Here is a 144,179-nt window from a genome sequence, read left to right as displayed (position 1 = left end):
ATGGCAGGAAGAAAAATGAGAGCAAATGAAGAAGTCGGTATTATGATTAAAATTATGTGAGAAAGCAACAGAATTAAATAATTCATTTAAATCAATTAATGGAATAAAAATAATGATTGAAGAAGCTTAGATAAAGCTTTAAAAATAAGGAACAGTTGTGCACCTGACGAGACTCGAACCCAAAATCACCGGCATGTAGGGTTGTTATCCTATCCATTACAATAGGCGACCAAACTGGAGGTTTCCCAATTTTTAACGGTACTGAATATCACACAAAGTTCAGAATTAATTTCTTCGTCAATTTCTCGCAAACGAGCGCCCACCAGAGTGAATGGCTGTACTGTGTGATACCTGGGATGTTAACCTTCGCCAGTTTCAAATAGTCGATCGCACAGGTGGGGGCCTCTCCCTGTTAGTCTTCACGATCTCTACTGGAAAGAAGAGCAGCCTTGGGATCCGCAATGAGTGTGTTGCTGAACGAGCCGGTCTGCGCCTGTCTCCAGCCTTCTGACATTGAGGGCTCCTGTGCGACAGACCCATCTCCGTCCGCACTGTTCTCCTTTGTGTACCTTCACTATCTTACGTTAGGCTTTTTCAAATGGGCCACACATACTTTAGCAGCACTGCAGCATAGATATCACGAGTATTTTCCAAGCACACTCCTTCCTTGTACTCACTCTGTTTTCCCTGTTCTCTGACATCGAACTGAACTCTGTCACTTCCTTTACTTACGCCTGAGCTTATGTCTTAGACCTCGTGGCAACAAACAGACGTGAACTTATTTATTCATATACACGTCAAGTTCCGTAGGGCCAAATTGAGGAGCAAATATCCAAGGTCATGGAGAGTGTCAGTACGTGAAATGGCAATATAGAATTACTAGCAGATAACAATAAAATGTCAAAATACCAAGACTCGTGAACAGAGGTCGAGAAGAGGTTCACGAACATACACCACTTATTGCCCGAACCGCCAGTTTCTGAATCAAAAATATCCTTTTACAATGAGAAGAGTTACCCCAAAATATAATATACGACAGAAGCGAATGAAAATAACCAAAGTCAACTAATTTTCGTATCACTTAGTTCAGGCACCGTTAAAATATTAAAAATGGCAGGATTAAGTCTTTGAACAGGATCCTGAAAGTGGGCTGTTCACGACAGTTTACTACCTATCTCAACCCCTAGATATTTGAACCGTTAAGTTTCAGTAATCATATGCCCATTATGTGAAACTAAAACGACATATGTTACTGTAATTTAGATCTAGTTTATTTTCTACAAGCCAAGAACTTATCTGATGAACTGCACTACTTGAAACCGAGCCAATGTTGCACACAACATTCTTTACTACGAAACTAGTCTCATCAGCAAACAGAAATATTTTAAAGTTACCCAAAATACTAGAGCGCATACCATTTACATAAACAAAGAACAGGACAGACCTCAACACTGATCCCTGGGGCGCCCCCCACTTGACTGTACCCAACTGAGACCCCACATCACAGCCATTCTCAGCGCTGTGAATAATGACCTTTTACCATCAGTTGCTAAAGTAAGAGGCGAGCCAATTGTGAGCAACTCCCCGTATTCTGTAATGGTCCAACTTCTGGAACAATATTTTGTGATCAACAAAATGAAACGCCTTACTTAAAACCAAATATATGCCTAGCGTTCCTAATCTTTCATTTAACCCATCCAGTACCTCACCGAGAAAACTGAATGTAGCATTTTCAGTTGTTATACGACTTCTAAAGCCGAACTGTAGTACATTGATAGCAAATAGTGTGATATAAAAAGATGGGTTATCCTTACATACAAATCCTTTTAAATAACTTTAGAAAACACTGATGGCATAGAAATAGATCTAAACCTGTCTACATTAACCGTTTCTCCCTTTTTATAAAGCGGCTTCACTACTGAGTACTTTCATCGTTCAGGAAATTGACAATACCTAAAGGCAAAATTTCAAATATGGATAAATACAGGGCTTACGCGTGCAGCACAGTGATTTAATATCCTGCTAGGCACTACATCATATCCATGAGAGACCTTAGTCTTCAGTGATTTAATTACTGACTCACTCTCCCCTTTGTCTGTATCACAGAGGAGTACTTCAGACACCAGTTTCGGAAAGGCATTTGCAAAGAGTTATATGATTCCGTGAAGAAACTAAATTTTTATTTAACTCACAGGCAATGCTCAGAAAATTTTTGTACATGTATCTAATTTATGATTAAAAGAAATATTTTTACTACTCACTGACTTTATATCGTCGACCTTGTGCTGCTGACCAGACACTTATTTCACAACTGACCATATGGTTTGAATTAGCTATTCTATTTGCTTATCACATACTCTTTGCCTTCCTAATAACATTTTTAAGAACCGTTCAGTACAGTTTGTAATGGGATACTGTAGCTTGATTGTGACTACTTCTAACATTCTGATATAATTCCCGCTTTGTTCTACATGATATCCTTATCCCAACAGTCAGCCACCCAGACTGCCTTTTACTGCTTATGTCTTAGACCTCTGGGCAACAAACAGACCTGAACTTATCGAATCAGTTAACGTAGAGGAAGATATCAGTGATCATAAAACTGTGACAGCACCTATGACGACGGGTCCTATAAGGAATGTTAAGAAAAGTAGGAAGATATATTTGCTTAGCAAGTATGACAGGATACAAATTTCACAATATCTCAGCAATCAGCATGAAATATTCGGTCACGAGGACGACGATGTGGAGAATTGATGTAAGGAATTCCAGGGAATCGTTCAATATGCGCTAGACAAGTATGTTCCAAGAAAGGTTTTAGGGAGGGGAGAGATCCACCATGGTTTAATAGCCGTGTTATAAAAGCACTACGTAAACTAAGAGCACTTCATCTCAGATTCAAGAGAAGTAAAAACCTAACTGGCAAACAAAAGCTGAAGAAAAAAATGTGTGTGAAATCTTAACTGCTTAGGTCATCAGTCCCTAAGCTTACACACTACTTAACCTAAATTATCCTAAGGACAAACACATACACCCGCGCCCGAGGGCGGACTCGAACCTCCGCTGGGACCAGCCGCACAGTCCATGACTGCAGCGCCTTGGATCGAAAAGCCGAACAAAGCGAAAATGAGCATATGGAGTGCAATGAGAGAAGCGGTCAACAAGTTTGAAAGTGAGACGTTGTCATCCGATCTGAGTAAAAACCCTAAGAGATTTAGGTCGAACGTAAAATCAGCAAGTGGATCAACATCATCTATCCATTCTCTTGGCGACCACACCGGCACCGAAACGGAAGATAACAGAGAGAAGGCCGAAGCACCGAATTCTGTCTTCCGAAGTTGTTTCACCGCGAAAGATCGTAACACTGTCCCTCCTTTCAATGGTCGCGCGAACGTCGAAATAGCACACATTGAGATAAGCTATCGCGGAACTGAAAAGGAGCTACAACAGCTTAGCAGTGGAAAGGCATCAGTACCAGATGAGATACCTAGAAGATTCTACAGAGATTATGCGAAAGAACTGGCTCCCCTTCTAGCAGTAATTTATCGTAGATCGCTTGAGCAACGAAGGGTACCTAGTGACTGAAAGAAGGAACAAATCGTTCCCGTTATTACGAATGACTATAGGACAGATCCAAACAATTGCAGACCTATATCATTGACAACAATCTGTTATAGAATTATGGAACATGTTTTATGCTCAATAATTATGACGTTTATGGAAAATGAACATCTGCTCTATAAAAATCAACAGAGATTCTGCTAACAGAGATCTTACGAAACTCAGTTTTCTCTATTCCTCTATGACATCCACAGCTCAGTGGACAACGTCGCTCAGGTTGATGCCGTGTTCCTTGATTTCAGTGAGGCATTTGACACCGTCCCGCGTTGCCGTTTAAAGAAAGAAATACGAGCTTACGGAGTATCGGAGCAGACCTGTGATTGGATTCAGGAGTCCCTTGCAGACAGAATTCAACATGTCGCTCATCACGGAACGAAATCGACAGATGTAAAAGTAATATCCGGAGTACCACAGGGAAGTGTGATAGGACCGTTGCTGTTCACAATATATATAAACGATCTAGTAGAAAGCGTCGGATGCTCTTTAAGGGGCTCCGGAACGCCCTATACTTGCAATGTTAAAATTACGCTTATAAATTACATCTTTCCTCACCAAATGTTTGTGGTAGGAAGTTGAACTTTTTACAGATTATTTATTGGAATATGGGCTACAACTTAACACAGGGATTTTACAAATTTTTAGTTCAGTTATTAAAGATGATTTTTTTTCAGTTGTAATGAAAATTCACAACATTTTTTTGCAATTTTTTATTTATATATTCAAAAATATACAGTTTTTTGGAAAAAGGCTGTGTTAAATTATGCAGAAGGTACTGTGTAACATTTACTGAAAGTTTGAAACAAATATGTTTGGAAGATCATTAGAAAACATCTAATTAGTATGAGAAAATAAAAGTTTTGGGAATTGAGCGACAAAGATTGAATTAACTTTTTAGTGCATTCCAGGTCCATAGGATGGATTATCTTCATCCTCTGCAAACTCCTCCTCCAGCTTCCTCTTGTTCCTCCTCCTGTTTACTCTTGCTTGTATTTCTAGACTCTTTACAGCCCTGTCTGCAGCCCGAAGGCGTTCCTTGCCTAAAGCAAGCATCGCTCGTACCATGTTAGAATGTTATTATTTACAGTAATAACACATACCTTTGGCTTTCCAACATTTCACCTTTTCTTAAAAGCCTTCAGAGGATTTCTAATAACTTTACTTTTACTCATTATTATACTTCAACAAAACAGAGACTCAAGAAACCGAATTAATTACGAATATTTTCGAGATAACGATAGAGTAAATAAACAATCGACAATCACACCAGCGATATATATTGAACCGTCACAGGTTAGCCACAACACATACTTTATCTCACATCACTAAAATGTACCTGATGAACACGGACGTTAATAATAATAACACCATTTGACAGCAGTTTAACAGCGCCACAGTGGGTCACGCCCATGTAGAACACATTTAAAAAAAAATTTAAAAATAGTTGTAGTCTTCGGAATTGAATAAATTATATATCTATTAAAAGGTAATAGTCTGCAGATTCAGAAAACGCAAAAAAGTAAAAATTGAACTTTTCATGATTTTGAGCCTTTCCGGAGCCCCTTAAGGCAATTAACTGATGATGCAGTTGTCTACACCAAAGTAGCAACGCCAGAAGATAGTAAGACTTTGCAGAACGACCTGCAGAGCATATATGAATGGAGCATGGTCTGGCAGTTGATCCTGAACGTAAATAAACGTAACATATTGCCCGTGGGTAGGAAAAGTAATCCACTGCTGTACAGGTACACTATTGATGACAAACAGCTGGAAAATGCGTCTGCCGTAAAATATCTAGGAGTAACTATTCAGAGCGACCTTAAATTGAATGGCCACATAAAACAGACAGCAGGAAAAGCAGACACCAGATTCATCGCAAGAATCTTGAAGAAATGTAACTCATCGACGAAAGAAGTGGTTTATAAGGCGCTACCCTGTCAGGTAGAACTAATAGAGGAGTTAGAGAAGATCCAACGAAGAGCGGCGCATTTAGTCCCGGGATCGTTTACCTGGCGAGAGAGCGTTACGGAGTTGATAAGCTCCACAGGCAGACGTTACAAGAGAGAGATTTACTTTTGAAACTTTGGGACAGCACTTTTCAGGAGGAGTCGGACAACATATTATATCCCCCCACATTCATCTCCCGAATTGACCACGAGGAGAAAATACGAGACATTAGATCCAGTACAGAGGTTTGCCGACAATCATTCTTCCCCTCGCGAGTGGGTTGGATGGACCATATGAAGGGCTTATTTCAATACTGGTACAAGTTAATTTTTGTTCATTATGAGATACAGAGTCCTAAAGTTAAATGAGGGCCGAAAAGTCTGCAGTTTAAATACCAGAAACATTGAGGTATATATACTTTAATATTTCAGGTATCGCAACTGCAGATTTTTAAGCGCTCATTTAAATTTAAGACTCTGTATCTGAGAATGAACAAAAATGGACTTGTACCACTATTGAAGTAAGCCCTTCATATAGTGGTACCGAAAATATCCTCCGCCACGCACCATCAGGTGCCTTCGGAGTATGATGTAGATGTATATATGAATTGTGCACGAGATACAGCAGGTGTTGTCATTATAGCCTATGTCACACCTCAGGCAACTTCTGCTTTGGAAATATCGTGGTATACATTAAACGAGAATACCAGGGGAATTAGCAGTGAAGAATATACTACTTACTCTCCATAAACAGTATGGTATGGAACAATGTGGACTGATTTGTAGTCCTCTACAATACTCATACTGAATGTGGAATAGTATCAGATGGATGCACGTGCAGAGGCCTGACTAACATATAGTGTCTGAAATGGACAGCGGCCTTTTCAGTAACTACACAGGCAACGGTCTGGATTATTCTTTCATCTTTCCTTGCCACATTACCCAACATGACCTTGCTATGTTACTACTGCCAACGTCACCAATCAAGGGGAAATTACAGCTGTTATTTTTCGCAGGAACATGCTGCTCTACTATTTGGTTAAATGATGATGGTATCCTCTTGGAAAAAGTGTCACAGAGGCAGGTTAATTCCACATTCGGATCTCTGGGCTTGCACTACTCAGAGGATAGAGTCATCAGAATGAACAGAACCGGCATTCTAAATCTCAGAGTATGGAATGTTAGATCCCTTAACTGGTTCGTAGTGTTACAGAATTATTAAATACTGATGGATTGGTTCAAGTTACATGTAGTGGCAGTTGTGAAGTACAATGGGAAGAAGATCAGGACTTCTGGTCAGAGCAATATAGGGCTACCAACACAAAATCTAAAAGGGAAATGCTGGAATACGTCTAATACCGAATAAGAGAATTGAAAAAAAGAAAGGATACAATGAGCAGCGTAGTTTATGAATTACTTTGGACAAGATAGACACAAAGGCAACACCCACCACACTAGTACCGTTTTAAATACCTGCTAGGCCGCAATTGACAGAGAGACTGAGGGGATGTACGCTGAGACAAAAGTAACTATTCAGAGACTGAAATGAGATGAAAACTACACTGTGAAAAGAAACTTTAATGGGATATACTAAAAGAAAGAGAAACGAAAGAAGTAGGAGGAGATGGACTGGGGAAAGAATATGAAACTAGAAGCCACCTCGTCGAATTAGGCTCTGAAAACAATTTAACCATTGGTAACAACTCATTTAAGATTCATGAAAGAACGTTGTATGCGTTGAAGAGACATGGAGACACCTGAAGGTATCCGATGGAGCACATAATGTTAAGAGACAAAAGTTTAAATCGCGTTACAAATCTCAAAACATTTCTATGTTCAGATGCGGACTGTAGCCTGCGGGCTTTCAATAAAAAATGAGGTGGTGTTGCCCTCAACTACGTACCTTCTGACTCACAGTTGAAATATTAAAAGTTTTCGCTGGTTTAGTTGTCTAGGGGCTGGGATACGTAGTTGCCGCATTATAAGCCAAATACTGCTGAGTCTATAGTATACAATATGAATACACGTGAATCGAATGGTGGAAGGTTCCTATCACTCGGCAATTGCGAATTCGGAACGAAATATAGACTTTCATAAATGAAAGACTGAAATTAAATAAATTTTGCAGGTGCTACACTCCTGGAAATGGAAAAAAGAACACATTGACACCGGTGTGTCAGACCCACCATACTTGCTCCGGACACTGCGAGAGGGCTGTACAAGCAATGATCACACGCACGGCACAGCGGACACACCAGGAACCGCGGTGTTGACCGTCGAATGGCGCTAGCTGCGCAGCATTTGTGCACCGCCGCCGTCAGTGTCAGCCAGTTTGCCGTGGCATACGGAGCTCCATCGCAGTCTTTAACACTGGTAGCATGCCGCGACAGCGTGGACGTGAACCGTATGTGCAGTTGACGGACTTTGAGCGAGGGCGTATAGTGGGCATGCGGGAGGCCGGGTGGACGTACCGCCGAATTGCTCAACACGTGGGGCGTGAGGTCTCCACAGTACATCGATGTTGTCGCCAGTGGTCGGCGGAAGGTGCACGTGCCCGTCGACCTGGGACCGGACCGCAGCGACACACGGATGCACGCCAAGACCGTAGAATCCTACGCAGTGCCGTAGGGGACCGCACCGCCACTTCCCAGCAAATTAGGGACACTGTTGCTCCTGGGGTATCGACGAGGACCATTCGCAACCGTCTCCATGAAGCTGGGCTACGGTCCCGCACACCGTTAGGCCGTCTTCCGCTCACGCCCCAACATCGTGCAGCCCGCCTCCAGTGGTGTCGCGACAGGCGTGAATGGAGGGACGAATGGAGACATGTCGTCTTCAGCGATGAGAGTCGCTTCTGCCTTGGTGCCAATGATGGTCGTATGCGTGTTTGGCGCCGTGCAGGTGAGCGCCACAATCAGGACTGCATACGACCGAGGCACACAGGGCCAACACACGGCAGCATGGTGTGGGGAGCGATCTCCTACACTGGCCGTACACCACTGGTGATCGTCGAGGGGACACTGAATAGTGCACGGTACATCCAAACCGTCATCGAACCCATCGTTCTACCATTCCTAGACCGGCAAGGGAACTTGCTGTTCCAAAAGGACAATGCACGTCCGCATGTATCCCGTGCCACCCAACGTGCTCTAGTCAACTACCCTGGCCAGCAAGATCTCCGGATCTGTCCCCCATTGAGCATGTTTGGGACTGGATGAAGCGTCGTCTCACGCGGTCTGCACGTCCAGCACGAACGCTGGTCCAACTGAGGCGCCAGGTGGAAATGGCATGGCAAGCCGTTCCACAGGACTACATCCAGCATCTCTACGATCGTCTCCATAGGAGAATAGCAGCCTGCATTGCTGCGAAAGGTGGATATACACTGTACTAGTGCCGACATTGTGCATGCTCTGTTGCCTGTGTCTATGTGCCTGTGGTTCTGTCAGTGTGATCATGTGACGTATCTGACCCCAGGAATGTGTCAATAAAGTTTCCTCTTCCTGGGACAATGAATTCACGGTGTTCTTATTTCAATTTCCAGGGGTGTATATAAACGACTTTAAATGATGAATACGATATCAGAAGTACCTTTAAGGATGCCCTTTATTCTTGTAAAACACTTATTGGTGTCGATGGTGACTAGAAATGTGTAAATTCCTTCCTCTGAAGTATCAATACCGGTAGCTTTTACACATTACATCAATTAGCATTACTGTGTTTCTTTTAACTCCGCCGATACATTTTTAATTTCAGCTGCTGGTGAGACCAATGGTAAGCCTCCGTTAGCAACATTGATGCTTTCCGCCGAAACACAATCACCCTCACTTGCAGCTGGCGAGACCAAAGCTACGCCGCCTTCTCTAATATCTATGCTTTTCGCCAACTCACAAATACTTGCTACTGCAACACCTTTCTTACTGCAATTGCTACTTTTACTAATACCTCTACAGTACTCTCCACACAGTTTCCTTCAACAAAATTCATCTCCTATTTAACTTCTTTTTAAACCACTGAATCTTCCCATTCATCACCATTCTCACACAGTCATTCATTACACATTCATAACTTACTTTATTCCTCGCAAATTTATACCCATTACTTTTACTTAAATCTCTCACAAATCTATGCTTCCTCCGTTCGCGCCTACTTTTATTGAAAGAGCCTCCTATATAGCCTTCCTCTTTAACACACTCCATATTACATATTTGTTGCCTTTATTTAAACCTATCACCATTTCTACCATCACCATTATCTACTGTCCTTTTCTTCACCTATTCAGATCGCCATCCTCGGACCTGAGATATGGCGAACATCAGCTTTACGCGATTGCACTTTGCGCGAATTTCCCCCATCAAATCTGCGTTCTCTACTTGGGTCCCGTTCACGGGTATTATCACTCCCGTTCGTTCTCCGATCATTGTGCTCATTCCAGCTACTATCTCCCTGACAATTCCTTTGATTTCGCTCCCGATTATTATTTTGGTGATGATTATTTGGATTCCCATTTTGATAACTATCACCAATTTGCTCTCAGGTTGAACTTCAAAGCCCTCTCTAATTTTTCTGCAAATTCTAGAAATTCGACCACGGAATCATATACTATGGACAAGACCCCGCTGCAAATTTTCGGGTAATTGCCTTTTTAACGAGGTGATTTCCATTAAAACCCCAGTGGATGTTCACATGCATAAGCTTGCCAAGTTCGCACTTTCCAAAATCTCTCATCGTCTCGTTACCGTATCTGTAACTAGGCCCATATAAGAATTCATTTTATATCCGTGTCTGTTTGGCCTCGCTCCAAAATTTATTCAAAAAACACTTTTCGAACTCTTCTTACGATTCACATGAACTGCATCTAACATTTGCCCAAGACTGATGGTCTCCCTCCAAAAGCCATTTAACGTATTTTATTTTCGCTTCGTCCGAAATGTCGTGAACAAAAGTGTGTCTACATGCAGCCAAGAAATTTACTGGGTGATATCTTCCTTCAGCTGTGTAACATTTCACAGATCTGGTATTGGCCCAAGGGATATTTATAAACGCCATGTTCTGTTGAGAGGCTAACAAATTTAAATCACTTTTTATGCGTTGCATTTGTCTTTTAAATTCATTTTCACTTGTGATACCTGACTTTATTTTATCTTTAATTTTGCACCCTTCTTTTCCCCGTCATGTACGCGATTGGCAATGTCACTAATTGCTAAATTTACCTCGCTTTTATGAGCATTTTGCGCTTTTATACAGCCACTTACCTTGCCTCCAAGTTCTGTCTGTATGTTATCCCTTTTTTCCACTAGATTTTTTTTCACTGATTCGAGTTTAGATTTTACTATTACAGCTTTGTCTGTAATGTTTCCCATATCCACTCAGACACATTTCAATGTATCATCAATTACTTTTTCAAGGTTACCCATAATTTTATCAACTTCCTCTTTCACAGCGGAACCTACTTCAGTTCGCATAGTACCCATATCAGCACGAATTGTATCGATAACTGTTTGAATTGTACTGATATTATTTGAAATTGTATTCATATTATTTCCCAACCCCTGGATCACTGCATTAGCTGAGACAACATATCTCTCCCACATTCATTCCCCTTGCCTGAATTCCTACTAGTTACACTTTCGCGCTCTGATTCAGACTAATGGGCTTACTTCCATTTTCAGAAATACGCATACTAGGTGACTGTTTTATATCCACAAGATCTATAAGCGAAGCCTGACCTTCAGAATCAAATAGCATCTCACTATTTGCACAGGCACATGTCTGATCTGAGATGGTTACCTCTCTCATGGTGATGCCGTCAGTTAGTGTCAGTGGAAATCAACATTGAAGACTGCCCAGGAGTACTCAAAGACACTGCCATCGTATTGGTGTTGATCTGTGCCCACCATTGGAGAAGTCGCCTCATGTAGTTGTAGCTGCTGCCGGTCGCCGCGTGTTCCAACCATCTCCGATACCGCTGTCCATTAAACGCGCTAACCGTTACTATTATCTACACTCAGCTTATCTAGACTCTGAGCTACCACGCAAATTGCATTTAACGTTATAGATTTGGATCTCTATCGATAGCATGTGTTAGTAGTGAAAATTACTGCGTAATTAACCTATTTCCAGAAACCTATTTGCGGAAAGAACTCATCTCACACTGTGTTATGTGGAAGGTTCACTCTACAGAAATTTCTACTGGTTTTGCAAAGGTTTTTAAACTATGCGTAGTACCCTGAATAAGAGAGAGCCAAGGAATTACCACTTTGCAGGATACAAATCCCGGACGAGCCCACAATTGAGGGCGTTCAAATTAAAAACGAGGTGGTGTGGCCCTCAACTAAGTACCCTCTGACTCAGAGTGGAAGTATTAACAGTTCTGGCTGGTTTCGTGGTCTAGCGGCTGGGATGCATAGTTGCCACGTTACAAGCCAAATACAGGTGCGTCTACAGTATACAATATGAATATACAGATGAATCGAATGGTCGAACGTCCCTATCACTCGACAATTCTGAATTTTGAACGTGATATTTACATTTATAAATTAAAGACTGCAATGAAATAAACTGCACAGGTACTATTTTAACGACTTTAAATGATGCGTACAATAGCAGAAGGAACCTTAAGAATTCCCTTTACTACTGTAAAACACTTATTGGTGTCGATGGTCCAACCATTAAATAAAATATATGTTGAAGAGCAGGGAAACAATAGATTCCTACTTCACGTAATTAGTTATGAACAACAACATAGCTCACGAGATATTCACTTCTAAACACATAGTACGTCTTCACTGTGGATGCCACGGAAGCCTCACAAGTGCACAAGTCGTCACTACTATACATTTCTCTCTCCCGGGACCACAAGCTAACTGCTCCTCTCTCCACGTAGTTCCTGCGACCGACCTTCGCTGATTCCCATCCAGCACTCCCGTGTGTCGTGTCCAGCACTACCTGCTCCTCCCCCACTTCCATACAGTCTCTCCATCAACGAGCGCTGTGATTGGCTAGAGTGATCCCACCGTGTCTTCAAGCCAACGCCCCCTCACAAACGTATTAAAACACATACGAAATACTGGATTAACATTTAAGTCTTGAAATTAAATAAATATTCCTAGGCTGGACCATAAACACACTCTAACACACATTATTTAATACATGAAAAATCAAATAAAGATATATCAAAGGAATAGAAACAGAAGGTAGGCCAGCAGCCTAATGTCTGTGTGCTTTCTAAAATACAGTAAATATTTAACCAATTTCCTTATGAATAGTATACATCGGATACAAACATAGACATAGATGAATAAATACGTTTATAAGCATGCTGCTACCGTTTTCTCATGTGTATGTGGAGTACTTTTGGCCTGACGTGATCGATAGTAATCGATTACATTGACCTTTAATAGCTCATGTACTATTCCAATTACATGCCTGTAATTTTGCACCAATATCGGTTTACACTAACAGCTTTCCAAAGAGACGTCGATAAACAAAATCGGATGAACTGTTTAGATATTGGAAATTCGTCGCTGAGTGTTACTTGTATAATTTATTATCAAATACTAAACTTGAAACTAATAAAGACATTGAAAATCCGATTACACCACCAGAATTGTCGTGCAAATGATGGTAATGTACATGTTTCTTTTAGAGGTATCATGATTCCTCTGGCCACTATTAAATTCTATATGAACTGTGAGATGTCTGCCCTTATGGTTTCACAAAGTCCGCCATCTCTGGCACTCCCTGCATGTCTCCTTCATCGACACAGCCTCATCGTCGAATTCCCAGCCATGCAGCTAATGGACCACGTGTTTCGGCCGTTGTGTGGCATCACAAGGTTGATAACGAGTTGTGGCTTGCCGAGCAGCCCCAGCGATGGCCGCCAGCTCTGAACTTAGAGTATTTTCAGGGCGCCACAACTTGCCTGTTACCTCAGAAGTCACATTTTAACGGTTATGTAATGCAGATTAAAACTTCAGAAAATGCGGGAAGATAAGAATTTTTCTATGTGAGACCTGGATAAATTTAAGGAAACTGGGTATTTTCGAAAAGGACCATTAAACGGTGACAAGGATAAGGCAGAGGTAGACATATATGCAGATTTTCCAAAATCTTTATTAGCTGATTCTACAATGTGATAGGTGCGGTAGGCGATGATGTCTCTGTCGACGAAACTTTCCAGGCCAGGAAAAATTGGGAACTCCTGTACCTCCTCGAACAATGGCTACAGTAAGCCATCCGTTACCATGGGTAAATGTGTCATTAACGTCTATGCTAAAGTTAAGTCTACAGCCACAGAAAACACAAGGCCCGTCGACAAGTGCAGTAGATGCAATGTTTTTGACGGAATTCTTCTTCTTGTCTGCAGCAGATGTGGAGAATTCAATGTTCTCAATTGTTTTGTAGACTGTTTTTCTAGCGCGACGACGGTAGCGTCTGTACGGCATCTTGGCAGCGTTCAATGCTGCTGCTTGTGCGGCAGCTGGTCCGCGACTGATAAGACGGCGCTCGCTCGCCTCTGTACAAAGCGCCTGTGTAACTCCTCCCCACGGTGATAAGCGCCCATGTTAAACGCCTGTGTAAACTCCGCGGCACGGTCCCTGTAGTTTTAAGGCCGAAAGAAGAACTTTTGTCATGCCATACACGTTTCACCTTTATTTTTTAAAAGGAGCGATCAGTGGCAAGGTCTGGAATTCTGCAGTGAGCGAAGTCACGCAGCTGTTACATTAAGGCATTCGCATTCAGGAACATGTTGGTTCAAAGCCCCATCTTGCCATGCAGACTTAGCTTTTTGTGATTTTTCCTAATCCGCTTTTGGAAAATACCAGGACTGTTTCTTTGAAACAGCGCATTTTTTTCTGCATCCCTTCGTACACCGAGCTTGTGTTCCGTCGCTAATGACATTGTTTTCGACGGGACGTTAAACTCTAATCTTCGTTTCCCCTATATCTGTTACCTGGCTAATCTACAGTTCACACTTAAGTTCTAGGAAGAGGGTTAATCACACCGCTTTTCCACTCTCGTTCGCAGGAGAAAGGAAAATTTAAATATTTTCTTGTGAGCTCCAGGTCATTTTGTTTTATACAATTCCCCATAGGAACAAGTCTGATAAAAGGCAACGAAGAAGTTGATGAAAGTTAATAACGCAAACCAACCAACCAACCAACCCTCGGAAATTCATGGAGATCAGACATGGGAGAGTAAAATTTTGGAATAAGCAAAAGTGAAGTGATCAATATGGCCACTAGTATCCGAAACGGACAGACGGTAGATGAAGAAGAATTATTATCATATTTTTATGTGTAGACGTTAGTAAAAAAAATTCAGAGGCAAAAATTGAAATTGAAATTTCCTGATGAATGCTTGCCGCAACAAGAAACGCATATAATTTGATGACCGCCACATGAGATTGCACATCATATCTGTAACCCTCTCTCCCACTTCTCGCGATGACACACAGTGAGCTGTACTTTTTAAAAAATTTTTGATGATGTCCCTTAATCGTCTCTCGTAAGCATCTCACATTGCGGAGAAAATCTCCAGAAGAAGATATAAAAGCGCAATGTTGGTAGCCTTGTCAGTAGATTTGTCGCAAAATCTGTTTTGTCGATAATACGCAGTTCTCTTCCACCACAACATTTCCTATGTGTGGTCCTAATTCTAAATTGTTTGCGAAATGTAATCCCTAGGTATTGAGTTTAATTAACAGCTTCTACATTTGTGCGATTTTGTAGCGTAACTGAAATTTTACGCATTCCTTTTAGTACACGTGTGGATGACCACACACTTATTATTGTTTATAGTCAATTGGTACTATTCTGACAATCATTTTAAATTTTTGAAATTTGATTTTATCTTCTGATACCTTTACTAAACGGCTTTACCTGCAAACAATCTAAGAGGGCTGCACAGATTGTCTCCTAAATCGTTTACATAGATGAGAAACGGCAGAGAACTAAAATACTTCCTGGGGAATCACTAGATATCACTTCAGTTTTACTTGATGAGTTCGCTTCAGTTAATGTAAACTGGAAAAGGAAATCACGAATTCAGTCGCATAACGGCGACAGTACTCCAAAGACACCCACTTTGATCAGAAGCCATTCGTGAAAAAAGATGTCAAAAGCTGCTTGGAACTCTAGAAATACGGAATCAATTTCAGATCTCATGTTGATATTATTGATTACTTCGTCTGGATGAGTTTGACAAGAACTATGTTACTGTAGTTCTTCTTTCACTAATGCCTCTTCTCAGATGCATATATTTGGTTGCCTGTCTCTCCCAGTACTTCCTAATCTGGATCTCTATCTTATATCAGTTACTTCATACATAATTTACATTGTATTTTTCGATATGTTGATTATACACTATTTCTATCTCTATACAATGTTTCAAATCTGCTTTAAATGTGTTTTCAGTCGTTCTTCACATTTAGATGCGCTGGAGAATAGAGGTATGAAAACTTTACTAATATGATGGTCGTCTTGGTATTTTCCATTAACACTCATTACTTACCTTTTCGTCTTCCCTTTGTAAGGGCCCGACAGCTCCCTTAGGGATACTAAGAACTGTTGTGGTGGTGGTGTGAACTTCTTCTTCATTTCCTCCAGTGTCCAGTTCCGCCTTTCTCACTGTTCTGATGAAATGCAGAGCGGACTGTGGCACAGACTTGTTCTCATATTCTTCAGTATACTAACACAGCCTTAATTAGTTCCTTCTTTCTCAAGGGCAGTCGATATAGGTTTTGTGGTGACGTGTCTAGTGCTGTTATAAAATCTGAAACCCAAAAGAGTATTTGTTAGTTATTCCTTTGCTGGACAGTTTCATCCATGACATGCAACGGTTCCGCTGCCCTGTATGTGCTTTAATTTATTTATTTTCACGTCACGTTCCGTAAGACTAAATTGAGGAGCAAATCTCCAAGGTCATGGAATGTGTCAGTACATGAAATTACAACGTAAAAGTAATAACCGATAAAAGTAAAATATTTATGAAGCCGAAAAAAAGTCAAGCCATATGTCTAAGTAAACACAGTAAACAACACAAAGAGAATCAGCTTAATTTTTCAAACAACTCCTCGAGAGACTAGAAGGAGTGACTTATGAGGAAACTCTTGGGTTTACATATGAAAGCGCGTGGATTACTACTAAGATTTTAGAATTCTTGCGGTAGCTTACTGAAACTGGATACTGCGCACCTTTCTGCACAAGATCCGATCCAAATTCAGGTTAGATTTCTGCCTAGTATCAACTGAGTGAAAGCTGCTTATTCTTTGGAATAAGCTGATATAGTTAACAAGAAACGACAGTAAAGAATATATATATATATATATATATATATATATATATATATATATATATATATATATATATATATATATAAATAATCAGACTAGTGAACAGAAGCCGGCAAGAGGTTTGCGAACGTACACCACTTATTGCCCGAACCGTCGCTTTCTGAGCCAAAAATATCCTTTTAGAATGGGAAGAGCTACCCCAAACTATAATACCATACGACATAAGCGACTGAAAATAACCAAAGTAGACTAATTTTCGTGTCAAACGATCACTTACTTCAGATATCGTTCGAATAGTAAAAATGACAACATAAAGTCTTTGAACAAGATCCTGAACGTGGGGTTCCCATGACAGTTTACTATGAATCTTAACACTTAGAAATCTGAACTGTTCAGTTTCATTAATGATGCTGTGAAATTAAAACGTCGGGTTTTGTTGAATTGTGTGTTAGAAACTGTAAAAAATACTTCTGTGATTTAGCGTTTGTTTATTTTCTACAAGCCATGATTTTAAGTCATGAACTGCACCATTTGAAACCTAGCCAATGTTGCACACAACATCCTTTACTACCAAGCTAGTGTCATCACCAAATAGAAATATTTTAGAGTTACCGATAATGCTAGAGTGCATATCATTTATATAAATAAGGAAAATGAGTGCGTCCAACACTGATCCCTCGGACATCCCCCATTTGACCATACCCCACTCAAGCCCCACATCACAGCCATTGACCTTTTGCTGTATGTTACTAAAGTAAGAGGTGAAGCAACTGTGAGCTACTCCCTGTATTCTGTAATGGCCGAACTTCTGGAGCAACATTATGTGATCAACGACCGAGTTGAATCAAAAAATATGCCTAGCGTTCGAAACCTTTTGTTTAAGGTGTCCAGTACCTCAAAGAGAAAATAGAATATAGCGTTTACAGTTGTTAAACAACTTCTAAAGCCGAACCGTGCATTTGATAACAAATTATCTGATACAAAATGATCAATTATCCTTACATACACGGACTTTTCAATAACTTTAGCAAACATTTATGGCGTAGAAATAGGTTTAAAATTGTCCACATTATGAATTTCTCTCTTTTTATAAAGTGGCTTCATTACTGAGCCGTGTGTGGCTCATCATGTATTTTACACCCTGTTTTTAACGTACTTCCACCTCACTACGTTAATTTAAATTACTGGTGTCGATGAGTTGCTGCTTTGCCTGACTCTGAGTGGCGCTAGCATCGCATATCGATATATCCCCTCTCGTAGTACCTTTGTTCGACCGCTATTACTTCCCGGTCGTTGTCTGTCGTAAGTGAGTTCGGGTCGCGAGTTAGGGCTGCTAGTCAGTTGGAACACGTCTAGAGCGCAGTCCGGACCTGCCAGTCGGGGAGTTGCAATGTGGCACTGGTGCAGTCGGGTTGCAGCAGCAGTGAGGTCTGCGTCCACATGGCTCGCCCGACCATTGCCGCCACGCATCACTTCAGCCGGGCCACCGTCTTGCTGGATCCTCGGTCGGTCGTCCTACCAGACGACGCATTTTGGCTCGCCGATCGTTGATGAGTCGGCTGTCTCTGTGTGTGTGTGTGTGTGTGTGTGTGTGCATCCACTCCTGATTTGTCTTCATGCGTGCTAGTTACTGTTGGGTATCGTTCAGGTCTTCGTGCAAGTGTTTGTCAGGCTGTGTGTATAGTTGGCGTTATTTCCACTGACGATTGTTTTAGATGCTGTCCGCATTCTTAGGGGAGTCGGTCGGTTGGTGCAGACTAGGGAGGACAACTGCGTGTGGCGCTGTTGTCTGGGTCCGCTGGCGGCCCCTTCGCAGTGTCGGAGCATGTGTGGAGCTGTCGGATCGCTACAAGCTTCGTGGCTCACCGACCCAGGACGTAAAAGTTGAGTGGTGTGAAGTACCCTGGTCACGTCCATTCATATTGTGTCGTTCGTTTCGGTGGTTCTCTGGTGGGGAACTTTTCCTGTGAGTAACGCCGAGTGTTTGTAGTGGTGAAATCGAGCTGCCGTGCAGTGGAAATAACTATATTGGTTTACTACAACCGAAGTGCACCAGCGGAATTTTCTGACTTGTGGCCGTTGGTGTTCCGGTTACCTGCCTTGGCCACTAACGTAATTTTAGGCAGTGTCCTTTCCTCACCTGTTGCCGAATTCCAACATGGTGTGTAGTTTTGACGGCTTAATCCATATCTCATTGTGGACAATCATGTACATAACAGTTTGGTCCTTGAGTTAATGTACCGATTGGAGGGAGCAAGTCGTTTGGTCGAACGGTCCGTTACCGTCTCTTGGTTGGGTTACCAATGGATCAATTGTAGTTGGGCCCACCACCTGTCTCATCTAAGTGAACGTAAGTGTTTCGAGGGCAGTCCCACCCCCTCCCCCCTCGCACCTGGAGGCGTCTGAGTGTCATTGTCTATACTGTCCTTTTCATGGGTGTTTAATAGTGTGTTGGTAATCTATTATAGCCAATGCTTAAATAAACTGTTATTGTTTTTTATGTAAATCAAGAGCCTTCAGCCTGTATAAGTAAGCTGAATTCTGGCTAGTGGATATTTTGCTGAAAGTTACTGTTGTTGTGTATCTTTTCACTTAATGCACTGTCAGCCACTTAACACTTAAAGGTTTAAGGTATTTTGAATTTTTGGAAAATCAATTGTGGGCCTTCCGCCGCTTAAAACCTTATTCTTAAATTTAGTTATTGTCGTTGCGTTCCTTTTCATTTAGTGCGCTTTCAGCCACTTAAAACTTATAGGTTTAAGATATTTTGAATTCTTGGAAAACCAACTGTGGACTTTGGCTGCTTAAAGCCTTACTCGTAAAATTTCACCTTAACCGCAAACACTGCGGCCTTCTGCCTTAAAAGATTTTGGTAATATATTTTAAAACTTTGAAATTTAATTGTGGCCTTTAGCCGTTTATATTGCACCTTGTTTATGTTTGTTCTGTCCACTTTTGCCCTGAGGCTTTCAGCGCAGCTGTGATATGTTAATTATTTTATTTGCAATGTCACTTGAAATTTATCTTGTTGATTTTTAACATTTCTTGTTTGGAGACGTCCAACCATGAAATAATTGGATATTGAAACTCGTAGTTGGAAAGCTGCAAGGTGCAGCCATGTGCCGTTTTGCTTTAAATGTGTTTTTAAATTACAATAAATTACAATTTACACTTTATTTGTCCCTTTCCACAATCCTATCACCTGTTCTTCCCAACAGGTTTAGTGGGCGTATCACTGAGTAGTTTAATTGTTCAGGAAACTGATCTTTCTTAAAGGAAATATTACAAATCTGGCTAAGTACAGGGCTAACATGTGGAGCACAGTACTTTAATATGTGCAAGAAACTCCATCATATCCATGAGATTCTTAGTCTTCAGTGATTTAATTATTGATTCAGTCTCCCCCTTGTCTGTATCACAGTGGAGTATTTCAGACATCAGTCTTTGGAAAGGCATTGGCCAAGAGAGTTACATGATTCCCTCTAGGATCTAAACTTTTGTTTAATTCACTCGCAATGCTCAGAAAATGAATGTTAAATACTGTACATGTATCGAATTTATCAGTAACAGAAATATTTTTACTACGAACTGACTTTATACTGTCGACCAAGTGTTGCTGACCAGTAACTACCTTCACAACTCACCCTATTATTTTAATTTTATCCTGTGAATTAGCTATTCTATTTGCATACGACATACTCTTTGCCTTCCTAACAACAGCTTTAACCACCTTACAGTACTGTTTATAATGGGCTACTGTTGCTTGATTGTGACTACTTCTAACATTTTGATATAATTTCCACTTTGTTCTACATGATATCCTTATCTCGCTACTCAGCCACCAGACTGCCTTTTACTGCTAGTTCCCCATTCTACTGTAAGCTTGTTCCTTGGCCATTTGAAAGCCCAGTGGTTTTCGTTTTCCAAGCAGTGATCATAGTTTTTGTGAATATCTTGTTACAGTGTGGAGAGAAATCTGCTTAGGTTCCGACTGTCTCCTTTCTTGTAATGTAGAGCAATAACACCGTTGTCACAGCGTTAGGTTAGTCTTCTACACAATACACACTTTGTACATATCTTCTACTGTACTACTTCTCTTAGCGATTTATGTTGAAATTTCGTCATTTCCAGGTGTCTTTTATTTCTCCACGAGACAAATGTCTTTCTATACCCATATGTTATCACAACCATTACATGCTCTCTCATCCTTTCTAAAATATTTCTGGATAGATTTATTTAAGTTTGCATGATATTATGTCCTATTAGATAATAACTCAGTCGGTACATCGTATATTTTATATTTATTCTTCTTATTTGCGCATGCTACATCTTCTACTCCTTTGCAAATGATGTTTTTTAAATGCATTCTAAGCCAAAACGAACGACTCGCCACGAAGGATTACCGAATGGAAGGGAAATCGGTAGATGTGATGTACATGCACATGGAACACATGCAAAAAGTGATTACACTTTGGAGAAAAATAGAATGCTGTATTCAAAAGAAAAGCCTTCACAAACTGAGGAAGTCAATAACGCGTTGGTTCACCTCTGGCCCTTACCTTGTCAGTGAATGATAGAGTTGTTTGATGTAGGCCTGACAAATATGGTTCCAAACTATGTCTCGAGATAGTTGGATAACCCTACCTGTAATGCTCGAAACGTGCTCCATTGCGGAGACATCCGGCAACCTTGCGGACCAAGATCGGGTTTGGCAAGCATGAAGACAAGCACAAGAAACTCGCACCGTGGGCGGGCGTCCATTATCTTGCTGAAATGTAAGCCCAGGATGGTTTGCCATGAAGGGCAACGGCGCATAGGCTACCGTCGACGTACTGCTGCGCTGTAATAGTGCCGTGGGTGACATCCAGAGGGCTACTGCTGTGAAACGAACTGGCACCCCGGAATATCACTCCTGGTTGTTGGGTTGTATGGCAGTCAACAGTCATGTTTGTATTTCACCACTGTGTGGGCTGTCTACAGACACGACTGCGTTGGTCATCGGTGCTCAGTTCGAAGCTGGACTCATGACTGAAGACAGTTCTACTACACGCAGTCAGATTCTAGTCAGAAGTATGTATGTATTAACTGAATAGTGCACGATATCCCTCACGAGAACATCCAACAACTCTATCAAATAATGCGAAGCCCAATAATTTTGGACAGCAGGTGAAACATTGGAGCTACGATTCTATCTATTTTGTACATACGGGTTCAGATAACCTTCAAATTCTGAAGGTGGGAGGGATATAATACAGGGAGCGAAAGGCTATTTACAATTTGTACAGAAACCAGGTTGTACTTATAAAAGTCGAGGGCAATGAAAGGGAGTAGTGTTTGAGAAGAGAGTGCAACAGGGTTGTAGCTTATCCCCGATGTTATTCAACCTGTATTTTGAGGAAGCAGTAAACGAAACAGAGGAAAATTTCAAGTAGGAGTTAAAATCAAAGGAGAAGAAATGACAACTTCGAGATTTGCCGATGAAATTGTAATTCTGTCAGAGACAGCAAAGGACGTGGAAGAGCAGTTGAGCGGACTGGACAGTGTATTGAAAGGAGGATATAAGATGAACAGTGAACATCAACAAAAGCAAAACGAGGATAATGGAATGTAGTTGAGTTAAATCAGGTGCTTCTGAGGGAATTAGATTGGGAAATGAGGCACTTAAAGTAGTAAAGAGTTTTTCTATTTGGGAAGCAAAATAAATGATTATGTTCGAAGTAGAGACGGTATAAAATGTAGACTGCCAATGGTAAGAAAAACGTTTCTGAAGAAGAGAAATTTGTTAACATCGAGAATAGCTTTAAGTATCAGGAAGTCTTTCCCGAAAGTATCTGTATGGAGTTCAGCCATGTATAGAAGTGAAATATGGACGGTAAATAGTTTAAACAAGAAAATAATAGAAGCTTTCGAAATGTGGTGCTACAGAAAAACGGTGAAGATTAGACGGGTAGTGGAGATACTGAATAGAATTGGGGAGAAGAGGATTTTTGACACAACTTGACTAGAAGAAGCGATCGGTTAGTAGGACATGTTCTGAGGGATGAAGGGATCGCCAATTTTGTATCATAGGGCAGAGTGGAGGTTAAAAATCGTAGAGGAAGACCAAGAGAGGAATACACTAAGCAAATTCAGAAGGGTATAGGTTGCAGTAGTTACTGGGAAATGAAGAAGCTTGCGCAGGATACAGTAGCGTGGGGAGCTGCATCAAACAAGTATCTGGACAACAGCAGCAACACAAGCATACAATACATGGCGTACCACCTAATATCGTGCTGGACCTTCTTTTCCCGGCATAGCGCAGCAGTTTGATGTGGCGTGGACGCAACAAATCTTAGGAAGTGTCCTGCAGCCTGGTTGAGACATGATACCTCTATTCATCATCATTAGTCGTTTTACTCATTGATGAGTGACATGAACTCACTTCCTCATTCATTCTTAAGTACTTGAAACTTCGAACAGATGTCTCCATCCAGAGCGATCTTCAGCCTTTCTTAATATAATGTAAAGAGGCAGGCTGGTAATCTTCTTCGCTTGATCCAACCATCTGTTTGCTGCTCTCCCACGTGGTCTTCTGCCCTCAATTTCTCCCTCCACGGTGGTCTTCTCTAAATCATTCCCTTTCCTTCTCAAGATGTGCTGCAGGAACTGAAGGTATCTTTGGCTGACACAAGAAGATAACATTCTTGTGATTTTAAGTTCTTCTATTATTGAAACATTTCTTCTCTTTTTGTGTCCATGGTACACGTACCTTCCTCCGCCAACATCACATCTTGAACGCATCAATGCGGCTTTTATCACTACCTCTCACGGTCCACGCCTCGCATCCATATACAAATACAGGAAACACCAATGCTTCTACCAATCACATCTTTGTTGTCTTGGATATTGCCCGATTCTGCCATACCTTAGTGAGTTTGACCATTGCGGCTCAGCCAAGAAATATTCGTCGCCTTATCTCTTTATCACACATTCCTGTATTGAGTATAGAGCCTAGATGTACATAATCAGTCAGTATCTCCATTTTCCTTAAGCAAACTGTAAGTTGGTTTTGACCGACTCCTTGGCGATTTATAACCATTAGTTTGATTTTATTTCATGTTTATCTTTAGGTCATGGTTTAGACTAATATCTTTCATTATTTTAAACATAGCTGCGTGACAGCAACGGTTCCACGTAATAAGATGAAAAACAGCCGACCAGTTGCAAAGGATAAAGTTATCTTTACCTAGGTTTCGATAGGTTTAAACCTATCTTCTTCAGAAGACGGCAGTATTACATTAACATGGAGTGATACGTCGTTGCAATTTTTACAAACATCTCCATAGCTCCATTAGTTCAAATACAATATAGCCCTAAGAGTAGGGTTTGTCAGATAAATAAAATTAAGTACATGGAAGTCGGAGAGCGTGTAAGCAACTATATCTTTCACTCTTGAGAAGAGATTACTAAGTTCTTCCTACCTTCCTGCTATGAGTGTAGTATCATCTGTAAAGCATAAATTGTTGATTTTCCTGCTGTCAATTGAAATCACACCATCCAAGCCTTCCAGTGCTTTCCTGATTACACACTGCACAGATATTGTAGAGCTGAGGTGACAGTATGCAACCTTGTCCGACGGCTCTATAGCCATCCACAACTGTGAAAGTGTTGCCATTGAAGGTTTATTTTTACCAACTGACCTCTCGGTTACATACCGTAAATGTTCTACGACATTGATGATGGGAGATTTGGGAGGCCAAATAATTCGCTTGAATTGTGCAGAACGTTCTTCAAACCAGTCAACCAGTCGCGAAAAACTTTGGCCCAATCATATGGCGCGTTGTCATCCATAAGAATTCTATTGTTGTTTGCAGACAGGAGGTCAAAAATGGCTGAAAATGGTCTTCAGATAGATGAATATAGCGATGATTGGTTCAGTTGGACCAGAAAACCCAGTCCGTTCCATGCAAACACAACCCACACAAGCCATCATCAACTTCCACAATGACTTGTTGCCAACTTTGGTCAGCTCTGATCAACTGCTTGCGATAAGCGGGCCAAAAGTGAATCAACCCATTACTGAATTGCTCAGTTTCTCTTGAAAAAAGCATCCAGTTTTTCTCTGAAATATTGATAATGTGTTTGTGTGTAGATCTACATTACATCTATTGATTTGAATCGCATTCGAATAATTCCTTCATGGTGCACACTCTCTTTTTCCTTAGAGTGTGTTCCCGCCCCCCCCCCCCCCTCCTCCCCCGTCAATGTCTCTGTAACTGTCATTTTCCCAGATGTTGAGTCCGCTGTTGCCTAAATCTGTCTAATGATCACTTTCCAATAATGCACGACTTGTAGTTTACTTTAATCTGTAACAACTCGAAGCCTTCTTTGTATTCAACTAATTTATAAAATGAAGATTTTTGTAGTTCTACTGTAAGAGTCGGACGTTTAGTAAAGTTAATGTATGAAATTTCAGAAATTTGTACATAGTTCTAGGTAAAATATCTATAATAAACCGGAATTCAGTAAAAGTAATTAAATGTTACGAAATGAATGACATAATACAAACTGACCAGATCGTCGTAATTTCTAAACGCTTACGTTCAAGCTGCGCGGTTGGCCGCGGAGCATGATGGAAAATAGTATTCGCATGCATGGTTAAGTATAGTGACGAATCCTACTTTCATTTGGATGGGTTCGTCAATAATCAAAATTGGCGCATTTGGGAGACTTAGAATCAGCATTTCCTGATACGGAAGTTTCTTTACGCTCAGTAGGTTACTGTGTGGTGTGCAGTGTCCAGTCACAGAACAATCAGCGCGATATTCCTTGACAGCACAGTGACTACCAGTATTGGAACCAGGGTGGATGCTACCTCAATGTATCATTATCCAAGAAGGCGGTGATGACGTCATCTAAGAAGGCGGCGATACCGCCGACCAAGACGGCGGCTGTGACGTCAATCAAGATGACGGATATTGGCGGAAAGTTTAAATTTTGGTTCGAAAGTACCACGCCCCCTCCCCCAGAAAAATGGCGTGAAGTTCAAATTCCAACAGGATATTGCACCACATGATTCTTATCTCTACTAAGGAAAGAAAATTGCTTGAAAAAGGACTTGTCTTTATTATTTAATCACTTTCAAGCAGGTGTGTTCGCAACTGGGTCTGGACTCTTAACTAGCTTAGTTCATATCGGTGCCACCAGAGGGCGCTCACCTGACGTCAGATCATGACGCAAGTACTGTTATTCATTATGGCTCTATTCAGTGTGTTCACCACTGGGGCTGGACTCCAACTGGCTTAGTTCATATTGTCGCCACAAGAGGGAGCAACCATGATGTCCATGATGCAAGCGCCAGTCTTCAAGATGGCATCACCAAGCGTATCCACCACGAGTTCCTGAGCCCAACTGGCTTAGTTCCTATCGTCGCCACCACTGGGCGGCTACTGTGATGTCAGATGACGCCACAAGACACCTGCTATCTCTCTCTCTCACGAGCGTCATAACAGGACACGTGCTGCGTCAGTGGCCCACGAGTGAGCAACCGCTGACGTCACAGCCTCAAACCCGCACCTTTATACTCGCACTGGACATATTGTTCAGAAAATATGCTAACGAATTTAACTGAACACAAGTGACACCAACATCGCCCATCTAGCCTATGAATTACATAAGTACTTAATTCCATTTCAATTGTACTCATATTCAATAAGTGAATTTACAATTTTAATATTTAATGTTCTTATGAGAAGTTCCACATTTTCCCACTATGAGCACAGTTTTCATTCATGATCTAGCATCCCCCACAGCCCTAGATGCTGCACTCCTATTGGCTATTGCATTACGCACATGATTCGACTTCATAGAATCTAGGACTTGGAATCAAATAGTTAAAGTCTCCACCATGATCCTCAGCTCCACGTCCCCTTACCGACCCATGTTGGCGTGCTAACGTGTACTAACGTGCACTAACCTGTACTAACGTGGACAGTGCCTGTTGTCATACAAGATGGTGGGGTGAAATGACGGTAAAACAGACAGAACACAAGTCTTTGTTTTGCTGGAGGTGTCTCCACCACGAGATTTACTGTGCAACTGACCTACTACACATTACTGCCACCAGATCGTACTGTCATGCCTCCTATGTCCTAACACCAGATGGTGGTCTGTAGGGGCGAGAATGGCGCCAAAATGAGTCAGGCTGCGCTGCGCTGCTGGGGAGAGTAAGGAAGGAGTGCACTCTATTTATTTTCGAGCATTTTACTTAGGGATGGAGTGTATTTATCACACTGACGCAAAATACTCCCCATGTTATACTTGGGGTCACAATACACAGTCTGGAGACACGCAAAAAGCTCCTAATTTGAGTACAGACCTGCAAACGGCCCCTAACTAATGCTTAACAGTGATGTGTAGACATGCTCAGTACTCGTAAACTCTGCAAATAGCGCATAGCCCAGGTTACAGACCTACTCGCTAAATAATGCAATCAAAGCTCACCGGCAACCCAGCCAAGTGACGCATGTGTCAGCTGTCAAACCAGACACAGCTGCCTACAGAAATGACACCGATACATTGCTTTTCATACTTGACTTAGAGAAATTCCTATCCAAATACATTTTCACCTAGACGCGGATGATGGCACGATCGGACGGAGCAAAGGCTCACATACAGAGTGCAGACGCTCCAAGTTTTTCCGTGCGCGCGTTCGGTTGACGCGGCCGACGCACGTGAAATTTGCGTCTATAATGTTTCCCTTCTACCGACGTCACACAACTGCAAGGCGGAGACCCCGTACTCGAGACACCTCAGGCCAGCATTGTCTTTACCGCAGGTGGCAGAATATCACAGGCTGCTTCCATCTAACGGAACACATGTGACGTGTTCAGCTGTGTGTACCCGCCTCAGCATGGCTCACGCCGCGTCTCCCAGGGAAACGTCTGCGTGGCGGCTCGCCATCTAACGACGTTCCCAATGTTTTTCTTACTTCACATGGGTTTGTAAAAGAAAATAATAGCCAAGTCGACCTCTCGGGAATTTTATAGTGTCCCACAAATATTTAACGCAAGGTTTCTAGATATCTCAACTTGTATGCACGGAAATTCCTACTCTAACGGAACCTGTTTACTAAAATTAACATCCAATGCACTCATCCCAGCGCTCCTAACATCTTACCCCTCCACATTTCAACATACGCAAACGTTCCCTCTGCTATGTACAGACCACTATATCCCAGAACAAGCGAGGTCAATGAACAAAGCATTCTAACTGGCTCTTATCGAATGTATACACCAATTACTTGTGCCGCCGGTATCGAAGCACCGTCCACCTATTCTTTCTGGGGCTTTCAGCAGTTATTTTACACAGATCGCTAAATTGCATTGATAGTTAAACAAGAAAAATTGTCACCACATTATCAAATATGAACCAGACTCACCAGAATATTGCAAGCCAAGAATATATTTACCTCTGTAACTACAATTAAATATTACTATTTCTGCTACAGTCTGACGCCAATCAATGAACAGTCAATCTCTGCTCTTGACGACTGTGCTGCAGTACGTATAGCGTATATAATTCTCCACTTAAAAACTCTCACTCATACCCTCATCGTTATCATTGTGCTCAATCTGTATGTCCCTCACAATAGCACACACAGTCATCCTCTCTAGTCGTGCCATAACATGAACCATACTATCTTTACAATGCAGTGTATACTCATTTTACACAATGTAGGCCACACTAACATTACAATACAATATATACATATTTTTGACAAACAATGCATTTATCGTTTATATTTGCACAGCATGCCAAAATATTATCGTACACCTACACCCACACTGGCTATATATTACCATGCTTCGCAGTCCTAGGGAAGCACCGTCAGCCTTTTCTTTCCTTCTACAAAAGCGACATTCATCGCTAATAAACTACTTTACACTGGTCACCATTTTGCACCGACAACTAAACCTCCCAAAATTCTTTACAAATCATCAAATACATACCGGACTCGCAACAATATTTGACCACGAAACCGATCACCATCGCAGCAATATATCACCGAGTACCATGTCGATCTAGTAAACATACAGTTCATATCCCCCACCATACAGAATCACCCGTTTTACATCAGCGGACCGAAGTCGCTCTCAGAATTGTTCTACAAATTCGTCATCGTTTCCCCTCGATACAAACGCGTTACTTTCTCTACATCCTTGCCTGCTCACTTTTCTATTCACGTCTCCAGATTCGGCGAATACAAGAAAACACGTCTTTTCGCCATAATATTATATCATTTCCGCTATACTTCTCCATATCAGGCACTAGGTAGCGTCCTACCGATTGCTAACGTAACATAATTCCCGACACATAGACTCGAAACCATTTCTCTACAAACAGGAGACTGTAGCTACGTGGAGCATTTTCTAGACCACTGACTAACTAGAAACAAACACATGAAAAATCATATTTCCACCCGCGAATACCGATGTCGCTGATCTAACATACTGCACCTCATCCATATAATTTACAAGCCAACTAAGGTCTTTCCCATGTCTAGGGAACAGGAAACGTATCTTCCACATGCCAGATGCACACACTACAGTCAATCTTCTCTCAACTAAATAAAGACGCGAAATGTGCAGAAGCAGTCAACCGGATAATTTACATGGGAGGGAATAACGGTCCAGCGCAAATGCACCTCCATACACAATCTTCTCAAATTTCCAATTGATCACGAAAGTCACCCATCTTACGATCGCGATCTCTATTGAACGTCATTTTACCATGAGCAAAGTATCATAAATACACCCTACTGAAGGCGGTGGCTCTGGAAATGGAAATATCTGTACCTGCCTTTGCTATCACAGTACACCAAGTCAAGTCCATACCTTCCCTACAACAGGGCATAGTCATTTCCTTTCCACAAACACATACTTTATTAACCTAATTCTCATATATGTACATATCACACACACACACGACTACTACTAAGTATAATAGTTCTTAAATAAATCATTGCCTACGATGTGAAATAATGCTGACCCAAAGTCAATGATGGCTTTGCCTGTCCCTTAGGTTCTTCTAGCGAGTCCTACCACAGTGTCATAGAAAGAGAGACGTAATCGAGCAGAGGTTAAAGAAAAAACCCCATCCCAACAGCTACTGCATGTTACTCTCACAAGCGCCCTTGGTTCTCCTGGTGCACACAAGTATCCATGTTAAAAGCTATACCCGCTTTACAAATGGTGGTACGACACTACCTCTGAATGAGGTAGTTTTTTCGGGACAAACACCATGACAGTGACAGTAGGAATATGTAAGCCCATGATGCAACCTCAGGATAAAAACAATGAACTTTCAAACTGATTCGGCTAAGGAACGTGGCATGTAAGACGTATTTGGGACTCCCTCACACTGACCCCAATTAGATAAGTCTTTATTATTTGTAGTGCATTCTGTCTCGAGAACACATCTGAGTTCCCACGATACATCCGCTGAGTTATAGGCCATGACTCAATGAGAAACAACACAAACAGTAGTAGTAGACGATGTGCTGACTGAGGCCATAAGAAGAAAAATGTACACTAGCTTGTCAGATCTCTAGCGTCACGCTATATGTTACAAATTATGTCCCTCATTTGGAATCAGATCTTTCCATTCAAGTACATACTTGCATAGGCTCAGTCACAAGTGAATCATATTTCAGGCACTCTCATTTCTCTAAACGAATCACCTTCCTCGAACCTAACAGCTACAGTAAAATTAAAACATATTTTTTAGTCACACCCTACACATACTGCAGCCGCATCCCTTTCTACAACTTCGCGCAAGTCATCGCTCCAATTTAAGTCGTAACTGAGCAGAAGTCGGAGAAACACATATACAACACATTCAGCACTCCATGTAGAAACAGAACGACCACATTTACTGCAACAGGAGCGTGTTCTGACCATTCGACGGAAAGGCGCGCAATGTCCTACGTCCCGAAACTAGTACTACAGATCCTCACCCATTCAAATCAATCAGCCAAACATCATATCATCATTATTCTCTACCCCCAACTAAGAAAAATTACGAACTATAAAAGCTCATCCTATTTACAAGTCACCTATCGACCAATGCGTGTGCAATTACGTATAACTGCAGTGGTCCTCCACCACGGAGAAACACATTTCACAATATTTCCCCAGAACAGCGTAGCGTGCAGCCATCCAAACATTCCTAACGGTGTACCCACAGCGTTGCATCAAACTGCTACTGCTACTGCTCTTGCCTCTACGACACGATCCTATTAAATATACAGGCACCGCAGAGACCACTTTAAACTTTGTTCAACTGTACTCTAGAGCCAATGAACGTATGATACGCTCCCTCTGGTCCTATTTAGTTATTTCAAACACTGTTTTCTAACACCCTTTTGTGCAACACCAAACATTTCATTTTTTCTGCCACAACTTCGATGCCTGTGTTAGGTTCTAAACTGACATTAAGGCACTCTGATCGACGGCCTCTCACAGAAAACTAGACATCCGAATGTCTATCATGTAAATCATTTTCTTACTGTAACTACGATAACAGGCGACACACGGTGTATGATTTTAAATAAAACACAATTACAATGTAAGGAAACTAGAAGACTTGGGCTGCATTGTGGGGAATTTACAAACTGATGTTCGAAAGCTATTGACGACCTCTACATTTTTAACTCATCTGTCACAATGACAGAATAGAGATGACTCTGCATTCCATTCCTCATTCTGCACTCATGTACGTGATCACTGTTTCGCTGCCACCAACCCACAGAAGCTGTCACCCATGCACAAAACTCATTCCCCAGCTCAAACAAGACTCGTCAGACAATCAGTATATGATAACCAACAGCGCACCAATGCACGGATGGGATGGAAAAGACACCACCCATGTACTGTGCAATTTTAATCAACCAGTTGATAGTGCGAACAATTTTAACAATTTTACAGTAACACCGGCCAATCATGTTCAAAATGGTTCTGAGCACTATGAAACTTAACTTTTAAAGCCATCAGTCCCCTAGAACTTAGAACTACGTAAACCTAACTAACCTAAGGACATCACACACATCCATGCTCGAGGCAGGATTCGAACCTGCGAGTGTAGCGGTCGCGATTCCAGACTGTAGCGCGTAGAACCACTCGGCCACCTCGGCCGGCGCCAATCATGTGAAAACATGTTTCCCAGATTTCAATATAATAGAAAAGTGATCCCTTCTCTACTTTGCTAGAATAATTGCGAACATGGATAGATCACTGCTCAGTATGCCCATTCAATGTTAATTCTCGAACACATAAATTATCAAAGTATACCAGTCTTGGAGACACCCGCACTCTCATCACTGGCATCAACTTGACTTATTCATAACTAGGCGTACTGGTCTCAAAAATGTGCTACTGACACGAAGTTATCACCGAGCTCTAGGCGCTCAGTCCGGAACCGCGGGACTGCTACGGTTGCAGGTTCGAATCCTGCCTCGGGCATGTCCTTGGGTTAGTTGGGTTTAAGTAGTTCTAAGTTCTAGAGGACTGATGACCACAGATGTTAAGTCCCATAGTGCTCAGAGCCATTTGAACCATTTATCATAGTGCTGATTGCAACACAGACCACGCCCTAGTGGCGTGCACATTGAGGCTCACTTCTAAGAAATGTCACCACGCTAAACCGAGAGGTCATCCCCGTATCGACACATATCGTGTTCATGACACACAAAGAAAGCAGGATTTTGCCAGTAATTTTGAAAGTGCTTTCCCAGGAAACGTGCAAGCAGAAAGGAATGTTGATAAGAAATGGGCAAAACTCTCGGGTGCAATCTACAACTCAGCAGTATTGGCCTATGGAGTAAAAGGAAAAAGAAATAAGTACTGGTAAGAGCAAAATTTGGAAGAAATGGAACCAGTCACTGAGGCTAAACGGAAAGCCCTGCTTGCTTACAAAAGAAACCCAAATGAAAGAACTCGAGATGACCTACGAAAAGCAAAGAACAGGGCACAGCAAACATCCAGGAGATGCGCAAATAACTACTGGCTGAATTTATGTGCAGGTATACAGAAAGCGGCCGACTCTGGGAATGCTAAGGCAATGTACGATGGTATTAAGGAAGCAATTGGACCAATTGTCAGAAAAACAGCTCCTCTGAAGTCCAAGACGGGTGAAGTCATTACTGATGAAGGTAAACAAATGGAACGCTGGGTTGAACACTACCTCGAGTTGTATGCAGCCGAGAATGAAGTTAGCAAGAATGCATGTGACGCCATCAAACAAATGCCAGTTATGGAAGAACTAGATGCAATGCCTACTATGGAAGAACTTGGTAGAGAAATAGATTCTCTTGCTAACGGAAAGGCCCCAGGTGAAGATGGGATCCCTGCAGAGGTTATTAAGTATAACAAATGGTTCTGAGCACTATGGGACTTAACATCTGTGGTCATCAGTCCCCTAGAACTTACAACTACTTAAACCTAAGTAACCTAAGGACACCACACACATCCATGCCCGAGGCAGGATTCGAACCTGCGACCGTAGCAGTCGCGCGGTTCCGGACTGCGCGCCTAGAACCGCTAGACCACCGCAGCCGGCTAAGTATAACAAGTCTGTTCTTCTCAAACATTTATATTCACTTATCACAACCAGCTGGGAAGAAGGTTATGTCCTGATGAGTATGCGGAATTCGAGGATAGTTACTCTATATAAACAGAAACGGAACAGAAGTGACTGTAACAATTACCGAGGCATTTCATTACTAAGTGTAGCCGGGAAAGCTTATGCAAGAGACATCCTAATGCGATTACAGATCTTAGCTCCCAGAATCTACCCAGAATCGCAGTGTGGCTTCAGGCCCGGCCGATCAACCGTGGATGTGATCTTCTCCTTAAGACAGCTACAAGAGAAATGTCGTGAGCAGCAGAGGCCACTTTATATTGCTTTCATTGACCTTGTTAAAGCGTTTGATTTAGTGAGCAGAAATGGGCTTTTCAAACTGTTGCAGAAGATTGGATGCCCACCTAAACTACTACAGATAATTGTCTCTTTCCATGAGAAAACACAACCAACAATTTGCTTCAACGGTAAAACCTCAGAAGCATTCCCTGTTAATAGCGGTGTGAAACAGGGGTGTGTGTCAGCTCCTACATTATTTGGGATTTTCTTTTCCCTTCTGCTCAGATTTGCCTTTGAAGACTGTGAGGAGGGAGTGTATCTACATACGAGGTCTGATGGAAATCTTTTCAACATTGCTCGGCTCAAGGCCAAGACCAAAGTAAATACAGTTCTTATCCGTGAATTGTTATACGCGGACGATGCAGCTCAAGTAGCGAACACAGAAGATGAGCTGCACTATATAATCAACAAAATATCAAATGCCTGTGAAAAGTTTGGTCTACTCATCAGCCTTCAAAAGACTAAGATCATGGCGCAGAGCACTACCAGCCTTCCATCCATCAGCATTGATGGCAATCCTCTCCAGGTAGTTGATGACTTTACCTACTTGGGATCTACAATATGTAGCAACTTTTCCATGGACACTGAACTTACTAACAGAATCGCAAAGGAATCATCTGTCATGGCTAGATTGAAAAACAGATTATGGAACAACGGACTGCTTACCACAAAAACTAAATTAAAAGTCTACAACGCTTGTGTTATAAGCACCCTTCTCTATAGCTGTGAGACATGGACAACTCTTTCTAGGCATGAATCTCGACTCAACAGCTTCCATCTCCGCTGTCTCCGGAAGATGTTTCAGATCTCTTGGCGAGATAGAGTACCCAACACCGAAGTCTTTCATCGTGCAAGCACAACCAGCATCTTTGCACTCCTGAGTCATCGACGTCTAAGATGGTTGGGACATGTCAGGCGCATGGATCCTGAACGGATACCGAAACAGCTGCTGTGCGGGGAACTTCAGGAAGGTGTGAAGCAAGCGCAAATACACAGAAAGATAGATACTTTATCATTTATCTACAAAATAGCAGGTCAGCAACTGGAAGCAGTTAATACCATAAATTATCTGGGAGTACGCATTAGGAGTGATTTAAAATGGAATGATCATATAATGTTGATCGTCGGTAAAGCAGATGCCAGACTGAGATTCATTGGAAGAATCCTAAGGAAATGCAATCCGAAAACAAAGGAAGTAGGTTACAGTACGCTTGTTCGTCCACTGCTTGAATACTGCTCAGCAGTGTGGGATCCGTACCAGATAGGGTTGATAGAAGATATAGAGAAGATCCAACGGAGAGCAGCGCGCTTCGTTACAGGATCATTTAGTAATCGCGAAAGCGTTACGGAGATGATAGATAAACTCCAGTGGAAGACTCTGCAGGAGAGCTCGGTACGGCCTTTTGTCAAAGTTTCGAGAACATACCTTCACCGAAGAGTCAAGCAGTATATTGCTCCCTCCTACGTATATCTCGCGAAGAGACCATGAGGATAATATCAGAGAGATTAGAGCCCACACAGAGGCATACCGACAATCCTTCATTCCACGAACAATACGAGACTGGAATAGAAGGGAGAACCGATAGAGGTACTCAAGGTACCCTCCGCCACACACCGTCAGGTGGCTTGCGGAGTATGGATGTAGATGTAGATGTAGAAGTGGGACGACCGCATCTTCGTTTCGAAGATGTCTGCAAGAGAGACCTGACCGAGACCAGAATCAATCCAAGTAGCTGGGAAAGCATTGCAGATGACCGTGTCAAGTGGCGAGTAACTGTGCGCAACGGCGTCAAGCTCTCAGAGGATGAACGCACACAAGAACAAATCAGGAAGAGGACAAAGCGAAGAGACAGAGCGGCTTCTGTTCGAAGTCCCTCAAATTTCACATGTCCAAACTGCAGTAGGGACTGCCACTCTCGAGTGGTACTTTTTAGCCACAGCAGACGCTGCAGACTCTAAACCAAGCATGCTACACCATCATCCCTCAAGGATGGACGGATGCCATTTATTACCAGTCAGCGCTCTAGATATTTCTGAGACCTCGAGCATAGTACCTAATTTACGATCCATCTCTCTGTGTATGGGTGTCACATAGCATAATATACGGTAATATTAGAGAGTGAAAGACCATCCTCACACTGTCATTGACCAACCGGCCATGCTGCACCATTACCGAAATAATCTGCAATCGATCAGAAGAAGAAGACCGCTACTCTCCACATCTCGTGAATGAATCGAGCTTTCCGAGCCCTAACCCATCCAAGTGCACCAGTTTTCTCGAGGTGGGACCATGTCGACGAGCTTAGCACTCCTTATCGATGTATAGTAACAGATTTGAAAGTGCCTTAATGCAATAGCAGACAGTTAAGAAGAACAAGAATGTATTCATTTTCATATACGATGTAGTTTCTGACAAATGGAGTTGGACACATTTTTATGTAAATCATCCAAGCTATCAACTCTAAAGTATTGTTCTAGAGTCTAGGATCGGTACCTGGAAGGTATTGGTAAGAGAGAGAACATAAACACACACACTCCTAAGGCTACAACGTTCTGCACTTAAAACGGGTCTATAATCTTAGATCGCCTACATTTCAGACCTGTCAGTCATATGGAATGTAGCGTAGTTAATATTGCTTTGTGAGAAATATATTTGACGCACATGACATACATCCTTCTTCCCCATTTCTCTACGATGAACTATCTTACCGAACCGTAAAACGAAAAACAAACTACTTCCGTAAAACGCTCGCTCTGCGTGATACAAGCTCAACATAGCTTTGTGGAGATGTATAACATCCACTGTTCACATACGATCACAGTTCAAAAATTATACGATCCCTCCATACGCCTGTATAAAATGATCATTACCATTACCATTTCCTACATGGAAACAGATAAACGCATAGCTGCAACGTTCTACACGTGAAAACTACAAGTCATTCCGTCACTGACTCTGTACCACATCTGGCGGGCTATTGTGTACATCGGGATTGCAGCGCCTCACAAGCTCCTATCGCTAACTTTGTTATGATGCTGAAGTCTCGATTTTACACCCGAGGTGCGACAAGGGGGATCGCATAAATCAAAGTTCGTTTAGAGGACCGTGTCAAGTTCCATCACACATGATATGGAAGCCCTCTGATGACTGACAGGTTTAAAGTTAACGATCCCAAGTAGACAGTGCTTTAAACTGCATGCGGAACATACTGTACACGAGTAGAACGCGGGCTATGTCACGTGACTGAGGCATCAGGACAGAACACTGGAAAAAAAATTTACCTCTAGCAACTTCTCCTTCTCAAGAATGAATCAGTCAACCATTAAATCAAACCTCATTACAGCTGTATCTCAATCGATCAACCCATCCACTCTGCGTTATCCTTTAGCGCACATTCAAGTAAGTGTAGAGGTGAATAGTTCTCTGTCCTCCTGAAAAGCACTATATACAGTAGATAACTTGCGTGTATCACTGGTACCTCAATAGACATACGGTATAATTCTACATCAATTGAAAAAAAAAAAAAATTGACTGCCTCCCTGATTCCCTTCCTTCTGATGCCAACGTTTCCCTGGATTCCTCTTCTTGCCATATACTAGCTCCCATGTACAATTTGTTCGGCGCGAAGCAGAAGATACGCAAGTACTTCCTCAATTGCCCCACATTTCAGTCTATATTCGGTCAACTTATACCTATTCCCACGTTATTTTTCGCAATTCTATCGATTTTAGGTTAGATTTATCGATGCGATCTTGATATAATATCTCCTTCTGTGTTCCAAAATTGATTGTTAATATAGCACAGCTGCCAACACCTCACCCAAATGCATTGATCGGGAGGTGTAATATAGCACTGTACTCGACTGTATCCCGTCACCGCCACATTTGGAGAGCGTTTACTCTGTTTTCAGTATGTCCGTGTAAATGCACGCCTCATGGACAGTTCCCAGGACCTAGCCCCTTGCGCTGGTGGGCAAAACTCCGAACATAGAACATGTGTCCGGACGTAATGCAAACCCTATCGCAAATGTGGTGTGGTGTTAGTACACGTTAGCACTCCAACATGGGTCGGTAAGGGGATGTGGTGCTGGGTTGAGGATCGTGGTGGAGACTTTAACTATTTGATTCCAAGTTCAGGTTGGTGTGGCATTGGTGAAAATTGATTCCAAGTTCTAGGTTCTATGAAGTCTAATGACGTGACTAATACAGTAGCCAATAGGGGTGCAGCATTCTAGGGGTGAGGGGTGTTAGGTCATGAATCAGTATTGCGCTCATAGTGGGAAAATTTGGAACTTCTCATTTGATCACTGAATATTGAAATTGTAAATTCACTTATTAAATATGATTAAAATTGAAATGGAATTAAGTAGTTAGGTAATTGATAGGCTAGATGGACGATGTTGGTGTGACTTGTGTTCTGTTAAATTCCTTAGCATATTTACAGAACACTATGTCCAGAGCAAGTATAAAGGTGTGGGCTTGAGGCTGTGACGTCAGTGATCGCTCACTCGTGGCCCCCTGATGCAGCACGTGTCCTGTTATGACGATCGAGACAGAGAGAGAGAGAGAGAGAGAGATAGCAGATGTGTCATCATCTGACGTCACAGTAGCCGCCCAGTGGTGGCGACGATAGGAACTAGGCCAGTTGGAGTCAAGCTCCAGTGGTGAACACACTGGGCGGAGCCATCATGAATAACAGTAGTCGCGTCATGATCTGACGTCAGGTGAGCGCCCTCTGGTGGCACCGATATGAACTAAGCCAGTTGGTCCAGACCCAGTGGCGAACACACCTGCTTGAAATTGGTTAAATAATAAAGACAAATCCTTCTTCACGCCATTTTCTTTGTTTAGTAGAGATAATAGTGGTGTGGTGCATTATCTTGTTGGAATTTGAACTTTGCGCCATTTTTCTGGGGGAGGACGGTGGCAATTTCCCATCAAAATTCAAAGTTCCCTCCAAAATTCGCCATCTTCATTGATGTCCCAACCGCCATCTTGAATGACGTCATCACCGCCATCTTGGATGACGTCACCCCACCTCCCTAGTTCCAACGGTATGTGAAGGTTGTAGAAGATGATTTCATCCCCATTAACCAAAGTGATTCTGGTTTAGACAAGGTCTGGTTAATGTAAGACGGAGCTCGATCCCATCGAAGCAGGAGTGTGTTTGATGTCCTGGAGGACCACTGTTTGGGAACGCATTCTGGCTCTGGAGTAGCCAGAGACCACTGGTATGGGCCTCAAATGGCCGCCATATACTCCAGATCAGAACACGTACGACTCCTTCCTTTGGGTCTATATTAAAAACAACAATAACCCCAAAACGATTGCTGAGCTGAAAACAGCCCTTCAGGACGTCGTCGACAGCATCGATATTCCAGTGCTTCAGTGGGTCATGAAGAATTTCACTATTCGGGGCACCACATCATCGCCAATGATGGCAGGCATATCGAACATGTCATAAACTAAATCCGAATACCTGTAGTTACGTTTACACGGTGAATAAAGTGTCTTCACGCAGTAGTTTGAGCTTATTCACGTTTTATTTTTTATTTTTTTTCCAGGTAGTTATGTAGTCCAACAACTCTCATCCAGTAGAAAGAAATAAAATAAAATACACTATGTGATCACAAGTATCTGGACACCCCTCACAAGCATACGTTTTTCATATTACGTGCATTGTGCTGCTACCTACTGCCAGGTACTCCATAGAAGCAATCTCAGTAGTCATTAGACATAATGCTAGAGCAGAATGGGCGCTTTGCAGAACTCGCGGACTTCGAACAAGGTCGTGTGATTGAGTGTCACTTGTGTCATACGTCTGCACGCAAGATTTCCACACTCCTAAACATCCGAGGTCCACTGTTTCCGGTGTGATATTGAAGTGGAAACGCCAAGGGACACATACAGCACAAAAGCGTACAGGTCGACCTCATCTGACAGAGACTGCCTACAGTTGAAGAGGGTCGTAATGTGTGATAGGCATACATCTATCCAGACCACCACACAGGAATTCCAAACTGCATCAGGATCCACTGCAAGTACTATGACAGGCGGGAGGTTCTAAAACGGATTTCATGCTCATAAGCCACACGTCATGCCGGTAAATGCTAAACGAAGCCTAACTTATTACGAGGAGCGTAAAGATTGGACGAGTGTTCAGCGGAAAAACATTGCGTGGAGTGACGAATCACGGTACACAATTTGGCGATCCGATGACAGAGTGTGGGTATGGTGAATGCCCGGTGAACGTCATCTGTCAGCGTGTGTAGTGCCAACAGTAAAATTCGGAGGCGCTGGTGTTACGGTGGCGTCGTGGGTTTCATGGGGGTTCTTGCACCCCTTGTTGTTTTGCGAGGCACTAACACAGCACATCCATACATTGATGTTTTAAACATCTTCTTGCTTCCCACTGTTGAAAAGCAATTCGAGGAAGCCGACTGCATCTTTCAACAAGATCGAGCACCTGTTGATACTGCAAGGTCTGTGGGGGAGTGGTTACACGACAATAACATCCCTGTAATGGACTGGCCTGCACAGAGTCCTGACCTGAATCCTACAGAATACATTTGGGATGTTTTGGAACGCCACCTTCGTGCCAGGCCTCACCAACGGACATCAGTACCTCTGCACAGTGTTGCACTCCGTGAAGAATGGACTGCCATTCCGCAAGAAACTTTCCAAAACATGAATGAACGTATGTCAGCGAGAGTGGAAGCTGTCATCAGGGCTAAGGGTGGGCCAACACAATATTGAATTCCATCATTACCGATGGAGGGCACCATGAACTTGTAAGTCATTTTCAGCCAGGTGTCCGGATACTTTTGATCACATAGCGTATAACGATGTGAAGTAACACCAATATAACAAATATATCGTCAAATGTAGAAATATACTGTGTATTTTTTTCTCTTGCAGTGTCCCCTATCTTAGAAGAACGGTAATGAAATGATTTAGGGACATTTCGTAGTTTGAAAGCCGTCTGATAGCTTCGCTAGGGAGGAGTTGCTAGCGATGACGCAGGCCCCGCCTCCGTCAAAGCGGCGACGTCTGACGTCACACCGGCAAAGCGGATGCGACTGGTATGGCTTTGAGAGGCGGTGGTGGTTTCTGGCGACAGCATAGCGACTTAGCTTCCGATGGAGCAGCCCTTTCGTCTTCTAGTGTAGTCCTTTCATCTTTAACCTTTGTTGTCCTGCTGTCCTTAATTGCATGTAATACGAGGCTCATTCAATAATTAGAGAGACAAATTTTTCAGGGGAAAAAAGTGTTAGTAGGAAAAGCTTGGTTGTTTAATCGCTTTAAGTTAGCATCACTGGAGTGAGCCCTGACCAGCTGACATGTCAACGTCGTTTTGTTTGTAACATCAAAAATACATTTCCAGATGGCGAGTCCGCTTGAAACGTCCACATCAGTTGACCAACGTTCTGTTATTCGTTTTTTATTTGCTGAAGGTGAGAAACCAATGAATATATGCTGTAGAATGTCTAAAGTTTTTCGCGAAGGATGTCTGAATCGTGCAAATTTTTACAATTGGGTAGAGCAGTCTTAAAATCGTCGTGAATCAGTGACTGACGAATACCGTTCTGACCAACGAGTTGCAGTTTCAACTCTCTCACTTGAAAGTCGCATTGATGACATTATTCGTGGCGACCGCCGTGTGACTGTGGAAATGATAGTTGATAAGGTTCAAGGTAGCACTGCTACAGTTCACAACATAAGAAGCTGAAGTACCGCAAAACGCGTGCAAGATTGGTCCCAAACCAGTTGATGCGTCTACGCAAGGAAACAATGTTGTGAGTGTGTACAGAGCTAAAGGAACGTTGTGAAAGAGTAGGTGAGCACTTCCTCAACAAAATTTTAACTTGTGATGAGACATGGGTTCACTAATATGAGCCAGAATCATGAAGATGTGGACTGGAAACCCACCAACTCAACTGACAAGAAAAAATTCAGATCCCAAACATCAGCAGGAAAAGTCATGTTGACAGTGTTTTGGCATGCTGAAGGTCCCGTTTTTTGTGAAAGCAGCGTACAATTAACATCCAGTACTACTAGGAATTGCTTTCATACAAGGGGAAGCCGGCCATGAGAGAGAGACGTCATGGATCTCAGAGGAGAGGTGTGATTCTCCAGCAAAACAACACATTTCTTCATATTACTCACTAACCCGTGAAAGTGCTGGGAAGTACTGCCTCATCCCCTTTACAGTCCTGATTTAGCTCCTAGTGACTGCCATTTGTTTGGTGAGCTGAAGGAGGCACTATGTGGGAAAAGGTTTCAGGACAACGAGGACGTGAAAAAGTTTTTGGGATATTGGCTCAAACATCAAGATATAGAGTTCTTTGCTGCCGGAATGAAAAAGTTTATAGTCAATTGGAACAAGTGCATAAATCTTCAGGGTGATTATGTTGAAAAGTAGAGAGTATTCTTTAGTAAAGATAAGTGCTTTTTTCTCCAACCAATTTGTCTCTTTAATTAGTGAATGACTCTCGTATTATGTTATTAATTGTCACATTAAGTCCCTTATATACAACTGGATAAGTGATTTTTTTGGCCTAGATGCTTCCACTTACCCTTCTTTAAAAGGCAGAGGGTGACAATTATTGAAATACACGAAGAAAAACGCAAATTAGTTACAGCCCACGCTTTATACAGCATGTAAACGTCACAACAGATATTCAGAATTTAGGCTATCACATGCTCTATATGCCTGCCACCATGGTCGATGATATGGCGCAGAGGAATAGCGACATTCTGCGTGATCCGCTGAAGTGTCGGAACATCGGTGCTGTCGATGACTCCCTGAATGGCCCTTTTTAGCCCAGCAATGGTTTTGGGGTTGTTGCTCTACAGCCTGTCTTTAATATAGATCCACAAAGAGGAGTATCATGTGTTCAGATCCAGCGAATACGGCGACCATTCTAGGCCCATGCCAGTGGCCTCTAGGTACCCCAGAGCCAGAATGCGGTCCCCAAAATGCTCCTCCATTGTGTCAAACACTCTACTCCTTCGAAAGGGTCGAAGGTAGGTTAGAAAATCGGTAACCTACCGTACAATGCTTACAGGGTCAAAGAAATCTTTTGACTTTGTTGATTCAACTACGATCTCAGAGTTTTGAAGGTAGAAGGCGTTAAGTGCCTAGCGGAAATTTGTTTCCAGCATGTACACAGACCTGACTGCACTTAATAGAGTCGATAGACACTAAAATGAACACGTAGCTGAGAAGAGAGTGAGATAGTGTTGAGAATACTCCCGAAGTCTATCTGAAGAGCGAGAAAGCTTTGAAAGAAACCAATAATCATTTTGTTAAGGGGATTAAAGTATACTTTGAGGTTTCACAGTAACATTGTAATTATGTCTGTGATGCAGAAGAAGCAGAAGATTAACTGAATGGAATGGACACAGTTTTGAGGAGAGGTTACAAGATGAGAATCAATAAAAGAAATATAGGATATAGGAATGCTATCAACTAAATCAAGCCACCCTTAGGGAATTATGTTAGGAAATGAAACTTTAAAGGTTCTATATACCGTTTGCTATTTGAGCTTAAGAGTAACTTACGATGGCTGAAGTAGAGATGCTATAAATATAGAATGGAAATGACAAAAGAAGCATTTTTGGAAAACAATAATGTTTTTAATGTATAATATAAACTTAAGTGTTAGAAAATCCTTCATGAACATATTTTTCTGGAGTGCAGTCTTTTATGGAAGTATATCGTGGACGATGAGCAGTCAAGAAGAGAACAGAAGCTGTTGTAATCCAATGCTGGTGAACAGTGCTGAAGATTACATGGATAGATCAGATGAGGACACAATAAAGTGAATTGCGAAAAAAAATTATAGCGCAACGTGACCAAATGAAGGGATCGGCTGGTAGGACACGGCCTGAGCCATCAAAAAATGGTCAGTATGGAAACAGAAGGAAGTTTGGAACGGGAGGGACAGGAGGGGGGGAGGGGGGGAGAGTAGTAAAATTGTAGCGTGTGAGAAAAAATTGAATACAGTAAGCAGGTTGAAAGGGATGTAGCTTGCAGTAGTTATACAGGAGTGATGACGCTTGTCTAGAATAATGTGGTGATTTGCTGTAAAGCATTCTTCAGACCGAAGACTACAACACTTTTATTTTATTGTTTACTTATTTATTCGTGTTGTGTAGAACCAGTATACAACGAAGCTGTATGGATGTGGAACAATTATACATGAGAACAGTAGTCTACTTATTGATGCTAATAGATACAAATTGCAATATGTGTAAAGGAACAAAATGCGATAACAATTGCAAGCTTAGGCACTTCCTAATGTAAAACAAAAGTATAACACAATACCGTAATAAATTCCAATTGTTTCATATTAAGCTATAACTTTTCTAGAAATGAAGTACATTCTTGTTCTGACAAACACTGTATGATCAAATGTATCCAGACACCCCAAAAAACGTACGTTTTTCATATTAGATGCATTGTGCTGCCACCTACTGCCAGATACTCCATATCGGCGACGTTAGTGATCATTACACGTCGTCAGAGAGCAGAATGGGTGGCTCCACGGAAGTCTCGAACTGCGGACATGGGCAGGTGATTTGATGTCACTTGCGTCATACGCCTGTACGCGAGATTTCCATACTCCTAAACATCTCTAGGTCCACTGTTTCCAATGTGATAGTGAAGTGAAAACTCGAAGGGACACGTACAGCACAAAAGCGTACAGGCCGACCTCGTCTGTTGACTGACAGAGATCGCGGTACAGTTGAGGAGGGTCGTAATGTGTAACAGGCAGACATCTATGCAGACCATCACACAGGAATTCCAAACTGCATCAGGATCCACTGCAAGTACTATGACAGTTAGGCGGGAGGTGAGAAAACTGGATTTTATTGTCGAGTGGATGCTCGTAAGCCACACATCACGCAGGCAAATGCCAAACGATACCTCGTATGGTGTAAGGAGCGTAAACATTGTGTGGAGTAACGAATCACGGTACACAATATGGCGATCCAATGGCAGGGTGTGGGTAAGGCTAGTAATGCCTGGGTGAACGTCATCTGCCAGCGTGAGTAGTGTCAACAGTAAAATTCGGTTATGGTGTAGCCGGGTTTTTCACGGAGAGGACTTGCACCCCTTGTTGTTTTGCGTGGCACCATCACAGCAGAGGCCTACATTGATGTTGTAAGCGTCTTCTTGCTTTCCACTGTTGAAGAGCAATTCGGGGATGGCGATTGCATCTTCGTATACGATCGAGGACCTGTTGATAATGCACGGCCTGTGGGGGAGATGTTACAATACACTTTATGTTTATTTTGACAATTACAGCATTGACATATGTCCTCCTGCACTTTGTGAATCGTTCAAATGGCTCTGAGCACTATGGGACAACATCTGAGGTCATCAGTCCCCTAGAACTTAGAATTACTTAAACCTAACTAACCTAAGGACATCACATATATCCATGCCCGAGGCAGGATTCGAACCTGCGACCGTAGCGGTCACGCGGTTCCAGACTGAAGCGCCTAGAACCGCTCGGCCACACCGGCCGGCGCACATTCTGAGACCCATGGAAATAACTGTACTGTTTTTTTTTTCTTTATTTTATTTAAAGTCAGGCCATTGGAGGCGAACCCTTCATAGAGATCATTGAACACCAAGTTGGCAGATGATGCAATGTCAGGTGTTTTTTCAACTAAAATAGATGTATCATCTGCAAAGAGAGTATAACGATCAAAAGGACCCTACGATGCTGTGTCACAACAGATGAGACAGTAACATAATGACGCCTTGGCTATTTGGACGTGCCTCTGACCACACTTTGATTGAAATCACCAAATTTCTCTGTGTATCAGCGTGGGCTGTCCAACGTGTCTACAAGGAATAGTACGAGGGTGGTTTGAAAAGAATCACCACGACAAGTCAGCGCTAGCGCCACGAGTTGCTCACGTGATGTTCATAGGACTGTTGCCTGTACACACGTGTCACGTCAGTGCTCTCTGAAGAGAGCTGTGCCGGTGACGTGGCTCTGTTGTTGTTTCCTTGTAGTGATTTGCGAAGATGGAAATAATCGAGATAAGAGCAGTGGTTAAGCACTTCGTTAAAAAAAAGGTATGAAAGCAAAGGACATTCATGCCGATTTACCGAATACACTGGGGGACTCTGCTCCTTCATATTCAACTGTTGCCAAGTGGGCAAATGAATTTAAATTTGGTCGGGAGAGTTTAGACGAAGATCCGCGCAGTGGTCAGCCAAGACATGTCACTACTTCACAAATCGTTGCAAAATTGCACAAAATGGTCACGGGGGATCGCCGATTGAAAATATTGCCATATGTCATCTGAAATGTTATATCACATTTTAACGGAAGAGTTAGAAACGAAAAAATTATCTGCAAGATGGGTGCCGCGACTCTTGACGCTGGATCAATCACGCATTAGAATGGACATATCGGAACAAATTTTGGCCGGTTTTACGAGAAACGAACAAGATTTTTAGCGTCGGGTTGAGACCACAGATAAAATTTGGGTGCACTGCTATACCCTAGAGACCAAACAGCAGTCAAAGCAGTGGAAACATGTTGATGCTCTGCACGAAAGGAAGCAAAGACAATTCCTTCGGCGGGAAATGTCATGGCATCAGTGTTGTGGGATGCAAAGGGGATTCCGTTTGTAGATTATCTTCCCACTGATAAAACAATTAATGGAGAATACTATGCTAACCTCCTGGGGAAACTGCAACAAAAGATACGCGAAGAAAGGCCAAGTTTAGCAAGGATGAAAGTCATCTTCCATGAAGGCAACGCCCGCCTGGACACATATATGTCGCCATGGCCAAATTACACGAACTAAAGAACGAATTGTTGCCACACCCACCTTATTCACCTGATATGGCTCCGACAGACTTACATCTCTTCCCAAAACAAAATTTTTCTTGGTGTACGAAGATTCACTTTAAATGTAGAATTGATAGTCGGAGTGAACAACTACGAGTATTTTGCAGCCCTGGAGGAAACTCATTTTCGGGATGGGATCAAGGCACTCTAATACCTATGGACCAAGTGCTTTAATCTACAAGGAGAGCACATTGAAAAATAAAAAAAGTTTCACTGATGTGAGTGCTTTTTTTCTATTCCGTTCCGAGAACTTTTCAAACCACCGTTGTATACCACCGGCAAGCGCATAAGGTGACGTAAGACCAGTGATTTTTAAACGATTCTCACTGCAGGGATCGAAGACGAGAACCAATGACAGTCAGTTTCAAACCAAACAGGAATTTCTCCTGTCAGAGAATACAGAGCAGTAAGTTTCCGAGAGAATATTTCGGGTGTCTCGTGAAAGGACATTTCTCACCGGAAGACCTAAACCTGCGGGTCTCCAGTCCGCCAAACAACACAGAAAGTGGAGAGTAACAGGCTGGAGGCGTTTAGTGTGGTCCCCCGTGTCACGGTTTCGCCTCTCATCAAGCGAATGCGCGGCGCCAAGTGCAGCGATAGCGCAATGACGCGTCCAACTCGTCAAGTATGGGGCAAGTGGCACGGGCTCGAGGTGTTTCTGCGATATTTCGGTGGTGTTTTTTCGTAATATTACTATAACCTTTTCATTCGAGTTAATGCTGACATGAACCAAGAAGTTGCCCAGGAATTTCTCATTCTTTTGAATATTCGTCGTGAGAATGTTGTGGACACACCGTCTTCCAAGATGACAGCCGTGTTCGCAGAGCTGCGTGGAACGTTCCTTGTTTGATGCACACTCGAATACCCAATTCTACATCGACTGGCCCGCTAAATCGACAGATCTTAGTCCCATAACCTCGGGGATAATTTAGGACAGCGTGTGAAATGTAGCAATTAGGAGTCCTTCAGTTTTGTATGAATACAAATATACACTCAAGAGACGAAAGTCATGACATACCTTCTTTTCCGGCATAGTGCGGCTACTCGATGTGGTATAGGCCCAACAAATCATTGGACGTCTCCTGCAGCAATATTAAGCCATGCTGTCTCTATAGCAATCCATAGTTCCAAAAGTGTTTCCAGTGTAGGATTTTGTGCCCCAATTGACATCCGCAATACAGGACATAAATGTTTTGTGGCATCCATGCCGGGAGATATGGAGGGCCAAATAATTCGCTTGAATTGTGCACAATGTTATTCACCCCAGTGACATGACGCACTGTCGCCCACAAAAATTCCATTGTTGTTCGGGGACAGAGAAGCCATGGATGGCTGCAAGTAGTCTTCAGATTTCTTTTTTGAGTCATCAGTCTTCTGCGTGTTTTGATGAGGCCAGCCACGAATTCCTCTGGCTTTTGCCCTCTACAGCTCCCACTAGCTCCCTGGTGTATTAACAAATGTCCTATCACCCTGCCCGTTTTCCACATACTCGTTTCCTCTCCGATTCAGCGCAGAACCTCCTCATTCCTTACCTTACCAATCCACCTAATTTTCAACGTTCGTCTGTAGTACCACATTTCAAATGCTTCGATTCTCTTGCGTTCCGGTTTTTCCATAGTCCATGTTTCACTTCCATACAGCTCTGTGCTCCAAACGCACATTCTCAGAAATTTCTTCCTCAAATTAATACTTATGTTTGATACTAGCAGAATTTCTTTCTCGCTGTTCACATTTCTTGCTACTTCTCATTACCTCCGTCTTTCTTCTATTTACTCTCAATCCGTATTCTGTACGAATTGTTCATTCCATTCAGCAGATCATCTAATTCTTCCTCACTTTCACTCCCGATAGCAGTGTCATCAGCGAGCCGTATCACTGATATCCATTCACCTTGAATTTTAATTCCACTCCTGAACCGGTCTTATATTTCCATCATTGCTTCTTAGATGTAGAGATTGATATGTAGGGGCGAAAGACTACACCCCTGTCTTAAACCCATTTAAATACGAGCACTTCGTTCTGAGTCGTCCACTCTTATTATTCCCTCTTGGCTCTTTGGCATGTTGTGTATTACCCGTCTCTCCCTACAGCTTGCCCTATTTTCTTCGGAATATCGGACATTTTGCACCATTTTACATTGTCGAACACTTTTTCTAGGACGACAGTCCTATGAACGTGTCCTGATTTTTCTTTAATCTAGCTTCCATCGTCCAACACATCTTCAATTTTCTTTTCCATTCTTCTATATATTATTCTTGTCAGCAACTTGAATGCATGAGGTCCATGCTGACTGTGCGATGATTCTCGTACTTGTTATCTCTTGCATTCTTCGGAATTGTGTGGCTGATATTTTTCCGCATGTCAGATGGTTTGTCGCCATACTCATACATTTTACACACAACGTGAATAGTCGTTTTGTTACCACGTCCCCCAACTATTTTAGAAATACTGAGGGAATATTATCTATCCCTTCTGCCTTATTTGATCTTAGGTCCTCGAAAGTTCTCTTCTAATTCTGATACTGGATCCCCTATCTCTTCTAAATGGACTCCTGTTACTTCTTCTGTCACATCAGTCAAATTTTTCCCCTTGTAGAGGCCTTCACTGTACTCTTGCCACCTATACGCTTTCTCGCCCGCATTTAACAGTTAAATTCGCGTAGCACTCATAATGTTACCTCCCATGCTTTTAGTTTCATCGAAGGTTACTTTCATTTTCCCATATGTTGAGTCAGTTCTTCCGTCAATAGTTTCTTTATCGAGTTCTGCACGTTGTTCATGCAGCTATTTCGTCTTAGCTTCCTTGGATTTCATATTTATTTCATTTCTTAGCGACTTGTATTACTGTACTCCTGAATTTCTCTGAACATTTTTGTAGTTCCATCATTCATCGATCAACTGAAGCATTTCTTCCGTCACCCATGGTTACTTCGCAGTTACTTTCTTTGTACCAATGTTTTTCTCCTGAAGTTCTGAGATTGCCATTTTTAGAGATGCCCTTTCTTCTTCAGCTGTAGTGCCTACTGATCTACTCCTTATTGCTCTCTCTGTAGCCTTAGAGATCATCAAGCAAATCCCATTATTTCTTAGTACTTCTGTATTGCACTTCTTTGCGTACTGATTCTTCCTGGCTAATCTCTTAAACTTCAGCCTACTCTTCATCACTACTACATTTTGATCTGAGTCTATGTCTATTCCTGGATACGCCTTACAATCCAGAATCTGATTTCGGCATCTCCGTCTGACCATGATGTAATCTAAGGAAAATCCTCCCGTATCACCCGACCTTTTCCAATTATACCTCCACCTCTTGTGATTCTTCAACGGAGTATTCGCTGTTGCTAGCTGTAATTTATTACAGACCTGAATTAGTCTTTCTCCTCTCTCATTCCTTGTCCCAAGCCCATATTCTCCTATAGCATTTTCTTCTAGTCCTTCCCCTACAACTGCATTCCAGTCCCTTATGACTATTAGATTTTCATCTCCCGTTACGTGCAATGTACTTTCTCTATCTCTTCATCTTCGGCTCGCGACGTCGGCACATAAATCTAAATTATCGTTGTTGGTGTTAGTTTACTTTCCATTCTGATAAGAACAACCCTATCTCTGAACTGTTTACATTGGCACACTCTCTGTCCTACCTTTCTATTCATGACGAATCCCAGTCCCATTCAACCATTTTCTGTTGCTGTTGACATTATCCTATACTCACCTGGTCAGAAATCCTTATCGCCTTTGTATTTCGCTTCACCGACCCCTACTATATCAAGATCGAGCGTTTATATCTCCCTTTTCAGATTTTATTGCTTCCCTAGCACGTTCCAGCTTCTGAGATTAGACGCCACAACTCGTAGAAGATTATTTAGTTGGTTATTGAATCTTTTTCTCATGGTCACGTCCCCTTTGGCAGCCGCCTCTTGGAGATCCGAATGAGGAACTATTCCGGAATCGTTTACCGATAGAGAGATCATGAGGACACTTTTTCAGTTATAAGCTACATGTATTGTGGATACACATTATGTGTCTTTAGTGGAGTAGTTTCCATTGGCCTCTGCGTCCTCATGCCGTTGATAATTGCTGATTCTTCCATCTGCAGGGACAGTTTCCCACCCCAAGAACAAGAGGGTGCCCTGAACCTCTGTCTGCTGCTCCGCCCTCTTTGACAAGGTCGTTGGCCGAATGAGGGTTACTTCCGATCCCAGAAGTTTTCGGCCGCCAATGCTGATTATTAATCAAAATTTCAGCAGTGAAGTGTTTAGAACCCGAGATGGAACATGTTAAGATTACTGGTCAAAGGAGCTACCCCTAGAAAGGCCTTCAGATAGCTGAACATAACGATGATCGGTTCAGTTGGACTAGAGAACCACGTCCGTTCCGTGTAAACATAGATCACATGGTAATGGAGCCACCACCAACTTGCACAGCGCCTTGTTGACAATTTGTGTCCATGGTTTCGTGGGATCTGCGCCACACACAAACACTACCAGCACCTCTTATCAGCTGAATCCGCAATTCATCCGACCAGACCACGGTTTTCCAGTCATCTAGGATCACGAGCCGAGGAGAGGCGCTGTAAGCGATGTCATGCTGTTACCAAAGGCACTCACGTCCGTCGTCTGATGCCATAGCCCATTAACTACTGACTTCACCCCACTGTCCTAGTGGAAACGTTCGTTGTACGCCCCACATTGATTTATACTGTTATTTCGTGAAGTGTTGCTTGTCTGGTGGCACTGACAACTCTACTCCAACACTGATGTTCTTGGTCGTTAAGCGAAGGCCGTCGGCTACTGCCTTGCCAGTGGTGAAAGGGAATGTCTGAACTGTGGTATTCTCAGCAGACTCTTGAGACTGTGGACTTAGGGATATCGGATTCCCTAACGATTTCCAAAAAGGAATGTCCCGTGCGCCTGTCTCCAACTTCCATTCCTAATTCAAAGTCTGTTGACTCCCGTTCTCCGACTATAACCTGGTCAGGAAGTTTTTCGTATGAATCACCAGAGTACAATGACTGCTCCGCAAATGCACTGCCGTTTTATACCTTGTGTACGTAAAAGTACTGCCATCTGTACATAGGCCTTTCCCCAGCCCACGACTTTTGTCATGTCTCGTGTAATCGTGAGTTACCGGTTGACAATTATTGAACAATAGGAAAAAATCGTATATTAGTTAGAAACAACGGTGTGCACTCAGTATATTCAACATGTAAACGTCACCATAGATATTCGAATTTACCTTATGACATGCTCTTTATGCTGCCGTAATTTGCGATGATGTGGCGTAGACAAATAGCTAAATTCTGCATGACCCGCTGAAGTGTCGGAACATCGATGCTGTCGATCACCTACTGTATGGCTCTTTTGAGCTCAGCAGTGGTTTTGGGGTTATTGGTGTACACCTTGGCTTTAGTCCTTCAGTAGGGTGCGGTGTTTTTCGCAAAGAGATCGGCGCCGTGTATCAAATCGACTATATCGCTTATTCACGTGGTTAATTATTGAATTTCACTAACAAAACACACAATAAATTAAAAAATCTTCAAAGAAAGACAAAGAAGACATAAGAGCATAACAGCAATATAAATACTATTAACTAAGATTTTTTTTGGTCAGTTTTGGATTGTGGCACCAAATTATAACATTGCCTTCTTTCACTTGCTTCTTTATTACAATTCACTAGTTAAACTCATTATAAATGACAAATATCTCTACAGAAAGGCAAAGATGACGTTATAGCACAATGAGAATGGTAACATTACTTATTCACTTGTATCATCGTAACTTTTGGACTGCAGTAACACGAGGAATTTTACCAATCAGAACGAAAAGGTTCAGTGTGCATCAAGCAGATTGGCTTTTGACACATTTTGCAACGCTATTTTGTCGTGTTTTCTTCACTGCGCAGGAATTACACCTTTTCCTCTTGCTTGCAGTTGTTTTTTTCTCCTTTTCTGCTTCCGTCTTCTGCTTCACCTTCACACGTTGGCCTAAATGTTGTAGCCTCAGTTGCAGATCCCTGTGGTGTCCAGACTTCTTCGAGCCAAGTGAGGTAGAACTAATGCATGAGACTGTTGTTTCAGGAATCCTTTTCTTATGATACAATTCTCATTGCTGCCATAGTAGATTACTTTTGCATTGATTCCATTCACATTGATCACTGAAAAAAAAATATAACCATCGGCCAACGGCGCATGTTTCTTGCAACATTGTACGAAGTGGTCAGCTTATCCATAGTGTCAACTCCACCTTTGGCGCCATTAATAAATGTTACAATCGATGCCTTTAGTTTATCTCCAGTGTCAGCACTTACTGATTTATCGTCATGCAAACTTGATCCTAGGATCAGATATTTCCCTTTTCTAGGAACGTAGGAAACTAGATTACATCCATTCTTGAAGCCAAAAAGTGAACTGTTGGCAACCGTTTGTTTACTAGTAGCAAACTCCGGAGGAATCTCACGCTTGTTTTCCTTCATAGTTCCAACAAAAGGAACAGTTTTCCTCCATAACTCTTCTGTCAAGTAAATACTAGTAAGTCAGTTTTCTGAGGTCACATTTCGACCTGACTGATAAATAGGTTCACATAGTCGCAGAACATCATCGGAATGTTTATTGCTTACGTGATATAATCCTTATGGTCGTAACCCAGAGTATATTTCCAAATCATACAGCTAAAATACTTGGGAATCCACAAAATCATATATCTTATTCCCATATTTATTTGGTTTGCTAGATATCACAGAATCCTTCCAGTTTCTCATGTACTGTAACATTTTCTCCGATAGGATCACTGTCAGTTCGATACAAATATAGAAAATATTTCCCAAATCGTTGCTATCTTGTCTAATCGTCTCCCTTCATCGAGAGTTGCACGATTGTCAAATCTAAGACACCGCATAAGGAATTTGAAATGTTTTATGTTCATTACGATGCAAAATTTCTCAGTGACATCCCCATTACTTCTCCACAGATCCTCTAAGCGTTCTCTGTTGCTTTTGTTTACTCCAGCTAGAAAGAAGAGACCGATGAAGGCTTTCAATTCAATTATGTCTATTTTTGTACGTCTCTTTCACGCTGGAATGAAGCTTTGACGCTCCCAATATACTGATTTGTACACAAAAATATAAGAGACAAAATTTTGTGATCTCTAAGGCAATTCGAGAATTCCAAAGGTGTTCTCGCTGCATTTGCTACACCTAAATGTCCAGTAATTTCCGAATAATATTGAGAGCCCTGCAATGGTGGAGCTTCATTCCATTTTGTCTCTTTGTCCCTTCCAATATAGTAATGGCCGTTTTCCTCAAGTACTTCCTCATCTTCTTCACTGTCGTCTTCTTCTGTTTCTGAATCTTCCAGCCAGACTTCTATTACGTCATCACCATCTGTGTCCACTTCAAAATCCTCTTGAAATTCGTTAATATCCTCTTCGAATAGCATCTATTGGATCTGTGCAACATGATTTAGGTCCAGGAGTTTATATGTCTTACTGTAGCCTGAAATCACGAAACATATCCCACCTAAAATCATAACGTTCTATAAAAAACGCAATCGGGAGCGTCTTATCAACTTGAAACGTGATTATCAGACAACTTAAAATACGACTAAACGCTCAAAAAAGAATATAAGTGCATTTTACATTCTCAATTAGCTTTCTACTACTTACCTAGTTATGTTGATAATTAAAGAAACTACCTGTTGAAATGGAATGGGCGTGGTGTATCAAACTAAGCAATGAGCAAATATCTCGACAACACAGCAGTCACGTTGGTACTGAAGCGTACAACAACGGATAACGTCTGGGGAAGGGAAGCCACTAGCGAGAAGGTGCCGGTGCTGCCAAATGCTGACAAATAATTTACAGAAACTATCGACGTGCATCAATTTTAACGGCCCGCCCGACGGAAGGTTAATGTAGCCACACGAAAAGGAGATGCATGTGTTCACACCCGGAGAATATGGCGGTCAGTCGATGACCATGCCAGTGGTCTCCGGGTACCCTAGAACCAAAATGCGGTCCCCAAAGTGCTCCTCCAGGACATCACGCTCCTGCTTCCATGACGCCGAGATGCGTCTTACACGAACCACGTCTTGTCGAAATTAAGGTCACTTTGAACAATGGCGATGGAATCATCTTCCAGAACTTTCACTACCGTTCGATACTAACGATACCAGCAAGCAGTATCGCCTCTATCATTCCGTGACTGGACATTGCACACCACACAGCCACCCGTTTAGGGTGAAGATCGCGAAACGCGGATTCTCAATCCCTCAAATGCGCCAATTTTGCTTATTGACGAACTCTTCCAAATGAAAGTGGGCTTCGTCGCTAAAGGAAACCAAAATGCGCATACTAATTCCCATCATGCCCTGCGGTTAACCGTGCATATTCAACGTCCTAACACAAACCGTTCAGAAGTTATGAAGATTTTATCTCACACAGTGCAATGATTGCCACCCTGCATATGGCTAATGTGGAGGACGTTGTTGTCTGTATGTTCCACGGAACAGAAGCCACAGACACGGGAAGAGACAGTGTCGACATTATAATGACCCTCCCTGGGCCACTAGAAAAATGAGCAAAAAGAACAGACAGTCAGGCAGCCTCGAAACTTTTCGTTGCGAAATTGATTGCTCTCGCTATTCCCTACTCTTACCGGGTCATCTTTCCTTCCTAGTATTAAATGATTCAATTAAATCTGTCCTTCGGTGTTACTTTTGAATATGAAAATTGAAACTGGTTGTTTTAAGAAAAATAATATGTTTAGTGCTGTGGATCTTAATTGCTGTCTTCTTGGCTGGAAAAGAGTGCAATCAAGTAAACTCAAGGTTAAAGTTCTTCCTAACAGCTAGCGTAAGAAACAGTTTGTCAAGATCTGCGTCGTGATATAGGTCTGAAAATTTCTTGACGCTGTTATTGAAGAGCAAGTTAGACGGATACGATTCTGAACAACTGTGACAGTCTGTGTCGTTAGGGCAAGTTCCACGAATTTTCGCTTTTCATTATAGAGAATTTGTTCATTCCAAAAGATCGTGTTATTAAACAGGAATCGCACAGTAGTACCAAGCACTGAAAATCCTAAGTCTTCTGCTTGCATGCACTTTGTATCGTAATTACTATGAGAGGGAAGAGAGCATAGTATTCGGTTCGGAAAAGAGAAAAAATTTATCTTTTAAGATAATAATTATTATTTAATACGCTACTGGCCATTAAAATTGCTACACCAAGAAGAAATGCAGATGATAAACGGGTATCACTGGAAAAATATATTATACTAGAACTGACATGTGATTACATTTTCACGGAATTTGGGTGCATAGAACCTGAGAAATCAGTACCCAGAACAACCACCTCTGGCCGTAATAACGGCCTCGATACGCCTGGGCATTTAGTCGAACAGTGCTTGGATGGCGTGTAGAGCTGCCGATGCAGCTTCAACACGATACCACAGTTCATCAAGACTAGTGACTGGCGTATTGTTACGAGTCAGTTGCTCGACAACCATTGACCAGACGTTTTCAATTGGTGAGAGATCTGGAGAATGTGCTGGCCAGGGCAGCAGTCGAACATTTTCTGTATCCAGAAAGGCCTGTACAGGACCTGCAACATGTGGTCGTGCATTATCCTGCTGAAATGTAGGGTTTCGCAGGGATCGAGTGAAGGGTAGAGCCACAGGTCGTAATACATCTCAAATGTAGCGTCCACTGTTCAAAGTGCTGTCAATGCGAACAAGAGGTGACCGAGACGTGTAACCAATGGCACCCCATACCATCACGACAGGTGATACGCCAGTATGGCGATGACGAATACACGATTCTAATGTGCGTTCACCGCGATGTCGCCAAACACGGATGTGACCATCATCATGCTGTAAACAGAACCTGGATTCATCCGAAAAATTAACGTTTTGCTATTCGTGCACCCAGGTTCGTCTTGAGTACACCATCGCAGGCGCTCCTGCCTGTTATGCAGCGTCAGGGGTAACCGCAGCCACGGTCTCAGAGCTGATAGTCCATGCTGCAGCAAACGTCGTCGAACTGTTCGTGCAGATGGTTGTTGTCTTCCAAACGTCCCCATCTGTTGACTCAGGGATCGAGACGTGGCTGCACGATCCGTTACAGCCGTGCGGATAAGATGCCTGTCATCTCCGGGCGGGGACTACTCAAGAGGATGTCGTTATCAGGAGAAAGAAAACTGGCGTTCTACGGATCGGAGCGTGGAATGTCAGATCCCTTAATCGGGCAGGTAGGTTAGAAAATTTAAAAAGGGAAATGGATAGGTTGAAGTTAGATATAGTGGGAATTAGTGAAGTTCGGTGGCAGGAGGAACAAGACTTCTGGTCAGGTGACTACAGGGTTATAAACACAAAATCAAATAGGGGTAATGCAGGAGTAGGTTTAATAATGAATAGGAAAATAGGAATGCGGGTAAGCTACTACAAACAGCATAGTGAACGCATTATTGTGGCCAAGATGGATACGAAGCCCACACCTACTACAGTAGTACAAGTTTATATGCCAACTAGCTCTGCAGATGACGAAGAAATTGAAGAAATGTATGATGAAATAAAAGAAATTATTCAGATTGTGAAGGGAGACGAAAATTTAATAGTCATGGGTGACTGGAATTCGAGTGTAGGAAAAGGGAGAGAAGGAAACATAGTAGGTGAATATGGATTGGGGGACAGAAATGAAAGAGGAAGCCGCCTGGTAGAATTTTGCACAGAGCACAACATAATCATAACTAACACTTGGTTTAAGAATCATGAAAGAAGGTTGTATACATGGAAGAACCCTGGAGATACTAAAAGGTATCAGATAGATTATATAATGGTAAGACAGAGATTTAGGAACCAGGTTTTAAATTGTAAGACATTTCCAGGGGTAGATGTGGACTCTGACCACAATCTATTGGTTATGACCTGTAGATTAAAACTGAAGAAACTGCAAAAAGGTGGGAATTTAAGGAGATGGGACCTGGACAAACTAAAAGAACCAGAGGTTGTACAGAGATTCAGGGAGAGCATAAGGGAGCAATTGACAGAAATGGGGGAAATAAATACAGTAGAAGCAGAATGGGTAGCTTTGAGGGATGAAGTAGTGAAGGCAGCAGAGGATCAAGTAGGTAAAAAGACGAGGGCTAGTAGAAATCCTTGGGTAACAGAAGAAATATTGAATTTAATTGATGAAAGGAGAAAATATAAAAATGCAGTAAGTGAAACAGGCAAAAAGGAATACAAACGTCTCAAAAATGAGATCGACAGGAAGTGCAAAATGGCTAAGCAGGGATGGCTAGAGGACAAATGTAAGGATGTAGAGGCCTATCTCACTAGAGGTAAGATAGATACCGCCTACAGGAAAATTAAAGAGACCTTTGGAGATAAGAGAACGACTTGTATGAATATCAAGAGCTCAGATGGAAACCCGGTTCTAAGCAAAGAAGGGAAAGCAGAAAGGTGGAAGGAGTATATAGAGGGTCTATACAAGGGCGATGTACTTGAGGACAATATTATGGAAATGGAAGAGGATGTAGATGAAGATGAAATGGGAGATATGATACTGCGTGAAGAGTTTGACAGAGCACTGAAAGACCTGAGTCGAAACAAGGCCCCCGGAGTAGACAATATTCCATTGGAACTACTGACGGCCGTGGGAGAGCCAGTCATGACAAAACTCTACCATCTGGTGAGCAAGATGTATGAAACAGGCGAAATACCCTCAGACTTCAAGAAGAATATAATAATTCCAATCCCAAAGAAAGCAGGTGTTGACAGATGTGAAAATTACCGAACTATCAGTTTAATAAGTCACAGCTGCAAAATACTAACACGAATTCTTTACAGACGAATGGAAAAACTAGTAGAAGCCAACCTCGGGGAAGATCAGTTTGGATTCCGTAGAAACACTGGAACACGTGAGGCAATACTGACCTTACGACTTATCTTAGAAGAAAGATTAAGGAAAGGCAAACCTACGTTTCTAGCATTTGTAGACTTAGAGAAAGCTTTTGACAATGTTGACTGGAATACTCTCTTTCAAATTCTAAAGGTGGCAGGGGTAAAATACAGGGAGCGAAAGGCTATTTACAATTTGTACAGAAACCAGATGGCAGTTATAAGAGTCGAGGGACATGAAAGGGAAGCAGTGGTTGGGAAGGGAGTAAGACAGGGTTGTAGCCTCTCCCCGATGTTGTTCAATCTGTATATTGAGCAAGCAGTAAAGGAAACAAAAGAAAAATTCGGAGTAGGTATTAAAATTCATGGAGAAGAAATAAAAACTTTGAGGTTCGCCGATGACATTGTAATTCTGTCAGAAACAGCAAAGGACTTGGAAGAGCAGTTGAATGGAATGGACAGTGTCTTGAAAAGAGGATATAAGATGAACATTAACAAAAGCAAAACAAGGATAATGGAATGTAGTCTAATTAAGTCGGGTGATGCTGAGGGAATTAGATTAGGAAATGAAACTCTTAAAGCAGTAAATGAGTTTTGCTATTTGGGGAGCAAAATAACTGATGATGGTCGAAGTAGAGAGGATATAAAATGTAGACTGGCAATGGCAAGGAAAGCGTTTCTGAAGAAGAGAAATTTGTTAACATCCAGTATAGATTTAAGTGTCAGGAAGTCCTTTCTGAAAGTATTTGTATGGAGTGTAGCCATGTATGGAAGTGAAACATGGACGATAAATAGTTTGGACAAGAAGAGAATAGAAGCTTTCGAAATGTGGTGCTACAGAAGAATGCTGAAGATTAGATGGGTAGATCACATAACTAATGAGGAAGTATTGAATAGGATTGGGGAGAAGAGAAGTTTGTGGCACAATTTGACCAGAAGAAGGGATCGGTTGGTGGGACATGTTCTGAGGCATCAAGGGATCACCAATTTAGTATTGGAGTGCAGCGTGGAGGGTAAAAATCGTAGAGGGAGACCAAGAGATGAATACGCTAAGCAGGTTCAGAAGGATGTAGGTTGCAGTAGGTACTGGGAGATGAAAAAGCTTGCACAGGATAGAGTAGCATGGAGAGCTGCATCAAACCAGTCTCAGGACTGAAGACCACAACAACAACAACAACATCTCGACTGCTAGTGATACGAGGCTGTTGAGATCCTGCACAGCGTTACGTATTATCCTCCTGAACCCACCTATTCCATATTCTGCGAACAGTCATTGGATCTCGACGAACGCGAGCAGAAATGTCGTGATACGATAAACCACAGTTGCGATAGGCTAGAATCCGACCTTTATCAAAGTCGGAAACGTGATGGTACGCATTTCTCCTCCTTACACGAGGCATCACAACAACCTTTCACCAGGCAACGCCGGTCAACTGCTTTTTGTGTATGAGGAATCGGTTGGAAACTTTCCTCATGTCAGCACGTTGTAGGTGTCGCCACCGGCGCCAACCTTGTGTGAATGGTCTGAAAAGCTAATCATTTGCATATCACAGCATCTTCTTCCTGTCGGTTATATGTCGCGTCTGTAGCACGTCCTCTTCATGGTGTAACAGTTTTAATGGCCAGTAGTGTAGGAATGTTCTTCTCAGTGCTCAACTATTACAATATATATTCAGCTTCTTACAAGAGCGTATATTGACAAAAATTAATATTTTCTGATATCTCGCATCAATGGTGGCTGTCGTTTCTTTTTCTAACAGTAGAGGTACACCTGATTTGAAAATACGTCCTTCGTTGTCAAGCCCACTATCAGGAAACAAAAATTGTTAGTTAAGTCACGCAGTCCACAAATTTGTTAAAAGTCACAGAACGCCAACGATTTTATTTACAATCTGCGCTCTCGCAGGTGAAAGCGATAATACTGGTTATTTATAACTAGCGCAGAAAAATGTTGTTCTGTGATATAGGTTCCTACAGTGTTGCCAATGTTATATTAAGTATAATAAAATTCATTTATGTCCAGCAACCTCTAGTATTTCGAAATGTTAACTCGCAGTCAAATTATTACCACATGCAGAATGGCAACTCAATAACAATTCGGTGGCGGTATGTCAGACATTATTACATTTTAAACAATGTACAACAGGACTGATATTGAGTTACCGCGTGAGTAGGTTGTTTCATGACCTCTAGCTCACCTGAGTTTTATTGTATTTTCAGTGATTATATATTGGTGAAAGTTATGTTGTGATGGATTACATAATGGATTTACCGCAGAAGAAGAAGAAGCAGTACGCTCAAAAATATCGGTACGCGTGGGAAGCAGAACCTGAATTCGTTGGAGACTTATCCAAGGCAAGGTGTCAGGTATGTGCAACAGAGTTTCATGCTAAATTGTGTTATATTAGAAAGCATTCGAAAACTATTAAGCATAAACCAAAAATTGATTTAAAAAAAAAAACGCAAACCACCTTACCTGTGAAAGTTGTTCCGAAAACTACAGTTAGAATAGCAAGCAGAGCGGAAGGCGCCCTTTATTTATTGCTGAACATTGTTCTATTTTAGCTGTAGATCATTTAGGAATACTGTGCAAGAAGGTGTTTTCCGGTGATGAGGGCGCTAAAAACATGCAATTACATCGTACAAAGTGCACTAACATTATAACTGAAGTTTTGGCTCCATACTTTACACAATCATTGGTTGAAGATCTAGGTAACCAAAAATACAGTGTACTAATAGATGAATCCACAGATGTATCAATATCTAAAATGCTAGGTATCATTATACGGTAGTATAGTGTAAACAACCAAACCATTAGATCAGCATTTCTCAAACTCGCTGTAGTAGAAACTGCAGATGCAAGAAATCGGGCTGCTGTTCTTGTGAATTCTATGAAAGATCTCAAACTTCCAATCGCTAATATGGTAGGAATTGGCACAGATAAAGCTTCTGCAACGGTTGGAATAAACAATGCGCTTTTCGAACAACTCAAGAGAGAATATGGTTTGAAGCATTTGGTATTGATCCGTTGCATTTGTCACTCTCTTCAGCTTGCAGTTTCGCACGCCTCAGTGAATACCATACCTAGAAACATAGCGTTTCTTGTACGGGAAATCTGCAATTGGTTCTCCATTTCACCCAAAAGACAAGAGGAGTATAAAAAGGTTTATGAGACAATAAATTGTGGAAAACAGTCACAAAAAATTTGGACGGTCTGTGCAACACGTTGGCTTTCAATTGAACCTGCAATACGAAGAATTCTGGAGCAGTGGGAAGAACTAAAGCTACATTTTTCGCTTGCCATGGTTCAAGACAATTGTTACACTGCCTATCTTTTGTACAAGATGTGTCGTGACGACTCAAATCATCTTTACATGTTTTACCTTAAACATGCTTTAAAAGACGTACAAATAGCAATAAAAGCTTTTGAAGGAGAATACAATGACCCAACTAAATTACTAGATACACTTATTTCTCATGCAGGCAGTAGGACAAAACATAGTTTTTCCAACTGTTGATTTGTTGACAACACCAGTTCTAAGCGAATTTATGTACACAAATGCGAACCTTAGCTTTATGTTTGAACAGAAATTGTCTGAGTCAAGTTTGTCTGAAGAAAATAAAATTTAGTTGAAGAAGAGATGCATTCAGTTTAGTCTGAAACTCATAAAAGAAATTCAACAAAGACTGCCAAGTAACGTTACGATCCTGAAAAAAAGTCAATGCTGAATGTTGATGAAACACTAAAAGTGAATGAAAATAATGCTGTAACGGATGTAGCCAAAGAATTGGGTTTTAGTGGCGATTTCATAGACGGTATGCTGCAATATCAACATCATTAGGTGGAATAACACTACTAACACTGTTCGATTTTGGAGTGCGGTTTTGCAGTGTAAAAATGCCGTAGGGGAGAATCCTTTTTCTTTGATTTCACAGCTAGCAATGACTGCTCTATGCCTACCACATTCAAATGCAGAAGAGGAAAGAACATTCAGTTCTATGAACGTTATAAAAACTAAACAACGTAACACATTATCGTTAAAGACAATTAATGTTTTGATCATATTGAGAGACCAGCTGAAGAAACAAAATAAATATTGTGCATTTTTTGACATACCGTCAGACGTATTGGAGCTTATTGGAACGAACGAAAGTTACTCTTTCGCGACAAAACCAGTCGAACTGCATCATCATCTTTTGAGCGATAGTCAACCCTCTACATCAACTACAGTTCTGCCAGAGTATGAAACACAAGAGTTATTCGATCTTCTGAGTGACGACGATGAATAGCTCATATACCAGTATGTATATATTTTGTAACCTAATTTGAGTTCTTGCTTTCTTTGTTACAACTATAGTTTTATATTTCTAGTATATTTGACTACTGTGATTGAAGCAACAATTTATGTGTTGCGTCAATTATGATAACATGTTTATTTAAACGTTAGCGTATTTTATATGTATGTTGTTGCAAGCGATGCGTCATTTAATTAAGACAATATAGCAATTACATGTGAGAATTTTTATTAATATTTTATTACCCCTACCTTTGAAAGTCAAACATGGAAGGAAATCTTTCAAGGAATAATCCACCGCTTGGCAATAACCAAGGAAGACTGCACTCGGATACGGTGGGCAGTCACCTGAAAGATAACTTGGATGAGTCGGACCATCTGAAAATACCCAAAACGGACAGACAACCAAAACTCAAGACAGGACAAATAAACTACATTGCGACACACAATATAAATTCCCTCATACAACCAGGCAAACTCAAAATTCTGACGGATGAAATGGATCGCAAGGGGATTCTCATAACCGGACTTCAAGAAATGAGAAATACTGATCAGGAGCCGATAGAATCACAAGGATATAGGATTTATAAGGGAATACCAGGGAAAAGAGTCATGAAACAGTGTCCACAATTTGGAACAGGATTCATGGTGAGTCTGAAAATAATAGAGTCCATAATAGAATTTAAAGCACAATCTCCCAGGCTCTCAACATTAACTCTAAAAGCTGCAAAGAAAATGTACACAATAATAAATGCCCATACCCTGTCAAATGATAAAAATAATAAAAAAGAACACAGAGAAGAGGTAGAAAAATTTTGGGAGCTCTTAGATCAAACGACGAATAACATTAATAAAAATCACATCAAAATTTTAATGGGAGACTTCAATGCCCAGTTAGGAAGGGAAAAGAGATATTGAGACGTAATAGGGAAATGGACAGCACAAAGAACAAACAAAAATGGCATAAGACTAGTGCAATTTTGCAGAAACCATGACATGATCTCAAAGTCGACGTATTTTAAGAGAAGACCAAGTAAACCAAAAACTTGGAAACATCCAGACTGGAAAAAAGGAGAATGGCAACTGGACCATGTCTGCATGGATAAGAATTACCACAAGGAAATTTACAATGTGAAAGTACTGAGAGGGACAGATACCGGATCAGATCATTACATGATAAAAATTAAAATTAAATTAACCGCATTAGCAAAGAAAAAATCCCACCAGAAGAAGAAGAGAACCTATGACCCTCATAAACTGATACAAAATGAGGATTATGAAGCACAAACCAGGGATATAAAAATAACAGATGATCTGGAAGAAATAATTCCCAAATTGAAACAAATAGCTGAACAAGTTGCCCCTATAAATCCAAGGAAAAAACACCAGTGGTGGAACGATGAATGTGATGAAGCAGTGTTGGATTGACACCAAGCCTGGTTAAGGCATCAAAATGAAAAAACAGAAAAATCATATTTGGAACTCACAAAACAAAGGAAGACAACACAAAACATAATAAGGAGAGTTAAACGCCAGTACCAAAAAGATATACTTCTAATGATAGAAACAAATAGTGAAAAAACAAACTCAAGAGACTATTACAAAATATTTGGCAGACAATTACAAAGATATGATCCTCCAACATTAATGTTAAAAGATAAAGATAATAACCTAGCCCATAGCAATAGTAAAAATACAGAAATTCTAGCAGAAACATTTAACAAGTTACTAAATTGTGAAGATCCCCCAGAATTTCTTCAGATAAACACAGAAACCCCGATTAAAACACCAGCAGAAAATATAATTCCACCTACAATTAATGAGGTCTACAGAGCTTTGAAAGAACTCAAAAACTACAAAGCAAGTGGAGAAGATCAAACGTTTGCTGAACTTTGGAAATATGCAGCAGAACCAGTAAAGATAGCATTACACCAATGCATAGTAAAAATCTGGAATGAAGAGAAATTACCAGAAAATTGGACTACTGCTATAATACATCCATTACATAAGAAAGGAGAAAAATCAAATCCAGACAACTATAGAGGAATTTCCCTTTTGGACTGCACGTATAAGATCATGTCAAGAATACTATACAACCGTTGTAAAGATCAACTAGAACTGGAACTGGGAGAATATCAAGGAGGATTTAGATCCTGGAGAAGCTGCCCAGAACAGATAATCACCTTGAAGTTAGTTATGGATGTCTACAAAAGAAGGCAAAAACAACTAGTCATAACCTTTGTAGATTTCAAAAAGGCATATGATTGCATCCATAGATCTTCAATGATGAAAATATTAAGGAATTTTGGACTTCGTCCTAAATTAATAAAAATGATACAGTTAACCTTAACAAACACCAAATCCAAAGTAAAATTTAGAGGAGAAATATCTGAACCATTTACGATTAAAACAGGGTTGAGACAGGGAGATTGTTTATCACCATTGCTATTCAATTCTGCTCTTGAATATGTAATGAGAGAATGGTACAAGGAAAATCCTATGAATATTAAAATTGGAACTAAGAAAGATAAAATAAACCTAAATTGCTTGGGATTTGCTGATGACCTAGCATTACTAGCTAATAATATTCAGGAAGCCACGAAACAAATAACAAGCTTACAAAATATAGCACAAAAATTAGGACTCCAGATATCATTTGAAAAGACTGAAATAATGGTAACAGATCCACTTGTAATAGATCACATCACAGTGAACAATAGGGAAATGAAAATAGTGAAACAATTTAAATACCTGGGTGAAATTATAACACATAAATTGGACGAGAAATCTGCATGGCGAGCAAGAACCAATAAAATGATAAAAGCTCAAAAACTAACGTGGTCTACGTACAATAAAAAATGTCTATCAATTAAAACAAAATTAAAACATTACAAGATGGTGGTTCAACCAGAGGTTACATACGGAAGTGAAACTCTTTTTAAAGTCACCCAGAAAAACAGAACTGACAAAATTTTAAAAGTAGAGAGAAGAATTGCTAGAACACGCATAAATAAGAAATATCAAAAAGCTGGGCAATGGCGGATAGTTCCAAATGAAGTGGTATACAGAGAATTGGAGCCCATCACTGATTCTATACGAAAGAAAAGGATCTCTTTTTGTGGTCACATTCAGAGGACACCAGAAACCAGATTATCAAGGAAAATTATTGAGAAACTCTGGAATTTGAAACAACAAGGAGGATGGATTAAGGAAATAAGAGAGGATATGGAAGAACTGGAAATAACTCTGGATGATTTGCAGAACAAAACTCCAAGTTTAAAGAAGTTGAGGGACACAGAAATAAGATTTAAACCAAAAATTGACAAACGACAAACAATGAAAAGGGTATTTACAGATAAGGATCGACGAAAAGCATCGGAACAAATGAAGAGATACTGGGCCACTCGGAAGGGGAAAATACCAAAGAGGAGGACCAGAAATGATTGACTGAAGTGGTCCAATGAGGCCGTAAAAGCAGAAGAAGAAGAAGAAGAAGAAGAATTTTATTACCCCGTCCCCTCCCCACTGGCTTATTGCACCATTCACAGCACGAAATTTTCAGTACACCCTTAGTGAAATCAGTTTTAGCGACTTTCCACTGACTTTTGATATTGAATCTAGCGACTTGGGTTTTTTAGAGTTGGCAACACTGGGTTCCTATACGAATTGGTAAACAGAATATTAATATTTACAAATGTGTATCTAGCTGTCTTACCTCTGAGCATTTACATTCATATCGCAGTTTGCGTTACACGTTATGAAGTGATACTGTAACTTCATGTACATGACTTCTTCTATGAGTATTCCTCAGCCTGGCGTATGTATTTCAGAGGAGAGGACTGAAATGCACTAAAAATAAGTTCGTGGTGGGCAAGTCTGTGGCCGCCACGGAGTCGCATCGGCAGAGCCCGCCGGTTCACAATGCGGAGGAGAGCAATTGTAGTAATCATCAGCGTGGCCTTGGCGGCTGTGGTGTGAGGTGTTGCTCAAACGCCCGATGATGGAGGCCGTGGGGGGGGGGGGGGGGAGGGGGCCGACGGCTGGAGCAGGGGGCAGGCAGCGGACGAAGGAGGCGGGGGCCGGCCCAGCCGTGGCCAGGGTAGGAGGAAGGAGGACAAAGGGCGGGAGTCGCGATCGACCGCCACTGGTTGCTGCATCGCGGGACGTGCCTGGTGAGTGGCCACGTACTTCTGTCACCACCGTGCGCTGTGACCGGCTCTCACTTTACTCGACTTAGTAGCCTCCTGTTTCCTGTTCTCTGTCTTACACACACTTAAAAGCGGTGACAGTGGAACTGAGGGAATCCAAAGAAAGAATGGAGATTTTTTTCTGTTTTTCTTAACTTCTCTCCACGACCTGTAGCACTACAGCTCTTGTGATTGATCCCTGTATCCTTTCACTTCTGGTCGTGCAGTTTTAAAGCACAGTTTAAATAATAGCGCCACTAGCAATATTCACGTGTCGCATGTTTTTCGAACAGGTTTCTAGGCGAATGTTATTTTGATGTAAGTTAGTGCGATATGTAACGCTCTCGCGATGGCTAAATGTACCAATCACGAACCTTGCTGCTCTTCTTTGGACATTATCAATCTCTTGAATCAGGCACAGCTGGTAACGGTCCCACACAGACGAACAATAAGACCGGACGAACTAACGTATTGTATGCTATTTCCTTTGTTGAAATACTGCATCGGCTCAGGATTCTACCATGGAACCGCAATCTAGAGTTCGCCTTGCCACTTACTTGTGTAATCTGATCATTTCAGTTAAGATCATTTCGAATAGTCACTCCCAGATACTTGATGGATGTTACCGCTTCCAAAGACTGGACATTTATTTTGTACATTAATGAGGATTTTCGCCTTGTTATACACAGTAGGTTACACTTACTAATATTCAGAGATAACTGCCAGTCATTACACCAAGCATTTATTTTCTGCAAATCCTCATTGATTTGTTCACAACTTTCGTGTGACACTATTTTTCTGTAGACTAAAGCATCATCGGCAAACAGTGTAATGCCGCTGTCAATACCATCAACCAGATCCTTTATGTAAATTGTAAAAAGCAGTGAACCTATTACGCTGCCCTGGGCACACCTGATGTTATACATGTTTCTGTTGAGGTCACCCGTTCAGGACGACATACTGCTACCAATCCGTTAGAAAACTATCTATCCAACTGTATATGTCATCAGATAGGCCGTAAGCGCTCACTTTTTGGAGCAAGCGACAGTGCGGAACTGACTCAAGCGCCTTTCGAAAGTAGAGCCGACATCTAGAGCCTGTTGTATATCATGCACAAAGAGGGCCAGTTGTGTCTCGTATGACCGCTGTTTCCTAAAACCGGGCTGGTTTCTGCAGATGAGCTTCTCAGAGTCTATAAAGTACATTATGTATGAACGCAAAATATGTTCATGATTCTACAACAAATCAATGTCACTGAAATTGGTCGGTAATTATGTGTATCCGATTTGCTACCCTTTTTATTGATTGCTATGACCTGGGCCTTCTTCCAGTCCTGTGGAACGTTCCTCTGTTCCAATTATCTCTGATAGATGATGGATAAGAATGGTGCTACTTTTGTAGTATAGTCAACATATAATTTTACTTGGGTACCGTCTGGGCCAGATACCTTCCTGGCGTCTAAGGATCTTAACTGTTTTACAATCCCAGATACACGAAACACTATGTCAGCCATCCTTACGTTTGTTCGATTATTGAAAGGGGGAATGGTGCTGCAGTCCTCTGCTGTAAATGAGTTTTTGAAAGCTAGGTTTATAATTTCGGCCTTCTGTTTATCATCATCAGTTACACTACCAGCACTGTCAGCAAGAGAAGGTATTGAATTATTTGTAGCGCTCATAGATTTTACGTACGACCAAAATTTTTTGGGGTTATTTTTAGAATTTCCAGATAAAATATTGCTTTCGTTAAAAGAATCTCTCATTGACCTTTAGACAGCTGCTTTCATTTCGCATAATTTCTGTTTGTCAGCGGGGCAGTGACTACGTTCAAAACGACTGTGCAAAATTCTCTGCTTTCTCAGCAACTTCCTAATTTGTTTGTTGTACCAAGGTAGATCCCAGTCAATGGATGCCAGATTAAAGTCTCCACCTATAACTAATGGCTAATTTGGATATTTATTTCCTATGCACTCAAGACAACCAACTGAAAATTTATAGTACAAGACTTATAGTAAATATTGCTTCATCATTCATTAAATATCTATGATCACTATGTTCACTAATACACAATTTCAAACCATTTAATGATCGGACTCTACTTGTTGCTGTATATAACGGACCATACATAAAAATTGCTTGTCTTAATAAACTCCCAACTACTTCGATTGCTTGTCCTTGTAATTTATTAACAGTAATATCAAATGCAGGAATAATTCAGAATCATGTTCTTTGAAAAGGTCAAATAGTACCCGAACAGCCATAGATACACGTGGATCAAAATTTGCTTATTTTCTGTGATTCCAAATAAAACTTGTCAGTCAATAGCATTATTATACATATAAACATTTGGCATGCATTTTTCATCCCTCAATTACTCATTAGTTTGTATTTAGTTCAAATGAGAAGAGCAATGTACTTAACTTTAACTGTAATTTGCATCATAGCAAACCACTTGTTGTTGTTGTGGTCTTCAGTCCTGAGACTGGTTTGATGCAGCTCTCCATGCTACTCTATCCTGTGCAAGCTTTTTCATCTCCCAGTACCTACTGCAACCTACATCCTTCTGAATCTGCTTAGTGTATTCATCTCTTGGTCTCCCTCTACGATTTTTACCCTCCACGCTGCCCTCCAATACTAAATTGGTGATCCCTTGATGCCTCAGAACATGTCCTACCAACCGATCCCTTCTTCTGGTCAAGTTGTGCCACAAACTTCTCTTCTCCCCAATCCTATTCAATACTTCATCATTAGTTATGTGATCTACCCATCTAATCTTCAGCATTCTTCTGTAGCACCACATTTCGAAAGCTTCTATTCTCTTCTTGTCCAAACTATTTATCGTCCATGTTTCACTTCCATACATGGCTACACTCCATACGAATACTTTCAGAAATGACTTCCTGACACTTAAATCTATACTGGATGTTAACAAATTTCTCTTCTTCAGAAACGCTTTCCTTGCCATTGCCAGCCTACATTTTATATCCTCTCTACTTCGACCATCATCAGTTATTTTGCTCCCCAAACAGCAAAACTCCTTTACTACTTTAAGTGCCTCATTTCCTAATCTAATTCCCTCAGCATCACCCGACTTAATTAGACTACATTCCATTATCCTTGTTTTGCTTTTGTTGATGTTCATCTTATATCCTCCTTTCAAGACACTGTCCATTCCATTCAACTGCTCTTCCAAGTCCTTTGCTGTCTCTGACAGAATTACAATGTCATCGGCGAACCTCAACCACTTAAAGAGGGAAAATTCAAAAACTGTACTGGTTAGTAGTTATTAGTTTTGTATTCATTATCAGAAATCTTTATCATAGATGTGATAAATCTTTGCTTCACCTAGCATAGCACTGAGTATATCATTATTTACTATGGGACAGTATTAATTTAATGCTGAAGCTTAGATGGGTAGATCACATAACTAATGAGGAGGTGTTGAATAGGGGGAGAAGTTTGTGGCACAACGTGACTAGAAGAAGGGATCGGTTGGTAGGACATGGTCTGAGGCATCAAGGGATCACCAATTTAGTATTGGAGGGCACCGTGGAGGGTAAAAATCGTAGAGGGAGACCAAGAGATGAATACACCAAGCAGATTCAGAAGTATGTAGGTTGCAGTAGGTACTGGGAGATGAAGCAGCTTGCACAGGATAGAGTAGCATGGAGAGCTGCATCAAACCAGTCTTAGGACTGAAGACCACAACAACAACAACAACAACAGTATTAGTTTTTTGTGGTAGAATTACTGTATTTAAGATGGATTGCAATCATCAATCATCAATGAAATTATATTTATCAGGGACTAATGACTGTGGTATACCAATAATATTGTCATATAACTTACTTGGTACTTATCAGTTTGTTTCAAAAAGTCCAGGAACTCTAATTTATGTAGCATAGCCCTGATTACAGGTGAACCATGTGGAACACCTGGAGAAATTTATCGAAAATCACTACATAAGACACAGATCAATCCCGCATCCGGCCATCCAGACTTAGGTTTCCCTTGATACCCCTAAATCGCTCCATGCAAATGCTGAGATGGTTCCTTTGAAATGGCACAGCTGACTTCCTTCCCCATCCGTCCCTAATCTGATGATAGTGATGACCTCACTGTTTGGTCTCTTCCCCCAAACTACCCAACCCTACCACATAAGACAATTGTTTTACCTCCTAAAGCTTTATGCTTTTTACATACATCTGTACCACATATCTAAATAATGCATTATAAGGTTCAATACTTGAAGTCAACACATGGAAACCTTACAATAAACATGAATTAATGTGTTGATCACAGTTACTGTTTGATATTGGATTGGGCACTGAATTTTCCAAAATTGTGTTAGATAGTTTGAATGCATTGTACTAGGTTCTACCTCCAGTTAGGAGAGCTGAAGCTATGCTACTTAAGGCTGTTGTGGTGCAAGGAAGATTCAGGAAATGCAATTTAGGAATAATTTCAATTTGTGTGATCATTTTACCACAACCTACAAGAGGTGTAGGCAAAACACATTTGATCCAGTGTCATGGAACTAAACTTCACAAATAACACATTCAATTATAAAATGCTACTAACAGTTAGCTCTTTTGTCAAGTTCACTGAATTGTAGCTTTTTAAGGATCGAATCTCAGATATCTACATAAGGAAATTCTGGTATTAAAGTTGGTACAAAAAATTCAAGTAATTGATATTTCCAGTTGTAATCATTCACAATATCATTAATTTCTAATTGTACTCTGCTGTAAGAACTTTCTTCATTGTACTCCTTTAAGCAATTTTCGCAAACAAATATTCTAAATTCAAGCCATAGTACTAAAGCATTTGCTGCTACTTTCAGTGCACAAATTACACCAAACAAGTGATGTGTTTGCTTTGGTGGTTTCAATTCCTTTTGCTTCATTTAAACATTCATGCCAGTTTCATGCAAGTTATGGGATATACTACATACATTAAAATATTTAAAATTAACTCACGCCATCCACAAACCACAATTGGCTATGATGGTTTTCGATGACCAGAGCCGCTAATATTTCGGTCTAGTAGCTCCTTAATTGTAATCACAAGGCTGAGTGCACCCCCGAAAAATGGCATCAGCGCATTTCAACCTAGATGGTCACCCATCCAAGTGCTGGCCACCCCTGACAGTGCTTAACTGCGGTGATCTGACGGGAACCGGGGTATCCACTGCAGTAAGGCCGTTGCCATGCTTCATACATGCAGGCAATAATTTTATCACCCCCATGTACTTTTTCCTTCCATTTTTTCTATATCAAACTGAACATAGTGCATAGGAATGTCAGTAAAACAGTGAATATTCGCTGGTGAATCAGTTTCATTAAATGCAAGGAATTATAATAATCTGTTTTCGCATTTTCAAGTGCATCCCGTTCATGTCCGAATCTCAGGTAAACATTTTGTGCATGTGGTAAATAAATAGCAAGCCTAATGCAGGGTGCAACTGAAAATGGAATGGAAATTCACAATTACTCTATACCACTTCAATTGCTCTGACATAACAGCAGTTCACAAAATCGCTCACTTCACCAATCTGAACCTCTTCATTTCTGTGTGTTCTTTGACTGCCTAATTCTATAGCTGCACTATCATACACTTTATGCACATATTTATAAATATATTTAACAATTTTACTATAGCGCAAACTTCAGAATTCACATTGCAATCGAATTTGGCTAGTGAACATGGATTAAATGATACAATGTCACGATTGTCAAGAGATTACCCTCGAAAATTAACGCTAACACCATTATCACACCATCTGTGCAGTGGATATCCATTAACTGATTGTCAAGTGATATCACAGAAATATTTAGGAAATTTTTTTGTGCATTTGCCACCTCTCATACAAATAGAACCTTTATTATGTGCACCATATGGTCCATGCACCATATGTTTTGCAATATGTTTAAATAGTTTACAGTGTGTTTGAATATCTGGAATTTCTGCAAGTATAACTTGCATATATCGCCAGTCTACTATTTTATCAATTTCACATAAAGTGATTAAAATACAGGCATGTGACAACCATCTATTTTTAATTCGCTTGTGTAAATGATGGTCTGAACTTTGCAGAAAATATGTTTCATTAGTATTGCATCAATTAATTTTTAATTTAGCCTTAAATAATTGCACAACTTTTTTAAAGAAATTAGCAGATTCATGTCGATCAATGATATAAATAATTTCTGACCATTTAGGAAGGAAAGTCATTTTAGCAAATAATGAAAGTTTACCGAAATTTTGAACATTGCACCAAAATAGTTGTGATCGGTATTTTTTGGAGAACCATTAAATAAAAAAGGCAAAATAACTCTTCTACCACTATTTATTGTCATTCGGAATTAGTTATATGTGATTACATAACTTATTATAAATTTTGCCTCATGAAATGGATTCTCTTACCTTCAATATATACATACATATCAACAATTCACTATTAAAGTAGTTCTTGTGAGTGATGTGAAAGACAACATAGTAACTTTATTTCGAGGCTGTCTCACAGTGGACGTATTTGGGGTATTATGGAACTAATTAGTATACCATTCAGTGCCCCCATTACGAAATAATAATGGATGTACTAATGGATCCAGTGAGGCATCTAGAAATGAGATTGTTTTTCTTTTTACAATACACACAGTATTTCTTCCGAACAGTGGCTCACCATTTGCTGTGGTAAAAACAGCAGTCACTTGAGTCTGAACTGCGGCATTGAAACACCAGAGGTCCAAATTCTTATTAACTGTAATATTTTCGTCCACTGTTTCACCCCCTTTTGAGTCTAATTTCGAACAACCACTTCCTACAATATGAGATCTATACGCTCCCCAAATTTAAACTTTCTATCCTTAGTGGTTTGGGCTCGGCAATGATGGGTCAGTGACTCAGTCTGGTCCTATTTCACACCCTTGTAGGTTAATTTCCAAAAAGAGTGAAACACGAATTTTTGTGACTTCTGACTGAGAAGTCAGATACAACTTTTCATAGATTTAGCTTCCAAAATGACTGCATTGTGAAATATTTCCATAAAAACTTCCATCCTCTCTGTAGCCCCCTATGGGTTAGTTCCTAGAACAATAAAGAGGTTGGTTTGTTTACAGCTGAGTATCTAAATTCATGTTTTCGTATATTTATCTTGCAGAAATTAATTGTGAAACACACCCTGCCGCTGTTGGATGAGCAGCAGCCAGCAGCAAGTCGTATACTCTTAGCTCACTTATTTCTATCATAGTTTCTTAATTTATTTTTGGGTAGTTGCATAGTTTAATTTACAAATTGCAAGCTTATTATAGTATTTGAGAGTTCTAGCATAGCAATTTGTCCTTTTATTTGGACTGTTGAGCTCTGTGGCCGTGGATAATGACATTTCACTATAAAAATGCAGGAAAGTGGCTGGTTGCTGTATTTTTATAGTGAAATATCATTCTAGCATAGCGTTTTAGTACCTGTATAGTGTAAACTCGCGTAGTCGTCAGTCATCTGTTTGTTCTGAACGGCTTGTGAGGTAAAAGAGAGGAGAAAATTGTTTGGGATTGACAGAGATTGCGCCTGTTGTGTACGGATTCAGTGAGAATTGGCCACTGTCCGTAAACAGCTGGAAGCTGTGTTGGCCATGGTCGACAGGCTCCAGGCTGTTGCCCTGGGCCGCAGTGACATTGAGACACACTAGGTGAGAGCTTTGGCGCCTCTGGAACCTGTAGCATCCCCTGGGATCTCTGATGCCACTGCTCCCTCGGATTCGGAAGTCCCTGCCGGTCGACACTCGCCTGACGATGATTGGCGAACTGTAGCAGGGTCGCGAATTTCTGGGCGGAAGGCAAAAGTTGGTGTAGGCCGCAAGGCTGTACCCTTATGCCTCCCTAACAGGTTTGAGGTACTGCCCACTGCTGAAAGTACTTCTGAGCCAGAAAGGGTGGCCTCGCCTGTTGTAGCAGTGGCTGGTCTTCCTGAGAGGTCCGGACAAGCGCAGAGGGTGGGACTGTTTGTCATTGGGAGCTCCAATGTTAGGCAGGTGATGGATCCCCTTAGGGATATGGCAGCTAAGGATGGGAAGAAAGCCACTGTGCACTCCGTGTGTATGGGTGGAGTCATTCTAGATGTGAAAAGGGTCCTACTGGATGGCATGAAGGGTACAGGGTGCAGCCAACTGCAGGTGGTGGCTCATATCGGCACTAATGACGTGTGTCGCTGTGGATCAGAACAGATTCTCTCTGGTTTCCAGCGGCTATCTGAGCTGGTGAAGACTGCCGGTCTTGCTAGAGAGATGAAGGCTGAGCTCACCATCTGCAGCATCGTCGACAGGACTGATTGTGGACCTTTGGTACAGAGCCAAGTGGAGGGTCTGAATCAGAGGCCCAGATGGTTCTACGACCGTTTAGGCTGCAGATTCCTCAACTTGCGCCGTAGGGTGGTGGGGTTTCGGTTTCCGCTAAACAGGTGTCCACTACACACAAGAAGCAGCTACACGGGTAACAGGCCTGTGTGGCGTGCACTGGGCAGTTTTTTAGGTTAGACGGTCTCGGGAAAGGTCAAAAAGGGCTCCAGTCTCAAAGGATAAAGCGCAAAGAAACGACGAGAATCGACCAAGCAACAGTCGGTATTGTAGTTGTAAATTGTTGTATCTTTGTTGGAGTAGTACCAGAGCTTCAAGCGCTGATAGAAAGCACTAAAGTTGTAATCGTTATAGGAACGGAAAGCTGGCTAAAGGCGGAGATAAATTCTGCCAAAATTTTTACAGAGGCGTAAACCGTGTTCAGAAAGGATGGATTAAATAAAGTAGGTGGTGGTGTTTTTGTGTCTGTTGGTAGTTGTTTATCTGGTTGTGAAGATGAAATAGATAGTTCCTGCGAGTTACTATGGTTAGAGGTTATACTCAACAGACGTACCAAAATAATAATTGGCTCCTTCTACTGATCCCCAACTCATATGATATAATAGCTGAACGGTTAAAAGAAAATTGAATCTCATTACAAATAAGTACGCGACTCATAGAGTTATAATTAGTGGAAACTTCAATCTACCCTCGATTTGTTGGTGAAAATACATGTTCAAAGCCGGTGGCAGACAGAAAATATCTTCCGAAATTCTACTAAACGCTTTCTCTGAGAATTACTTTGAACAATGAGCTCACACGAATTCTAAATGGTTGCGGAAACACTCTTGAGCTCTTAACCACAAATAATTCAGATGTATTAGAGAGCGTCATGATGGATACAGAGATTAATGGACACAAGATCATTGTAGCGAGGCTCAAAACCATATCACCCAAAAACCACTAAAAATAAACGCAAAATATATCTATTTAAAACAGGAGATAAAAATTCGCTTGATGGCTTCCCAAGAGAGTCTCCATTCCTTCCAAGCTAATTATGTAAGCGTAAACCAGATATGGCAGAAATTCAAAGATATAGTATCGACAGCAATAGATACAGTCATACAGTATAATTGAATAAGAGACGGGACTGATCCACCATGGTACACATAACACGTCAGAACACTGTTGGAGATGTACCATAAAAAGCATGCCGAATTCAGAAGAACGTAAAATCCCCAAGACTGTCTAAGTTTCACGGAAACTCGATATTTAGTGGGAACGTCAATGCGAGATGCTTTTAATAGTTTCCACAATGAAACATTGTCTCAAAATATGAAAGAAAATCCAAAGGGATTCTGGTCGTCTGTGAAGTACAACAGTGGCAGAAAGCAGCCAATACCGTCACTGTGCGATAGCGATAGAAATGTCACCAATGATGAGGCCACCGAAGCGGAGTTACCAAATACAGTTTTCTTTAATTCCTTCACGGATGAAGATGAAGTTAAGATTCCAGAACAGCTGTTAGTATGAGTGACATAAAAGTAGATATCTTAGATGTAGCGAAACAACTCAAATCGCCTAAGAAAGGCGAGTCTTCCAGTCCAGCTGGTATACCAATCAGGTTCCTTTCAGAGTATGCAGACACAATACCGCCTTTCTTGGCAATCACATACAACTGCTCACTTGACGAAAGGTCTGTTCCTGAAGACTGGAAAGTAGCACAGGTCACACCAATACTCAAGAAAGGAAACAGGAGTAACCCATTGAGTTAATGACCCTTATCACTGACCTCAATTTGCAGTAGGATTTTGGAGCATGCCTATACTGTACTCGAACATTGTGAATCACCTTGAAGAAAATGACTTAGTGATACATAACCAAAGCGGATTCAGAATATATCGTTCTTGTGCAAAACAGCTAGTTCTTTATTCCCTGCCAGCCGTGTGGCCGAGCGGTTGTAGGCGCTTCAGTCTGGAACAGCTCGACCGCTACGGTCGCAGGTTCGAATCCTGCCTCGGGCATTGATGTGTGTGATGTCCTTAGATTAGTTAGGTTTAAGTAGTTCTAAGTTATCTAGGGGAATGATGACCTCAGGAGTTAAGTTCCATAGTGCTTAGAGCCATTTGAACCATTTTCTTTATTCCCATGAAGTAATGAGTGCTGTCGACAAGGGATCTCAGATCGATTCCATATTCCTAGATTTCCAGGAGGCGTTCCTCACAATCGACTATTAATCAAATTGCGTGCATATGGAGTATCGACTCAGTTGTGTGACTGGATTCGTGATTTCCTCTCAGAGAGGTCACATTTCGTAGTGATACACCGCAAATCATCGAGTAGAACAGAAGTCATATCTGGCGTTCCGCAAGCTAGTGTCATAGACCCTCTGCTGTTCCTGATTTACATAAACGATCTAGCTGATAATCTGAGCAGGCCCCTTAGATTGTTTGCAGGTGACGCTGTAATTTACCGTCTAGTAAAATCATCAGACGATCAATCCCAATTACAAAATGATCTACAGATGATTAGTAGCAATTGGCACTGAACAAAGAAAAGTGCGAGGTTATCTACGCGGGTACTAAAAGAAATCCGATAAATTTTCTGTATACGATAAATCGCACAAATCTAAGGGCTCTCAATTCGACTTAACACCTACAAATTACAATTACGAGCAACTTAAATTGGAAAGACCACATAGATAATATTGTGGGGAAGGCGAAACAAAGACTGCACTTTGTTGGCAGAACACTTAGAAGATGCGACAAACCCACAAAAGCGACAGTCTACATTAAACTGGTCCGTGCTCTGCTGGAATATTGCTGGGCGGTATAGGATCCTTACCAGGTAGGATTGATGGAGGACATCGAGAAAATGCAAAGAAGGGCAGCTCTTTTCATGTTATCGAGCAATAGGGGTGAGAGCGTCACTGATATGATACGCGAATTGGGGTGGCAGTCACTGAATCAAAGGCGGTTTTCTTTGCGGCGAGATCTATTTACGAAATTTTAATCACCAACTTTCTCTTCCGAATGCGAAAATGTTTTGTTGACACCCACCTACGTAGGGAGAAATGATCATCAAAATATAATAAGAGAACGGACAGATTTAGGTTTTCCTTTGTCCCACACGCCATTCGAGAGTGGAATGGTAGAGAAGTAGTATGAAAATGGTTCGATGAATCCTCTGCTAGGCTCTTAATTGTGAATTGCAGAGTAACCATGTAGATGAAGATGTAGTTGTTTATCCCCTGTATTTCCTAAAACACTGAAACACTTATTTGTAGCTAAGAAGTCAAATACCAATTTTCATAGACGTAACTTCAAAAATACTTTAGTAGTTCTTCAATAATGATTTATTTTCAAAAAATTATTCTCCCCACTATTTCATCATTATAGGGGATACATTTCCAAAATGCTCAAAGACACATTTCTTTATTTCTGTTTGAGACACCAAACACCAATTTTCGTAGGCCTAGTTTCAATAGTGCTTCGTAGCCACATATTTTCCAAAAACCATTCGTCCTCTACTTCACACCCTTAGACACGGATGCAACTGCGAACAAATTTCAAAACGCTTGTCTTTGTCGTCTTCATTGAGCTTCTGCAGTAATTCCAACTTAAGTTGGTTCATAGACAGCTTCTGTCGCAGGACTTTCCACGCTATCATTGGAGCCGTTTCGAGTTCACGGGATGCACGACGCACCCATTTATTTGGACTCTTTATGAATGTCACTACACATTCACTTCACGCAAACTGGGACGTCCGCTTCGCTTTTCCGGGCACAAGCAACCCGTCGTAACGAATTTGTTGTGCCAGTGGTAAATGGCCCTTTTTGTTGGTGACTTCTTACCGTACTTGGTTCTAAACATCCGCTGAACAAACGTAGCACACTTGTTTTTGTCGAGCTCCAACACACAAAATGTTCGCTCCGCATCTGAACTCGTCATGTTTGAGACTAGCGCTAACTATCGGCAAATTATACATGAAAATAAACTTTCAAAGTATCTGTTCAAGATGACATATGTATAATATTAGTTAAATGTTTGGTTATTGTACAATAAATAACTCAAAGTGTGCCTGGAATTGGCTGGTGCAAATGGCTCTGAGCACTATGGGACTTAACTTCTGAGGTCATCAGTTCCCTAGAACTTATACTACTTAACCCTAACTAACCTAAGGACATCACACACATCCATGCCCGAGGCAGAATTCGAACCTGCGATCGTAGCGGTCGCGCGGTTCCAGACTGTAGCGCCTAGAACCGATCGGCCACTCTGGGTGGTACCTTGACTTGATGTACAACCTGTTTGTATATACAATGTGTGATCAAAAGTATCCCGAAACCTGGCTGGAAAGCAGATACTAGTTCGTAGAGCCCTCCAACGATAATGCTGGAATTCAATATGGTGTTGGCCCACCCTTAGCCTTGAGTATAGCTTCCACTCTCACGGGAACACGTTCAGTCAGTTGCATGAAGGTTACTTGTGGAATGGCAGCCCATTCGTCACGGAGTGCTGCACTGAGGAGAGGTGTCGATGTCGGTCGGTGAGGCCTGGCACGAAGTAGCGTCCCAGAGCACCCCAAAGGTGTGCTATGGGATTCAGGTCAGGAGTCTGTGCAGACCAGTACATTACAGGGATGTTATTGTCGTGTAACGACTCCGCCACAGGCCGTGCATTTTGAACAGGTTCTCGATCATGCTGAAAGAGACAGTCGCCATCCCCAAACTGCTCTTCAACACTTGCAAACCAGAAAGTGCTTAGAATATCAATACAGGTCAGTGCTGTGATAGTGCCACGCAAAACAACAAAGGGGTGCAAGTCCCCTACATGAAAAATACGATCACACTATAACACCACCGCTTCGGAATCTTACTGTTGGCACTAAATAGGCTGGCAGAGGTTCACCAGGCACTCTCCATTCCCACACCCTGTCTTCGGATCGCCACATTGTGTATCGTGATTCGTCACTTCACACAACGTTTTTCCACTGTCCAGTGGTCCAATGTTCACGCTCCTTACACCTAGAGAGGCGTCGTTTGGCATTTACCGGCGTGATGTGTGGCCTACGAGCAGCCGATTGGCCGTGAAATCCAAGTTTTCCCACCTCTCGCCTAACTGCCATAGTACTTGCAGTGGATCGTGATGCTGTTTGGAATGTGATGGCCCACATAGATGTCTGCCTATTACACATTACGGACCTCTTCAACAGTCGGTGGTCTCTGACAGTCAATAGACGACTTCGGCCTGTACGCTTTTGTCTTGTACATGTCCCTTCACGTTTCCCCTTCACTATCACATGGGAAACAGTGTACCTAGAGATGTTTAGGAGTGTGGAAATCTCGCTTAGAGTCGTATGGCAAAACTGATACCCAATCACCTGACCACGTTCGAAGTCCGTGAGTTCTGCGGAGCGCCAAATTCTTCGCTCTCACGATGTATAAATGACTACTGTGGTCGCTATGGAGTACCTGGCTGTAGGTGGCAGCTCAATGCACCTAATACCAAAAACGAGAAACGTATGCTGTGTTTAGGAGATTGCCACAGTCATATTCGAGTCAGCACTCAGTAGTCGCTGTTATATTCCTAAGACCGTAGTTTCCGCCGTCACCACTGTTGGAGGTACCCACTGACCCGTCTTTGCCTCCGTAAGGCTCGTTTAGCCAGTAAAAGCCGACGTCTGGGGCACACACTCACACTCTCACCCCTCTCTCGCTTTACACGACACATCAGCTCTTAGTGTTCATGCACTACAATTTCGTTCGTTAAAGCGAAGTTGATACTGATCCCTCTAAAATCAAATAGACAGCACTTTCTCGTACTTGATCAGATGTAAACAGAATTACGATATCTTAGCGGTTTTTGAAATAATTTAAGGAATTAACTTAGCTGAATGAGCCAGTATATACATTCAACAGAACGAAGTGATATCAAGATGATGCTATCCACGATAGATTGGAACATTAATTTACACATTATAGATTGGAGCAACAAAATTAGTTTTGTATTATATTTACTTACAAAATCTTTCATTGTACAAGTGTCTGAAAATTTTATGATTTTTAGGAAGAAGTTCTTTACTTCGCCTAATTACTGCATCCCAGCATTATGTCGTGCAGAAGCTGCAGCTGGTTTATCTGCTTCTTTGTGGCGGTAGTCTTAGCTGCTGGCTCCAGTGACACAGATTCCATTACAGGTACAACTTTTACATTTTTTTAACTAAAATATGTATGGTATGATCATGAATAACTATTTTATAATCCGTAATGAAATACATGTTCTATTTTTCCATTGAGATTTGAATCAATTGCTTTTTCAGAATCCGATCCTGAAGTCACAGTCTACAGTTCAGAAAATGACAATCAAGGTAATATTTTATTTCATTAATCCTAGATACATCGAGAGAGGGTATATTAACTTGGGGTCGAATACGGCTCTGTACTTCCATTTAAAATTCCTGACACTCTAAGTACCGGGAAGGAGAGTTCTATTTAGGTATCACTGGTTTCGCCTGATGGGAGGATAAGTCGTTCCCAGTATGTACACGGGTCGTACAGGATCCTGGTTTACTGGAGCAGAACGTCAAGGCCGTACATTTGGTGCATGATGCGAGCCAAACATAAAAAAAACAAGGCTCAGTTAACTGGAGCAGGACGTGAAACGGGCCTATTTGGAGCAGGAGAGGCACCACAGGACATTTTATTTTCCACTGTCTGTACTTTTATAAATACATTCATTAAAGTTTGTCAGCATGACCAGGAAGGATTCAGGATTCACATTCATAGCAGTGGAAGTTCCAAAACATAATAAAATTTTTTTTTTTTTTTTTTTTTTTTTTTTTTTTTTTTTTTTTTTTTTTTTTTTTTTTGCATGCGAAGATTCATCATTTTTTCACTTTCTATTGGCTGCATTTGTTGCTATAGGTACACTTTTCTTCATAAGTGAGAGATTCTTCGATGAATTTTGCACAGCATACAAACCATATTTACAGGTGCATGAAACTCTAGAGGTTTCCAAATCTATTAAAAACTGTGGTAAAATCTGAGATAATTAACTATAAAATTTGAGGTTTTTTTTCTAAACATGAAGTTTAAAACGTAACAGCTCACTCATTTTTTCATAAATTAAGTAAATTGAAGGGTTTCGTTTACCTCGAAGTATAGTATGTATGCTGTCCAAAATTCATCAAGAATCTCTCCTACTTACGAAGGAAAGTGTACCTATAGCAACAAATGCAGCCAATAGTAAGTGAAGAACTGATGAAATATGAAATGCCAAAAAAAAAAGTGTTATGTTTTTGAACTTCCACTGGAATGAGCACGAATCCTGAATCTTTCCAGGTCATGCTGACAAACTTGTATGAATTTATTTGTAAAAGCATAGACAGTGGAAATTAAAATATCCTGTGGTGCCTCTCCTGCTCCAAGTCAGCCCGTTTGACGTCCTGCCCCACTTAATGGATACGTCTATATCTACATACCTACTCCGCAAACCACATTACGGTGAATGGCGGAGGTTACTTTATGCCACTACTAGTCACTACCACTTGCCAATAGAACGAGTGAAGAACGACCGTGTAAAGACCTCCGCATGAACCAAATTTCTCGCATTTTATCTTCATCATCTTTACGCGAAATTTATGGTCGTGTTACTGGAGTCGTTCTCACAATGAGAGCTAACATGGACATTAAGAAAATGTCACTTACTCTTCCGCAGCTTCTTCCTGTTCTGCTGCTGCTGCAGCTGGACAGCGCTGTACGTTCTCAGCTGGTGCTTCATGCTGGCTGAGTGAATGCAACTGATGCTGCAGAGATGCTGGGCCCAGCTTATATCCCTGATATGATCTGCTGTGGGTTCCTATCGGCTACTGCCAATTTCGAGCCCAATTTGTGGCATAATTGTGAATTCGACCAGTTGCTTGATCCTCTGGATCAAAGGCAGACATCTTGAGTGAGGTGGAAACTGCTGACTGTGATTTTCAAAAATGGCAAGCAGTTGTAACAACAGCAACATTCTGCATGACTTGCAGAATGCATCTCGGCAATATTCTGCAGCACAGCCTTTACCTGCTGGACAGTATTACTCTTCTTCTTCAGGCATTCATCCAGTACAACTCTTTTCCATTCTGCATGTAGCAGGCTATGGGCGCAATACTTGGCTGCATGCTTTCCTGAAACATGGCTGTTAAACTCCTCCTGCTCAGACACCAGCAGCTCTTAGATAGAAAAGGATAAGCAGTTGATGCTCATCATTGTAATACAGGGTGGTCCATTGATAGTGACTGGGCAAAATATTTCACGAAATAAGCATTAAACTAGAAAACTACAAAGAACGAAACTCCTCTAGCTTGAGCGGGGAAACCAGATGGCGCTATGGTTGGCCCCCTAGATGGCGCTGCCATAGGTCAAACGGATATCAACTGCATTTTTTAAAATAGGAACCCCCATTTTTACTACATATTCGTGTAGTACATAAAGAAATATGAATGTTTTAGTTGGACCACTTTTTTCGCTTTGTGATAGATGGCGCTGTAATAGTCACAAACGTATAAGTACGTGGTATCACGTAACATTCCGCCAGTGCAGACGGTATATTTGCTTCGTGATACATTACCCGTGTTAAAATAGACCGTTTACCAATTGCGGAAAAGGTCGATATCGTGTTGATGTATGGCTATTGTCATCAAAATGGCCAACTGGTGTTTGCTATGTATGCTGCTCGGTATCCTGGGCGACATCATCCAAGTTAGCCGGATAGTTACGTTATTTAAGGAAACAGGAAGTGTTCAGCCACATGTGGAACGTCAACCACAACCTGCAACAACTGATGATTCCCAGGTCGGTGTTTTAGCTGCTGTCGCGGCTAATCCGCACATCAGTAGAAGACAAATTGCGCGAGAATCGCGAATCTCAAAAAACGTTGGTGTTGAGAATGCTAAAACATCAATTGCACCCGTACCATATTTCTATGCACCAGGAATTGTATGGCGACGACTTTGAACGTCATGTACAGTTCTGCCACTGGGAACGAGAGAAATTACGGGAGGATGACAAAATTTTTGCACGTGTTCTATTTAGCGACTAAGCGTCATTCACCAACAGCGGTAACGTAAACCGGCATAATATGCACTATTGGGCAACGGACAATCCACGATGGCTGCGAAAAGTGGAACATCAGTGACCTTGGCGGGTTAATGTATGGTGCGGCATTGTGGGAGGAAGGATAATTGGCCTCCATTTTATCGATGGCAATCTAAATGCTGGAATGTATACTGATTTCCTACGTAATGTTCTACCGATGTTACTACAAGATGTTTCACTGCGTGACAGAATGGCGATGTAATTCCAACATGGTGGATGTTTGGTACATAGCTCGCGTGCGGTTGAAGAGGTATTGCGTAGCATATTTTATGACAGGTGGATTGGTCGTCGAAGCACCATACCATAACCTGCACGTTCACCGGATCTGAAATCTTCGGATTTCTTTCTGTGGGGAAAGTTCAAGGAGGAGGAGGAGGATATTAGTGTTTAACGTCCCGTCGATAACGAGGTCATTAGAGACGGAGCGCAAGCTCGGGTGAGGGAAGGATGGGGAAGGAAATCGGCCGTGCCCTTTCAAAGGAACCATCCCGGCATTTGCCTGAAGCGATTTAGGGAAATCACGGAAAACCTAAATCAAGATGGCCGGAGACGGGATTGAACCGTCGTCCTCCCGAATGCGAGTCCAGTGTGCTAACCACTGCGCCACCTCGCTCGGTGAAAGTTCAAGGATATTTGCTATCGTGATCCACCGACAACATGTATCGCATTGGACAACATGCGTCAGCGCATTGTCAATGCATGTGTGAACATTACGGAAGGCGAACCTCTCGCTGTTGAGAGGAATGTCGTTACACGTATTGCCAAATGCACTGAGGTTGACGGACATCATTTTGAGCAGTTATTGGATTAGTGTGGTATTTACAGGTAATCACGCTGTAATAGCATGCGTTCTCAGAAATGATAAGATCATAAAGGTACATGTATCGCATTGGAACAACCGAAATAAAATGTTCAAACATACCTTCTTTCTGTATTGTAATTTAAAAAACCTGCCTGTTACCAACTGTTCGTGTGAAATTGTGAGCCATATGTTGGTGACTATTTCAGCGCCATTTGTCGCAAAGCGAAAAAAGTAGTCCAACTAAAATATTCATATTTCTTTACGTACTACACGAATATGTAATAAAAAGTGGGGGTTCCTATTTTAAAAAAAACGCAGTTGATATCCGGTTGACTATGGCAGCGGCATCTAGCGGACCAACCATAGCGTCATCTGGATTCCCCCTTCAAGCTAGACAAGTTTCGATCTTTGTAGTTTTTTCGTTTGGCGCTTATTTCGTGAGATATTTGGCCGGTCACTATCAATGGACCACCCTGTGTATTGCACATACAGATACGCTTCCACTGATACGACTGAACCTGCCACATCCATTTTGGATGACTGCATGCTTCACATGGAATATATCAACAGTCTGCTCATGCAAATGAGCTCTATCATTTGAAACATCCACCTTGGCTCCACCCCACTATGCTGCCACATTCTGCTGAAGCGAATTCTTTTGCTCCTTCCTTCTACAGCCTTAGATTACCATAGTCTTCTCTCCCCTTTGTAGTGAACTGTGGCTACAGTCCTACCTCGAATGCCTACATGTAATACAGCTATTGAAAGCCCCTCTGTCCTTCACATTGATCATATTGATCAACCACATCATGATGCTTCCATAATGGCAGCTCACCAAAGACTGATCTTGTCTCACCAATTCTGTTCTCGTGAGTTGAGAGAAAAATATTCCACCCAGATTTGAATCTCCCACCAATTGATGGAGGAGGAGTTGGGGTGTGGCTTCAGCAAAGCCTTAGGGCAATGAAATTCCTACCATTTTTCTGAGTTTCCCGCCAACGTTCGAAGTTCTCACAGAAAGGGCAGGTGGAGATGGGCAAGGAGAGTGGGTGGGGATGCATGAGCCTGGTGGGGAAAACCAATGATGTTATCTGGGGATGGGAATGGGCGATATAGGTTATTAATAGATCAGTTTCATTGACTTAGATATCAGATTGATATGAAAGGTGTCCAACGCACCCCATCATCCCACTACTTACCATCACAAAAAATTTTACATTCGAAATCGCATCATGTGGAAGTGTTGTATTTCTTTTGGGTTGGTGGCCAAACAGCACATTTAATGTAGAACTTGCCACTGAATATGTCCCTGGGTCGTCACCACACAATATCAATAAGAATTCTGTTACAGGTAACGTACTCCATCCACCTCAACTTGTTGTAAGGAACGAATATAGTACAGTCCACAAGTATGCATTGTAAGGTATTCATCGTTCATTAAAAGATCTGAGGGGAAACGAGCAGCTCTTAGATTGCACATCCATCGATAAATCCGCGCAGCGTATTACAGACGAAATGACTCACAAAGTTTTCCTTACATCCAAGCAGAGTTACCAAAATCATCCGTGATTCAGTGGACATGGCATATTAGCAGCCAAAATCAACGATCTCAGTGCCAAGAATTTCATCACTCAAAACGAAATATCATAAAAAGTGGCAATGCATACAAGTATGCATTGTAAGGTATTCATCGTTCATTAAAAGATCTGAGGGGAAACGAGCAGCTCTTAGATTGCACATCCATCGATAAATCCGCGCAGTGTATTACAGACGAAATGACTCACAAAGTTTTCCTTACTTCCAAGCAGAGTTACCAAAATCATCTGTGATTCAGTGGACATGGCATATTAGCAGCCAAAATCAACGATCTCAGTGCCAAGAATTTCATCACTCAAAACGAAATATCATAAAAAGTGGCAATGCATCAGTCTTTTTATACTGTAATGCATCAAGACCAGGTTGTCAAAGAGCCAACTGAATTCTTGATTTCGTTTGATTTGCTGGGAGTCCATTGCATCGGTAAACACTGGAATTCGCCCTCCCTATCGTTCTCCATAACCATTTTAGTAACGCCATCAGGCATCCTATGAAACAGACGAACAATATCGTTGAAGCTACAGTTCTAAATGGAAAATTTACAGGAGAATATTTGCTCTTGCCCCACAACCCAATGATTCAGGCAGATATGCCTTATAAAATTCTAACGTTTACTGTTCCCATTGCAAGTCACATTTGCAGTGGCCATCAACGAAGCTCAGGGGCAAATTTCGCAGATCCTTGCTTCTCACATGGATAGCTGTTTGTGGCCTGTTCACAGGTAGGAAAATATTCATGCACGCACCACACGGAAAACAAAAAATATTATGTCTCCGCAAATACTTCAATAAACATAATTTGAACACAAACACCTTCATTGTTTGAGTGGGACTACAGTGCATACTTGATATTCAGCATAACTCGAAAGTTCAACCATAAGTAAGTAACGGGGCTACGAAACGTAATGCTTTGGAGGGTGCTTATCCAGTGATACATATGAAACGAAGGCAACTATGAGACAATATTATGAAACACGTATCTCTGAGCTCGTAGGAAGACAGGAACATTTAAGGGCCAAGCACCACAAAGCATGTCTACTAATATATATAGAAAGAGACATTTAAATCAATATACTTCACAAAACGCCAAAATAACTTCGTTTGTGAGTGTAATTAAGAGACATAAAAACTTGAATAAACTAAACATATCTGATAAACACTACAGTGCCTGTACAAGTATAAGTAATTATATTAAGCATTAATTAAGGTGACAGAAAACTGCTAACTAGAGAAACGTTTTATTTATACAGCTAACATGGCTGTCTTCATTCAGGAATTTAGGCCAGGCATTATACAGATATCCTGAAGAAATTCAAAAATTACATACAACAGTGAAACGTTCATATATAAAATACCGCACCCAAGCAATTTCTCGATTCTGCTGACCGCATAGATCACACATCACTGGAGCAGAACAAGAGGCTGTGGGAAAATGGGAAAAGAATCGTGAAAGGGTGTTACACTTTTTTCTCTCTAGAATAAATGGATTTGTAGTCCCGTGACAGATTTGAACTGAGAGGAAAATAATTCCCCATCCATATCTGTCCAGGAACCAAATCGTTATGGCATGGAACAGGACGACCTGCCCGAGATTCTTGGTCGGAGACAGCCTTTACGCTTTTCTGTGTTGACATACTTGAATGCCCTACATTCATAGCAGCTGCGGGTCGTTATTTAACAAATTTTTCACGTATCTACGGCCTATTTACCATTTAACTGTCTGACTAATTACATCAGGGGCGAATTTATTTGTTTTATTTTAGAAGCGCACTGAGAGAACCTGAGTTGCAGTGTCATCACCATGCAGAAAACGAGAGCCATTGTGACTTCGTTTAGTTTACTCCAGCTCTTCTTGTTGCGTAGTAGCAGACTGGTCCCGAAAATTCGTGGCGGAGGAGGAAGTGGTTCAGTATCTTTTCTCTTCAGTAAGAATTCTGTAGTAACCATGAGGAAGTCCTGATTCTAAATCCTCAGGACTTATAAGTTTATTTGTTTGGAATGAGATGAGGGTCGGCAGAAATTTGTTTGTTTTGACAGTGCATTAGAGCACTGTAATTTGCAGTTTAATTATACTTTCTCTCTTCTTTATTTCACTGACAAGAAAAAAGTGTGAATGCATGTAGTTAATTGCCATAATGCGACCATTAACTAGGTACGTCGGTGTACTGTTTTTCAACAGAAAACCAAACTGAAATTAGGCACTCAGTGTTAGTCTGAAAAATCTGTATCAACATAGACACTAATATTAAACCTAATTTTACTGTTGTGGAGTTTGAAGAGATACTTTCTTTACACACTAAGTAACGTTAACAGAGTATTATAAGAGGCCGGCGCAGTTTTGACACTGTGCAGTAGTTTTTCTCAGAAGTTCCTATTAGGCGGTCGTTAGCTCATGGCGGTGTAAGTACAAATCTGTTGATACACTGAAGAGCCAAAGAAATGGGGACACCTGCCTAATATCGTGTAGGGGCCCAGCGAGCACGCAAACCTACGTCTGAAGTAGTGCTGGAGAAAACTGACAATGAATCCTGCGGGGCTGTCAATAGATCCGTAAGAGTACGTGGGGGGAGGGGGGATGGAGATTTCTTCTGAACAGCACGGATATGCACAATGATGTTCATGTCTGGAGCCTTTGGTGGCGAGAGGAAATGTTTAAACTCAGAAGAGTGTTCCTTTAACCACTCTGTAGCTATTTTGTACGTTTGGGGTGTTGCGTTGTCCTGATGGAATTCCCCAAGTCCATAGGAATGCACATTGGAAGCGAATGGATTCAGGTTCTCGGACAGGAATCCTACGTACGTGTCACCTGTCGGAGTCGTATCTAGAGGCATCGGGGGTTCCACATCACTCCAACTGCACACGCCCCACACCGTTACAGAGCCTCTACCAGCTTGAACAGCCCCTGCTGACATGCAGGATTCATTGACAGATAGACTGCATACCCATACACGCCCGTCCGCTAGATACAATTTGAAACGAGACTCGTCTGACCAGGCAATACGTTTCATCAACAGCCCAATATCGGTGTTAATAGGCCCAGGCGAGGCATAAAACTTTGTGTCGTTCAATCATCAAGGGCTTACGAGTGGGCCTTCGGCTCTGAAGATATCGGTGATGTTTCGTTAAATGGTTCGCATTCAAATCTGCAGCAGTTTGCGGAAGGGTTGCACTTCTGTCACGTTGAACGAGTCTCTTCAGTCTTCGTTGGTCCCATTCTTGAAGGATCTCTTTCCGGCCTCGGCGATATCGGAGATTCGATGTTCTACCGGATTTCTGACATTTACGGTACACTCTTGAAATGGTTGCACGGGAAAATCCACACCTCGTCGCTGCCTCGGAGGTGCTGTGTCCCATCGTTCGTGCACCGACTATAACAATAATTTCAAACTCACTTAAATCTTGACAACCTGCCATTGTAGCAGCAGTAGCCGATCTAATAACAGCGGCAGACACTTGTTGCCTTATATAGGCAGCGCCATATCCTGCCTGTTTTCATATCTCTGTATTTGAATACGCATGCCTACACCAGTTTCTTTGGCGCTTTGGTGTATTTTCCGTTGTGATTGTTGACTACGCAGAACAGTAACAAAATCTTCAAATGGCTCTAAGCATTGTGGGACTTAATATCTGAGCTCATCAGTCCGCTAGACGTAGAACTACTTAGACCTAACTAACCTAAGAATATTACGCACATCCATTCCTGAGGCAGGATTAGAACCTGTGACCGTAGCAGGCGCGCGGTTCCGGACTGAAGCGCCTAGAACCGCTCGGCCACAGCGACCGGCTCAGAGCAGCAAAGACTGCCATGTTGTGTAATTGGTTTATGATGCGAAACAGTGCACATAAACTTAGTTCCAGCTGTCAAAGGTGTAAATTACATGTGCTGATAAAATACCACTGGTGGCAATGATGTAGTAAGAAGAAAAGCATTAAGCAGGGAGGCAGTGTGGCATACAATGAACAACCGTGTGACTGTTAGAGACACGTAGATCACCAATGTTCACATGACATGGCTGAGAAATTTTGAGAGTTGTAAAGGAAACTGCGAAGGGGTAAAGTATGGTATTTGCTAACTCGTTTCTGCTATAGTAAATGTAGGGACTTTTTCTTCATTGGCGCTCAATTCTAATCTCAAAATTTCGGGTCTCTCTGGCTTCTTCCACATTTGCTTTCGGAGTTGCTGCAGATAATGAAATGTGTAACGAGGGCCTCCCATCGGGTAGACCGTTCGCCTGGTGCAAGTCTTTCGATTTGACGCCACTTCGGCGACTTGCACGTCGATGGGGATGAAAAGATGATGATTAGGACAACACAACACCCAGTCCCTGAGCGGAGAAAATCTCCGACCCAGCCGGGAATCAAACCCAGGCCCTTAGGATTGACAGTCCGTCGCGCCGACCACTCAGCTACTGGGGGTGGACACTGCCGATACATTTTATAGTTTTAGCTGCGTACTTCAGTCGCAGTCTTTCTCTGGCCCTTTTTACATTGATGTGTCCGTTTATTACTGCTTTTAATAGCACCTTACCTGTCAATAGACATACAGTCATCTTTTTGTTTTATAACAGTATCCTCTTTTTTGTAATTTGCTACTTTATCAATCAATTTTATTTTCAGTGTTCACCTGTAACACCTCCCCTCGAAAAATTTCACTTCGTTCCACGGTCTACAAAGTCTCACTGTCATACAAGGCCACAATCTTCATATATGTGTACAGGAAACTTTTCCTGATTTGTGGCCTGTTACTTTTAGAGGTTAATATCGTTTTCTTTTCCTGAAGGGACTTTTTTCTTGGACAGTTCTGTTTGTTATTTCTTCTTTGCTTCTTTTACCTCTAGCAGTCTTCTTTCCTAAGTTAGTGAGTCAATTTGTTGCAGTTGATTATCGCATATACATACCCAGACACCCGTTTGTCGTCATTTGTCACAATCCATCACCTTTGATTTAGAAAAATTTTTTTCGTGTTACACTTTTTCGTCATAACTTTATCAATATAATAAGAGTCGAGATCTTGTTCACTTTCAGGTAAAACAGCAGAGGCATCAGCCCATTTATTCTTTCCTCCAGTATCACTAGAGGTAAAGGTGGATAAATGGGCCCCCACTTTGTTTTTTTTATATAACACCTTTTATTTTTAGTACAATCACCTGAAATTAACATAAAACATTTCTCTAGTATGTCCTGCAAATAGTTACGACATGTTTTGGTTCAACTTTTTAATATTTAAAACAAAATTTTACTTTTCCTGATAGTCTGCATTTTGTTGCGTCAAGAATTTGTGATGGTAATATGGGCCCCAAGGTAGTTTGAAATAAAAAGAAACAAAAACTTGAAAAAATAATTTTATTTAACTTTTGTGTATAATGAAAGAAACGTTCACTCTGAACATTGTTAATCAGTCTACTGGTGGGATGATTTTCACAGCCTATGTCTAGTCTATTCACAATAGTCACACACATAAGCATCTTTTTACACGTTACAAGTGATCCTCTTTCAGCTGCAGATAATGCACCAACCTGGCTTTTTCCCCTCAGGCCGATGACACGAGAAATTTTTCTTTGAACGACAGTAAGACCTGACTCGTCTGCCGGCCGCAGTGCTCGAGCGGTTCTAGGCGCTACAGTCTGGAACCGCGCGACCGCTATGGTCGCAGGTTCGAATCCTGCCTCGGGCATGGGTGTGTGTGATGTCCTTAGGTTGGTTAGGTTTAAGTAGTTCTAAGCTCTAGGGGACTGATGATCTCAGCAGTTAAGTCCCATAGTGCTCAGAGACATTTTTTGACTCGTCTACATTAAAAACTCTGTCCGCAGGATCTTTGTAGTTACTGAACGCAGCTTCAAGTAAACTGAAGAAATTGTCGACAGCTTGTTTTTAAACCCATTAGCACGTGAATCGAAGTTGCAGATGGCTTCAAAATAGACAGCATATTTTTGTGCCGTGACATAAAATGGTCAAACCAAGTTCGACCAGAAACTTCGCCCTTTACAAATGGACGAGGGATTTTATTTCTTGTGCAAAGCTGGTAGGCCATGCGCCTGACGTCATTTCTGGTAAGGCTGTAGAATTTGGGTTCCGTAATGAGAAGATATTTAACCAGTTCGTCCTCAAATCCCTGTGGTAAAAACCGGTGGACGGCCCAGTTTAATATTAACTATTTCTTCGACCGGTTTATCGATTCGTGAAAGCCTTTGGAGCGTACAACGAGGGACAGAGTACACTTTAACCGCTTTTTTAAACCCTATTTTTTTCTCTTTAATAGCTACAATAGCATTTGACATATTTGCTTTGTCCCACGATTGCCGTTTCGATTTTTTGATGGTAGAAGATGTCTTCGAGGCATCTGAAACATAAAGAGTAGCAATATTTGTAAATGGTCCCATAAAATCTGATTGATTTTATGGGGCTCATAATACCGGCAGCAAAAGGGGCCCATATATCCACCCTCGACATCTTGGGAAAAACGATTTTGTCTACGGTTAGTTTGGTTCGCAACCGACGTCAATTAATGTAAAACGGCATCCTAACAACAAGCCAAATACGTGCCTTACCTTAGTTTTAGTAATAACATGTTAGAAATTTGAGTTTTATTCAAATAAACACCAACCTTTCAAACTTTTGATGACAGCGAAAAAATTCACAGCACAACTAACTCAAAAACCATGACAGCTACCGCGTCTGCACACTCTGCAGTGAAGTTTGGCAACTAGTTCATGTGCTCTCCACTAGAATTAGTGGCCTGTACTTACAAATGTGTAGGGGGCCCATAATACCAGCAGAGGCCCATTTTTCTACCTTTGCCTCTACATCTACTGTACCTCTACCATTATCTCACATTTTTAAGTGACTGCTCTGTCTATAGGTTAAAAATAACAGTTGATAGTGCATACTCTTGGTGGCCTCGCTTCTGACTATGTGCCTCCACATGCATAGAGCAACCATCAGTAACTACCGTTTATACAAGAGTCACCAATCTCTGTATTTATTTCCTAGTTTATTCAGTAACTCAAAATTTACTTTGCCATTTTATGTTATAAAGTACTTCCTGTACTTCTACAAACCATGAACCATGTACCTTACTGTTGGTGGGGAGGTTAGTTTCAGTAGTTGCAGGGGCAAGGGTCTGGATGATTGACTGATCTGGCCTTGTAACACCAACCAAAACGGCCTTGCTGTACTGTTACTGCGAATGGCCGAAAGCAAGGGGAAATTACAGCCATAATTTTTCCCGAGGGCGTGCAGTTGTACTGTATGGTTGAATGGTGATGCCTTCCGTAGGAATGATGCCGTACATAGGAATTAAAATCCATGGAGAAGAAATAAAAACTTTGAGGTTTACCGACGACAGTGTAATTCTGCCAGAGACAGCAAAGGTCCTGGAAGAGCAACTGAAAAGAATGGACAGTGTCATAAAAGTCTAATCAACAAAAGGAAAACGAGGGTAATGGTATGTATTCGAATTAAATCAGGATCGCAGAGGGAATTAGATTAGGAAATGTGACACATAAAGTAGTAAATGAGTTTTGCTATTTTAGGAGCAAAATAAATGATGATGGTCGAAGTAGAGAGGATATAAAACGTAGACTGGCTATGGCAAGGAAAGCGTTTCTAAAGAAGAGAAATTTGTTAACATGGAATTCAGATTTAAGTGTCAGGAAGTCCTTTCTGAAACTACTTGCACAGAGTGTAGCCATGTATGGAAGTGAAACATGGACGATAAACAGCTTAGACAAGATGACCACAGAAACCTTTCAAAAACGGTGCTACAGGAGAATGGTGAAGATTACATGGGTACATCATGTAACTAATGAGGCGGGACTGAATAGAATTGGGGAAAAGGGGGATTTGAGGCACAACTTGACTAGAAGAAAGGATCAGTTGGTAGGACACGTTCTAAGGCGTGAAGTGACCTTCAGTTTAGTATTGGAGGTACGTGTGGAGGGTAAAAATTGTAGAGGGAGACCAAGAAATGAATACACTGAGCACATTCAGAGGGATGTAGGTCGCAGTAGTTATTCAGAGATGAAGAGGCCTGCACAGGATAGGGTAGCACAGAGAGCTGCATCAAACCAGTCTCTGAAATGAAGGCCACAACAGCAGCAACGAGTATTAATGGCAATATTTCTCCTCTGATTCATTTGTTTGTAGGAAAGGCAAATTAATTTTCTAATGACATGGCGCCAATTGTTCGAGGTAATTAGGTGTTGCATTCTGTGAAGGGTTCAGAACTAAGCTATGAGTTCGATAGTTTTCGCATTTCGAGACATTTCCCTTTTTTGGGATGAACATTATCAGATTGTAACAGTACTGTACAAATGTTGAATTGGTCACTTACTTAAATGGCATCAGGTGGTTAACGAATAACGTTATTATTATGCGTTTCACCATAACCATCATCAGGTATCAGATACATCGAGTTGCACAGGTGAACAGAAATTATATGTTACATACGTTAACTGTCAGAAGCAGTCTGCCTCCGACAGTTACGTACTGGAATTTTCATACAATCTCACTTCTTCTGTACAACTCGATGCATGTGAATTATGGAGAAACGTGTAATATTAACGTCATTCATTCAACACGTGTTGACGTTACACTAACAAGAGGAGGTCCAGACTTTGGGATCACAGATTTACTTCAAATTTTGTACACGTTTAGTAGGGCATTAAAACAACGTAATGTGCGAATGGTGACATGCACTACTTTGGCAAGTCCGAGAAAATCGCAAGAGAAATTTTACGCGTCAGTTATGTAACTGATATACCTGTGCGTAGGTACTGAAAGTTAGGATTCATGGGGGACAGGTGGTTAGCATTCGAGCTCCGTAAGACGACCGTATAAAAGGCGACGGCCGGACTCCCGCTCAAACTGAATTTATAACCTACGTTTGTTTAATCACGGGTCATGTTTTCTAATTTATACGACATCTCAGAGGTAATATAATTAAAAAACCACATGAACTTATATGAAGCTTTAGTGAATTTCATGTGGTTGGACTATAATGTTTTAAACTAAATTTAGTTATTAGAATGAACATATTTATAACTGTCGGCAAATACATGAGGAAACGCTTAGAGCTTTCTTGAAAATGTATGGCTGCCGTGATTTGCGGAATCAGTTATTCATTCAATCCGGTGCGCTATCCGAAACTACTTTGCACCTTGACGCTTCGAGTTGCAGACACAGAGGCAGGCCCCATTTGGCAGATTACCTACGTAGCGGTGAGATGTTGCTAATGTAGCAAGAACGAGTAGTGCGGGTGCAAATTTTTTGAATGTCACAGAATTTACGTTTGTGTTGCAAAAGTGAAGATTTGAGTGGGAGGTGAACCGTTGCCTCAGGCACGTTCGCATTACGAAGCTTGAAAGCTCACCACTTTTTCTTTTTACTATCAGAGTGACTTGTTACTATCATGAAACCTCAAAAGACCATAGTCAAATCACCATGTGATATAAGCTACAAATGGGAGAAAACATTAATTATCATAACAAGACAATAATAAAAGGAGAAAGGACAAAAAAACGAGAACATAGCCCAAAAACCACCACCAATGCCACACGATATGTATAAACAACTTTATTGTCGCTATGTTTATTTAGTTTTCTTAATTTTTATTTATTATGTATATACGCTCGTGTGTGTATATATATACTTCATTTATACACGTTTTACAATAGAAATGGTGCGATACTGAGTCAAAACACTAAAGAAAACGAGCAGGTAAGCTAGGAGAGAACAAACCGAAGCAAATCAGATGGGAAACATACATAACAAAGAAAACACCTATCATCAGAAAAATGAAATTAAGCAACACCTTGCCTGCGGAAAAGCAAATTCAACATGTTGGCGAAGAGGTTTCGATATCGAGGCATTCGCATACATGTCCAATAGGCCGAGACAATCTACTGCATTAAGTTCATGTGATCTTCCTCTTCGTCATCTACAACATATTGAGCGAAGTGTCCCAGCAACCACATAATTGTATGGGTTTTCTACCGTGGAAAAAAGGAAGAATCTGGTCGCAATATGATGTCCGTAGTATATCAAGTCTCAGAAGATCGAACACGGAAAGCTAATTGTCTCTTAAACCAAGTTCAGTTTGCCATATGACCTCCACAAGTAGAGCGATGTCGTACCGTACCTGTTGACGTACAACGACTACATAGATCCGTGTCGCTACAACCGATACGGGAAGTCGCTCGTTCGTTGGCATCAAGTTATTTACCACCTTATACCAACAGAACGCTACGCGCATCGGCCACATCGGAAGACTGATACTGCACCAGACTGTCACCCAGCTTGTTTGCGGCGATCGTCTTTTAACGAGGTTCGGGCAAGAGACTGCTTTCCAACGAGTCTGTAGGAATTTCGTAGTGAGGATGGGTCTCCATAAAATGTCAGCCCCTAAACAGCTACCGCAAGATAGAAATCACGAACGTGTTTTAACTTATAATGTATGCGACCAACATCAATAGGGGATTCAAGAACAGCAGGACGGACACAGAGAAATGAAAGAGACGTGAATGTTTGAGTTTCTTGAGTTATCAAAACAGTACGTCGCACATATAGCATCTGCATCTTCCTTCGTATGTCAGCCAGCCCAACGACCAAAGGAACGAGGCTTCGTGACCACCTCATACCGTAAGCGAAAGATATGTCTTGTCAATTGCTGTAGTTTCTTCGCCATCATCGAGGTAACCGGATGAACTTGGGCCTCGAAATAAGCTTTGCATAGCACATATGTAACCAGTACTCGGGATTTCTGGAGCAGAGTAAGAGAACGCCTTTCATGTTCTACAGTCATGCTCATAAATTAAGGATAATTGTAGAATGTGGTGCCACACAACGTGGCACAAACAAAACTGGCGCTAAGTGAATAGGCACATAGGGAGCACGCACGACACAGATCTGTAAGTCCGCGGTATTGGTGATAAGTTGAAAAAACTGTCCCGAAAAACATGTGCTACAAAACGCCACTGTCTCCTGTGCATGTACCCCGACATCAGTTTGGGATATGATCACCACGCACACCTACACAGGTCGCACAACGGGTTGGCATACTCTGGATCACGTGGTTGAGCAGCTGCTGGGGTATAGCCTCCAATTCTTGTACCAGTGTCTATCGGAGCTCCTGAAGTGTCGTAGGGGTTTGAAGACGTGCAGCGACACGACGACCGAGAGCATCCCAGATGTGCTCGATGGAGTTTAGGTGTGCAGAACCGGCAGGGCACTCGATTCGCCTGATATCTTCTGTTTCAAGGTACTCCTTCACGATGGCAGCTCGGTAGGGTCTTGCATTATCATCCATCAGGAGGAAGGTAGGACCCACTGCACCCTTGAAAAGGCAGACATACTGGTGCAAAATGACGCCCCGATACACCTGACCTGTTGCAGTTTCTTTGTCAAAGACATGCAGGGGTATATGTGCACCAATCATAGTCCCACCCCACACCACCAAACCACGACCTCCATACATGTACCTTCCAAGGACATTAAGGGATTCCTGGTTCACGCTAGATGAAAACCCGACGAGAATCACTGTTCAGACTATATCTGGACTCGTCCATGAACATAACCTGGGACCACTGTTCCAATGTCCATGTTCTGTGTTCTCGACACCAGGCTTTCCCTGCTCTCCTGCGACCAGGGTCAGTGGAATGCACCTTGCAGCTCTCTGAGCGAATAAACTGTGTCTGTTCAGTCGTCTGTAGACTGTGTGTCTGGAGACAACTGTTCCAGTGGCCGCAGTGAGATCCCAAACGAGGCTACCTGCAGTACTCTGTGGCCGTCTGCGGGCACTGATGGTGAGATATTGGCCTTCTTGTGGTGTTGTGCACTGTGGACGTCCCGTACTGTAGCGCCTGGAGACGTTTCCTGTCAGCTGGAATCGTTGCCATAATCTTGAGATCACTCTTTGTGGCACTCAGAGGGCCTGTGCTACGACCTGCTGTGTTTGACCAGCCTCCAGTCGCCCTAGTATCGTACCCCTCATAACGTCATCAATATGTATTCTTCGAGCCATTTTCAACTCCCAGTCATCATTAGCACGTCTGAAAACATTTGCACACTTACTCGCTGCACCGTACTCTGACATGCGCCAACACACCTCTGCACATGTGGACTGCTGCCAGCAATACCGTGCGACGAACGCAGGTCAAATGCACCGCATGGTCATACCTCGAGGTGATATGAACCCGCAGACTGCCCACCAGAGCATTGTTTCACCATGAATCAACATTATCCTTAATTTACGATCATGAGTGTAGTATCGCTCTCTGATTTTTTTCCGCAACAGACTTCCAGTTGAGCGTCGCCATATTGAGTGGACAACGATCAGTTATGATACCGAGTGACGCATGCCAATCCACCATAGTAGCCCACGGAGTCATCCGAACCTCGCAAAGCCTGCAATTACCTTCACTGAGTAGTGCACCTGAACTCCGACAATAATCATCGACTACAACTTTCAGTCGAGGTATCTCTGCAGAATATCGGTGCCGAACCATCAGGTCATCCGCGTATGCACGAACCACCTGACCACCACGAACTCTTAACGTCCGGCACCCACGCACAGTTACATAAGTTACATTATAGACGCGTAAAACTTTTCTTGCGATTTTCTCTGAATTACCACGGCAGTGCACTTTACTACTTGCACATTACGCTTTTCTAATGGCCAGCTAAAGTGTACAGAGTTTGAAGTAAATCCGTAATCCCAACGTCACGGACTCCCCTTGTAAGTAACCTTCTCATAAATGTGCAGTGCTGCTCCAGTTTTTTAATACGGCCACATGCTTCCTGTACGACTTCTTGTCGCATGTCGCGGATTACAAGGTCTCTGTGAAATCTGTGGGCAGTTTTCGCTGTTGGCTTACACTGGCCAAAAATAAACTAATAAAAATTAATACTTCCACCTAGAGGTTCCAAAGTCGCTCAAGATTTATTGTTGCAACAGTGCATATGGCGCACATGAAGTGATTACAGATGAGTAGCACAAGCGGTTCTGAAGTGCGATGTATCGACCGATGCTGAAACACCAGCCTTAGTGCGTGATGTAGTCTCCACGGGCGTCAATGCAGGCTCTCACTCTACCATCCAGTCGATCGTACAGGTGACGAACACTGTACTGCGATATGTTATGCCACGCATGCTCAGCATGTTGACGTATTTCTGTGAGAGTTGTTGGTTAACGAGTCTCACGAGTGAAATCTCGTCCCACCATATCCCACACGTAGTCGATTGGAGTCAAGGCCAGAGATCGTGCTGGTCAGGGGAGTTGCCGCACGTCTTGCAGAGCACACGGGCAGAGTGTGGGCGAGCATTATCCTGTTGAATCAACACATCACATTCCTATCGCAAGAACGGCAAAAGAACATATATAACAACACTCTGCACATACCGAGCGCTGTTTAGCGTACCCTCCAGAATTACAGCCTGTCTCAACCCCACAACATGACGCCCTAGGTGTGTCCAGTGTGTATTGGACAAATGCACTCTGAGGGACAGCGACGACAGAGACTGTCGTATGCACAAACGACCATCACAGGGTGCTGGAAGAACCCTGTTTCATCGCTAGAACCCATGGCGCCCCATTCCATCTTCCGACGGCAGCGATACAGACGTGCGCGTCGATGCTGTGGCGTGAGTGGAAGACACGCTAGACGTGTGCGTGTCTGTAGTCCCACTGCTATATAACCAGTCAGGAACAGTTCGGGATCAACAAGTCTGGACTCACAAGCCCTCCTATCTGGGCTGTGGCAGCTGTATGGTCTGCCACTGGTGCCCTTACAGTACGATGATCCTGGCGAGCTCCTGAGCTGCGACGACAGCCGAAACCTCCTCCAAAGGTATGAGAATATTTCCATGACCACTGGTACCGGCACCGCTGTACAAATGACGTACCGTATGCAACTTGTGCGGCAATTCTCCGAAAGGACCGTCCCGCCAGTCGGAAGGCCACATGGATTCCGCAAACAGAGATTTTGCGAAACTCAGCTAGCTCTGTTCCTCCATGTGATCCACAGTGCAGTGGACAACGGTGCTGAGGTTGATGCCGTATTCCTTGATTACAGTAAGGCGTTTCACACCGTCCCGTACTGCCGTTTAATTAGAAAGATATGTGCTTATGGAGTATCGGAGGAGACTTGCGATTGGATTCATCACTTTCTTGCAGACAGAACTCAGTATGTCGGTCTTAATGGAAAAAAAATCGATAGTTTTAAAGGTAATATGCGAAGTACCACAGGGATGTGTTGATGTTTACAATATATATATATATGATCTAGGAGAAAGTGTCGGCTGCTCTTTGAGGTTGTTCACTGATGATGCAGTTGTCTATACCGAACTAGCAAGGCCGGAGGATAGTAAAATTTGGCATGACGACCTGCAGAGAATTGATTGTTGGTGCAAGCTCTGGCAGTTGACCCTGAATGTAAATAAATATAACATATTGTGCATACATAGAAAAAGAAATCAACTACTGTACAGCTACACTATTGACGACAAACAGCTGGAGACAGCGTCTGCCGTAAACTATCTAGGCGTAGCTATTCAGAGCGACGTTAAGTCGCATGACCATATAAAACAGATAGTGGGAAAAGCAGACACCAGACTCAAAATCGCCGGAAGAATATTAAGGAAATGTAATTCATCGAAGAAAAAAGTGGCTTATAAGGCGCTTTTTCCCCCGATTCTTAAGTAGTGTTCATCTATCTGGGATCCCTATCAGGTAGAGGAGATAGAGAACATCGAAGGAAAAGCGGCACGTTTCGTCACGGCATCGTTTAGCTGGCCTGAGAGCGTTAAGGAGGTGCTAAACAAACTCCGCTTGCAGACGTTACAACAGAGGCGTCGTGCATCACGAAGAGATTTACTATTAAAATTTCGGAAGAGCACTTTTCAGGGGGAGTCGGACAACATATTACTTCCCAACACACACATCTCGCTTATTGACCACGAGGTCAAAATTCGAGAGATTAGGGCCACGCGCTATTCGCGAGTGGAACAGGGTTGGAGGGATCAGGTAGTGGTACCGAAAGTACCCTCCGCCACACATTAGGTGGCTTGCGGAGTATGATGGAGATGCAGATGAATTTGACCCCGCTAAAACTCGCTCAGTAGCTTGTATGAAGCATAGGAAGCACGTGTGGGTCTCCGTGGCATGGTTGCCTGCTTGCTTCACACGTCTGCATCACACTGAGCCTTCTTCCTGTGAGCATCCCCTGTTAAAGGGTACACACACATGCCACTCTGATAGCTATGCATCTCTGCTATATGTTTGCGGACGACACTGAAACCATTATCAGACATGTAGGTGGCAAATCTCGACATCAGCACAAAACTGACGTCGTCTTTCGAGGTGCGTTACTTTTTTTTTCTGGCAGTGTATTTGATACATCCATTTCCTCATTTACGGGAAGTTTGGCTGTTACATTCCCTTTCCCTCGGCTTTGTTATTTCTCAGGAATTTTACATTTAGTTGCAGAATTAATTAGTGGTGTAACACCTGATTTAAGGGCTCAAACTGACCCTCTAATGTAGGCGGTGTAGACACTGAGTATAAAAGGAACTGGGAATACCTTCAGTAATAACTGGACCTTATAACTGAGATATTATATCAATGAGAATTGTCGAAATTAGAACTGTGCGCCGGACCGAGACTCGAACTCTGGAACTTTGCCTTTCACAGGCAAATACTCTATCATGTGAGCTACCCAAGCACGACTCACGATCCATCCTCGTAGCTTTACAACCGTTAGTACCTCGTCTCATACCTTCCAAACTTCACAGAAGCTCTTCTGCGAATCTTTGCAGAATTAGCACTCATGGAAGAAAGGATATTGCGGAGACATGGCGTAGCTAAAGCCTGGGGATGATTCCAGAACGAGATTTTCACACTGCAGCGGTAGAGCACTTGCGTGCTAAAGTCAAAGGTCCCGAGTTAGAGTCTCGGTCTGGGACGCAGTTTTAATCTGCCATTCTCAGTACTGTGCCGGATTTGAATTTTAGGTGACTCCCTGTGCAAATACACTGAAGCACCAAAGAAACTGGTATAGGCATGGGTATTCAAATACAGAGACATATAAACAAGCAGAATACGGTGCTGCGGTGGACAACGCCTATATAAGAGAAGTGCCTGGTGCAGTTCTTAGATCGGTTACTGCTGCCACAATGGTAGGTTATCAAGATTTAAGTGAGTTTCAGCGTCTTGGTATAGCCAGGGAACGAGCAATGGGACACAGCATCACCGAGGTAGCGATGAAGTGGGGATTTTCCCGTAGGACCATTTTGACACCGGTGCAGCCAGAAGAAGATCCTGCAAGAATGGGATCAACGACGAAAAAAGAATTGATCAGCGCGACAGAAGTGCAAACCTTCCGGAAACTGCAGCAGATTTCAAAACTGGGTGATCAACAGGTGTCAGTGTATGAATCATTCTACGAAACATCATCTATATGGGCCCAAGGCCCACTCGCGTACCCATGATGGCAAAGCTTTACGGCTCGCCTGGGCTCGGCAACACCGACACTGCACTTTTGATGACTGGAAACGTGTTGCTAGATCGGACTAGTCTCTAATTGTATCCAGCAGACGGACACGTCCAGGTATGGAGACAAGCTCATGAATCCATGGACCCTGCATGTCAGCAGGGAACTGCTCCAGCTGGTGGCGGCTCTGTAATGGTGTGGGGTGTGTGCAGTTGGATTGATGTGGGTCCCCTGATATGTCTAGATACAACTCTGACAGGTGACAATACGTAAGCATCCTGTCTGATCACGTGCATCCATTCATGTCCATTGCGCATTGCGACGGGCTTGGGCTATTCCAGTAGGACCATGCGACACCCCACACGTCCAGAATTGCTACAGAGTGTGTCCAGGAACACTCTTCTGAGTTTAAACACTTCCGCCGGCTATCAGATGTGAACATTATTGAGCATATCTGGTATGCCTTGAAACATACTGTTCAGAAGAGATCTCCACCCCGTCGTACTCTTACGGATTTATGGAGAGCCGCGAAGGATTCATGGTGTCAGTTTTCTGCAGTACTACTTAAGACATTAGTCGAGTCCATACCACATCGTGTTGCTGCACTTTTGCTGGGGCCGTACGCGATAATATTCAGGTGTACCAGTTTCTTTGTATCATCTCGATTTAGTTCTTTTTTGTTCAGATTAATAAGAAATTCCATAAGTGATAGCATTAAAGATATGGATCTATTCAACCTTGGCATGAATTCTACACAGTAAGGATATCGTTTTGCTGGGACAGACTTACGATGGACAACATTTGCCAGCTTTTGCTTGACACAGACCTACATCTACATCTACATTGATACTCCGCAAGCCACCCAACGGTGTGTGGCGGAGGGCACTTCACGTGCCACTGTCATTACCTCCCTTTCCTGTTCCAGTCGCGTATGGTTCGCGGGAAGAACGACTGTCTGAAAGCCTCCGTGCGCGCTCTAATCTCTCTAATTTTACATTCGTGATCTCCTCGGGAGGTATAAGTAGGGGGAAGCAATATATTCGATACCTCATCCAGAAACGCACCCTCTCGAAACCTGGACAGCAAGCTACACCGCGATGCAGAGCGCCTCTCTTGCAGAGTCTGCCACTTGAGTTTATTAAACATCTCCGTAACGCTATCACGGTTACCAAATAACCCGGTGACGAAACGCGCCGCTCTTCTTTGGATCTTTTCTATCTCCTCCGTCAACCCGACCTGGTACGGATCCCACACTGATGAGCAATACTCAAGTATAGGTCGAACGAGTGTTTTGTAAGCCACCTCCTTTGTTGATGGACTACATTTTCTAAGCACTCTCCCAATGAATCTCAACCTGGTACCCGCCTTACCAACAATTAATTTTATATGATCATTCCACTTCAAATCGTTCCGTACGCATACTCCCAGATATTTTACAGAAGTAACTGCTACCAGTGTTTGTTCCGCTATCATATAATCATACAATAAAGGATCCTTCTTTCTATGTATTCGCAATACATTACATTTGTCTATGTTAAGGGTCAGTTGCCACTCCCTGCACCAAGTGCCTATCCGCTGCAGATCTTCCTGTATTTCGCTACAATTTTCTAATGCAGCAACTTCTCTGTATACTGCAGCATCATCCGCGAAAAGCCGCATGGAACTTCCGACACTATCTACTAAGTCATTTATATATATTGTGAAAAGCAATGGTCCCATACTTGTGGCTGATACAAGTATGGGGGCCGCAGAGGCTTGCTGAGTGGGGCCGTGTTCCAGAGCTGTCCACAGTGGAGCCGGCGTGCGAGCAGCTCGCGGCTGAGCAGCTGTCCGTTGAGACGGCGGCCGCCACCGCCGTGTCCGCCATGCGGCACTCCTGCACCGGCCTCGCGCGGGCCGCCGTCGCCTTCATAAGCGCCCGCTTCCTCAGGGTGATGGGCACGGAGGGCTGGGTTGACGCTGCACGCAGCTACCCGAGCACTTTTGTGGAGTTAGTTCGCCTGCTTGCAGAGGCTCAAGCAGACACCAGGTAAGCACGAGAGATGCAACTCGTCTGTGTTGTACACTTCTACATGTGTGTATGTGTGTGTGAATTGACAACTCCATAATTTCTGTCACTCAGTTACATTAGATATACGCACGCGAGGAAATACACCATCATTTACGTTCGCTTCATGATATTCAAACAACTTACGGGAATTCATTCAGGTAATACTTACAGCTACCACCGATATTTCGGCAGGTGTGCACCCCGCCATTTTCAATGCGGAAACTATAACGGACAGGAGATGTACAAACAAATTTAAAACCTCCGTTCTTGGGGTAATTCAGGAAAGATAACACACATACACACTGAACACTAGTGCCTTCAAAGACGACCAAAGTAAGAGGTATCAGTAGTGAAAGACTACGTGTTATCATGTGAGGTAAATTTGAGTCTGTTCCTCTCTTTTTGGCAAGGGAGAGAGCAGGATTCCAAGCAGATTATAAACAAAAACCTACATCCCTGTTTACAACGTTGCTCGCTAATTTAATCTCAGCTCCTTCCTTAATAACACCATCCCAATAGCTGGACCTGCATGCCAATATCTTGGTATTTTTATATAACATAGGGTGACCAGCATCTAAACACTGTACGGCAGTAGGAGATCTACTTGGCTGCTGTAATTGCGTGTGCCGCTTATGCTCAGTGCATCGGTCCTCCACGATCCTGATAGTCTGACCAATATGTCATGCCACACCTACAAGGAATGCGATATACACTCGCCTTATGCTAACCAAGATCATCCTTAACAGAACCTAAAAGCACTCTGATTTTAGATGGAGGCCGGAAAATATATTTCACATCGTATTTCCGTAAAATACGACTGATTCTGTTGGAAGTGCTTGGTACTTAAGGCGAAAAGGCAGTAGACTCAGGTGTCAACACAGTATTATCATCAATCACCCGATGCACAGTTGGTCGATAGTGCAACGCACCTTCAATCTGTCTTTCACTATAACAATTTTGACGAAATGTAACTTCACGATGGGCCAGATCAGCTGGCAAAGTCTCAGTGTCGGAAATAACACGTGTCCTGTGTACCAAGGCACGGAGTACCCCTTCACGCTGAGCAGTATGGTGAGAACTATCAGCCTGTAAATACAAGTCAGTGTGAGTACGTTTCCGGTAAACTGCGTGTCGCAATGGTCCATTAGCCTTCCTCCTAACCAAAACGTCAAGAAAGGGAAGGCAACCATCATCTTCCACCTCCATAGGAAAACGAATTTTCTGGTGGATCCAGTTCACATGATATAAATTAGAGTGCTTTTCTGTTCTGTTAAGGATGATCTTGGTTTGCATAAGGTGCATATATATCGCATTCCTTGTAGCTGTGGCATTGCGTACATTGGTCGGGCTATCAGGAGCGTGGAGGACAGATGCACTGAGCATAAACGGCACACTATTACAGCAGCCAAGTAGATCTGCTATTGCCGAACATTGTTTGGATACTGGTCACCCTATGTTATATAGCGAGATATTGAGATGCACGACCAGCTATTGGGACGATGTTATTCAGGAGGCTGTTGAGATTGAATTAGTGAGCAAACTTGTAAACTGGGGTGGAGGTTTTTGTTTAAACTCTGCTTCGAATTCTGCTCTCTCCTTGTCAAAAAACAGAGCAACACTTGTTAGTTCGTAGTCTTTCACTATCGATATCTCTCACTTTGGTGACCTTTGGTGGCACTAGTGTTCAGTGTGTGTGTGTTATCTTTCCTGAATTACTCCTAGAACGGAGGTTTTAAATTTGTCTGTACACCGCCTGCCCGTTACCAGTTTGTGCCTTGAAAATGGCGGGATGTAATCCCGCCGAAATATCGCTGTAAATATTACCTGCCTTATTTTCTGTAAGGTGTTCGAAAATTGTATACAGTAGAAGAAACTCAAGTCTCACACTTTCTGATAGTGCGCGATGCTTTCATTCGCTTCTTATGAATTTAATAATTAGCAGTAGATTGTGCAACTAATAATATGAATTTTAAGTATGCAAGAAATTTCGTAATTTCAAATATTTTTAAAAGAAAAGTAACTTTAACTGTTAGTACATATCCATTATAAAACATTAATTTGTTTTTATACAACTTAGCCTGAGATACAATACATCGCATAAATATCATATGAATTCTTTTACTAGAAAAGCTGAGATAATTTTCAGCTATGTAAGGATCAATAAAATACATGGCATCGATTATCTCCATAAAAAAAGGTAATGTTGGAGAAGGCTGACTCGTTATAAGCAGCAGCATGAAAGTAAGGTAATTCTAAATGTAAATAATAGTTTCTAGGTATGGCAAGGTTATGAGCTTACGAACATTAATCTATTCAAATTGAAAAGTATTGCAATCGAGATAATCTTGTCAATACTGCATTAATTAGTCTGCATGTTACAGTACTAATCTACTTCAGACCAGTAATTTGCAAGTGAAATAGATTTAGAATTAGTAGAATAAAAAATCAGTTACAAGTGACAACATTTTGTAATAGAAACTATGGGCTACTTACAAAAATTTTGATTATATCAAAGTCTGAAAGAACAGACACGTTGGATTCATATAACTGACGCGCCTTGCTGGGCAATGGATCCACCTTCTTCAGTGCAGATGCATGAATACATCGAATCTCCTGTGGAAATCTCAGAGTAGCCGGCCGTGGTGGCCAAGCGCTTAAAGGCGCTACAGTCTGGAACCGCGCGGCCGCTACGGTCGCAGGTTCGAATCCTGCCTCGGGCATGGATGTGTGTGATGTCCTTAGGTTAGTTAGGTTTAAGTAGTTCTAAGATTTAGGGGACTGATGACCTTAGAAGTTAAGTCCCATAGTGCTCAGAGCCATTTGAACCAATCTCAGAGTAGAGAACACGGAGTCAATGGGAAGGGACTGCAGGCAGGCGGCGCGCTCTGGGAACCTGGATCGCCTGTGAGGCGTGCCGAGGTAGCCAGCGCAGCCGTGGTAGCTGTGACCTGGGCGCCGCAGTGGTTGACGCACTTGCCTAGTAAGCAGGAGATCACGGGTTCGAATCCCAGTCCTGTACACATTTTCACTTTTCGCCACTCATTCCGCATAATGTCTTGCTTCAACTGGCACCAGTGATCCCTTCACTTACATAAAAACTTCCTGTTTCAAGATCGCAAAAACTGTTAAGAGATTAAACAAACTGAATTCATTTGGAAATATCCCATGTGCCATCTAAGAAGAACATCTTTTACAAGGTACAATATCGTGCATGATAGATGAGGTGTACCGTAACTGCCCATACGTTACATAACTCTGTTTGAAAATGTACTGAATTTAATTCGTCATAAAACTCTGTAAATGAGGAATTCACAAAATTCCCCCAAAACTTTAGTAGCATTAAAATGTACAGAACTGCTGTAATTTACAAACATTGTACAAAACACAATCTCACGTCTCACAAAATGAAAAAGAGTAGAAGATTCTGGGACCAGCTTAGGTTTATAGAGTGCGTTGCGTCACGTGAATGAAAAACTTTCACTAGATTGTAACGCCCGATCAGGAAATGATGCACATTCCGAAGTACGCGGGTCATTCAATAATTAAAGAGACAGATTGGTCTAGGGAAGAAACTGTTGGTGGGACAAGTTTGTTACTTTTATGGTTTGAAGTTGCCATCACTGGAACGAGCCCTTTTCAGGCTGATGTATCAGCATTGTTTTGTTTATAGCATCAAAAATACAATTCAAGATGGCGAGTGCGTTTGAAACGTCCCCACTAGTTGAACAATGTTCTCTTATTCGGTTTTTACTTGCTGAAGGCGAGAAACCAGTGAATATACACTGTAGAATGTCTAAAGTTCATGGTGAAGGTTGCATGAATGGTGCAAAGTTTTACAAGAGGGTAGAGCAGTTCAAAAATGGTCACAACTCAGAGACAGACGAACACTGTTCTGGCCGACAAGATGCAGTTTCAACTCCCTCACTTGAAAGTCGAATTTATGACATTATTCGTGCCGACCGCCGTGTGACTGTGGAAATGGTGGTTCATAAGGTTCAAGTTTGTAGTATAGCTGATAACATTATCTGTAACTAGGTGTTAGCACCTCGAAACATGTGCAAGATGGGTCCCAAAGCACTTGACGTGGCTACGCAAGGAAACAACACTGAGAGTGTGCGCAGAGTTAAGGAACGTTGTGAAAGAGAAGGTGAGCATTTCCTCAACGAAATTTTAACTTGTGATGAAACTTGGGTTCAGTATTATGAACCAGACTCAAAGAGACAAAGCATGGAGTGGAAGCACACCAACTCACCTGTCAAGAAAAAATTGAAAACCCAAGCATCAGCAGGAAAAGTCATGTTGACAGTGTTTTGGGATGCTGAAGGTCCAGTTTTTTGTGATGATCTCGAAGAGCAGCGTACAATGAACAGAAAGTACAACTCTGATTTGCTTTTAAACAAGGTGAAGCCAGCCATGAGACAGAGATGGCGTGGATCTCAGAGGAGAGGTGTGATTCTCCAGCAAGACAACGCACTTCCTCATATTGCTGAACTAACCCGTGAAACCATCGACAAAATGGACTGGGAAGTACTGCCTCATCCCCCTTACAGTCCTCATTTGGCACCTCATGTTTTGCATTTGTTTCCTGCACTGAAGGACGTATTACGTGGGAACAGATTCCAGGACAATGAGGACGTGAAAGAGTTTGTGAGAAATTGGTTCAAAAGTCAAGATAAAGAGTTCTTTGCAGCTGGAATAGAAAAGCTTGTAGCCCGTTGGAACAAGTACTCAAATGTTGAAGAGGATTATGTTGAAAAGCAGAAACAGTATTGTTTTGTAAGAATAAACGCTATTTTCCCAAGACCAGTTTGTCTTTTATGTACTGAATGGCCCTTAGCATTGTCCTCCAGGTACATCAGTTACAGTTACCTTTCATTTGCGCTGTATTTTATACAAACTGCTGTTAGGCATACTTCAGCTACAGGTCGGGGAAACTCAGGATAAGCAATGCATAAAGCGATTAACTCATTGGCGACTCATTCGTCTTAGTGAACCAACTATTTGTCCTTGGGAGTGAATGCTCTATTTATTGTGTGTCGGCAATACCTCAGTAGAACTGGCTGTGGTAAGCCGCCATCCGCCCTCCGTGCGATCACACATTCCCCACACTGTGTCTCTCTCTTTCTGTCTCTGTGCAGTGTACCAGCCGCTGCAGACACCGGGAACACCTCTGCTGCGCCACACGCTGGTCTTCACTCCAGTGCCCCACCTCATGTCGCCAATGTTTCCTGCGTGTGGTGAGTTCCACCTTTACATTTGCACATCTCTCCACGTTCACACACTACAAATTATGATAAAAAAATCGTATGGATCCTAATTTTATTTTTATAAAACGCTGCGGCTCTGGTGGTTAACGGTAACTATATTTCATTCAGTCTCTACATGTTTCTCGGGGTACATACGTATAATAAAGCTCACTCTCCATATTTAATGTCTTGCATCAGATTTTACACATATTTATATGGTATGACAATGTGGATCATGTTCTGTCCAGAACACATGTATTTCACTCAATTCAGTAATATTTGTATGTCAAAATTCTTTTCCGAGAGTTTTTTTTACGTATTGATGTGCTGGATACAGTTTGTACTTTCATTACTGGTTATACAGGATGATTCGCAAAGATATGAAAATATTTTAAAATGTTATTCTGCAAGTAAAACTAAAGAAAAAAGTTTATATAGACATAGGTCAGCAAATGTTTAGTTACGGAGTTACAGCTAATAAGAGATTTTGCCTGAAATGTAGCAACTTTGCTGATATGAAGCCATCGCAAAACTGTATGAGGTTAAAGTAAAACACTGTTTCCTTTTATTTGGTTGTTACTGACTGTTGAATCTAATAAAACATGTCCCAGTCGTGTATCTGCAGTAGTTTTCCAGAAGATCCATAGAAGTAAAAACATAGTTTCATAAAATTTTAAATTTATTGACTACTTGGCTCATTTTTTTTAATTCCAGACAATTGCATAAAGATTTAAACAAAAGTTGTAGAGAATTTAACTTTGGGAAAATGATGGGAATAACGTTAACTGAAACTGTAAGAATGTGCCAGATAATATGCTTCTGTTAATACCATAGCAGACGGGAATTCTGGTTTCACTTAAACACACCATTGTTATTATGTTCTTTCACTCCACAATACACAAAACTAACTCGTATCAAGGTTAGGAAATGACTGAAACAACTCACTAAGGTTTGCCAACATTGACGTAACTTTTCTACATTCTTAATGGAAAGTAAACAAATTTATTTGTTTAATAATCTTTGCTTCTCAGGATGTTCTGGAAAACTAATGCAGATACGCATCTGGGACATGTTTTATTAGATTCCCCAGATCAATTACAAAAAAAAATGGAAATCGTAATTTACTTCAGCCTCATACAGTTTTGCCATGGAGTCATATTAGCGAAGTTGCTAAAGTCTTTTATTACCCGTAACTCTGTAATTAAAAATTTGCGGACCTACATTTATATCAACTTTTTTCTTTAGTTTTAACTGTAGAATAACATATTAAAATATTTGCATATCTTCGTGAATCACCCTGTGTATGTTCCAAATTCATCCTCTAGGGACTGGATGGGGAAGTGGGGTTTCGGTGCATTGCAGTTGCTGCAGTGAGAATAACTTGTGGGAGTTTGAATTTATGGTGGTCTTCAGCAGGAAAAGAACGAAGAATCAAGACCAAGGGAAGCAAGTAGAATTACAAAAATAATTTCCATCTAAAATTCTGGGTAGCACTTGTTCTGGAGTGTATGCTTAAAAGTGAACTGGGTTACACAAAAAAAGAAGCACGCTGAAGGGGTGGTGGACATAACGAAATGAAACTTCATGGCCTGAGACAATATATGATGTTATTTCATTTCCTCAAAACTTAGCTGTTTGAACCCACTTCCCAGTATCATGTCGTACCCATACTTGCCTTGATGTATGAAGTAATTCTGTTGGGAAGGACGTCCTAAAGCCATTATAACTTCTTGTGAGTAAGCTGTCCCAAAACTGTTGTAACTCCACCTAGACATCCTGGATACTGACATGGAGGATGGAGTGCCATTCATGTTTCACCACAGTCAGACCTGAGTATTGACTATCTTTCTGACCGAAGGAGCTTTTCAGCATCACACAGACAATTTATTGACATGTCCTATGTGTGGCCAAGCATTTTCATGTTGGTAAATTGTGTCATGTCAATGTTACTTCGCCACTAGGTTTCTCTCCACAACATTATTTGTTTATGGTTCACTTCAATTTTTGTAGTTCTTTTTTGCTCTAAAATTTTTGTATATTGTTACTATAGCCATCAGATAATGTTGCCACCGGATCAGATTTTCTGTATTTTGGCTTTTGTATAGTGTGAACCACTAAATTTGTTTTTCATGATCATTCTTGAACTTTACAGAAACTGAATCACTGTGTTATTTCATCCTAATCATACACCTTCCTTCTTGGTGTGATTAATCTGAGTATCCTGTTTTACAGACTTATGAAGTGCCAAGTTAATATAAAGAGGCACCATTTAAATTGTTTTTGTGTATATTATGAAAAAGTTTTCTTAACTATTGCAAAGTGTTACAGTAAAAGTTTGCTTGTGTAAACTTCAATCAGAGTAAAGCCAAATTACTAGAATTTCTTAAATGATATACAGAGTTTGTTCAAAGAATAATAGCTTTTGAAAGTAAATTCCAGCAAGAAAGAGGTATTCTTGAGATGATATGTTCAGTATAAAAAGTGTGTGTTTTAGTATCTAAGTATTTTAGTATTTGTTTGTTGATAATAAAAAATGCTTCTCTAAAGTTACACCCCTCCTGCCCAATTTCTTTTTATCATCCTTCAAGTTATCTACTGGGCTTTTCCTCTTTTAAAAACTTAATATATATGGGTGTAGTACAGGATTACTCACGTGCAGTAGTATTTATTTGAACTTAAACTGTAGCAAGAAAGTAGGCAAAATTCATACTTCTGCTTTTCCTGTTCTTCACTGTTTCATTGACTGTATAATCTGGCGACCATTCGTAAAGTGAGGTTAACTAGTCATGGAGGTTAGCTCAACCACTCTACTAAAAATTAATAAGGAGGGGTATTTTAGTCTAAGGAAAATTTGGTTATCTAAAGTTGGCAGCCCTCCATCACTTCATGTGATATTTTGGCGCCTGAAGCTGGTTACTGCAGTGTTATTAACCATAGCTGTGTTTTCAAGATTCGAGGTAAATATTTTGCTATTGGTGTTTTTCTTCTGCCTGCAGTCACTGAGTATCAAGTTTGTGATAATTTGATTTAAAAGTATTTTTTAAAGGCTTCATTACATATCTTATTTCCAAATGTTCTTTTGGTTGACGTTATGCTGTTGCACAATACATTTCATGAGCGTATGTGGGATTAAGTGCCAACACATTTTGGGGTTAACTTCTCAGTAGTCCAGTTAACCCCACTGAAAACTTGCCTTATAATTACCCTTATACTTACTACTGTAAATAAACAGAACCTTTATTAAGCATAATATTTACACATTCTGTGAATTACATGGTTCATAATGCCAAGAATAAGGCAAAAAACTACCAGTCACAGAGATTATCCACCAGAACTGCTGAAAGACGCAGTCAGTCAACATATCCATGAGCAAGTGTCTTTTGGGAAAATTAGAAAGTAGTGAGGGTGTTCTTAGATCAACCCTTAAACGATTCATATGAAAGGCTGTTCGTCTATGAGTTGACAACATAACTTCTAGGCCATCATATAAACATCTACAAATTTTCACAGAGGAGGAGGAAAAAACACTAGCTGACTATATTACTACTGCATGCAACATCCATTATGGCTTAACCACAAAAACTGCAAGGATTCTTGCTTATGAATATGCTAAGAGGAATGTCAAATCTGTACCACAGAACTGGGGAAGAGAGAAAGTTACAGAACTGTAATGGCTCAGGGCATTTATGAAACGAAACAGACTTTCATTACTCACACCAGAATAGACAAGTATATCATGTGCCACTAGCTTCACAGAGGCAAATGTGAAAGTGTTATTTGACAATCTGATATGCCTTAAAGCAAACTACAGGTTTGAACCACAAGATATATAAAATCTGGATGAGAGGTAACCACTGTGCAGAAAGTATTGGCACAAATTTGGTGCAGAGCAGTTGGACAAGCTACATCTGCTAAAAGAGGATCACTTGTGACAATGGTTGCAATAATCAGTGCTTATGGAACAGCTGTGCCACCATTCCTTGTGTTTCCTAGGGTACATTTTAAAGATCATATGCTGCATAATGTCCCACCAGGCTCTGGGGATAGGGCCACTGCCCCAGGCTGGATGAACAGTGAACTATTTTTATCAGTCCTGCAGCACTTTGTAAAACATGAAAGGCCTGCAAAGGAACATCCTAACCTCATGATTCTTGACAATCATGAAAGCCACACAAGCATAGCAGCAATACCATGTGCAAAAGAATTTGGCTTACTTTGCCTGCTCGCATGATCCATAAGCTCCAACCTCTGTATGTGGGAGTTTTTGCATCTTTCAAGAAGTTCTATAATACAGCATGTTGTGATCTTATGGCACATACAGGGAGATCTATCACAATCTATGATGTTGCTGGACTGGTTGACAGAGCTTTTCCCTTGCGTTCACCAGCCGAAATATATGCAGTGGTTTTGGGGCGTGTGGTACTGAACCAGTAAACAGTAACTTTTTCGATCTGACGACTTATTTAACTTATTTAACCAATCAGCCTTGGCGCACTGAATCTAACCAGAGAAATGATATGCCATTTACTTCCACTGTTGCTGACAAGACCATAACTACAGATTTAAATATTCCTCAGCCTTCTAAAGAAGTCAAGATGAATGGCAAAAGAACTGAACCAATCTCTCCAGAAGACATTCAGCCTCATCCAAAAGTCCCTCTTCCAAGAAGAAAACAAACCGAGAAATCAAAACCATTGATTGTGAGACACCCCAATAAAAGAACATTCTTGAAGATCAAGTTAAATTAAAAGAAGAAAAGAAAATGAAGAAATCTAATAGGATGATAAGAAAGAAGTTTGATCAGAATAAGAGACCAAAGAGTAAGCTCTTTGAGTTGGAAGAATCTGAAGCGTCTCAAAGATCTCTTCTCTATGATGACTCTTCTTCAGCAGTGAGTCTGTCTTCAGATAAAGACAGTATGGTGTATTCTCTAGGAAGCTTTGTGATTGTGAAAGTTTATGATAAAGACTTTACTACTTTCAGACATTACGTTGCTAAGGTTCTTAAAGTCCTAAAAGATGGAGCTGATGTGTAATTTTACAAAAGCTTAACTGGAACAATGAAATTCATGACAACAGATGAAAGACTGTCTGTACCAGAGACTGATGTTGTACTGAAATTACCTAATCCATTTCAATTAAAATCTGCTCGACATGCAAATATGTGTTCTTTCAATTGTGATTTGTGTAACTTCACATTGTATTAGTTGTTTATCTGTCTTTTGGTGACTGTTTTGAGTATATAACTAATTGTTTGCATTTCTTTCTCCTGTATTACATAGTATTAAGCACTGTCTAACGTTATATGTATTGTGTTTTTCAGTGAATACCAATAAATGTCAATCGTCCAGTTAACTGCACTGAATGACTCAGGTAACCTCCTCCAGGGGTTAAGTGGACTACTTGCAACTATGTTACATTTTGGTCTCTGATTTTTAAAATATTTTGGTTGGGCTCTTAATATTTTTTAAAAAAATATTAGTGTGCTAAATGTTTACTTATTGTGTAAAATATACATACAAAAATTTAAAATGTTAAAAGTAGTCCAGTTAACTTAACTTCACCATGTTTTAAACCACAAAATGAAATTGGAACTGAGTTGTCCTAGCTTAAGTATAATATTATTCATTCTGCGTTTCTACTGAACCGCTGGGTAAGATCTTAGGAAAAGAGTTGCATAGTCTGATTTACTTTTCAATTAGCACAACACACGGTAAAAACTTGTAAACATGGTAACTCTATTGATTAGCTTACCTTATTAACAGGACTACCCTCCCACAGTGTACTTTATTTGGAAACTAAACTACATTTTAGTAAGAGGGTTGTACGTGGCTTTTCCTGTGACAGGACTATTTGTTCTGTGGGGGTATAGTATATGTGGCAACATAGAGATAGGGCTTTGTGTTACTGAGGTAAAAAAATACTAAATTACAATAGTAGTGTTACAGTTAAGACTCCAGCACTATGTGCTATAGCAGAATGTCCGTGGCTTACCGTTTTGCCATTGAGGTTCTCTCCACCACTACCTACTGTGACCTGACATCAAAACAGATGGCAGCCATACGATGACAACAGAAATGACACCGCTGTGCCTGTCGAACACATGCGAATTCTGCCCATCTTGCCGCCATGCCCGCTGACAATGGTCTTCTGTGGAACTGAAAAATGGCATCGACTGTTGCGGCACCAGCAGCCTATGCTTCAGGTCACAGCACCACTTCAGTTGCAGTCCTTTGTACAGTGCCGTTAGATGTGGCCACACTCTCCTCATGGTTCCTCGAGCAAAATTTGTCTGAACACATTGGAGTGGCCGGTCTGCTAGCAAATCTAGAGAGATAACATAAACAGCCCATTAGAAGTAAACTGTATATGTGTCCATCACACACTACACCGAGCGAGGTGGCGCAGTGGTTAGATACTGGACTCGCATTCGGGAGGACGACGGTTCAATCCCGCGTCCGGCCATCCTGATTTAGGTTTTCCGTGATTTCCCTAAATCGCTGCAGGCAAATGCCGGGATGGTTCTTTTCAAAGGGCACGGCCGACTTCCTTCCCTGTCCTTCCCTAATCCGATGAGACCGATGACCTTGCTGTCTGGTCTCCTTCCCCAACACAACCAACCAACACACACTACAGAAAAGAGAAACGCCAAACATACTCTATGGACCATGCTAGTTCTCTGTTCTCTGAATGTGACTAACCTTAACTTTATCATGTGTAATCGTGGTAGAAATCATACATTAGTATTAGTTACCCAACTGTCAGTTATGATATCAGTAGTAGCAGTAGCAGCAACAGCAGCAGTAGTAGTTGCTGAAGAAAATTCAAGATGGTAGTAACAGCAATAGGGTATTTTTATAGTATGATGGTAACATCGTTTACTATTTCAGTAGTTGTATAAGCAGTCGTTACAGTGCTGATAGCCGTTGATATAAAGAAAACTGTAAAATTTGGCAAAATAATTCGAAATAACTAAAAGCTATTGACTTTTTCTGTAACTCTAAAGGAATAAAAAAAGTGTGAGAGGAAATATAGGCCATAGAAAAACCCCATGTCAAGCAGCAGATGTGTAGCATCTAAATGTTGCAGGCATAATGGCACAAAGAAGTAAGAATAATAAAAAAAGTTGTATGATTGATATTCTGAACTCATTTTAATTCTCAGAGTAGAAAAAGTGAGTACACATGAAAGATTATCATGAAAAGTTACTTACATGAAGTACTCGGTTATTGGCTTTAAGAAAGAGGAAGATGATAAATATACACTGAACCGTCAAAGAAACTGATATAGGCATGTGTAATCAAATACAGAGATACATAAACAGGCAGCATACAGCACAGGAATTGGCAACGCCTATATAAGACACAAGTGCCTCGCACAATTGTTAGATCGGTTACTATTGCTACAATGGCAGGTTATCAAGATTTAAGAGAGTTTGAACGAGATGTTATGGTTCGCGCGCGAGCGATGTGACACTATCTCCATCGTAGCGATGAAGTGGGCAATTTCCCCTTACGACCGCTCCACAACTGCGCCGTGAATATCAGAAATCTGGCAAAATACCAACTCTCTGACATAGCTGCAGCTGGAAAAGATCCTGCAAGAATGGAACCAACGACAACTGAAGAGGATCGTTCAAAATGACAGGAGTGCAATCCTTCCGCAAATTTCTCAGATTCCAACGCTGGGCCGTCAACAAGTGTCAGTGTGCGAACCATACAACGAGACATCATCGGTATGGGCTTTCAGACCCGAAGGCCCACTAATGCATTCTTGACGACTGCACGACACAAGGCTTTACGCCTCGCCTGGGTCCGTCAATGCTGACATTGGACTGTTCACTACTGGAAATATGTTGTCTGGTCGGACGAAAGTCGTTTCAAATTGTATCAAGCGGTTGGACGTGAAGGGTATGGAGAGAACCTCATGAATCCATGGACCCTGAATATCAGCAGGTGACTGTTCAAGCTGTTGGAGGCTCTATTATGGTGTGTGGAGTGAGCAGTTTGAGTGATATGGGACCTCTGATATATCTAGGTAAGACTCTAACAGGTGACACGTATGTAAACATCCTGTCAGATCACCTGCATCCATTCATATCCATTGTTCATTCCAACGGACTTGGGCAAATCCAGGAGGACAGTGCGACACCTTGCACGTCTAGAATTGCTACAGAGTGTCTCCAGAAACACTCTTCTCAGTTTAAACAGTTCCACTGGCCACCAAACTCGCTAGACGCGAACATTATTGAGCATATATGGGATCCCTTGCAATGTGCGGTTCAGAAGAGACGACCCCTCGTACTCTTACGGATTTATGTACAGCCCTGCAGGATTCATGTTGTCAGTTCCATGCAGCACAACGTCAGACATTAGTCGAGTCCATGCAACGTCATGTTTGTGCGATATTTCTGCATGCTCGCTGGGGCCCTAGACGAACTTAGGCAGAAGTATCAGTTTCTTTGCCTCTTCAGTGTATAAATGAATAGATAACCCTCTGAACAACGATATGGATAAGAGAGGCATTTGATTTTAGTCCATCACTTGGTCTTGGCTGGCAGGCATAGATATGAATGGGTTACGACGAGGTCGATGGTGATCTTCCATTCGGTTGTTCAGATGTGGTCTACAGGATTGTCGATAATCAGTATGTTCCCATGCAACTAAACATTGGGCCACTGTAATATATGAATGCCGCAAAATGTGATTATTGCACAGTTCAACCAACCAGCGAAATGGAGACCCAGAATGAGGTCACTTACAAATCGCTAGCTGCTTATAATGCTTCAGCATGCGTACAAAGCATCTCTGCAGCCTTAAAACTGATCACTGAACATCTGAGTCTGCTCACGGCCCTTATACAGTCTACGAGGCCTGGTAACAATACTCAACACGATCAACAGTAATGGGCTTTTGTATCCGCTTTCCCAGTCACAGAGCAACAGTTGTGCTCGAATGAGGTGTACGTTAACAGAGCTACAACGAAATCTGGCGGTGTCATCTGCGTGTAAAATAATGTTCGAAATTCTGACTTGTAAGAACAAACTGGCTGTTGCAGTCGATTTCTACATCTTTCTTTGGCTCCATAGGAAATTTAATAGCACATCTTTCATTCCCCATTTATTTCTCTCCATTCACGATGCATGTGCAAACTGTGCTTATCTATTTGAAAAATCAGTAATTGTCTTCTATTATTACCACATTTGCTTTATATTATAGAACAGTTAAAACCATGTTGCAATTTGAAGAGATCATATGTATTCGCTGTCTGCCCACTTCATCGTGTAATGGAAAACTTCTTACTGCAGACAGTTGTTACTGGACAGTGCCAGAAAGGCACTTTGTCGAAAACTCATGGAATTGTAACGCTTAGATACAGCTGTAAGCTCATAAAATTTAATTGCTAGGTTTTGTACATCTATTTGTAGTATGCAACGATCAATGTTTGCACTGTATCATATGTAAATTACGACTTTGACAAGTAGCAGCGATTGGTATAACGGAAACGTTGTCTTGGCTAGCTCTAGTCTCTGTGCTGGAGTGATGTGTAGCCTTCAGGTGGCCCCCACTGTGGACGGACACAGAGGTCGCTTCCTTTTGTGGTGCGGCATCCGCATGGCCCAGTGGTGACTCCCACACAGCTACTGTGCTGTTTGTCGTGTATCCACTGGCCGACGTGACACACAGGAGTGTGGAAACTGACGCTGTCGCCATTATGGTCCCAGGGCAGAACCAGTTCCAGCCCCTGTGTGCTCTCATAGCACGGGAGCGTTGCTGGCATTGGGCAAGCAAAAGTTTCAGGAAGAGACATTGCAAATGCTAACAGCTTCGCACAACTTAGTATCACTGGTGTAATGCAACCTTTCCTATATTTGTTTCCAGTTTTTCGTATTTTGAGTTGATTTAGATGTTATTATTCGAGACAAAAGGCACGAAATAACACAAAGAAATTTTTTTAGCACTGATGTTTACCATCTGTGCTTCCTAAAGTCTGGTTCCTGATCCCTAACATACACGCTACAAAATCTGATGATCACTGAACCACGTTAAGTCCACTAAATGGTTTTTTCCATTCCAATATCTGTGTGATTTACCTTCTTATATATTGAAAACATGCGGTCCAATAGTTTTGGTATCACTCCAGCCCCTTGCATGCACCTTTCACATGTGATTTATTTTGTACAGACTATTGTTTCCTGTGCTGAGCTGCTGGTAAGAGGAAGTCATGAAATTGTGTAAACTGATTAGCTCAATTGTAAGTCATCCATCTTACTGAACCCCCTACTATCGTTGTCAGTGCGTGTTCTACTATTCATGTGTAGGATCCATCTCCAGTAAGCTGCCCTCTATTCTCCATGTGATACACACTCCCAGGCAGGGACTCTCTGCAACTCCCAGTCACTGGAGACGGCAGCACTACCCCCACCTCTCAGCCCCACAGCGACCATGGCGGCTTCCTGTCACAGGTGGCACAGGTGGTCTCCCCACGACCCCCCAGACCAGTCCCCAGTCTGAGTGCGCCGCCGTCTCTCCGCTACCATCACATCACGTGCGCTTTGTCAGCCTTCACAGTGCAACCTGTGTGGCATTAACCAAGTGTTTTTCTCACAAAGTCTAATGCCACTTTGTCGCGTTTTTGATAAAGCTGGAGTTATGGTTCTCATCGTTAGAGTAGGCAAGGAGAAAAGTAATTACGCACATTCTTCAATGCTTTCGGTGTGTCTTACATTCACTTCAGAACACAAGTGAGTCAATCAGTGCAGTTACACAAGAAAGCTGCTACGAAACTAAATTTCCTCTCCAATGATAGTGAAAGTACTTGTGTGTTGGAGGGCATTTTTGTTTTCAATTATAGTTTTCTATCTTCCAAATTAATCTACAGGGAATAGATTTGGAACACGGTTTTTACGCATTGCATCCCCACGAAACTTTGACATTATGGGAACAAATGTATGTTAAAATAAGTCCATGGCTATTCACGAAAGGAAATGTTGAAGGAATAAGGAGAGTGGAAATACAAAGAAAGCAACATACCACAGTGTAATTAAGATATGCCATATTGTGCTGCATGTGTCTTTAACTGCGTGTATTTCGCATACTTTCCTTTAAATCATGCTTTCAGACACTTCCATGTTGTACCGTACATGTATGTATATCTCCTGCTTATCACAAGCAGTTGCCCCACAGGGAGTGAGATAATGGCACCAATGGGAGGGCAGAGTCAGTGGAAAGCGCTGGCCTACCATACTATAGGAGATGTATGTGAGGTCCTCTGTTGGTAGTGTTCAGAAATCTTTCATTGAAAGATCAGACTCAATGGATATTGGAGTCTGGCTAGTCACGCTCAGAATGCCTGACAGTTAAGGCAGCTGCTCGTCATAATGAGGAAGTCCAGGCAGTCCTATTGTGGTTGTCGGTGAATGGAGATGTTTGCGTCAATATGCATCTGACCAGTTGTAAACACCCCCTACAGCTGAGGGGCTTTCACAGATGTCCTGACTACAGTTCCTTTATTCATTGCACAGCAGTTTCTACGTAAATACATCCTAATGATGACTTACCTTTTTTTTTTAAATCAATGCGGTGGACACCAATATTTGGCTTTATGAATAATACATCAATCTTACAGTGAATATCGGATCCCAACATCACGTCATCGCCAATGCTGTTCATCTTAATATTACAGAAAATGCATTGGGTACCAGGCCCAGAACTGACAACACTGACGGTAATCAACATGCCTAGTGAATTGAACAATTAAGTACCGCATAATACAATAGTCTCTGATACTACTTTGGTCAGGGGGTAATATGGGATCTAAATAAATGTTTTTACTTTAATAAGTGCATAGTAAGATATGTTTGGCTGGATTTAAAAAAAAAAAAAAGAAAAAAAACGTAGTCTCTCCTATGCAGTGATTCAAGGAATTCTAGTCTTGATTACATAGTACCATCAACCATGTGTGGCTAGCCGATCTCATGTACTTGTACATTTAAAAGCCTCATGAGGATAGATAGGCACATATCACACCAGATAGATATGGAAGAGACAGAACGGAACAGGACGCTGCCAGGTATTCGTTAAAGTGGGCACATGGAGACAGTGTGAATTATTTGCCACAAGAGAAGTTGCATGATACAACAAACAAGAAGGAAATATAATGGAAGAGATTAAAGAGATGCAACATCGCGAGGAATACTTCACAAAAAGTCATGAAAGCGGTCAACGAAAGAAAACAAAGAGTTATATTTACCTGAAACACAATAATCAATGTTAAACTCGACTTCAGTCAGAAATTAGACATGACAACGGAAGCACTTTACACCACAAGAACACCATACAAAAAATAAAGAAAACTTCCAGGAAGCAACCACAACAGGTCACCAAAAAGCGAAAAAACCATGAGCGGATTACCCCGAGGAGGAAATATGAGTTACAACAGAAAATAAAACTAACTGGCACAGCAGTTTACAAAAGGAGCGATAAATTCGTTGGCAATAAGGCTAAGAAAATCATTTTGGAAAACATAGCTCAGTAGTTTGAAAATGGAATGAAAAATTGGTTGGCAATGAGTCATGGAATATCAGTTTGGATAGTAGGAGATATGTTGAGGAAGAGTATGTAGGAATGATGCCTTGAAGAATAATTCTGTACAGCAAAAATAATGTCAAGATTTTCGTCCCTGGTGGGCGGTAGAGTGTCGTGTGGACCATTAGAACATCTTACAGGCGTTGGAAGACTAAAACAAAGTGTTTTAAAAATAAAACCTATCCAATCGTAAGTAAAAATACAAACAATGAAAAAGAATGTTTGCGCAAGAAAGCGAAGCTCCGTGTTCTGACCTTGATGGACAAATCGGAGGAGTGTGGTGTCAGCAAAATGGTCTCCAGCTGTTGCCGGCTCCCTAGACGTCAGAGCCGGTATGTCTCAGTCAGTTGCCTCATGGCATGGCCGCACTGTTTGAGGCGCCATGCACAGATAATGCGGCCACTCACTCCAGAGGTTCGAGTCCACTCTAGAGCATGGGTGTGTGTTGCTCTTAGCATAAGTTTAAGGAGAGTGTACGTCTAGGGACCGATGACCTCAACAGTTTCATCCCTTAGGGATTCACACACACACACACACACACACACACACACCCACACACACACACACACATAGTTAGTTGGCATCATGAGGCTGACTGCATTTCATCCCAGGGCTCTCAGCAAGGGAATATCCTGGGCAGTACCAGAAATCAACCCCATGTCTTCTACATACCTCCAGATATGGTGACCACTCAGCTATGTAGGCAGACATGTTTACACATAAACATTATATACAATTTCCTTACAAGAAGAAGCCAATAAGAACCAAATACTTGGTCATTGCACGGTAAGTAACCTAGCTGACGTGGGTGAGAAGGAAATTTCATTTAGAGATGGAATAAACTGTAATACATCAACAGTTTTGAAAGACGGAACAGGCTTAGTGGCATGGCTGCAGAATCTGTTATTAGTTAAAAAATTTCACACTCGTCTATAGAAAATAGAATAAGTGGAAATACACAGCTAATATCTTTGACCCAGCTCTGTCATTAGGGCAACATTTAAACGGCGTGATACTCAAAGAGATACAGATGCCAAACCTTAATGTTAATGAGATAAAATCTTCGGATATACACAATGTTTGAATTTCATTGTACTTATACAACAGCCCACAGCAGGATTATATGGAAAAAAATGGAAATGAGCGTCTAGCATTGTTGGCTGGGAGGCCTCATCCAGGGAAGACCAGCCTTCAATGCAAGTCTTAATTCAGTCGACGCCATATTGGGCTACATGTGCACCGGTGATGAGGATGAAATGATGATGAGGACAACACAACACCTAGTCCATGAGCGAAGAAAATCTCCAACCCAGCCGGGAATCGAACGCCAGCCTGCTGCATCGGAGGGAAGCATGTTACCATCCAGCTAAGCAGGCGGACTTATAGAGAATATAGACACTTACTGATGAGACCGCGATGTTGAATGTTTCCTGTTCGCGTTGCAGGAAGTCACGTGGCAAAGAAAGTAAATTATTGGAGGAGAGACGAATAGGGAAGAATTTAGTGACATTGCAGGCGCATGTTGGTAATGTGATCTATATAGGTGATTTTAACAAAGGGCAGTTTGTGATGGCCCTGCGTCTGGTAACGAGTGTCTCAGAAATGGCGAAGCTTGTTACTCACTACTATCGATAGTACTTATAGAGATTGGTTGAAGTACTGTAGAGTAAACGACAAGGTGTTGGGCATCGATGACCCATCTTAGAAAGTGGAGGTACCTGGCTTGCCCGCTCCGTAAACTTGGATAGGTATCGACCCGTGGCACATCTGTCAAAAGAGATCAATGCTGTTGTGGGGACAAGTGGTTTCGAGCTCACCTTTCTGCATACACTGTTGAACTTGCGGCTCCATAGCAGACGAATCCTGGATATTCCCACGTTCACACAGTGGCGTCGTCAGTTGCGGTTGCAATGCACACAGGGTCACTAAGATGGGACCACAGATCAATGGACACGTGCCGTCTGCCGTCTGGTCGGTGAATCACGTTTCATGTTACACTAGGTCGATAGTCGTGTCCATATGCACTGTCATCCAGGCGAACAGTTACATGAGACAACACTGCACCATGAATTCGGTATGGTGGGGGCAATATTAAGCTCTGGTGGACATTCACTTAGGCTTTTGTGGCACCAGAGGTAGTAATCAAAGGATGCGTAGCAGCTGCAGACTACATGAACATTGTGACACCTTAACTTTTCACGGCGAATTGAATGTTCAAGTAACTTACGGGTTTGCTTCCAGGTGACATCGTCGAACACCGCCGATATTTCGACAGGAGCACACCCTGCCATTCTCAAGGCTGGGCAGGATATACATTCTATGATGCTTCGTGTTTTTCGCAAAGGCGATTGAATCTCGCAGTAGAGCAACAGCCCATATCATAACTGTGGTGCAGTAATTTGAGGAGCATGATAGTGGACTGACACATATGTACTGACTGCGAAATTAATCAATCTGAACCTTGTGGAACACATCTGGGATATTATTGGACGCCAGCTCCACATTCACAAACTGCTGGCCCACAGATGAAGCGAATTCTTTAATCTGCACATAGACATGGCTGCTCTCATCGCGTATTGATCGACCTCCAACGACGAAAAAGATACCATGGCACAAGGATGTACTGAATGAAAACATCTCTGTTTCACGAGATCGTTTTAACGTAGCATTGTGCAAATGATGACAAACTGTTAACACAGGAACCGCATTGTCATGAAAGATGACAGAAAAACACGAATGAATGTTATTCTATGTGCCTCCATGACATGTACAAACAATGAAATAACAAACTAATTATTTTTGAAGACTAAGCGGACAATTTCTATTACCAATATATCACCATTAATATTAGAAACGAGGTAAGCCGCTGTGAGAAAGAATGACAGTGAAGACCAAACATCAGCATTACAGATTAGATTGGAGACTAAAATGGCAGTGCAGGCACCAACAGAACTGTTAACGCGTGAGGACGGAATGCAACTTCAGATCTTGCGAGAAATTATGTACAAGATTCTTTAGGCATCACACCACCCCAGATGTGAATCCAGAGACAACTAGTGTGCTGGCGTAAGCTGGCGCCAGCGCTCCACGTGGCACAGAGGTTGCAAGAAGATCTATAATAGATACTGGAGAAAGTGTGCCTATCAGGAGAGAGGCCAAAGACAAACGCGCTAGAAACGCGCCGCCAACGCCGTGTAGACCATCAGTATTTAGATCGCCGCCAGGGACCGAAGGGCCAGTCAGTCAGTTGTCCAATGAGTCAACGAATCGACCCTTCAGTCACAGCGAAGTACCACAGTATCGTACATAATGGACTGGTACTTCAACATGAGTGTGGCCAATGTGAACTGTTACAGAAGAGCTTATACCACAACACCTGGACTATCTGAAGTTAAGTAACTTCTTGTTCCTGTGAATATAGAACCCCGTTAATACATGTATGCAGTTTGTGAGGATACCGGCCAGCAAACAAGGTCCTCTGCTTGCTTCCCATGGTACGAGCCTACAGAGAAAACGAGGCGACACAAAAAGTAGAGCATCTGGAGGATATCGTTGCAGATGAAATTACTGTGGCGGATAACGAGAGTGGACTACTCGATTTTGCCAAATATCATCAACGATAAACAAGAGAACATTCATAGAATACTTTTGGACTTTTTTGAGCAGTTATCTGCGAAAATTGTCACATAGTTTTTTCACATGCACGAGCTTTTAATCAAACCAGTAATTCTTACGATTTTATTGACAGGCTGATGGTGCTCTCCCAAAAGAAGTAAAATGGATCATCACCTCAATATTCTATATTGATACTATTACTCAATTCTGACTACAAAATCGACATTCTTACAAAACAGTGCACTAAAATTGCTTCTGAAAGGGAATCTAACCCCATAGAAACACTGTGCTACAGCAGTTAAAAGCAGGTCATATCCATTGCGGAATGTACAAATACATTCTGAATCTCACCTCAATCTACAAATCACAAGTAGCATATTTTGCTTGGATTTTGACAACTTGAATGATTTATTTAATGTTTTAGTTACTATGGCTATGAGAAAAATGAGATTTAGTGAACAGGTGACAAATATGATGTAGGTTGCTATAATACTGTAAATTAAAAGCCTGATTCGTCAAATACGGCTGCTGTCAGCAACATCACACGCAAATGATGTGGAAACACTTCTCTAAACACTTAAAACACTTGAGATTTCCAGCATGAGGACGATATCTCAGGAATGAAATCAGTTTGCGGACCTACAAGTAGGAAGATCTGCGTGAAATGAAATAAGTTTTAAGTAGATACGTCTAAGTGACAAGGGGGGGGGGAGTAATTGTAAAAAAAATGTCAGGTCATCAGCTCATGAAACTAACATAAACATGAAGTTGAATAAATTGAGGAGAACATCCTATTGGGACGTCCATAAGTTCCCAAGCTGAGAAACATGGTCTCAGTTAATTGGGAGCAAAAATATAAGGTATTGCTTGGCACGATGAAGGACTATGACATGATAATTTCGGACAATGCAAATCAGTAACCTTTATAAATCCATACATCATGCATAAAATAAATTATTTAGCAGCAGTCCCTCCACTGTCCACAGCATGTGCTAACAGAAGAAAGGCTGTGGTGTTTCAGTTCCCGAAGGCTGCATTTAGTACCACATCGATACTGAGCACACAAATGCTGGTGGCAGTCACAAACGCTGGAACTCTATCAGTGGCGCTGAATATCGCTGAGGTGAAGAAATCACAGCAAAACAACCACAGTGCTATACAGAAATATCTTTCATTTTAACTGTAACTCCCCAATAAAGATAATACAGTCTTTCAGAAACTCGTCCACCCAGAACATCTGTTGAATTGGAGTATGGGGATCTCGTGATTGTGAGGCAGCCAACTCATCAGGTTCCAGTAACTGCAGAGTAATAATGGGAGCACATTGTAGACTAAATCTGATCATAGTCAGTTTGCATCTGGTTACCATCCCAACAGCAGGAGTCATAGATAAAACGGCTGCACGTGAACCATACTAACTGCTCCTTATTACAATGCCCGATTGGACAGCTTGGGGTCTGCATCATATTTGTAGGGTATTTTTGAATTTGTGGATATGACTTTTACCTCTATCAGTGGTATTTAAAAAAAAAAGGAGTACCATTTGCTGGTATTCCATCATATACCGTTAGTCCCTGTGAACCGCTGCACACACCATAGGCAGGCAAAAGCACACAGCCTCCACTGGGGGTATACCTAGTAAAGGACTGTGGAGATCAAAACCACTTCCAGGCTGTTGGCCACTGCAGTCGTTCACAAATAACTTTCCCTGTATCGTCATTCGACAGGAAAGAGTCAAGAAGCGTTACACAGATTCGTCACAATATTAACAGCCATTCCAAGTATAAGAACTGTATGATTTTCTGTCGAAACAACTACATCAGGAACATCACATAAATGTAGTATTCATAGAACAAGAAAGCGGGGTGGACTGATTGATGGATACTGGATTTCTCAGCTGTAATATGTCATGTGGTAGGATAATAACATGAATTTGTTCTTTATCACCTTTAGATTAAAAACAAATTGCTACGTCTTATTCAGAAGGAGATGCAAGACAAAGTTTGTAGAATCAGATTGTGGTTATTATCTGTTAGGCTCATTATGGTAAATCCGATACGCGCAAATGACATGGTGCATTTCTGAGGACATAGATCAATGGTAAGAAGTCTACAGCGTGTTCAGGAGGCCAAGATTTCCTTGGAGCAGAGCTTCGAATCGTGATCTGGCAAGTGCTACAAACATAAATTTGCTATTATAACCTGCAGATTTTGTTGTTGCCTACAGACAGATAGCACTGCAAGAATTTATATTCAAATTGTGTGTGTGTGTGCGTGTGTGTGTGTGTGTGTGTGTGTGTGTGTGTGTGTGTAATAGATAGTATCTGTGAGTGCTCTTATTTTGCAAGCACTTTGTTTGTTAAGTGACCACTTGTGCATACCTATGTGCCTACAAAGTCTTTCTTTATAGGGGCAGAGCAGAAAAGTTACTTTCACTGCTGTATCTGAAATATTTCGACCAAACAGTTTTCTCATAAAAAGTAGCTTTCTCTGTTTGATTAAGCTGTTTCAGGATATTTGGGAATAACTCTGCTGATTTTTTCTCCATAACAGGAAATATTCCTTAAATATCAAGGGATGTGATTAGCTTTTTGTGCTGCGTTTCCTTATGGCAGAAGGTATTAGTGCACACAGAACACTACTAGTGGCAGCATGACGTAGCTCTTTCAGTCAAGGGCCGTGACTGCTTAACACTAGCATCTGGTTTTGAAGTAAGTTAGTGTAGGGAATGAATGTGAGAAAATGTAGCGACTGAACTTCTTGAGAGATGCGGTGTGGGAAATATAATTAGGAGTGAATGAAGGATTTGAGAAGACGATACTGCTGTGGTTATGTATCTTAAACTACCAAGACTTTAGGCTACTCTGGGCTGTAGAAGGGAGAGAATTGTAGATTCATTGGTTGTCACTGCGTGGATGTGTTTTCAGAGGTCACAGTCCGTGACTGCTTAACACTAGCATCTGGTTTTGAAGTAAGTTAGTGTAGGGAATGAATGTGAGAAAATGTAGCGACTGAACTTCTTGAGAGATGCGGTGTGGGAAATATAATTAGGAGTGAATGAAGGATTTGAGAAGACGATATTGCTGTGGTAATGTATCTTAAACTACCAAGACTTTAGGCTACTCTGGGCTGTAGAAGGGAGAGAATTGTAGATTCATTGGTTTTCACTGCATGGATGTGTTTTCAGAGGTCACAGTCCTGCTCCTGCGATTGTTTTCTTCATGATGTCTTCGTGTTTCTAGTAATGTATGAGAATATCTCTGTATTTTGCAGGAGCCTTCGTGGAGAGGAGAAGGACCAGAGACTGATCCAGGCAGCTAAGGAGGGGGCAGTGGAGGAGCTACTGATGCTGCTCAGGGCTAAAGCAGATCTGGGGGCGACGGACGAGAACAACAAGACAGCGCTCCACTGGGCGGCCGCTGGGGGCCACACAGTGGCAGTGAGGTGTCTGCTAATGGCAGGTGCTGACGTGGGTGCGAGGGACAACTCGCTGCAGACTCCCCTGCATGGGGCTGCACTGAACGGCCACGCGGCTCTTGTGCAGCTGCTGGTGGCGTCCTCTGCCGATCCCAACGCCAGGGATGAGGATGGGTGGACGCCGCTGCACTCTGCGGCATTCACAGGACAGGCAGAGGCGGTGACAGCACTGCTTGAGGTAGGGGCCAACAAGAGGGTCGTGGATAACATCGGCAAAACCCCGCAGGACATTGCCAGACAGTACAACCACCAGCAGCTGATAGACGTGCTATCATAAAGCTAGCAGCCTCACAAATGTCTGTGAAATAAAATAAATGAAGATTTTTGACAATACCCTTCATTTGTCTTAGAATAATGCAAACAAAGAAACTGCAGTCGTCCTCTGTATCCATATTTATGCAACATTTGTAACTACTGTAGGAACATCAAAAGAATAATGATAGAGGGAGACATACACTGGTCAACCAGAACACTCTGACCACCAACCTACAACCAATATAAACACAACAAAGCGGCAGCAGCGCCACATGGCGACGAATGGCTGCCAGTCATGCACTTGCACAGTGCTCCTAGTATCAGTGTGCACGCTGTCTGCGTGTTGAATCTGTCTGAGTTTGATCGAGGGTAGTTTGTGATTGCCCAGAGGTTCAGCTCGAGCATTTCGGATACTGCACGACTTGTCTGGGGAGTGCCGAGGAGAGTGTCTTCAGCATGTGATGAAACGAATGTGAAGCTACGTCCAGGCGTCCTGAGGTTGGGCAACCACCCCTCATCATGGATGAATGTCGTAGGCTGGGTAGATTCGTAAACCAGGACAAGCGGCGATCTGTGGGCAGAGTACAAGTGGGTCTGAACACACAGTGCACCAAACACTGCTAACAATGAGCCTCTGTAGCCTACAACCCATGCATGTGCCAATGTTAATACCACAAAATAGGCAACTGTGACTGAAATGAGCATGTGACCATTGGCACTGGAAGTTGTTGCATTGGCAGAGCGTTGCATGGTCTGATGAATCCCAATACCTTTTTCGCCATGCACACGGGAGGTCGTGAATCCTTTTTCTTCCAGGGAAGGGAGACGTACTGCTCTGAGGAACATTCACATGGTTATCCATGGTCCAGTGGTACCATGACGATCAAGGAGTATCGTACGCTCGTGGCAGACCACGTATACCCGTTCAGTGGCGATTTCCAGCTGATGTGCTGGCTTCCCAAGTCACCAGATCTTAACCAGATCGAACAAATCTATGATGTTATTTTATGGGGCATCACAGCTCATCGCACCCACCATCGCCCCCACCACGGAATTTATGGGAAGGTGAATTGTATGTGGAGATTTAGTGCCAGCTCCCTCCTGTGACCTACAAACGCCGCATTGCTTCCATGCCAGACGAGTCTCCGCTGTTATGCGTGTCGAAGGTCGACATACTGGCTATTAGGTAGGTGCTCACATTGTTCTGGCTGATCAGTGTATAATGGAAAGCAAAAATAAGTGCGCTTCCTTTTGTGAAAATTCAACAAAAATCGAAAAATATACTACTAATTCTCTAAAATATTTAATTACTGAAAATTTCTTGGCAGGTACATGTTTGGTGCGATGTAAAACTACCATAAATTTCTCCATAACAAAGCATCGGCATAAAAGTTCTGTAGTTGGAATGCATCTTTAGTTCAGAGCCAAGAAGAATTTACCTATATCTGCCACGCAGATGGTCGAGAAACTTGCACCTGTAGTTAAGATGTGAAATTATGAGGAATATTCACACCACTTTCGCTCTGATTCTAGACTGAATTTACACGTTTCAATAACTACTTCAATTACATTCAGACGTTGGTACTAATATTCTCGCTTTGTTACCTGCTTATCAACTGAAATCACGTTATGAGTGTATTCTCAATTCAAAAGAATGGTTGAACAACCTCCAGTGCTGCAGTAAACAGACGTATTACCACGCATAATCTAACGCAGATCACCACTCTCACATAATGGGGAGCTACAGCAAACTCTCTGACAGGCTATATCTCCCTCCTATCGATATTTAATGATTTCCTTCAGACTGGCGTCATGTCTGCAGATGTAGCCAGTCCAGTCAGAAAACCAAATGTGATACACGACATATGAATACTACTCCACTCCCAAGGAGTAAAAACCAGTAGTGCTTCTAATATTCCAAAAAATAGCTACACTGATGGAAATAACTTTGCAATTTGTCAAAAATAATTTAAAAATTGTGGTGATCAATCTCAGTTATCAAACAATATGTTACCACTTACTACCAAGTAATAGCCCGAGCATATCTTAGCGGATATAATTTAATGACAATGTAATATATTATAACCCTGTTTGAGACGGATTTTGAAGAGCAAAGTGATCTTCCATGAAGCATGTAACTCTACTCCTTACAGTAAAGAAGGCTGAAACCATTGCAAGGTGCAGTGAGTCTCTGTTTTACTTCGAAACAGAATTTGAACATTGCACGCAGATACAGATCGCTTAAGCCAGGCACTCGTCCATCCAGCCCGCAAATGCCGAGAGAGACTGAAAACAGGCGCCTCTCTGGCACTGACCGCAGCCCCTGAGCTTGCTGTGGGCATCAGACAGCTATTGGACAATGGAGCCAGCCGCCATCAGCACCCGTTCGGCCAAGCTGTTGTCTCTTTCTCCTTGTGTGAGGTACGCACTGAGTGAAAGAGCCACGCAGCCCTCATATTCTGTGTGGTCCATCCCTCCTTCTGCGAATACTTTGGTAACTGCCCTCCAGGAACATCTCACAGTAACGTAAGATGCACATGTAACCCACTGATAAACCAGAACAACTAGATGCTGATTCTCCAAGTCGTAATCACTGTTAGGTTTAACGTACATCGACACAGTACTGGTAACCAATGCTGATGATCGTAATTAGGAAAGGGCAGCAGTCCAAGTTGACCCGTCATCTATAATTTCCTCCTGCTCATAGTAATTATTTGCATAGGGAATGTATCACTTAAATGCAATTAGTGTGGTATGAACAAACTATTTTTCTTTCAGAAGGAATGATAAACCTGATGTATCAGTATTAAAATCGTGACGAAAGGATTTAACATTGCCAACTTCACACCACCGAACCGACAAACATTCACGAAGGTATTGACACATTTGTTCACACACAGTATCACCATCCTGCTGCACACATGGAGTCATGCTGTGATGGATGTTACATACATAAACTGGACCACTTGGTCTCTGCAGTCATCGCAGCCGATACTTACAAACAATCAAAATATAAGAAATGTATCCAGATAACGCACATTCTGTCCCTACACTTCATGCTAGAGTGAAAAAGTTGTTTGTGTGACGGTTCAAATGAATTTCTGTACCTCCTCACACATATCTCTCTGTACAATGAAATGACTATACTTAAGCTGATCTGACGGAACGTCCTCACATCTGACCTTCACCATGAAAAATATCACACATAGCTGTCACTCGTACACCACAAACACACCGGATAACATACGACTGTGAAATACACAACGGTGTGTATAAAAACAGTAAATTTAAATAAGATTGTGATCTATAAAAATCACTAACAATGCTATAAACTATACTGAACATACACCTACCAATCACTGAGATCGTAACAGTTATGTGCAGTGTTCGTGTTCCTCTCTACTCTTTCAAGAAAATTAATTCTAATAAATCTTATGTTCCATTGGAGACAAAGTACTTAGCGTGAAACCAAAGTATCCAATCAAAGAAATGTGTATTACACACTACTATTTTTTATTTTATCGTAGTGATATGCCGTTCCTGAATTAGATGAAACAAAGATGATCAACGGGTCAAACAGTTTACCACAAATACACAAGACGTTTCAGCGTGTCTTAGTTCTTTGAATGAGCTATATGAAATAGTACTTTATAGCGAGAGACAATGGCGACATATAGTAACTGTGTAGTAAGTTTGCATTCTAAGCTTTGTAAAGGATTATAATGACACTGAAGCAATTATTATATGAATTGTACAGAGGAAAATGTAGTCCAGGCATAAGTAGAGACAGAATAACTGGGTGTGAGGTGAATCACTAAACAATAAAGACAATACTACAGAGTAATACAAAACATAGCACGTCAGTTCAAAATACAAGAACAATGGAATGCGGTAGTACAAAAATAAATGACATCGACATGGAACTATTAGCTCCTCAATGGACCTGCCATGTTAAAATGCAATGAGATGTGCTTGACCTAACGTTCATAGTACCAGTAAAGGCCACACTAACAAAGAGAGGCCTGCAGCAGTGAGATCGACTTTTTTAAACTCGTTACACAGTGACGTTGGTTATGATCCCAGGTATCACACAGTGCAGCTATTCACCATGGTGAGTCCTTGTTTACGAGTAACTGACAAAAAAATAATTCGGTAATTTTGTGCAACACGCAACAGCACTAAGAAATTTCTTTAGTGTACTCTGGTAACATGGCATAAGGTATACGATTACAGCGTCACGTGCAAGAGGTCTTGGGGTCGAACACGTCAGATGCCGTAAGGTTATTTCTTTATCGAAATGACTCTGATCATTATTATTATGCAATTAATTGATTTAAATGAAATTTTTAAATTCCATGCCTTTGTCACATTATTTTGATCACCATATGAACTTTTTTGTTTGTTCCATATTTTTTCTTTATATCATTCCATCTCCCCTGGAAATCTTTGTTCGTGTGTTTTTAACCGATTTTATTTATTAATTTCGATTTTATTCTTTTATTTGTTACCCAGTTTTATCGTCCACATTATTGCATTCATTGCATGTATTTCCCATTTTGCCGGAATTTTGTTTTACTTATAAATCCTTCTTTCTTTTAAATTTTCATCTCTGATGGTTTGTGCATAGTTGAATAGGTATGTACGCTATACTTTAAATGTTTGCATGACTATTACCATGCAAAAGAAATTGCACAACTGGTAACAAAAATGCATTTTTGGCACTATTGCAGATATATAAAAAGATTATTCCATCTTTTGTTCTTTAACTAATAGATCGGAATGTTCAAATAATTCTATATTATAATAGATAAATACAATTAAATTCACATTCACAAAAATTCCGATTGGAAAAAGAATAGTGCAAGTAAAAACATGAAATGAATGGAAAAATTCATATGGTGATTAAAATTATGTGACAGAGGAATAGAACTGAATATTACATTTAAATCATTTACTTGAATAAAAGTCATTTCGATAAAGATTTAAAGGTAAAAGAAATTTACATTACCTGACAGCATTTGAACCCCTGACCTCTAGTATGTGGAGCAGTTGTCCTATCCGCTCTATCATGCCACCAGAGTGTGCAATGTAATTTTCTTAACACTACTGACTGACACACAAAATTTTGAATCCTTTTTTTCGACAATTCCTTCAAATGAGGGCCCACCAGGGTGAATGGCTGCAGCGTGTGATACCTGGGAAGTTTACCTACACACCTGTATAGGTTGTTTAAAAAAGTCGATAGCACCGCTGGGGACCTCTCCTTGTAAGACAGAACATTGAAAACTTCTCTTTCAGACGTGGCTTTCTGAGGGAACGGGGTGGGTGGAGACTGTGCTGACTGTGGAGCTCCTGGGTAGTGGTAGGGACCACCCCACAGACGTACTCCACGGTATGGAGTGGCAGCAGACAGCAGTCTGCAGCAGTGAGCAGCAGAGACAGCAGTGGCGGCAGCGGACGTCCTTCCTTCAAGTGGCTGCCCTCATCACCAGGACTGAGTGGCTGTCGTTGTCGGGATGGCAACGTGCGGTGTGGTGGAGCATGGCTGCCAAGTTACTGTGGACGACGGGAAGTTCTCCACATAGTCTCTCGAACAGTGACACCTGAAAATTGTCGTCGTTGATGTGTACCTCTTCGTCTATGGCTTAATTGGCGATAGATGAGAGGTATTCTCACAAAGAGGAAAACATCAGTATCATCCTAAAAGTGGCTGTTCCTTAGCATAGGACTGTGTGTGGTTAGAGACTGGCTACTTGGGTTGAAATATTGGGACTCGAAAATTGCAAATGCACTACTCTGGATCTTAACATGTCCTACAGATGCCAAGTCACTCCTAATTCCTTACTGTTTTTACATACAATATAAAGATATTACATCATATTCGAGAATGTATAGTGACATGAGATCCGTAACACAGTACGTATTTGTACAAGACTCATCCTACTCTATCGTGCTATCGTGCTAACACTATTCAAAACATGTGATTAATTGTGATTTGTCAGCGCTAGACAAATGTGAACAGAACGTAATTACTAATCATGATTCTTACGAATGTGTGTGCACTTAATTTTGTGTACGCAAATAATCCAATTGGGCCAACCTATTACTACTGTGTTAATAAAAGAAGACCTTAGATGAATGCTATCTGAGATGGAATAAATACCATCACTAAAGCTATTTGAAAATTGATCTACTCCTTATCGCAATTAAAGTAAGAAGAACTTATTAATTTATAATGCATTTCATCAGAACTAAATACATAAACTACGTGTATCTATGCAGACACTTTACTGTACTATACAGACTTAACGAAAAAAAAAGATGTCTCCTGTGCCGACGTTCTCAGGCACCCCACAGTAGCGCTACGTGAGGACAAACTCACATAGAACAGCGCAAGATACGGTAGTAGAAACGTCTGAAACTGATTGGTGACTACATATACAAAGAACGTGAGGAATATATCACCAGCCGCTCTCATCGAATACGGCTTATTATGATTAAGGTTGTGTCTTATAACTTCTACATGTATATAACCTGTTCCTACCATAGCGCTAGATAATTCTGGCGACGATCGACTCGGCGTGGTCGGTAGACGCCGTCCTCCACTGTAGCTGTTGAACACCTAAGCTGTCATCTTTACTGTCGTTGTCCGCACACCTCTATCTTCCTGTAATTCCTGGTTGAACTTTAGCGACGAGGTGCGTTTCCCTTACACAAGACTGTAATAAAAATTCAGTTCTTCCATCTGTGACTTCTGTCGTTGTAGGTGTTGTTAAGGAAGCCTAACTTATGGTCTATCCGGTCTTGGTGCTGCCTGACTTATTGCCTCTCACGAAAGAAAATAAATCAACCACCTTTCTCATGCGCAGCGACAAAAGACGTCCTGCCGAAGCGCTCCACTAAGAAAGGGTCCAACGATCATAGTATGGTCCATACTCATCGGCGTCCAGCGTAAATATCGGCAAACATGCAGCTACGGCGTGGTCACTTATAAGTGCCTCCATCGAAAACTGGTGCTGGTGAACAGGCAACAGTGGCGTGGCCTAGCACAGCAGCCTCTAGCGAAAAAATCGATCGAAGACGTCAACACCAAGGTTGTGGTTTACCAAGTTTTGTAATTGTCACAACACAAATACTCTGAGGCTAGAGTGCAGGAAGATTTTCTGATTCGATATGAAAAATGATAGTGGCTCACTATTCTCAAAGTCTTGCACCTGAAGACCATTTGCAGATGAGGTGCCCAGTATGGAGTTGTACCACGCACTCTCTCACAATGCAGTGAAAACGTGACGAGCAAGTACGAAGACATTCTTGAGACCGCGACTTGAGCGCCAGCAGACTAATAGTTGCAGACTAAGGACGCCACAGATAACAAGTGAAGAGGTAACAAGATACTAACTCAAAGTCTCACAGTAATTTTGAAACCTAACTTACGTATTTACATTTACTTGTGCGATGGGGTGCAGGTCCACCCAATTGTACCCTTCTTTTTCTTCTGACTGACATCTTCATATTCCAACATGTTAACTCAGCTCGATCTTAAGGCTTCTGCTAGTATGTGTTTTGCCTACCCCACCTGTTCAGATAGACAGTTATCTGATGGGTCGTAAGTCGGGCTAGGCGTTCTCAATTCGACGATTTGTACTGTTCGTTGCCTTTTATTAGGTTGTCGCCAGTTCCTATCGAAATACCGGTTCACATTCCTTCCAGAAAAATTATGCCAATTATTCGGTCTCTCTGGGGTAGGACCCGCTGCCTGATCTAGTCCATAACCACGTCCACCTGCTGCTCTGTCCGTTTTACTATTGTTACTACTTCTCTTGTCATTTAGATTATTATTGTTATTACTACTACTTCTACTACTGCTACTACTACTATTAGACTCACAGAGGTTGTCGTCCTGTCATTGGGAATATGTCCCCAAAGATGTATATCAATGCCTGTTTTCAGCTAGGGTGTCGATTTAATTATATTTTCATTCTAGTGAAGCTGCACGGTCATGAATGGTATCTGCTCTTTCGGGAACAGATACTACCTTCATATATTGTCGTCCTGTTTCTGTCTCGTGTCTTGCCCGTGATTTAACTCTTACGCCATATCTGGGAGAGTGCTTTTCGGTTAATCGATGTTATCTCCACACCTTCCTAACTGCTCCAGGTGAATCACCTTACTTGAAATTTGTGATGCCTTTCCGCTCGTTTCTTTTATCAATGCCTTCCAGTGTTTGTGTAGCATACTAACCAAATTTGTCATTTGGCTAACCACATTCGTCGCTCGTCTCATTTGTTACATGACTACTAGAGCTTTTTTTTTCTGGCTCCTATAACTTGGATACACGCTAGGGTAGCGCCCCCCTTTGCATCTACTGCCTACTGCTTCCCTTCTGTTGCTCTATGTTTGGTTTTAGACATATCTTCCGTGAGTACAGACAGATTGCCTTTTATGTCTTCCTCGAATTTCTTTGTCATTTCTTTACCTTATTTACGCTCCTTTTCCCTTTTCTTTTATACCCTCTGCAGTCTCTCTTGTGGATTTTTTGTTTGATTTTCCATCCGTACAGTATATTCTATAATCATACTGTTCCCTGTGTTCCCATCTTTTGGCAGCTGTGTGGAAAGTAGATATGCACTAACCCCAGACAGCCGCTCTGGTGGCAAAATCGATCTCGTATTTTTCATTCGGTCGAGTTTTGTACAGGGTGTTTCCTTAAGAGGGTGCAAAAACTTAACAGTACAGAAAATATGTTCCACTAAACAATTTCAGGTAAGGAACATAGGGTCAGAGTAACATGCTTAAGGAGATAATAGGAATAAAATCACATTACTGTGTACTTCTTTATTTATATTAGTTACAGTTAACGGCAAATACCATCAGTGGCCCGATGAACATGGCATTTATACTTTGTGCTACAAAATGTGCTGAAACTGAGGGCCATCGACCTCACTGCAAGCATAACATCGGCTGACAAGGTGCTAACGCACCCTGACAAATATCCCTGGTGTGTTTCGAATCACATCACAGTCAGCTGCAACGCTGGCTACTAATTCCATCTCTGCATCCACTTGGGTCTCAAATACAAGTGACTTTAGTAATCCCCATAAGAAATTATCGAAGGGATTCAGGTTAGGTGACCTTGAATTCCATGGAATACAGGTACGACCTAACCTTCGAATCCAGCGACCAGGAAATACACCGCTGAGAATGTTGCAGACATCCACACTGAAGTGAGGCAGTGCACCGTCATGCTGTATCCACACCCTCTCACGAACAGCCAAGAGCACGTTCTCCAACAGCTCAGGTAGAACTTTCTGCACGAACGTCAAGTACAGGTGGCCATTCGGACGGCCAGGTAGAAGATATGGCCGAATGAGACTGTCAGCTACATTGTCGGCCCAGATATTCACAGCAAAACGTACTTGATGGTGTGGCTCTACAACAGCATAAGGGTTTTCCTCGTCCCACACATGACTATTCCTGAAACTTCCTGGCAGATTAAAACTGTGTGCCGGACCGAGCCTCGTACTCGGAACCTTTGCCTTTCGCGGGCAAGTGCTCTACCAACTGAGCTACCCAAGCACGACTCACGACCCGTCCTCACAGCTTTATTTCTGCCAGTACCTCGTCTCCTACCTTCCAAACTTTACACAAGCTCTCCTGCGAGCCTTGCAGAACTAGCACTTCTGAAAGAAAGGATATTCCAGAGCCTGGGGGATGTTTCCACTTGCCCGCGAAAAGCAAAGGTCCCGAGGTCGAGTCTCGGTCCGGCACACAGTTTTAATCTGCCAGGAAGTTTCATATCAGCGCACACTCCGCTGCAGAGTGAAAATCTCATTCTGTATTTCTGTTTTTCGAAATACCATCATGATCAAATGAGGCCTTGTCAGTAAACGGCATGATCTGGGGGAAATCTGGTCTATCAGGCCATTGTTCGAGAAATCACTGGCATAATGCGACCCTTCGTACACAGTCAGTCACAAGCACTGCCTGGACTCGTTGTGGGTGACATGGGTGTGCTTGTTGTTCGTGGAATACTCGCCACTTGCCGGTACGTGCAGTGGCCATTTCACGTGCAACGCGATGCATACTCGTAGTGTGGTCCACTGCAACACGCTCTAGCATCTCCTCTTCAAAATAGGACGTGCGAGTGGTCCTCATGTTGTCAGGTCCCTCGTTTCTTCTCTCCAATTAACCAGTCCTCCGCATTCGTCGTTCGAGTGAAATATACATTAATGGTGACAGATGAGGCGTCTTAGGAAAAAGTCCCCAGTACAGCCTTTCAGCAGCGAGAGCACTGCAACGTACTTCCCCATACGCAACGTGCATGTCAGTGAGCTCCGCGAAACTGTACGGGTACTGCTCCATCGTTTTGTGCTGTACATCTCTGAATAGCACTGAGTAATAAATAGGTCTGTCGTTGGTTCATGGGACAATGTGAAAACGATACAACAGAGCCACCTTGTGAACAAGTAAACAACACATGCATCATGGCGTCCTAGTAATCAGGTTAGTCCTCCTTATTTCTTTGCAGAAAATACAGAATGTACATGTAAATAAACAACACAGTACCTGTAAACCTGTACACATGTTACTTGTAAATAAAATGTAAATCTGTAACGCTAGAGAAAGCGGTAGACAAGTTTACTTCCACGTCTTAAGGGGAACACACCCCTAAAGGGGCTGCATTTTTAGCAATATCTTCACCTTCATAGTGCAACAAATCTGTAAATGGAAGATTTGGGTCACTCTTCAAAGCATTTGCCTAAAACTCATTGAGATATTTATTATATTTTGGTACTGACAACTATATTTATAATAGTGTAAAAACTGCAGTAGCATTTTCTTTGGAACCACTCACTGCACAGATTGGAAAAAGTGTCAGAATACAGACAACATTCAAATAAGTGTTTTCTGTCTTCATTTTCCTTCCTTGATGCTTATCAGTGAAAAAAACAAGTAATTTGTTTTACTACAACAAAAATACTTAAAAATGTAGCTCAAATATCAACTACATCATCATCATGTTATAAATTTTTTAGGAAATATTAGGCAAGGAAGGTAGAGGAGGTCATTCTAAATATCTTTACCAATTTTTGTGACTTTAAATTCAGTTATTTAGGAGAAAAGTGTACCTGAATTATGAAAATTCAAGTTTTCGGTAAATCGTAAAAGAAGATTTACAGATTTATTGGCTTACCACTATGCCCGTTTACAACATTGCAGCCAGATACTCCGGTTGTCCTCCTGTTTCCTCACCCTCTATACTCTTTCTCTTCATTCTTTTCTTTATCATTTACGCCTTGGCAGCAGTTTCTGCAGCTGTCTCTGCTTCAGTTACCAATCGCTTATCAACAACAGCTGAAGCGATATTCCTTCCCATCTGGATGTTCAATTTTTTCATGACGTTGAACCTTGAAATTGTACCATCACTGAATGTTATTATTGTATCTATCAGGCCAACAATTATAGTTTAAGGTATTCTCCCCCATATACAGCTGTTGAAGCTTTCATTTCTATTCTGAGAGAGACCATGCATACATTTCCGAAGTTGATTTTTGTTTGCCAGATACCTTTATATAGGCCTAATTGCCTCCATCACAGCAAGTGCTAAGGAATGCTTGTAGGTATATTGTATGCCTGTAGCATTGCTCAACCAGTACTTGCACCACGAATCTTCCCCTTTTGAACACAAATTATGCTGCAGGGTTTCATCTGTTGGCTCTCTGTGAAATCATGTTGCCCAAACAGCTCGTCTCATGTTCTTCAAATCTGCTACATTTCTCCTCATTGCTAGTCCATAATATTGAGTCGAACAATCAATTTCACTTTTTGTAAGACGGCCTGTACCACCTATGTGTTTTCCGTCTGAGCGTTTTTCCACTGAAATCCTTACATAATTTTCTCAGTCGAGCTCCGATTCGTTTTCCTACGTACCGAACACATTCAAGCTTTTCTATAAGAGTGCCCCCATGTGGCCTGTCATTAACAACATTAGTGTGTCCTTTACAGTCTCCATTCCCAAGGTGGCCTACATACCTCACACCGCAACAGACCTAACAGGGGTGCCAACAAATTTACTTGAGCAGCGCTGGCAGTGCTTTGTTAGATATTCATAAACTTGTATCTTATCAGTTTCAATAAATGTGGCAGTTAGAACCCCATTCAGAGAAGTATGACCTCTCTTCTGCCAAGATCCATCAAATGCTGCTACAATATCTGTATCCTCAGACAAGGCTACTGTTTCTTCTGCTGCTCTTTTCATTGAATGTTCACTTTCACCACATAAAGCATTTTGTGTTAATTTATTGTATCTGTCAAACCTCAGTGGAAGTGGAGGCAGATCCATCACTGCACAAGAAGTCTGGCCAGCTCTCCTTCCCCTTCCCATACATTGCATTGCATAAGCAAGCTGAATATTTACACTTTAATGGAGAATATCAGTTACTGGCAATGTCATAGTATCACTGTGCATCTTACACGAGTTACAGGCCATGACTAACCGACATGAAAGACCCTTCCTTGCTGAAATGTCTTCAGAAAAGTCAATACTATCTTCACAATTGCAGTACTTACATTGCACAGCACTCTTCAAAAGTCTTGACAGCATATTTAGGTTAACAATAACATTTCTGTCGTTATTGCTGCTCACAATACTACTAGGCTTGTTCTTATTACATTTAGAAAGCGAAAGTTTACGTCTAGAAGCACTGCCTGTAGACACAGTTTCTGCAGGCGACTTTTGAAGCAGCTGATGTGTATTATTCGGTTGTGTTGGCAACTGGTTACTGCGAAACTTTCGTTTGGGGCTAAACTCTCTTACTTTTGGCATTTGTAGCTCATAAAACACACACACAGCAACAAAACAACACACAATAGCTACAAAACCACACACTTATGAAATTCCGAAATGATATATTTTCAGATCTTTGTTTACATTGGAACCGTAGCCTTCTAGATATCCCTGTACTTTGATTCTGGGAGTCAGTGACTTCTAGAATATACGTGTATTAACGATTTGTAACTAACAGCGGAATAAACGGAAGAACAAAATAATGCATCACGTATTCTGACGCACTCGTAACTAACAGATGGGTGTGGCCCTCTGCAACATTACATTCAACCTTAATTTTAGAACAAAGTGAAAATGATAATGCCCATAAACCATACATTTTTGAAATCAGCATGAAATGCTGTTTTCTATAGACTCAGAATCTTTTTTTCAAATTTTATGTCATTTTCACGAGCATGTCCCCTTAAGAATTACAAGACAGCAGAGGTACTGCGCCCATACAAGCTAGTCAATGGGCAAATCCACTGGTTGTGCTCCCCAAACTTCCAGGTTGCATTCACCTCTTTGTTGACTTTAATTCAACAGTCAATTCACAAACTGTGATTGATACTTAACCATAACCACAGCCAGAGGCTATCAAGGACAGATTATCCGCTGGTCGATACCTCTCAAGAAGTTGACTTGTCTGGTGCATATCTTCAAATACCACTAGCTTAAGGCAGTTCCTGTACAAACTGCCCAAATATTGC

At 41.8% G+C, this 144,179-nt stretch overlaps 1 protein-coding gene across 2 annotated transcripts; it reads left to right on the top strand.

The window, feature by feature from the left end:
- Window positions 1-67,018: 67,018 nt before the first annotated feature.
- Window positions 67,019-130,721, top strand: LOC124553919 (ankyrin repeat, PH and SEC7 domain containing protein secG-like). 2 transcript variants are annotated; one of them, XM_047127943.1, is made up of 6 exons: window positions 67,019-67,046; window positions 81,461-81,590; window positions 81,714-81,761; window positions 105,195-105,444; window positions 110,604-110,702; window positions 130,185-130,721. In XM_047127943.1, exons 2-6 carry the CDS (start codon window positions 81,503-81,505, stop codon window positions 130,663-130,665), a joined length of 966 nt encoding a protein of 321 aa, XP_046983899.1. In that variant the 5' UTR covers window positions 67,019-67,046; window positions 81,461-81,502; the 3' UTR covers window positions 130,666-130,721. The 2 variants fall into 2 exon arrangements, with proteins under 2 accessions (XP_046983899.1, XP_046983900.1); XM_047127944.1 differs by lacking the exon at window positions 81,714-81,761.
- The last annotated feature ends 13,458 nt before the right edge of the window (window positions 130,722-144,179 follow it).

Source organism: Schistocerca americana, chromosome 11 (assembly GCF_021461395.2).
Source record: "Schistocerca americana isolate TAMUIC-IGC-003095 chromosome 11, iqSchAmer2.1, whole genome shotgun sequence".
Taxonomy (NCBI): domain Eukaryota; kingdom Metazoa; phylum Arthropoda; class Insecta; order Orthoptera; family Acrididae; genus Schistocerca; species Schistocerca americana.
The sequence above is the reverse complement of the archived record's forward strand: the minus strand, read 5'-3'. Positions and strand labels throughout refer to the sequence as shown.

Excerpts from the sequence above, each read along its gene's own strand:
- LOC124553919 (XM_047127943.1), top strand. The coding sequence starts at position 81,503 with ATGTCGTGCAGAAGCTGCAGCTGGTTTATCTGCTTCTTTGTGGCGGTA. Across the intron at positions 81,591-81,713 it reads TGACACAGATTCCATTACAG|AATCCGATCCTGAAGTCACA; the intron begins GTACAACTTTTA and ends TTGCTTTTTCAG. Across the intron at positions 110,703-130,184 it reads GCCAATGTTTCCTGCGTGTG|GAGCCTTCGTGGAGAGGAGA; the intron begins GTGAGTTCCACC and ends TGTATTTTGCAG.